At 42.3% G+C, this 106,653-nt stretch overlaps 1 protein-coding gene across 2 annotated transcripts; it reads right to left on the bottom strand.

Moving 5' to 3' along the window:
• Window positions 1-23,230: 23,230 nt before the first annotated feature.
• On the bottom strand, window positions 23,231-106,146 carry KCMF1 (potassium channel modulatory factor 1). 2 transcript variants are annotated; one of them, XM_038007173.2, is made up of 7 exons: window positions 106,019-106,146; window positions 51,255-51,422; window positions 44,251-44,390; window positions 35,238-35,339; window positions 32,624-32,798; window positions 28,953-29,235; window positions 23,231-23,855 (listed from the first exon to the last, which is right to left on the bottom strand). In XM_038007173.2, exons 1-7 carry the CDS (start codon window positions 106,032-106,034, stop codon window positions 23,594-23,596), a joined length of 1,146 nt encoding a protein of 381 aa, XP_037863101.1. In that variant the 5' UTR covers window positions 106,035-106,146; the 3' UTR covers window positions 23,231-23,593. The 2 variants fall into 2 exon arrangements, with proteins under 2 accessions (XP_037863101.1, XP_037863100.1); XM_038007172.2 differs by lacking the exon at window positions 106,019-106,146 and adding an exon at window positions 105,245-105,702.
• Window positions 106,147-106,653: the final 507 nt, after the last annotated feature.

The raw sequence follows: 106,653 nt of genomic DNA, 5'->3' as shown, positions 1-106,653 counted from the left end.
ATCCCAGCACTTTGGGAGGCCAAGGCAGGTGGCTCACATGAGGTTGGGAGTTCAAGACCAGCCTGACCAACATGGTGAAATCCCGTCTCTACTAAATACAGAACATTAGCCGAGTGTGGTGGTGCACCCCTATAATCCCCGCTACTTGAGAGGCTGAGATAGGAGAATAGCTTGAACTCGGGAGGCAGAGCTTGCAGTGAGCAGAGATTGTACCACTGCACTCCAGCCTGGGCAACAAGAGTGAAACTCTGTCTCAAAAAAAATAAAAATAAATAAATGGTTAAAATGGTCAATTTTACGTTATGTATAGAAACATATGTGTATGCATATGCACATTTTTCTCAAGTGCATGTAGATCATTCTCCAGGGTAGACCATCTGTTAGGCCACAAAAGAAGTCTTAATACATTTTAAAAGACTGAATTATCATACAACATATCTTTTATGAATACAATGGAATAAAAGTAAGAATGAATCACAGAAAGAAAACTGAAAAAGTCACAACTATGTGGAAATTAAACTTACTCTTTTTTTTTTTTGAGATGGAGTTGCCCTCTTGTTGCCCAGGTTGGAACGCAATGGCGTGATCTCCGCTCACTGCAACCTCCGCCTCCTGGGTTCAAGCAATTCTCCTGCCTCAGCCTCCTGAGTAGCTGGGATTACAAGCATGCACCACCATGCCCAGCTAATTTTGTATTTTCAGTAAAGATAGGGTTTCTCCACGTTGGTCAGGCTGGTCTCGAACTCTCGACCTCAGGTGATCTGCCTGCCTCGGCCTCCCAAAGTGCTGCGATTACAGGCGTGAGTCACCGCACCCGGCATCTTACTCTTAACCAGTGGTTATTTAAGAAGAAATCACTTGGGAGATGCTCTGAACCTGTTCTGGTTCAGGGTGTGCCCAGAAAAAAAAGAAGAAATCACAAAGGAAATTTAAAAATACTTAGAGATGAATGAAAAACATAAAAACAGGCTGGGTGCAGTGGCTCACACCTGTAATCCCAGCACTTTGGGAGGCCGAGGTGGTGGATTGCTTGAGCTCAGGAGTGCAAGACCAGCCTGGGCAACATAGTGAAACCCTGTCTCTACCAAAAATACAAAAAATCAGCCAGGCATGGTGGCACGTGCCTGTAGACCCAGCTACTGAGGAGACTGAGGTAGGAGGACTGCTTGAGCCTGGGAGGGGGAGTTTGCAGTGAGTCAAGATCTTGTCATTACACTCCAGCCTGGGTAACAGAATGAGACCCTGACTCAAAAAAAAAAAAAAAAAAAAAAAAAAAAAAACTTAAAAAAAATATAAACAACACATCAAAACTTATGAAATGCAGTGTTTTGAGGGAAATTTATAATAGTGAATGACCTCATTAAAAAAGAAGAAAGATCTCGGCCGGGCGCGGTGGCTCAAGCCTGTAATCCCAGCACTTTGGGAGGCCGAGACGGGCGGATCACGAGGTCAGGAGATCAAGACCATCCTGGCTAACCCGGTGAAACCCCGTCTCTACTAAAAAATACAAAAATCTAGCCGGGCGAGGTGGCGGGCGCCTGTAGTCCCAGCTACTCGGGAGTCTTGAGGCAGGAGAATGGCGTGAACCCGGGAGGCGGAGCTTGCAGTGAGCTGAGATCCGGCCACTGCACTCCAGCCTGGGCGACAGAGCGAGACTCCGCCTCAAAAAAAAAAAAAAAAAAAAAAAAAGAAGAAGAAAGATCTCAAATTAATAACCTAGCCCAACTTTTCACAGAACTGAGAAAAAGAAGAGAAAACTAAACCTAATGCTAGCATAAGAAATAAATAATTTTTAAAAATGGAGATAAATGAAATGGAGAATGGTAAAACAATAGAGAGAATCACTAAAACCAAGACTGGTTCTTTAAAAGATCAACAAAACTGGCAAACCTTTAGCTATACCAACAAAGAAAAAAGATAGAGGATACAAATAACTAAAATCAGGAACAAAAGTGTGGGTATTACTACTGACTTTACAAAACTAAAAAGGATTATAAGAGAATACTATGAATAATTGTACACCAATAAGTTAGATAACCTTGGTAAAATGGGCAAATTCTTTGAAAAACACAAGCCACCACACTTACTCAGAAGACATAAGACATCTGAACAGACCTATAACAATGAAAGGGATTGAATTAATAATGAAAAACTTCCAAACAAAGAAAAGTCTAGGGCCAGATAACTTCACTGGTGAATTCTGCAAATACAGAAAAACTAATGCCAGTACCTCTCAAACTCTTCCAAAATTTAGAAGAGGGAACACTTTTTAAGTCATCTTATGAGGTCAGTGCTATCCTGATACCAAAGCAAGTCAAGGACACCACAAGAAAAGAACACTACAGAGGGTGGCCCTTATGAACATAGGTGCAGAAATCCTCAACAAAATACTAGCAAACTGAATCCAAGGGCATATTAAAGCACCATGGCCAAGTCAGAGATTTATCCCAGGAATGAATGGGTAGTTCAACCTAAAAAAAAAAAAAAAAAATCAATCAGTGTAATATACCACATTAATAGAGCAAAAGAAGAAAATCATGAGATCATGATCAATGTTGCAAAAAAGCATTTCACAAAATCTAAGCGCCTTTCATGTAAGAACACTCAGAAAAATAGGGATAGAAGGGAATTTCTCAATCTAATGAAAGGCATTTCTGAGAAACCCACAGCTAACCTCATAGTCAATGGTGAAAGACTGAAAGCTTGCCCCTAAGATCAAGAACAAGACATGATGTCCATTTTCACCACGACTATTCAACATTGTGCTAGAAGTTCTAGCCAAGCAATTGGGCAAGAAAAGGTAATGAAAACCGTCCACATTGAAAAACGAAGAAGTAAAACTATCTGTGTTTGCAGATGACATGATCCTATATTTGGAAAATCCCAAATAAGTCACAAAAACTACTATTGCTAATAAACAATTTTAGCAACTTGCAGGGTGCAAAATCAACACATGAAAATGAATTGTGTTTCTACACACTATTAATGGACAATTCAATTTATAATAGCATCTAAAGGAATAAAATATCTAGGAATAAATTTAACCAAGGAAGTGAAAGACTTGTATATTGCAAACCATAAAACGTTGCTGAAAGACCTTAAGGAAGACCTGAATAAATGGAAAGACAACCCATGTTCGTAAATTGGAAGACTTACCCTTAAGATGGCAGTACTACCCAAAGCTATCTAGAGATTCACTGCAATCTCTATTAAAATTCTGACTTTTTTTTTTTTTTTGGCAGAAATGGGAAAGCCAATTCTCAAATTCATATGAAATTTTAAGAAACATTGAGTAGCCAGAACAATACTGAAAATGAAGAACAAAGTTGGAGGACTCACATTTTCTGATTTAAAGACTAACTATAAAGCTGCAGTAATCGGTTGGGCACTGTGGCTTACACCTGTAATCCCAGCACTTTGAGAGGCTGAGGCAGGGGGATCATGAGGTCAGGAGTTCGAGACTAGCCCAACCAACATGGTGGAACCCCGTCTCTGCTAAAAATATAAAAATTAGCCGGGCGTGGTGGTGCACACCTGTAATCCCAGCTACTCAGGAGGCTGAGGCAGGAGAATCGCTTGAAGCCGGGAGGCGGAGGTTACAGTGAGCCAAGATCACGCCACTGCACTCCAGCCTGGGTGACAGAGCGAGACTCTGTCTCAAAAAAAAAAAAAAAAAAAAGGCTACAGTAATTGAAACCGTGTAGTACTGCCACTGGGATAAACATGTAGAAAAATGGAATAAAATTGAGAGTCCAGAAATAAACCCATTCACTTAGGGTCAATTGATTTTTAACATGGGTAACAAGACCATTCAACTGAGGAAAGACTGTCTCCTTAACAGATGTTGCTCAACAAATCCACATACAAAAGAATGAGTTTTTTCATTCTTATCTCACACAATATACAAAAATTAACTCAAATACTTGAGGGGATAGATACCCCATTGTCCATGATGTGATTATTATGCATTGCATGCCTGAATCAAAACATCTCATGTACCCCATAAATATATATACCTTCTATTGTACCCATGCAAATTTAAAAATTTTTAAATTGGGCTGGGTGTGGTGGCTCATGCTTGTAATCCCAGCACTTTGGGAGGCTGAGGCGGGCAGATTGCTAGAGCTCCCGAGTTTGAGATCAGCCTGGGCAACATGGTGAAACCCCATCTCTATAAAAAATACAAAAATTAGCCAGGCATGGTGGCACAAGCCTGTGGTCCCAGCTACTTGGGAGGCTGAGGTTGGAAGATCGCTTGAGCCCAGGAGGCAGAGGTTTCAGTGAGTGGAGATTGTGCCACTGCACGTCAGCCTGGGAGCTGGAGAGAGACAAAAATAAAAAAATTAAAAAAAAATTTTTTTTTTAAATTTAAAAATTAACTCAAAATGGATCAACAACCTGACTATAAGGGATAACACTATAAAACTCTCAGAAGTAAAGATATGGGAAATCTCATGACCTTGGATTTGCCAATGGATTTTCAAATGTGACAACAAAAGCATGAGCAACACAAGAAAAAATAGATAAATTAAACTATGAAAACTGTAAGTTTCTGTGCATCAAAAGACATTATGAGGAAAGTAAAAAGACAACTTGCAGAATGGTAGAAAATGTTTGCAAATCACAAAGAACTCTTACAACTCAAAAGCAAAAAGACAAACAACCAATTCAAAAATGAGCAAAACGACTTGGGTAGGCATTTCTCCAAGGAAGTGATACAAATGGCCAATAAGCACATCGAAAGATGCTCAACATCGTTAGTCATTAGGAAAATGCAAACCAAAAACCACAGTGAGATACCGCTGCATATTTACTAGTACGGCAATAATTTTTGAACACCAGAAAATAGCAAGTGTTGATGATAAACTTTTTCTGATTTAAAAACCTAAATTGGAATCCCTCCATATTGCTGGCATTAATGTAAAATGGTGCAGCCGCTGTGGAAAGCAGTTTGACAGTTCCTCAAAAAGTTAAACATAGAATGATCATTTGACCCAGCAATTCCATTCCTGGGCATTTACCGGAAAGAACTGAAAACAGGTATTCAAACAAATATTTGTACGCATGTGTTCACAGTAGTATTATTCACAACAACCAAAGGTGAAAACCACCCAAATGTCCCTCAGTGGATGAATGGAGAAACAAATTGAGGGACACACACGCCCTGGGGTATTCAGCAGGAAAAAGGAATGAAGTACTGATACATGGTACACATGGATGAACCTTGAGAACATGCTAAGTAAAAGAACAGAGGGTCACATATTGTATGATTCAATTTATATGCAATGTCCAGAATAGGTAAATCTATAGAAACAAATCAGATTGGTGGTTGTCAGGGGTTGTGGGGAGGAGAGAATGGAGAGTAATCACTGAGTGGGTACAGGGTTCTCTGGAGTGATGAAATGTTTTAGAAATAGAGGGGGTGGTTGCTCAACATTGTAAATGCACTAAATGCCACTGAATTGTTCACTTTAAAATGGCTAACTTGGCCAGGCGCGATGGTTCACACCTGTAATCCCAGCACTTTGAGAGGCGGAGGTGGGTGAATGACCTGAGGCCCAAAGTTCAAGATCAGCCTGGTCAAATGCTGAAACTCAGTCTCTACTAAAAATACAAAACATTAGCCGGTAGTGGCGGCGCCTGCCTGTAATCCCAGCTACTTGGGAGGCTGAGGCAGGAGAATCGCTTGAACCTGGGAGGCAGAGGTTGCAGTGAGCCAAGATGATGCCATTGCACTCCAGCCTGGACAACAGGAGTGAAACTCTGTCTCAATAAACAAACAAACAAACAAACAAACAAACAAATAAATGGTTACCTTTATGTTATGTGAATTTAAACTCAATAAAAATAAAATTGTGTAGTTATTGGATGATGTAATAGAATTTGGTGGTAAAATACACTGGATTATAAATGTAAATGTATAAAATAAAATTACAAAACTTTTAGACGAAAACAAGAAAAAATCATCGTGACCCGGCGTTAGGCAAATAATTCTTAGACATGACACTAAAAGCATGATCCATAAAAGAAAAACTGGGTTTCACTAAAATTAAAAACTTCTTCTCTGTGAAAGATGCCATTAAGAAAATGAAAAGCGCTGGGTGCGGTGGCTCACGCCTGTAATCCCAGCACTTTGGGAGGCTGAGGCGGGTGGATCACTTGAGGTCAGGAGTTCGAGACCAGCCTGGTCAACACAGTGAAACCTCGTCTCTACTAAAAATACAAAAATTAGCCAGATGTGGTGGCACACACATGTAGTCCCAGCTACTTGGGAAGTTGAGGCATGAGAATCACTTGAACCCAGGAGGCAGAGGTTGCAGTGAGCTGAAATTCCACCACTGCTCTCCAGCCTGGGCGACAGAGTGAGACCCTGTTTAAAAAAAAAGAGAGAGAGAGACCGGGCGCGGTGGCTCATGCCTGTAATCCCAGCACTTAGGGAGGCTGAGGCAGGAGGATCACTTGAGTCCAGGAGTTTGAGACCAGCCTGGGCAACATAGTGAGACCTTGTTTGTACAATAAATGAAGAAAATTAGGCCAGGCACGGAGGCTCATACCTGTAATCCCAGCACTTTGGGAGGCTGAGGCCGGTGGATTATTTGAGGCATCAGTTTTTAGCTGACTTGCTACACTTAACGGCAGCAATACCAAATGATTCCCCGCAATGCTTTGAGCCCTAGGATTTATTTTCCTTTTTACAGTAGAAGGCCTAGCCAGCATTGTACTAGCCAACTCATCATCAGACATTGTATTACATGATATTATGTTGTAGCCCACTTCCACTACGTCTTATCAGTAGGAGCCATATTCGCTATCATAGGGGGTTTTAGAAATTCAAGACTAGCCTGGCAAACATGGTGAAACCCCGTCTCTACTAAAAATACCCAAAAAATTAGCCAGGCTTGGTGGTGCATGCCTGTAGTCCCAGCTACTAGGGAGGCTGAGGTATGAGGATCGCTTGAACTTGGGAGATGGAGGTTGCAGTGAGCTGAGATTGCCCGACAGCACTCCAGCCTGGGCAACAGAGTGAGACGGTGGTGTGTGCCTGTAGTCCCATCTACTTGGGAGGCTGAGGTGGAGGGATATCTTGAGGCTGGAATGTCAAGGCTACAGTGAGCTGAGATCACGCCAGTGCACTCCAATCGGGACAACAGAGTGAGAGTGAGACCTTGTCTCAAGGGGGAAAAAAAAAATCTATTCAGTAATAAAGTAAACAACCAACCCAACTAAAATATGTACAAAATAGACCTTTCACCAAAGAAGATATACAAATAGCTATAAGCATATGAAAGGTTCTCAATATAGTCAATTTGGAAAAGCAAATTTAATCCACATTGAGAACCACTACACACCCATTCAAATTGCTATAATGAAAAGAACTGTTGAGATTAGGCCAACTACCAAGAATCTGTATTTCATGTACATTTGGGAACTGAGGAAATGCCCACTGCTCAATGGACCTATTCTGGGCTGGAGTTTAGCCAGAACTCCATTTATACCTAGTCACTATATGCTTTTATTCCTTTTTTTTTTTTTTTTTTTTGAGACAGCTTCTTGCTCTGTGGCCCAGGCTGCAGTGCCCTGGCATGATCATAGCTCACTGCAGCCTTGAACTCCTGGGTTTAAGTGGTCCTCCCGCCTCAGCCTCCTGAGTAGCTGGAACTACGGGCATGTACCACCACACCTGGCTAATTTTAAAATTTTTTGTAGAGATAGGTTCTTCCTATATCACTCTTGGCCTCAAGTGATCCTCCCCTCTTAACCTCCCAAAGTGCTGAGATTACAGATATGAGCCACTGAGCCTATATGTGCCTAATTCTAACAGGGGCCATGATTACACTTGGGATCTTAGGTTATTCGTATCTACTATAAGTCTGTGTCTAATTGTCCTCAAGATGTTTAGTATTTTCTTTCCCCAGTGCCCAATTACCCAAGTAAATAGTGTTATGTCCCTTTGAGGGAAGGCCTGAAAGAGTCATTACATATTCAGTTGCTACGTGTTGCAGGAGTCTTCCTGCTGGAGTTGCAGGTGCTGCTTCAATCAGTGGGTTCTAGGTTCAAAAAATGACTCAGTGTAGAAACTGGGCAAGGGAGAGTGACTTTTTATTGGAGCAACTATCCTCAGCTTCATCATCACCCATCCTTGATTTCTTTTGATGGTTCAGTTTGAATAGCACTCTGTTGGCGAATGCAATTATTTCGCCTTTTGTTTATACCAAGTTCTATTAACCATCTCCAGAAGTCTCTTCTGAACGGACCGTTAGCGCCACTCCCACCGTGCCGCTCACTACGATCGTCGCGCCCCCTGGCGCCAGCAGTTACGCGCTGCCACTTGTCCTCCGTTGCTCTGGAGTCCTGGCCTGCCGGTGGCTAACTGGGCCACTTTACAGAAGCGGAAGCAAGCTGGGGGAGGGTAAACAGGAAGGGTAACTAATGTTCCTGAGATCACATAGTCGGTAAATGATGGAGGCAGCATCCATCCCAGGCCGTCTGGCCCCAGACACCACACTTTTACCCAATTCCCACAACTGCCTGGAAAATAAATAGAAATCAAATAGATGTTAACAAGGACCTTTGGGAGGTGTCCGGCGTTTGGGCGAGGGGTTGCTTTTTCTGTTTCATGTTAGTCCACCGCCCTCACGTGGCCACGTCCTGAACTTCACCCTTGTTTGGTCCCAAACTGTCAAGACCCTCACCTTGCTGGGAACCACAGCCCTGCTGGCCTCAGACTGCAGGACAGAATCCTTACCCCTCCTGGGCCTCCGTTGTGTTCTTTCCAAAGTGGGATAATGGTAGCAGGTTAATGGAAATGATTAAATAAAATAATCCCTCTAAATTCCTGGATCGAACGAAGGGCCCAATAAACATTAGCTGTGCTGCTGTAAGTGCTCAGTGCTTCTCTCTCAAAAGTGGGTGGCAATAGACACCCTCACACCTTTGCTGTCATGAGAACACTGCAAAGCCAACTGCAAGTATTAGGAATAGGTGTCCATCACGAGCCAACCCCTTTTCAAGGCTGCTTGGAAAACACTTTGCTAGACTAGCTTGGATCTTGCTAGCTTGACTCAGATCACAGTTGAGCAAATGTGCAGAAGAGGAAAAGATGAGGGAAGGCCTGGCTAAGTGTGCTCAGAGCTTCAATTTTGAGACTGTTCGGGAGGAAAAATTCCTCACCAGACAGTGCCCTGCTGCTCTTCAAGCTAGAAACAGAAAGATTTCTCCACAGTTGGGGTCATGGAAGTGTGTATTTCCCTAAACCTTTCTTCACTGAACCAGTTGTTGGAGCCTTCCATTTGAGACCTTGTGATGCCTTCACAGACATTATTTCTGCTCATCCACACAGCCAGCAGGGACTCGTGTGGCAGGAGGGGCAGGCTCAGAGTTAAGCAGCTGCTCCAACCTCACACGGCTAGCCTGGGCCTAATCTGGAGCTTGTCCCAGATCTGGAGCTTCCCAGGCTTGGCCCTGGGTCACTAGAGCAGAGCCTCCTTGCATCTTTGTGGACGTGGAGCCAATTCACTGTGGCCAATCACCAGCCTCACAGACTAAGGGGGCAGTCCTGGCCCTGCCCACACCCCCACCACTGCTGAAGCCATCTCCGTGCAGACAAACACAAGCAGAAACTTCTCAGGATCTGCTGCCTCTTGTTCCAAGGAATTAGGCAAGCTTCTGTCTTGAGGACAGAAGAGGCAGCTGGAAGATCAGGGTGGTGGTTGAAGAGGGCCTAGGTGAGGTGCCATGACTCAAATGTCCCTAATGGGTGAGGGCTTTCGACCTTTGGAAACTGCAGTGGCAATTTTGGAGGCAACGTTTAACTATAGTGTAAAAACTGCCAGTGTAATTTCTAATCCTGAAGAAATGTATATGTGGTCCCAGGCTAATGTTTCTAAAAGTCATCGAGTGACTTTACATGTCCTACTCCCGTATTTCCCCAAAGATGACTGTCTAAATGTCCCCAAGAGAGGCTTTGGAGTTCCTTGACTTCTCTGAATTGTTGTAGTAAAGATAAGGCAGAAATTTTGAAGAGATCAGAAAGAAAAACTTTAGAACAAATCTTGTCTTTTCTAGAACTGTCTTCATTTTAATTTACTGTCATATCAGATAACATGCCAGATGGAGTTTACTGTGTCTGACTTGAGTCAGACCAGCTGGGATGGGATCCTGCCTCCAGCAGTGGTGGGCCCCGGGAACATTTATTTCATCTCAGCATCAAGCATTCCCAAAGCAGCAGGGGCTAACAGGGTCGGCCGTAGAGATTACCCCTGCGACTGCGGGGCTGGCCAGCCACACTTCATAGATTTGTCTGTAGGGAGACATCGAGCCACATGGATTTGGACAGGTTGTTACGAACACAGACAGCAAAAGCAAAATCAACATGGCGTGTCAGCTCCTTGTGTCCCTCGTCCCACAGGAGGACACCAGGCTGGAGGGTTGGGACACCAGATGGCATGGATAGTGGGTTGCCCTGCTGTGCAGCAGCCAGCTCTCAACTGCAACCCAGCCTCTACAGACTTAGCAGACGCCTGCAGACTATCTTGTGGGAGCGGGGAGAGAGGAGGAAAGCGTTGTGCTCAACAGAAACTAGGGAGCTCCATGAGAAATGGCCTTGCAGCAGTTCCAAAAGGGTGGGGAGGCAGGCGAGACTGCCTCACGACAGCGATGCACAGGGCCACTGAACGCCCCTTGCTCTGTGAGGAGTTGCAGAGTGTTCCACCAAGATGCAGGTCAGGTTGCCATCGAGCCCAGTGGAAATGTGCAGGGTTGCTGGGCACCTGGCAGAGCTGGTCCCTCACCCATACTTTCGTCATCCATAAAATGGGGATGTTAAGAATACCTACCGCAGCTACGTTTGACTTTTTTTTTTTTTTTTGAGATAAACTTTACATAAAATTCACCATTTTAACCATTTCAAAGTGTACAATTTAGTGGCTTTTCATATATTCACAGAGTTACGCAACCATCACCATTATATAGTTCTAGAACCTCTTCAACACTCCAGAAAGAAATCCAGTGCACACGAGCTGCCACTCCCCACTCTCTCCTTGCCCAACCCCTGGCAACCACTAATCCACTTTCTGTCTCCATGGATTTGCCTGTTCTGGGAATTTCATGTAAACGGAGTCATATACTCTGCGGCATTTTGTGACTGACTTTTTTCACTTACCGTGTTTGCAAAGTTCATCCAAGTTGCAGCATGCGTCGGTCTGTCATCCTTTTTTATGGCCGCATAATAGTCCATTGCGTAGATCGTGTTTTGTTTATCCTTTCATCAGTGGATGGACATTTGGGTTGTTTCCACTTTTCAGCTATTATGAATGATGCTGTTCTGAGCATGAATGTAGGAGGGTTTTTGTGAACATATGTTTTCAATTCTCTTGGATATACCTGGGAGTGGAATTGCTGGGTCACATGGTAATTCTGTGTTTAATGTTTTGAGGAACTGCCAAACTGTTTTCCACAGGGACTGAGTATTTTATATTGGTGTGCACTTTTGACATAATAAAAAACACTCTTAACAGAGCCTGGCCCACACCATTCATTCTTTCATCCCATAAATATTTTGGAGCACTTACCGTGTGCCATGCCCTGTAGACATGGAGATACGAGGGTGACTAATGGATAGCCCTGCCCTCAGGAAGCTGGCATCTGTGTGTGTGTGTGCGTGTGTGTGTGTGTGTAGGGGTGCGTGTGTGTGTAGGGGTGTGTGTGTGTGTAGGGGTGTGTGTGTGTGTGTGTAGGGGGTGTGTGTGTGTGTGTAGGGGTGTGTGTGTGTAGGGGTGTGTGTGTAGGGGTGTGTGTAGGGGTGTGTGTGTGCGCGCATGTGTGTGTGTGTGTAGGGGTGTGTGTGTATGTAGGGGTGTGTGTGTATGTAGGGGTGTGTGTGTGTATGTAGGGTGTGTGTAGGGGTGTGTGTGTGTGTATGTAGGGGTGTGTGTGTATGTAGGTGTGTGTGTGTGTATGTAGGGGGGTGTGTGTGTAGGGGTGTGTGTGTATGTAGGGGTGTGTGTAGGGGGGTTGTGTGTGTGTAGGGGTGTGTGTGTATGTAGGGGTGTGTGTAGGGGTGTGTGTGTGTGTGTGTGTGTAGGGGTGTGTGTGTGTATGTAGGGGTGTGTGTGTGTGTATGTAGGGGTGTGTGTGTGTATGTAGGGGTGTGTGTAGGGGTGTGTGTGTGTGTGTAGGGGGGTGTGTGTGTGTATGTAGGGGGGTGTGTGTGTATGTAGGGGGTGTGTGTGCGTGTGTGTAGGGGTGTGTGTGTGTGTAGGGGTGTGTGTGTGTATGTAGGGGTGTGTGTGTGTGTGTGTGTATGTAGGGGTGTGTGTGTGTGTGTATGTAGGGGTGTGTGTGTGTATGTAGGGGTGTGTGTGTGTGTGTGTGTAGGGGTGTGTGTGTGCACGCATAATGTGTACATGGGGTAGGGAGGATGTCAGATGGTGATAAGAGTTACAGAGAAACAGGCCAGGTGCAGTGTCTCATGCCTGTAATCCCAGCATTTTGAGAAGCCGGGGGGGGTGGATTCCCTGAGGTCAGGAGTTCGAGACCAGCCTGGTCAACATGGTGAAACCCTGTCTCTACTACAAATACAAAAATTAGCTGGGCATGGTGGTGGGCGCCTGTAGTTCCAGCTACTTGGGAGGCTGGGGCAGGAGAATGGCGTGAACCCTGGAGGGGGGGCGTGGGTATGCCGGGTGGGCCTGGGATCCCTGTTTTCAGTTGGATAGTCAGAGAAGGCCTCACCGACAAAGAGAAGGAGGTGAGGAAATATGGATCTTCCAAGAAAAGGGGACTGCAAAGGCAAAAGTCCCAGAGCTGTGGCATGCCCGAGGGACAGCAAAGTGGTCAGCGAGGCTTGGGGGAGGGAATAGAGTAGCAGGGCATGAACCCCGAAAAGGAATGAGAGCCACAGCCTGTGGGAGCCAGGGGCCATGGTGAGGACCCTGCCCTTCCTCTGAGAGGCGGGAGCGGCGGAGGGATTGGAGGTGCGGGTTCTGACAGGATCACCCGGCTGCTGTGCTGGGACATGGAAGGGCAGGGGCAGCGATGCCACTTGGAAGCTATAGCAGCGACTCTGTGGGGATACGATAGAGGCCGGGGCCAGGCGGCGGGCGGTGGAGACGGTGGGAGGGGCAGTTTCTGGAAAAGTGTGGAAATAGAGACAGTGGGATCTGCTGACGAAATGGATGTGATGTGTGAGAAAAAGAGTAGAAAACGATTCCAACAGGTTTTGGACTGAGCAACTGGGAAGTTGTGCTATTTAGTGAGCTGGGGACCTCTTTGCTTTATTCACTGGAGAACCCCAAGTGCCTAGAACAGTGCCAGGCACTTAGTAGATGCCCAAGAAATTGAGTAAATGAAGAGGTGGCAGGATCCATAGTAAAGCCTCCGTTGATGTTTATTCTTTGATACCTATGGTCTAGAGGGACCCCATCCTTCCCCAACTCTTGAACTCCCCAGATAAAGAAACTTGAGCTTCCACAATTTTTACCAGGTCACTGACCCTCATGGAGTTTTGCCAGAATGACTTAGAAGTATTGAAGCAGGATGGGACTAATGAAATCAATGTGCTGTGTTTGCATAGACGTTATCTGGCTCTGTCTTCCCTTTGCTCCCAAGCAAATCACTCTTTCTTTCCTCCTCCTCCTCCTCCTCCTCCTCCTCCTCCTCCTCCTCCCTCCTCCTCCTCCTCCTCCTCCTCCTCCTCCTCCTTCTTCTCTTCTTCTTCTTCTTCTTCTTCTTCTTCTTCTTCTTATTATTATTATTATTATTATTATTTTTGACGGAGTCTCACTGTGTCGCCCAGGCCGGAGTGCAGTGGCGCGATCTCAACTCACTGCAACGTCTGCCTTCCTCAAGCGATTGTCATGCCTCAGCCTCCCGAGTAGCTGGGGTTACAGGTGCCTGCCAATACGCCCGGCTAATTTTTTGTACTTTTAGTAGAGACAGGGTTTCACCATGTTGGCCAGGCTGGTCTTGAACTCCTGTCCTCAAGTGATCTGCCCGCCTTGGCCTCCCAAAGTGCTGTGGTTACAGCTGTGAGCCACCGCGCCCAGCCCAAATTCCACTCTTTCTATTGGTCACTTTGGGTCCCTGTTGTGTTGGTTGCCTTCTGAGGCACCTGCCATTTGTTTTATGGTTACTTCACACCAGGCACTATATTAGCACATTATTTAATACTATTATTAGCTACATTTAACAATGAGACAATAGGAACACTGTTTAATTAAAGTTAATTAACTTGGCCAAGATCACACAGCTAGTAAGTGGTAGGGCCAAGATTGAAACTCACGTCTGTGCTTGTAACCACAGCATTTTATCTTCTCCCTGTTCTGGGTGGATATTCACTTGTCAGGAATATTTCTAAGGGAACTTCTGCAACCAGAGAGCAATTAGCCCTTTCCAATTCTAAGCTTTAATTCCAGAGTTCCATTCTCCAGGTTTTCCCTAACTTCACCTCCAACCCAACTTGATTTTGAGACCCGTCCACCGCCCTTGACACAAAAACGTGCATCTCCTTATCCCCACCATGAATTCCAAGTTCTAACATCTGATCAAGCAACACAACCATTTTCCCTTTTGCTTCCACAGGGCAGGCAATGTCAGCAATCCAGGAAGTTCTGCAAATTTTACCTCCCCAGAATTGACCTACCAATTATTACCCATGACTTTCCTCCTAGTCCAAGCATGATCTGGATACTTTTGAGGTAAGAGAGAGAACCCCAAGATGATTAGCTGAACCCTAATTTCTGATGCAGAAGATTCACATCCATTCTCATCATTCATTGTAAATTTTCCAACCACTTCTTTTTACAAACTTAATTCCATTCTTTCTCCCAACCAACATCTGTTATGGCTGGCTACAGAATTTATAAGCATCTAAAAGCTATCTTACAAACACTTCATCAAATGCTGTCTACTTGAAATGTCTTGTAACAACGTCTAAAATGTGTAACTTACAACAGTATAAGATGTGAAAAGTGCTATTTGTTGCAACCTTTACATTTTAGGATTAATGGTCAACCAACCCACCCCAATCCTTGGCGGCCAGACTCTACCGGAGCTGAAGGCAGTTTGAAAGACAGCTGTGTGAAAAGAATGTGCTGCCCAGGACCACTGGACAAGCGCCTCTGAGTGAACTTGGTGGGTTTCGGTTTTGTTAGGTGGACTTGCTTGGGACTCTATAACCATAAAATGGTGAACACTTGGAAAACGCTATGAAAGGATTAAAAGTTTATCAAAATATGCCAATAGTGTTCTTAAAAAGATACAATCCGGCCAGGCATGGCTCACACCTGTAATCCCAGCACTTTGGGAGGCCAAGGTAGGCAAATCGCTTGAGCCCAGGAATTCAAGACCAGGCTGAGCAACATGGCAAAACCCCATCTGTACAAAAAATACAAAAATTAGCTGGGCATGGCAGCATGTGCCTGTAGTCCCAGCTACTGGGGAGGCTGAGGTGGGAGGATAGCTTGAGTTCAGAAGGTCTAGGCTGTAGTGAGCCAAGATTGCACCACTGCACTCCAGCCTGGGAGACACAGTCTCCAGCCTGGGAGACAGAGTGAGACCCTGTCTTAAAAAAAAAAAAGAAAAAAAAAGATCCAATCCACCCTTCTCCTCAGAACACAGTGACTTGGGGGACAACCCTAGAGCCCTAGGCTGAAGTGAAAGGCATTTGTTCAGGTAGATACTAAAATGTAATTTTCACCAATTGCTTTTAAACCTGCCGTTGACTTGGCGGGGTACAGTGGCTCACTCCTGTAATCTCAGTACTTTGGGAGGCTGAGGCAGGCAGATCACCTGAGGTGAGGTGTACAAGACAAGCCTGGCCAACATGGTGAAAAACTGTCTCTACTAAAAGTAAAAAGTTTGCTGGGTGTGGTGGCGCGGGCCTGTAGTCCCAGCTACTCGGGAAGCTGAGGTAGGAGAATCGCTTGAATCTGGAAGGCGGAGGTTGCAGTGAGCCGGAGCCATATCGCTCCAGTCTGGGCTACAGAGTGAGACTCTGTCTCAAAAAAAAATAATAATAAAATAAAATAAAATAAACAAACAAAAACAAACAACAACAAAAAAAACCCTGCCATTGGCCAGAGGCAGTTGAGTGTTCAAAATGGGGAAAAACAACCACCAAAAGCCAACAGGAACTCTGAAGAGGGAAAAAAAATGGATAAGGAGCAAGTCTTGTCCCTTCTGGTCCTGAGTGGGTGGGGCTCACGTTCATGCTGAAGTTCGGGGGGCTCCTTCTCAAGTCCTTTCTAGTCTTACCCTGTGAAGCTGTAAGTAGAATCAGTATTCCAAAGTCCTTTTCTGGACTGAGGACAGAGGCCACACCTTCACCCCTCAGGCTCAGACACCGGCAAGAATGGTAACCTGGATGGTCCTGAAAATTCTGTAGGCAAATGGAACTGAAATGGCAGATGTCACTAGAAGCATTAATAAAACACACACACAAACACACCCCCATAAGGAAACAGGAGAGGAAGCAGAGAGGGACAATAGGAGAAATTGTATTTCACAGGGGATTTAGAACTATAGAAATGAGGCCAGGTGTGGTGGCTTATGCCTGTAATCCCAGCACTTTGGGAGGCCGAGGCAGGTGGATCACCTGAGGTCAGGAGTTTGAGACCAGCCTGACCAACATGGTGAAACCCTGTCTCTACTAAAAATATAAAAAAGTAGCTAGGCTTGGTGGCATGTGCCTGTAATCTCAGCTGCTTGGGAGGCTGAGGCAGGAGAATCATTTGAACCCAGGAGGCGGAGGTTGCAGCGAGCCGAGATCGTGCCACTGCACTCCAGTGTGGACAACAAGAGCAAAACTCCATCTCAAAAAACAAACCAAAACAAAAACTACAGAAACGCCAAAACACCAGTGCTACAGATGACCAAGTCTGTGTTGAACATTACTGACATCTTAAGATGACACAACACAGAAGTCACACTCAGTTATCTCAGCGAATGCAATGTAAAGTGAGGCGCACAACCCAAAGTTTATTCAAATCAGAAAACAGGTAAGCTTCATGACAGGTGGTGATATTATAAAGGAAAATCTATATCAAGGGTTCAGTATGAATTAGTCTGGGAGCCTGCCACAATATGCAATTTACTCTAAAGTACGGTATCATCAGTGTGATATTTTCCAAGGTGAGTCTGAATCCTGAGAGGTCAGCACACGTGGTGGCTGCTATCCGATAGGGCAATTCAACAGACAATGCTAATTAGCATACTGTATATTTATTTATTTTTTATTTTTTTTGAGACGGAGTCTTGCTCTGTCACCCAGGCTGGAGTGCAGTGGCTGGATCTCAGCTCACTGCAAGCTCCTCCTCTCGGGTTCACGCCATTCTCCTGCCTCAGCCTCCTGAGTAGCTGGGACTACAGGTGCCCGCCACCACGCCCGGCTAGTTTTCTGTATTTTTTTAGTAGAGACGGGGTTTCACTGTGTTCGCCAGGATGGTCTCGATCTCCTGACCTCATGATCCGCCCGTCTTGGCCTCCCAAAGTGCTGGGATTACAGGCTTGAGCCACCGCGCCCGGCCCATACTGTATATTTAAAAATGGACTTTCATGGGCAAAATAATATCTTCTTGTCATGAGAGGTTCTCCTGGGCAAAATTAAATGGATTCAAGGCTGGCCAGAATAGCTTTCATGACTAGGGTATAAGAATCCATGAACTCTCCTTCAGTCCCTAGGGACAGCGGCTGAAGCCTATGTCTGTTGGTCCAGTCCACTTGCCAATACAGGAGTATTGTAGAATCTTACCTCAGGAATATTGCTGCATCTACCTCAAGAAAACCTTATATACAGGGTGTGGTCAGAAAATCTACAAGGAGAGAGAGCTGGGACACCATCCAACTTACAGAAGAGGATGCTTCTGGGCTGGTTTCACTATTAAATGAATATGGATCTCTTATGCGTGAGGCAGACTCCAAACGCTCTTAGTCTAATTTGGTAGATTTAAGGCAGCAGCTCACTCACCAGATCTGATTGGTCACGTGATCGACCAAAGGCAACAGGCTTGATGACCTTTGAAAACATTTCAATTGTGTAAGGGAGAAAGGCTCTTTTAGAAAATTCTTACAGGGGAAGTCTGTAAAAATCACAGTTGGCAAATAATGCTTAGACAAAGCTTGGTACCTACTGGGAACTCAAAAAGTATGTATGAATGAGAGCGAGCAGGGAACTGATGGTTTCTATAGACAGAGGAGCCAACATTCTACAGGCTACCTGCACTGTCTGCCAAGGACACAGTCAGATGCTCGGTTCCCTGTGGTTAGTAAAGGCCTCCTTGAAGAGAATCACTATCTAGGCCTGTGGAAAGCAGCCCCAGGCTTTGCACATGCAGCCCACGTTTTTTTTTTTTTTTTGAAGACAGTCTTGCTGTCTCCCCCAGGCTGGAGTGCAGTGGCCCCATCTCAGCTCACTGCAACCTCCACCTTCTGGGTTCAAGCAATTCACTGCCTCAGCCTCCCAAGTGGCTAGGATTACAGGTGTCCGCCACCACGCCCAGTTAATTTTAGTATTTTAGTAGGGACTGGGTTTCATCATCTTGGCCAGGCTGCCCTTGAACTCCTGACCTCATGATCCACCCGCCTCTGTCTCCCAAAGTGCTGGGATTACAGGTGTGAACCACCAGGCCCGGCCCGACATGGGTTTTCAAGCCAGCCATGTGCAGCCCTCATCCATATCTGTGCACTATCTGTACACCAAGTTACCCGAGACAGTCAGACTTAAGGGTTTTTTTTTTTTTTTTGAGATGGAGTCTCGCTCTGTCCCCCAGGCTGGAGTGCAGTGGCGCCATCTCGGGCTCATCGCAAGCTCCGCCTCCCAGGTTCACGCCATCCTCCCGCCTCAGCCTCCCGAGTAGCTGGGACTACAGGCGCCCGCCACCGCGCCCGGCTAATTTTTTGTATTTTTAGTAGACGGGGTTTCACCGTGGTCTCGATCTCTTGACCTCGTGATCCGCCCGCCTCGGCCTCCCAAAGTGCTGGGATTACAGGCGTGAGCCACCGCGCCCGGCTTAAGGGTTCTTTTTAATTGATCTCTTTAGTTGCCGTAAAGGTAACTGACTTACTAAAGTTAACGTGAGGACTTGAGAGCATTCTCCTTTGTGATTCGAGGAACCCACGTTAAGACATTACCCACGTGATAGCAACCAACTAAAATGTGATGTAGAGGTTCAGGATCAACTTCTCTGAGATGAATCATCTTTCAAAACTTGAATTTGCTAACCAAGTTGAGGAAGTGGCAACAAACATCAAGTCACATCTTATTCGAGGTCTGCTGCAGGGTTCCTTAAGTAATGAATGTTTGCATTTATAGAACACTGACAGAGATGGGTTGAAAAACTACAGAAACCAAGAGGTAAGAGTACTAATTAGAAACAAATGTTGCGTCTGCATGGTTGAAGCCGATGAGCACAGGGAATTAATTTTTACACTATTCTGAAAAACGGTCACTTGAATTTGGCTTTGGAATACTGTAATGACTTAGACATAGCCATGTTTAATAGCACAGAATTTCATTACACTGTCACAACCTGAAAGTCTGCAGACTGCTGCTCCATCCTGCACTCTAACCCTAACCTCTATCCACTCCAGGCCAGACATAGGGCTTCAGTTACTACTGGGGATGAAATGTTATGAGACTCCTCCCCAACCTCTTCCCTTCACCCTGCCAACTGCCATCCTACCTCCAATCTCAAGGCGAGAACTGTTTTCGTGTTTAGTTGAGCTTTAGAAAGAGCACAGATAACTGTTACCTTTTTCCAGCATAAACACCAACTTTTGCATGTAATTCTGGGAGAATTTCATACCCAGTATTTTAATTTTTTTTTTTTTGAGATGGAGTCTTGCACTGTCACCCAGGATGGAGCGCAATGGCGTAATCTCGGCTCACTGCAACCTCCACCTCCCAGGTTCAAGCGATTCTCCTGCCTCAGCCTCCCAAGTAGCTGGGATTACAGGTGCCCACCACCAAGTGCGGCTAATTTTTTGTTTTTTAGTAGAGATGGGGTTTCACTATGTTGGCAAAGCTGGTCTTGAACTCCTGACCTCGTGATCCACCCGCCTTGGCCTCCCAAAGTGCTGGGATTACAGGCTTGAGCCACCGCGCCCGGCCTCAGCCATGTTTTTACTGCACTTGAAACCAATATTGCATGTACCCCTTAAACTGTGCATGCAAATAATTAAGAAACAGGCATGTCATATAAACATTGCTGCAGGGCTTCTCTACAAAACTGTTAAGAGCTTTTAGCACCCATTCCTCCATCACACTTAGTTTTTCACACATGCCTGTATCAGTAAGCCATATTAGACCCCACTTACAGTAGACTTAACATTGGTACTGAACACTGTTACAGGAATCCCATTCAAAAGATCCTTTTCTCCAGTCACCTGCTACCCTAACCTCTCTGTACAGTGTTCTCCTCCTACTCCCAACCCCGCTTTGTCCTTAACTAGAGCTATGAACTATTGACATGTGTGCTCACCCCAAGATCCATCGAGTAAAGTGTATAAAGTATTAATATTTGCAGTGAGGACCCTAGCTTTTTTCTGTAAACTAAGTCTTGGACCTATCAAGAGAACTCTGGACCTGTTAGCTGTTCTCTAATTGTGGCCCACAGACGAGAAAAAACACAAAAGCCTTGGTGACCTTTGAAAATCTGTCAGTATATTATTGAAATTTCTAATATTGAGAGGGAAAATGAGGGGTAGGGATAATGGACTGGGTTTTTTTTGTCACATCTATTATTTCTAATAGTGTAATGTGCTATCCTAAACTTCATTTCTCTGGGGACCACAGGGAGAGAAGCTTTCTCTTACTTTACCTGAGCCTCATTATAAGAATCCACTATTTTGTTAGTAGCAAACCTAGGTTCTACTTCTGTGGATTTTTTTTGTTTTAAACAAAACAATGCAATAAAAATACAATAATTTCACGGTAGCCAACCATAGAAATTGTATCTTATGATTGCAGCCATACAAGGAAGCACAGTTATTTCTATTTGTTCAGAGTTGAAATTAAACTTCTTCCAGAGCACCTTGAGGAGAAAGATTTAAATGATTTCTTAACAGGAAGTAAAGACAAGCACTGTAGAACATTTATAAACTTACATCCTAGACGCTCAAAACTCAACAAAACAAAAACTTCTCAAAATTCAGGATCTGGTCCTTAGAAATTTGAAGGTACTGCCAAAATAAACAGTGGTATATTTTGATTTTGTCTCCTGTCCATCAGTCTTTGCAATTTTTATTCAACAGTACATCCAGTAATAAGATTTTGATCCAGAAACTAAAGAAAAAGGACACAAGAATTTCAAGGGCTTGAATATATTTTTATATTGATATTCTGTGTCTTTCTACCCTAAAATAATACATTATTTATTACATACAGGATGAGGTGAGGTATTTGTAAAATATCTGGTAAAAAATAATTAATATACAGTATTCTACATGAGATGGAATCTTATGACTCCTTAGGTCTTCTGCAGTGTTAAAGTAATCATCTAAATTAAACTGCTCTGAATGGACTTACATTTGTTCCCTAAAACCATGTTAAAAAATGAAGGCTCTTACATTTTCCCAGAATTTGTGCAGAAAAGGGAAAGTACATAATTGGCATTTTTAAAAATTTCTCACATCCAAAATAATGCATTCACACAAAACCAGGATCTCCCACGTTTAGCATAAAAAGAAAAAAAAATACTGGATTAGAGATATAAAATCTCTGAGTAATGGTTAGGTTAATCCACCAACACCAAAGAAATTCAAGTGGTCAACAGTCTTGAAAATGCTTTATTGAAATGTGTGACTTAGTGCAGATGTGTTTGAAAGACCACAGCTCGAAAACTGGTTTTTGAAACTTCTCAACAACCAATCAAAAAAAAAATGAAAATCCCTACTGGGCTTGACTTCTAGTGTAACCAGAAGCCTGGTGTAAAGTTTTCCTTTAAACATTTTCCATTACAGAAACTAAAGAAAACAAAGCTATTATTGGAGTTTGAAGTTTCAGAGGAGAAGCAACAGTTTTTCAGACATGTAGGGTGACTTCTTTTTTGGTTACATTTGGATGAACATGGACTTCACAGTTCTCGGAAGAACACCGGAAAGGTGTTCAAGTCTGTATGCTTGTCATGTTGAAGAAACGGAGATACACGGACGGGAAAGGAAAAGGATGACAGGAGAAAGAGAGGAGACTAAGAAAAGGGCTCAGAGAAAACAGAACTGGAACGAGACATGATTAGGTTAAGTCTAGTTATAAATTTATCAGAAGCTGTGCGCACCTTTTTAAAAGTCCTAAATTTACATTCCAAAAACTGCCCTCCCAACCCCCAAACCCGCTGTCCCTGCCTTGGAGCTATTGTGAAAGTCTATGCACAAAAACCGAAACAGGAAATAAAAAATAACCCAGCCCTTCCAAACCCCAAAACAAACCCAAAAAAAGCTGTACATTTTTTTTTACACATAGGATTAATAATATAGGCATATAGGTGGCATGATTCAATTAAAAGGCTTTACTTTTTATGCCAGAAAAAAAACCCAATAAATAAAAGGTGCTAAAATTAGCATTAAGAATTTGGTTGTAATATATTGACAAATCTGGGAAGGCAAATCCTCAAAGCTCCCCTGATACTGATCTGTCTCAGCAAACTACAAAGCAAATACATAAATAACGCAAAATATGATTGAGAATGTGAGATTTTTAAAAACAAAGACAACATAATTCAGGTTAACTCTGTTGAACAGTCAATAAATGAAATTCATCTACACCTGAATAAAACATATTTAACAATTGAAAAAATTTTAAACAACCACAAAAAGTAAAAATTTTAAACAAACATGAACAGGATTTGTTTTTAGGGCACACAAAGGCCCCTGCAGCAGATTCCAACGGTAGCTTTACTGGTGTGTCTTCTACAGATGAGTTAAAGAGACAGGCTGAGCTCCACACAGGCAAGATGACTAACAGGGAGACAGGACAGTCACATAGGGCGGAGTGCCACACCCGGCCACAATCCCCAGATTCCACTGCAGAGCTGGCTTTGTGCGTAGGAGGCACACAAAGAAAGGTGATTCAGGCAGACATTATTCAAAAGCTACTTCGTAGTGTAACCGTTGAATAATGTTTGGGAAAGCTTTGGGCTTTGTATTTTTTTTTTTTAAGTTTTATTCCTTGTATTTAATTTTTTAAATAACAAGGTCACTAAAACTCATGCACGCTGCAAAAAACCTCATGCAGTAGTTAAGGTAAACCATCCAAGCAGTTTTTATTCATTAATATTCATAAATACACACAGCAGCTTCATTAGAGATTTCAATTTTCCTCTTCAGTTTGAATGTGGAATATTAGGAGAGCCTTTTGCATGTCAAGGTACAGGAAGCAGAGATCACCCCTGCACTGCTACCTACATTTACCTGCTAGAAGTAAAAATTAGTTAAGTGGAAATGATTATCATATATATTTTCTCTCTTCCTTTTGAATGTACACAATGTAACAAGAGTGACAGACCTGAAATTACAATCACCAAACAAACCCAAGATAGTTGTTGTCCACTTTCATTGGCAAATACAGCACAGAGGACATTGTCTGCGAATTGGGATGTCATCAAAGAGGAGGTGGTGGAGGCTCATTTCCTTTATTACTCTCTTTTAAATTTAGGTTTTCTAAAGCAACATCTAAAGGCATAATATCTACACAGCCCATAGCACCAAAATCTGCCATCTCCCCCCGATCATCCTCGTCTGAGGATGAGCTCTCTTCACGCACTAAAGTGGACAGAAGGAGCTCTTGGACAAACAGGCTGCGGTCTGCACGCTCGCTTTCCATGGACTGGCGCTCCGTTTCAGACATTTTAGGATCATTCAACCTGTTTAAGTTAAAAAGAAAAGACCTTATTGTTAAAAAGTCAATGAACAATGGCATGGCCAATTTCTACAGTGCTCTCCACTGTGCAAGTTTTACAGTTGGTAAAATTCAGAATGAGACATTGCTGGAATATCTGGCTCTAATTTATCCTTAATTGTGTTGAGATGAAATCCCCACATTTGTTGCAATACTGTTACCTGGAGGGGCAAATCTATGCTTTAATTAGACTCAATGAGAAAAAAAAATACATTTAGGCTTTTTCCACTCCAGAGAAAGCTAGGTGAAAATTTTCTAAGGAAAACAGGATTTCTTATAGATTAGACGCTTGGGAAAGTATCTAACCAGAATTTCATACAGGAAAATAAAAACACAAAAACAAAATCTGCAGTGAACAGAATATTCAACTGAAAAATATCCGAAAATTTCCTCTGACTTTTCTCTATTACTCTATTTAATTCTTCCTGGTATATGCAGAAGCTAGAGAGGGCAAGAAAACACATACACCCTCCTACATTTCTTCTACCAAGGACCTACCGTGTAGCAGGGCAGACGCAAGGTCTACCTGCCTGACTTGCTCCCCTGACGCATGTACTTACGAGATCTGGGCTATGCTGGGAAACCTGGCTCATATGCACAGAGACTGGACAGATGTTAAGAGCTGAAAATTCTACTTATCACTTGTTACTAAACTTGTTAAATTACTTTAAAATGTCAATCTCTGGCCAGGTGCAGTGGCTCACACCTGTAATCCCAGCACTCTGGGAGGCTGAAATGGGTGGATCACCTGAGGTCAGGAGTTCATGTCCAGCCCGGCCATCATGGTGAAGCCCCTTCTCTACTAAAAATACAAAAATTAGCAGGGCGTGGTGGTGCATGCCTGTAATCCAAGCTACTTGGGAGGCTGAGGCACGAGAATTGCTTAAACCCGGGAGCTGGAGGTTATACTGAGCCAAGATCGTGCCACTTCACTCTAGCCTGGGCAGCAGAGTGAGACTCTGTCTCAAAAAAAAAAAGGTCAATCTCCAACAAAAAATGATATAAAATTCTGCTTAGTTGCAGTACTGGTTTTCTCTACACTTTCAGTGGCAAAGAAAGGGAAACTAGCAGAAGCAATGGGGCAGCAAAAGGAACAAAGAGGGAGAACATGGGGACACTGAAAGGAGGCCTGGCAGGCACACATGACAGGTTTTCTCCCTGAGTACCCAGAGGCAGCACCCTGAGCCCAGAGACAGATCTATTCTATGCTGCCCTACTGCCTGGCACCTGCTCCCTGCTGTTCTACCAGCACTGCAAGGCACAGGAGCACCCCCATGCCACCATGGATGATACTAACGGCGGGTCAGGCTTTGAGTGCTCTTTGAGTGCATTAGCTCATTTAACTCTCTGAGTTAGGGACTATTATTATCAACATTTTACAGGAAGAGGAAACTGAAGCAAAGGTTAAGTAATTTGCACAAAATCTCATAGGTGCTAAGTTCAAAACCACTAAATAATTAGGTACCTATGACTCAGAAAACAAAAGATCAAATTTCAGAACTGAAAGAATGCAAAAATATCTGAAAGGTAATTACAGAAAAGCCATAAAATCCACATTGAAAGGAAATGACTGATTACATTTATGGTTAAAAAAAAATTAAGGATATCATAAGAGAGTATTTAATGGAATAGAAGATTGAGTAGACTACACGTTTTCAACCCAAAGCTATAAAAATATTACGAACTGGGCCGGGCGCGGTGGCTCAAGCCTGTAATCCCAGCACTTTGGGAGGCCGAGACGGGCGGATCACGAGGTCAGGAGATCGAGACCATCCTGGCTAACACGGTGAAACCCCGTCTCTACTAAAAAATACAAAAAAAAAAAACTAGCCGGGCGAAGTGGCGGGTGCCTGTAGTCCCAGCTACTCGGGAGGCTGAGGCAGGAGAATGGCGTGAACCCGAGAGGAGGAGCTTGCAGTGAGCTGAGATCTGGCCACTGCACTCCAGTCTGGGTGACAGAGCAAGACTCCGTCTCAAAAAAAAAAGAAAAAAATTACGAACTGAAGTCATTCCATGTTCTTAGCTTTGGAAAAGGTCTTTGGTAAAGAAAAAAAAAATTTTAGAGAAGTTAAACCTTGTTAACAGAAAGATAAAGAACGCAAAGAGGACTACCCACTAACAACGAGGCGAACTAAAAACATACAGGCTGCGGCCTTCAGTCCTCGAGAGAACATGCAGTAACAATATTACTGTTCTGTTTTTCAGGGAAATAACTGAGAAGACACCTCATTCCTGAGAGGCAGGTAAAGTCTGCGTATGAGGTACTGGTACTAGGTCTTGATTTCCTGATGAAATATAAAATTTAGGATATAAATGAAACTGCAAGGCTTGCAAAGATCTTCAAGTTGGGGTTAGCAAAATGAGCTGGTCCCATTGTCAAAAGATTAGATCTGGCCAGGGACGGTGGCTCCAAAGCTGTAATCCCAGCACTCTGGGAGGCCGAGGCGGGCAGATCACCTGAGGTCAGGAGTTTAAGACCAGCCTGGCTAACATGGTGAAACCCCATTTCTACTAAAAATACAAAAAATTAGCCGGGTGTGGAGGTGTGTGCCTATAATTCCTGCTACTTGGGAGGCTGAGGCAGGAGAATCGCTTAAACCTGGGAGGTGGAGGTTGCAGTGAGCTGAGATCGTGCCATTGCACTTCAGCTTGGGCAACAAGAGCGAAACTCTGTCTCAAAAAAAGACCGATCTGACTTACACACTCCAACAATCACTTTCTAAAAGGTCAACTATCTTGAACTCCAAAGAAACTGTGACCTTACCATCAGTTCCAGGGCAACATCAATAGGAACTGCCCCTGGTCAAAGAAAAGACCAAAAATAAGGCTTGGGCCCTATATATATCACATAAGAGCTCTCCTGAATACACTGCAGCCGTTCTCCTTGCCTTGAAAATTCACAATGCATGTTAATACATTTGAAGTTCTGAGAAGCCCAACAGTAAATAATCTCTTTATTATTCTTACTTTGCTTTCTCTGACCTTATTAATTGGGGGTGGAATAACATAATTACATATATTCCTTAGAATATATGAAGTTAAGAGAGTATTTCTGGGGAAATATTGCCTTAAATAAATCATATGATACAATAAAATATGTGGAAAGTGGATTGCAAATTACATGGTACCATACAATGTACAGTATCAGATGACAGAAGGGGAATTTCAAGAAGCTATAACCAGAATTCAGGGAGAGCACTCAGAGGTCACTCCTACCATGCTCTGAGAGTTGGGTGTGGAATAAATGCACAGACAAACTCACTGAGTAGTTTGGGTCTTTTTAAAAAAAAAAAAAAAGGATAGGGCAAGGGTAGACAGGAAGATGTCTTTTCCAAAGGGCACTGGCAAGATGTTCCACCCACAGTTCTGTGAACTCTCAGTAGAAATGCACACTAGTAGATCTCCTTTTTGAGGCAGGAACTTAGATGTGGTATGCTACAGACCTGCTGCTGGTCAGTCCCTATAGGTAAGGCTACATGGCAGCAGGTAGCTCCATCTGTGGCCCTGTGGTTCTCTTACATTAAAGCAGCATTATCTGCTAATAACCAGGCACAGTTCCTGACCTAGCAGAGGTAATTCAAAGGTAAATTACCCATTTACATTTTTTTTCTTGGTTTCATAACAAATAATAATGAATACCATTAATTGGGCCTTTACTATAAGGCAGATACTGAGCCAGACCATACACATACCAGTATTCCATTTAATCCTCAAAATAATTATCTCTCTAGAGGCAAAACTTCTGGGATACTGATGATAAAACTGAGGTTTGGAGGAGTGAAATGACTTGCCTGAGGTCCAAAACTTGCAAGTGGCAAAGCTGGGGCTCTAGTCCAGGGATTTTCAAGCATTTATTTATTCTGCACCCACACTATGTTATTTATAACTATACACATGCACCACTGGATTAACAGAGTATGAGATAAAAGAAATATAAGTGGAAATTATAATATTTTCTTCTAACATCCCAATGAATTGTCATACACACTGCATTTTGGAGATAATGATGTATTACACAAACTCTATTCTTCATTTTACAGTTCTTTCTTTATATTCCTCTCTGCTCCCTTAAAAGCCCAAATTAGTCCAGGTTCATTATCTGTTGAGGCTAAGTCTCCACTCATCATTGCTCTTTTTAAAATTCTTTATGTTCCTGAAAGTCACATAAAATGCCTATGAAGTTTTGGCAGACAAATACATACAGTTGCTAACAGTTTCAGAAGCGAACAGGAACTCCATCCAGTAGAGTAGTTTACTGTTGTACTGAATATTATTTATACCATGGGAAGTCATTTTTTTTAACAGTTTTGTGTGCCAACCATAAAAATTTAAATCTAGCTTTTTTAGAAATTCATAGGAGAAAACTGTCACTGTATTATGAAATCCTTCTTATACCTTTTAATATTTCACAGTAGATTAAAACTGGCAATAAAAAGCAATGTTAATTATGATAAATGCACCTAATATGAACCATATATATATAATGATATAGTGTTTAATGTTTTATGGGTACTATGGCAAAACAATTCATATTATATGATGATATATACCTTGAGAACAAGAAGACCAGTTATTTTATTTTAGAGACAGGGTCTCACTCTGTCACCCAGGCTGGAATGAATGGCATAATCTTGGCTACTGCAACCTCTGCCTGCAGGGCTCAAACAATCCTCCCACCTCAGCCTCCTAAGTAGCAGGGACCACAGGTGCGCACCATCACACCTGGCTAATTTTTGTAGAGATAAGATTTCACCATGTTGCCCAGGGTGGTTTGGAACTCCTGGGCTCTGGCAATATGCTTGCCTTGGCCTCCCAAAGTGCTGGGATTACAGGTGTGAGCCACTGGGTCTGGCCCAGTATTCTTAATTTATCTAAAAGAATTACTATGTTTCACATTCTTGGGGAAATACTGAATATGCAGTTTTAATCAGAGATTTGTGAGTTTTAATCAAACACAGAATTTTAAAGAAATATATATGCACAAAAGAGAAAAGATAATTCCAGACTGTAGTGGCAATAAAATACTACTTCCCAAACAAAATTCTATTAACAAATGAGCTACCTTGTTAAAAGAAACTGGGAATTCTGGAGAGTCTGCTGACTGCTTTCTGTATTAGCTATGTTGGTTGTTGCTGTGGATTGTGTGATTGTAGTGGTGACACTGCTTGTGTTAGTACGCCGAGTTGCGTTGCGTGCGGTCTCCAGTTGTTGCCGTGCTGCCTGGGCATGCTGCCGTTCTAGCTGCAGCTGCATCTGCAGTTGTTGTAACTGAGAAGCGGAAGGGCCAGAGGAATTAAGCTGTCCTCCTGCAGAACGTCTCACTCCTGATAACTGAGATAAAAGCTCTGCCAATGGAAATGAAGACAATTAATGTCTGCTTAATACTGAGGAAAACAAAACGCTACAGATCACTCTTTTACTGGAACAACATCAAAAGCATTGTGAACAGGTAGGTAACCACAGCAGCATACAGTTTCAGTGAAGAGCTGAATACCTTCTAGAATGCCTCCTGGAGGCAGGAGTTACTGTGTACAGAGAACGCAAATGCATACGAATATCAACCCAGATCCAACTATGTTTGCTTTAAGTAAAACTTAAATTGTCTTTAAAATTATCTGCATAATAGACTAATTTAGTTAAGCTTTCTCTTAGTATTTAATGAAGTGGTTTATCTGCGGGCCCAATTATAATACAAGCTTTCTCAATATGTGTTTCATGGAAGCAGGGATGAGGTCTACTGTTGACTATATTCCCAGCTCTCAGAACAGGGCCTGATATAGCAGGAATTCAAACATTTACTGAATGACTGAATGAATTATTAGGATTTAGTCCAAGAGGCCTGGATCATTTCTGATAGTGGCCCTTGAACACTCGCCTCTGCCTTCTCCCTCTAGTACCTTTTGGTACTGCTGTTTCAGAGTACCACTGCAGTAGGTACCACTAGCAGTGCTCAGCAAGGTTGACTGGCTCCTGAGAACCTGTTGCATCTGACTGTACAGAGTACTTAGTGGCCTGTTATGATCCAGAGTGTCTTGTGTCCATAAGGCTGTACTCATTAAGAGAGGTGTAAACCTTTGTCCCTGCACCCTCATCTACGTAAGGTGCAGTGAAATGCCTTCTTCCAAGTGGAGGGTCTACCTTGCTTATAGGGAACCGATGATTGCCTTGCACACACTCTTAGGCCAGCAAAAACTCTTTATCATTAAAACTCATTAACAGTTTCTGTTTTCTTGTTCACTGTTGCTTTATCCCAGGCTTTTGATAGCACTCTTATACCACTCTTTCATGGAATATACAGTCTATCACTAAAATAAACTAATTTTCACCGACAGAAAAAAAAACAAATGAAAATTTCTCAAATTTGAATTCTGCTTTCAGAAACTACTTTAATTTTTAGTGTCTGCCACCAAAATAGCAGGTAAATATTCCCTTTGGATGAAGAAATATTTTTTAAATCCCCGAAACGCAGTTTTTTAGGCTTGTTTTTGTTGTTGCACACCCAAATGTTCAAAGCACATTTGGAATTAAAATTTTATATGGTATATCTAACTTTTTAATAACATGATAGGTGTAAAATTATTCTTAGGTTTTTTTTTTCTTTTTTAAATTTTTATTTTAGATTTGGGGGTACATATGAAGGTCTGTTACACAGTTAAACACATCACGGGGGTTTGTCGTACATATTATTACATCACGCAGTACCCAATTAAGTCCAGTACCTAACAGTTATCTTTCTGCTCCTCTCTCTCTTCCCACCCTTCCCCAGTGTCTGCTGTCTCCTCCTTTGTGTTCCTAAGTTGTCATTTAGCTCTGATGTTCTCAGTTTCTATTACAGATTTACACTTACCAGTGTTTCAGGTGTTCTGCAGGGCACCTCATGGCTTCCAGGTAGGTGCTCACTTCACTACATGGACACATTTCAGAATTGTTGCGTTAAATGTGTGCACACGTCCCACAGTCTTACCACTTGTCTGCTTGGTGTGTCTTGCAGATTGTCAGGCTACAGTGATTTCTTATATTTTATTCTGACCCTGTGTTCTGTTACCAACTTCCCAGGTTTGTCATGTACTAGACCCAGTGACATGGCCAGGTTCAAAAACTGTGTTTTTTTGTTTTTGTTTTTTTTTAAGATTTTCCCCAAGCTATTAAACATGTACCTTTCAGTATGTTCTACAACAATATAGTTCTCAAATCAAGATCAGGACATTAACTCTTACTTTCCTTTCTTCCATGAGAAGAGCTTAATTTTTTAGTCTTGTCAATTAGCTATAGATAACAGTTCTGAAATGTGTCCATGTGGTGGAATGTGTACCTGGAAGCCATGAGGCGCCCTGCACAACACCTGAGATAGGCATAAATCTGTGATAGAATTTTACAGATAACATGTTCTTAAAAATGTTAGCTATGTCTTATAAAACCTTAATTTCAAATGTGCTTTGGACATTTGTTATGTGTACTTATGGAGGTTTAACCATGAAATTTTGGAGGTATTCAAACTGAAATCTTTTATGATTTCCTTGGGCTTCAATAGAGGCCACAAATACAACATAAAACCATTTTTTATCATCTTATGTCTCTAAGAACAGGAGTCTCCCACTCCCTTTACCTGCAGGAGACATGTTCCAAGACCCCCAGTGAATGGCTGAAATGGGCATCTCGATAACACAGAACCCTATATGTTTTTTCCTATATATACTTATCTGTTGTGCTAAAGTTTAATTTATAAATTAGGCACAGTACGAGATTCACAACAAAATAGAGTAAATCTAAAAATACACCACGAAAGTTATGTGATGTGGTCTCTCTCCCTCTCAAAGTATCTTACTGTCCTGTACTCACCTATTTTTTGACTATAGTTGGTTGTGGGTAACTGAAACCCAGGAAAGCAAAACCACATATGAGAGGGGGACTACTGGACTTAAGCGATACCAGAAGAGTATGAATTACTTTATGTTAAGTATCTGCTTTGAACACATTTTACACTTTTAAAGTATTTGGCAATTTTGTGAAGGAACATGGCTTATGATCAGAGAGGTGAGGCTACACAAATCTCACAATTTTTTTTTTTTTTTTTTTTTTTTTTGAGACAGGGTCTCACTCTATCACCTAGGCTGGAGTGCAGTGGTACGAGCTTGGCTCCCTGGAACCTCCACCTCCCAGGCTTGAGTGATTCTCATGCCTCAGCCTCCTGAGTAGCTGCGATTACAGGCACCCACCACCACATCTGGCTGATTTTTGTATTTTTAGTAGAGATGGAGTTTCGCCATGTTGGCCAGGTTGGTCTTGAATTCCTGGCCTCAAGTGATCCACCCGCTCCAGCCTCCCAGAGTGTGAGCCACCACACCTGGCATCACAAAAAGTTTTATTTTTTATTTTATTTTTTTTTTTGAGACGGAGTCTCGCTGTCTCCCAGGCTGGAGTGCAGTGGCTGGATCTCAGCTCACTGCAAGCTCCGCCTCCCGGGTTTACGCCATTCTCCTGCCTCAGCCTCCCGAGTAGCTGGGACTACAGGCACCCGCCACCTCGCCCGGCTAATTTTTTGTATTTTTAGTAGAGACGGGGTTTCACCGTGTTCGCCAGGATGGTCTCAATCTCCTGACCTCGTGATCCGCCCGTCTCGGCCTCCCAAAGTGCTGGGATTACAGGCTTGAGCCACCGCGCCCGGCACAAAAAGTTTTAAAAGGAGCTCCTCCTTCCCCTGCCATTTCCCTTATTAATGTGAAACTAACTTACCAGCTATAGGATCCATGGCTTCCCTATTGCTTGGAGAATATGAACTTTGAGAAGAAGAAAGTCCACCAGTAGAACTGCTAGTAAAGTGCATGTTTGATCTACGAGCACGAGGACCTCCTAATCCCCGGCCAGGGTGAAACATTCTACGTACATGTCGAACACCACTCGATTCATCATAACCCAAAAGTTAAGAAAAAAATGAAAATATTTCACAGAAAGAAAAAAAAAATCACTTGAGCCCTTGCTAGACAGATATAAAGACTTCCTGAATTGTAAGCATTTAAAAACAGCACATTTAACTTAAAAGTGCAAATGTCCCAACTCTATCTATGAGGGAGGGCTATTAACCCTAAAAAAACACTCAAATATAAGGCAACATGTGAGTGTGTGTGTGTGTATTGGCTGTGTGAGGTAAGAAAGCTTCTCTATATAGCTCATGAAATCTCAAATACTACCTATAATGAAAAAGGAACAATATTGAATTTATATTCAGCAGATCAAAGATTCCTTTTGGATTATTAGTTTTAATCTGTCTTCAAGCTTCTTTCCAATGCTGCTGCTAAGCAGAAAACAGATTTGCATTTCTTGTGTAAGACACACAGACAGATTAACATGACATTTATCCTGAAGTCAAATTCCCAGCAGCCTCAACCATCTTACATAGCTGAGTTTGAGTCAAACTGAAAAAGGTCCTGAGTCGCAAATAGCTGTCAAAACTCATGAAGACAACCCTACGTTTCCACAAAGGCAAATAAGAGGTGGGGGAGGCCAGATCATATAGAAGAGGTTTTTCCTTTAAAGCACCAAACAGACCAGCTTTATAATGCAGATTCATTTTTTTGCTGGCTTCTCAGTTTTTCAGCTGATGGTTCTGGAGTTATTTAAGGACCAGATGGGTAGCTCCAGGAGGCCTTCAGGTGTCACTGTACATGCAGTGTTCCATCATATTAATAAGGATGGTTTGGGTTTTAGAGAAAGTGATATGATCATATTTATATATTTGATAATTTATATATTATGATTTTATATATATATGTATTTTGAGACAGGGTCTCACTTTGTTGCCAGGCTGAAGTGCAGTGGTACAACCATAGCTTACTGCAGCCTTGAGCTCATGGGCTCAAGCCATCCTTCTACTTCAGCCTCTTGAGTAGCTGGGACCACAGGTGTGTGCCACCATGGTCAGCTCATTATTTTGGTAGAGACGGGGTCTTCCTATGTTGTCCAGGCTGGTTTCGAACTTCTAGGCTCAAGTGATCCTCCCACCTCGGCCTTTCAAAGTGCTGGGAGTATAGGCATGAGCCACTGTACCCAGCTGGTGACAGTTTTAGACGAACAATTCATAACCTGAAACCAGAAGCAAAGACCATAAAATTAATCGCTCTGGTAGGCCAGTAATCTCAGGGAACACTGCCAGCAACTGTTGAGAGATAAGGAAGGGAATGAAGAAATAAAATCAGGAGGCTGGGCGTGGCGGCTCACACCTATAATCCCAATACTTTGGGAGGCCGAGGCTGGCGGATCACTGAGGTCAGGAGTTCAAGACCAGCCTGGCCAATATGGTGAAACCCCGTATCTACTAAAAAAAAATACAAAACCTGGCCAGGCGCAGTGGCTCATGCCTGTAATCCCAGAACTTTGGGAAGCCAAGGCGGGCAGTCAGGAGTTCGAGACCAGATTGGCCAAGAGACCGGCCTGGCCAATATGGTGAAACCCCATCTCTACTAAAAATACAAAAATTAGCTGGGCATGGTGGCGGGCACCTGTAATCTCAGCTACTTGGGAGGCCGAGGCAGGAGAATTGCTTGAACCCAGGAGGTGGAGGTTGCAATGAGCTGAAGATCGTGCCATTGCACTCCAGCCTGGCCGACAGAGTGAGACTCAGACTCAAAAAAAAAAAAAAAAAAAAAAAGAAAAGCAGGAAAGGAAATGTAAAGCTAGAGCTGACCTCACGCTATCCTACTCAGGAACTGGGCAGGAAATGGCTCTCTTTGGAGAAGGAGACCCCAAAAAGGAAAGGAACCCTAAGATGCACACCTGCTCCCACCATCTCACCACACCACAGCCACAACAGGGTAAGGCAGCAGAGGAACAGAGAGGGAAAGCAAATAATGCCTCTTCATATTTAACTAATTAAATTAATTTGGATTAACATTTTCCGCTTTTGTATGAAAATGCCATCCTGGAAGGCATAATCTGGTCAAACTGCCTTAAAAAAATCTAATTATAGTGAACTAAAGATGAAGGACAAGTCAACTTTCACTTAGTGAAAATGGTTCATGCAACAGTGATAGTATATAAAAAGAGAAATCAATTGCATCTCAACACTGAGTCACTTTTAGGAAAAGTTCAAATAAGTAAAAATAATTTGGAGATTACTTTTCCTCTTTTGGGGGATATTATCCTTAAAAATAATCAAAATGACAAGCTGGATGCAGTGGCACTTGTGTGCCTATAGTCCCAGCTACTCAAGAGGCTGAAGCAGGACGATCACTTGAGCTCAGGAGTTTGAGACCAGCCAGGTTGACACAGCGAGATCCTGTCTCCAAAACAAAAAATCAAAATGACAAACATTACAAACAACTCTTTTCCTTGTCATCTCTTAAAAGGATATTAAATCTCTAGGGGCTCTGTGTTCAAGTGTAAGATGAGCTGCAAAGTCATCCGTGACATGATTAGGATCGCCTCCAGGTAACGCTGCACATATTGGACAAATCTGAAATGGAAGTAAAGAAAGCAGCTTAATAAATGAATGTCAATAAGACATCTTTCCGGACGAGTATTCTGTTGTTTTACTATTATCAAGTTTTAACCATAAAAAACTCAGCAGATCCTGAATTAGTGAAAACCAGTAGAAGCCTAAGCAAGAACTGTTCATACAAGGTCCCTCAGGGTCAAACACAACAGTTTCAGACACACTAAACTTGATCTCTGGCAGGGCCTTCTAACAGCCTGCCTGATTCATTCGTATGGCCTAGCAAAATAGTTTCCATTAAAAAAACTTCAAAAATAAGCTATTTAGTGCACATTTATGTTTAAGTCCAGTCGTGAATGGTAAAGACAGATACAAGCCTATGGCACACTTCTCCAAAGTAAGCTATACTTGAGAGACAATTCCCAAATAAGACAGCAGAGGTCTGATTAAATGCAACTGTGCAAACATTCAACAGATATGTTGAATGTAAGACAGATTATGATTACTAATAATATGCAAATGTGGTCTATAAATTTATGAATGTGACTTCCAAGGGGCATATTGTATGGAAGTCAATTTTTTAACCTTATTTCCCACAGAAATGGGTGGTAGGCCATAAGCTTGTAACCAGGTCAGGCTCAAGGAGTAGAAGCTCAACTTTCCATGGGCCTTTTGGCAAGAGACAGGAGGAAGTAGGAATAAAATGATGTGTACACAGTCACGGTTTGAGGAGTGGGTGACAAGTTGGGAAGGCAGTGTCTACAGTTAACAGAATTGGTGAAACAGGGAAGGAGAGGGGAAGGATAGAAAGAATGAGGAACTTTTTAAAGAGGAAAGGCCCTTACTCTTCCGAAATTCAAATGGGCAGATAATGTTCTAACAATGGTAGCCAAGCCTTGAAGTATGAACAATTTCAATCTTAAAGAACAGGGCCAAGAAGAAAGGTCTGAAGCAAGGGGCATGACCAAAGGGAGCCCCAGGAAGTGCACAGTTCAAGTGGTAGACTTGTGTCTTTATAAATAAATAAGAAGGTTAAAGACAGGATACGTGATTCATCTTGCTAGTACTTGAGCCAAAATTCTTTCACCTAGGCAAAATCTAGGCAATTGGTCAGCCTTATTATCTGCTGACAGCACACTGGGAGTAGGTGGTAGTGCTAGAGATGAGGGGAGATGGGAAAGGTGAGACTTGGAAGGACAATCCTGGGGTATGGAGGGAAAACAAACTGCTCTGATTCCTGGAGCCCAAACAAACATAACTTTCCATCATCTAACAACTAGACAGCAGAAGTCCCCTGAGAGTTCAACTCGGATTTGGTATCAGTCTCTCTTATGCCTAATCAGCTGTCCTGATTATGTGACTCAGGACTCTGAGAAATATCCTCAGGGAAACCTAACTATGTTCATGAGAAATAACATTTAAGCATGACAGTGTGCAAAAGAACTAGAGAGGTCACAATGGAATGTGATGAGGCAAATGAGAAAAAGAAGTAGATAGACCTGTCTATGCCTTCCTTAAAAGATGCCAGGAAGCTGGTCAGATTCTTTCCTCTGTCAGTAAAGTAGCTGTATGTGTCACAAGTTTACAGATTATCCACTCTCTCTTTACTAGGAATTTAACTTCTACTATCTGTACCATTCCTGTACTCTGACATTACCTGGTTATGTCTGATGTACCTATTTTACTTTTCATGTGCTTCTGGTCTTACCTAGCTAAACTGTAAACTCTTTGAGAGATGCAGCACAGTATGATTTGTCTTTGGTTTTAAACTCCAGACAGACTTGCTTTAAAAAAAAAAAAAAAAAAAAAAAAAAAAGACCAGCAATGTTTGGAGAAACAGAAAAAATGTTCCAGTGATTTAAAAATAAAACAAGCTACCTTAGAGACTCATCATTTTGAAAAAGTTAACAAGTGCTGGGTTATAGTCTTATTACAATATTATAAGGCTGTATAAGATTTTTATTTAAAGAGAAAATAACCACCAAAAGGAAAAGGCATCTTTCTTCTAAGATACCTTCCTTTATATTGGCCTTCCGGTAAAATCTATAAACAACTTGAGCTATCCAGAGATTGCTGCAGAGGCTTCAGTACTTGAGGGGACATAAAAATGTTGGCAGATGAGAAAAGTCTCCACAAGGATATAAATTCCTAGAAGGAAAATAGAATGGGAAGCAGAGATACCAAATGTACTAAGAATGTCCTAATAAGATAGATAATTTAACAAGTAGAAAAGTACCTTTGAGAGGAGGATATAAAATAAAGCCAAGATCCTTCCTTATTGTGTATTGACTTTGGTTCTATACTCAAAATCTTTTTTATTTCACTGGAGTAACTATGTTAAGATGGCAGGATGAAGGTATTCAGAACTGCTTCATTCATAGAGAAATAATATAAAACCAACCAATCAACCAACCAAAATTCCATAACGTCTAGGGATAAAGAATTACTGAGGATAAGAAATTACTATGGCGGGAGGATCACCCAGGTTGACAGCTAGCATAGAAAATCAAGAGGCTAGGCAAGGCCTGGTGGCTCATGCCTGTAATCCCAGCACTCTGGGAGGCTGAGGCGGGTGGATCACGAGGTCAGGAGTTCAAGACCAGCCTGACCAATATGGTGAAACTCCATCTCTACTAAAAAATACAAAAATGAGCTGGGCGTGGTGGCACATGCCTGTAATCCCAGCTACTCAGGAGGCTGTGGCAGGAGAATCACTTGAACCCAGGAGGTGGAGGTTGCAGTGAGCCAAGATCGCACCACTGCACTCCAGCCTGAGCGACAGAGACTCCATCTCAAAAAAAAAAAAAAAAAAAAAAAAAAAAAGGAAAAAAGAAAATCAAGAGGCTAGATTTAGAACCAAGTGGAAGATGTTGCCACACTTGGGTCACATAAAGTTAACTCAGATGAGGACTTGGAAAGGAAAACTAAGCTCAGATGCTGATGTGACCACAGAGGCCTGGTCATCTTTTAGGTTTTACATTTTATATTTAGCAAGCTAACTTACGCTTTAAGACAAGAACGCTTGTTCTTAAGACTGTGTTTTCTGAAAGGAAATGAAGGGAACAAGAGGAAGAAAGAAAAAGGAGAGCAAAGCGGGGCAGGAGAAATGGAAAAGAGGTGGTGGGGAATGGGAGGAAGCAAGCCACTGTGCCACTCACGGCCACAAACACTTCTTAGTTTTGAGTGTGTCTTTATTTCCACATCATGGTGCCTAATATCTCTTACAGCACAGGAAAACTCAACACAAGGGTAATTTTAGGGTACTGACCCTAAAATTATGACAGCTTGTCATTATCATACTTCCACTGCCACATGATATAGTATCATCTATTATAGTACAGGAGAATTCCATGTAACACACAAGCTTAAAATTATAACAACTTATCAATTAAGATTTACTTAACTGGCTTAAGTCAGTATTTCTTTAATTTGGCTAAGAATATAAATCATCGCCGGGCACGGTGGCTCACGCCTGTAATCCCAGCACTTTGGGAGGCCGAGGCATGCGGATCACGAGGTCAGGAGACTGAGACCATCCTGGCTAACACAGTGAAACTCCGTCTCTACTAAAAATACAAAAAATTAGCCGGGCGTGGTGGCGGGCGCCTGTAGTCCCAGCTTCTCGGGAGCCTAAGGCAGGAGAATGGCATGAACCCGGGAGGCGGAGCTTTCAGTGAGCCGAGATTGCGCCACTGCACTCCAGTCTGGGCGTGTCTCAAAAAAAAAAAAAGAATATAAATCGTCAGGGCCAGGCGCAGTGGCTGACGCCTATAATCCCAGCACTTTGGGAGGCCGAGGCAGGTGGATTGCCTGAGGTTAGGAGTTTGAGACCAGTCTGGCCAACATGATGAAATCCCGTCTCTACTAAAAATACAAAAAATTAGCTGGGCATGGTGGCGTGCGCCTGTAATCCTAGCTACTCAGGAGGCTGAGGCAGGGGAATTGTTTGAACCAGGGAGGTGGAGGTTGCAGTGAGTCAAGATGGAGCCACTGGATTCCAGCCTGGGTGACAGAGCGAGACTCCGCCTCAAAAAATAAAAATAAAAATAAAAAAAAAATAAATCATCTGGAGCAATTGTTAAAAATACAATTTCCTAGTCCTGGAAATAGAGGGATTTAACAATCTATTTTGACAAAGGTCCTGGTTGATTATTAACAAACTACGTAAGTTTGGCAAATACAGTTTAAATATACAATGATATTCAAAAACTGTATTTACTCTGTTATACGAAAACACCAAATGTTATTGTTACCTAACATAACAAAAAAATTTGGATTCACAAATGTTCTTGCCATTCTCAGTGTCGTCTCTGCTATTGCTTGAGTTTCCTCTTCTCCTTCACCATGCCACTGAGGGTCACTATCAATCTTACTTTTTATCTGTAGCCCCTTTGGAAGCCTTTACCAATTGAGATAAGGTCCCATTCCAAGAACATACAGAGTCTCCATTTTTCCATGTGGTTCCAGGGCATGACTGCCAGCCAGCAACCAGTTAGGCACAATATATAGCACAGTTGCCAATGTCTTTAAAACATACCTTCTGAAGTCATTACTCTACATATAAACACCGAGTCACTGCTAAATGCACAGAACTTTTCCTCTATGAAAGCACCTGAAGTCAGCATGCGCGATTTTTTTTTTAAACAACAGCTCCACACATTCTTCCCCATACAGTTATCAACCATTCTAAGGCAAGTTTGGATTTCCTCTCGCCTCTCTCTTGAACTAATACAACCACATCAGACAGCATTCTCTCTCTGGGTACTATGCACAGCTTTAAAAACTATTCTTTATAACCACCTTCCTATTTCTAGTTCAAGGATCTATGCTATGAAATCCAGGTAAACTGGCAAAGTTAAAGTTCTGACTGTTATATTGTATAATTTTGTTACCATGGACTAATCCATTAAGCATTTACTGAGTACCAAATCAGAACTAACTTAACACTTTAAGTTAAAACATTATCAAGAAATGAGCATAGTTCCTGCCAATATTAAAGTTCATATGAATTTCATTTCTTTTTAAAAACTGGGGCCAAAATTGGGGCAGGGCACAGTGGCTTATACTTGTAACCCTAACACTTTGGGAGAATGAGGCAGGGGGATCACTTGCAGACAAGAGTTTGAGACCAGCCTGGGCCACCCAGTGAGTCGCAGTCTCTACCAAAAAAATTTTTTAAAAAATTGGTGTATATTTTTCATTATTTCTTCAAACTGGGGTACAATTCATGTCTCTGCTTTTGAGCGGCTCTTAGAACTCAGCTACAGGAACACCCAGGCTTATTATGCCAAGGGATTTTCTGATCACCTGCAATACAATGGGGGGAATGGGGTTTAAAACACTTTTTCCACAGAAGAGTAATGACCCAAAAAGAGTCATCCGAATTTAAAGCCAACACACAAAACCTGTTGACACGTGTTAAACTTTAGTGCTTATACGAAAAAAAAAAAAAAAAAAAAAAATTAGATGAAAGACATTCTATTGAGCTAACTAACTGCCACGGCCAATGACAACTTCAGGCTTTTGGATCTCCTTCCCAATTAAAAGTATTAGTTTATCCTACAAAATCTGCAGATATAATGAATACAAGACAGAAACTGAAGTTTTGCTTTGAGAATATACATAAAGGACTAGTGGATGATCTATGCTACATGGTCAAGAAACTCCTTTTGGGCCTTGTAGAACCGTCTAGCTTGTAGCTAGCTACCTGCACCTTGGTCATCCATTTTGCCAATATAAATAAAGGTCCTTTCAAGAGTTGAGTGAGCGCACTGTTCAACTAGATTACAATCTAATTTTCTGCTGCTGCAGTGAACAGTTAATAAGTGTTCAATTATAAGTGAAATTAACTTACAATTGTGAATTACTTCATATTAAATTATTTTCCCTCTCAATTCCATTCTCCCATAATGCTGAAGTTAGATTTGTCACTGGCTTCTAAACAGCAGCATCTACATGTAATTTAGGAAGTCCTAAAAAGCAATTATGTTTTACATTTAAACATGGTTCTTGTACAAAAATTTATGTGTATGACGACATCTTGGGAATCCACAAAACTTGAAATAGTATTAATATAATTTAGCTATACTGAAAAATAATTCCAAAGAAATCAGAAAGCAGTTCACAAAAGGGCTTGCACTCCTGTGAGAATCTAATGATGTAGCTGATCTGACAGGAAGTGGAGTTCAGGCGGTAATGCCTGCTGGCCCACTGCTCATGTTCTGCTCTGTGGCTGGGTTCCAAACAGGTCATAGACGGGTACTAGTCTGGTCCCATCTGTGGCCCAGGGGTTGGGGAACCCTGGTCTAGAGGACACATGCAGGTAACATAGGACAAAGCAAGACAGCAAACAGAGCATTCAGAAAGGAACATGTTAAGAGGAACAGAAAAGGAGATATAGCAAGTTGTTGTGTAGATATAATCCCCCAAACCAAAATGATGTAAATCACTCTTGAATTCCCTAATTCAAAAATGCAAAACATTGAGGGGTGAGAGAGGACACACAGTATTATCACCTGGACAATTACATGTAACTGTAGCACACTGGAGTTGATAGTATGTTTCACATATATACAGAGAGGCATTCAAAACACTTAACAACTGGTATGGCATAGGCACCAATCCTTCGGAATGGACACTAGTCAGCATGCTACACTTGACTGCACCTGCTGAATGCCAGCCCTGCCTCTAGGACTTGACCCACATGACCTGAAGAAATCTTGTACTTTTATATTAAAGATTCTTATCTGCCTGCCATTTTTCACTTTGAAATGTCTGGGTGTATGGGTGGGAACAGAGGTAGATATAGTATTCATGCGAAGATTAAGGGCTAATGAGGAGAGATAAATCCTTAAAATATTCCACAAAAGCCAATATGAAAATAGAGTGACAACTACCTTGGGCTATGCACCAAAAGCCTGGAAACTTAATGAAGGCATAAACACAACTCACAAGAAACAGACCATGAAACCATTTGCAGGTGGTGAGTATTTAATTTTCAAACTATGTATCAGGTATGCCAGAGTGTAAACAACAAATTTTGAGTATTTCCTTCCCGGGGGTTGGGGGTTGGGGAGCAAACCAACCAGAGGCAAGGTTATGGAAAACTGGGTTGTCTTGCCCTTTTGGGGAGATGAGAATACTATACTAGGGACTACTGGCTGATAATAATAATATATATTATTACTTGTTATATATCATTATATATATATTTATTAATGATAATATAATGCTATTTATATATTATATATAATATATATAATAATACATAATTTTTTTTTGGAGACAGGGTCTTGTTCTGTTACCCAGGCTGCAGTGCAACGCAGTGGCACAATCATGGCTCACTGCAGCCTCAACCTCCTGAGCTCAAGCAATTCTCCCACCTCAGCCTCCCAAGTAGATGGGACCACAGGCATGTACCACCACGTCCAGCTAATTTTTAAATTTTGTGGAGACAAGGCCCCACTTTGTTGCTCAGGCCAATCTCAAACTTCTGGGCTCAAGCGATGCTCCCGCCTCAGCCTCCCAGTGTTGGGATTACAGGCATGAGTCACTGTGCACAGTCTGATAATGATTTTAAGGATGCCTAATTTACAATAAGAACTCCATGTTTATCTTATTGTATTTAGGTAAAGGACCCAAACTTAACAGAAATTAAATCAAAGAAAAATGATTCCAAGTTTTCCACAACCACCAGCATGGAGATGCAACTGAGTCAGGATTCTTCATACTGGTATGTGGGACTGTACCAAAAGGAAGCAAAGTCACTTTACAGAATAAAAAGAACAAACTAAGAATAGTAATAAAATGTGACAACAGTAGTCTGAGGGTCTCCTAGGTGCAAGATCAGAGCATTTCTGAGCTGTTAAGACAGTAACATTTGGCTTGATGTCTATACAAAATAAATTTACCTACTGCTTGATACATGTTATAACAACTTCAAGCATCAAACTAGCAGTGTCAATGGGAATAAAAGTAACCCTATATTATATGCATAGCTGTAGCAGAGTTAAGTAGAGACTCTGGAACCCAGAGGGACACTAGCTGAGTCCAAACACCTGCCCCTACCCCTGCCCCTTACTAAGCTGAATGTCCTTGAGCATGCTACTTTATTTCTCTGGGTTTCAATTAATTTGTTTTGAGTACATTTAGGGGTTTATTAGTTGATGCAATATGCAATTACTTGTGCCAAAATTCTCCCAATTCAGTATCTATAGTTCCATATAAAGCCTTCACTTTACCTATTATTATCAATGGTAAAGAGGTGGGGGAGAGACTCTTAGGTGTACTTTATCATTTCTTGAAGGTGGATGCATGCTGACTCAGATGTCAAGTAAAAAATCCAACAAGCTTTCAAGGTAAGACTTTCTTTGTGTATTATTCTGGGTCCATGGCCTTTAGCCACTGGAAAGATCAGGATAGGAAGAACTTCTAGGGACCCCAGAGCTTGACCTAGGAAGCAAGAGATGTGATCTGATGAAAACCAGGTAAGATCAGCGATATGCTACAATGAGATGTGACAATGGATTATTATGATACTACCAAAGGTTTTTAAATTTCCTTGTGAAGTTCCTTGTAGAAGAAAAGTTAAGCAGATAGCAAGGATACTATAACAAGAGATGCACTGCAGGTTGCCGTCCTTTTAACCTTTCACAATGCATTGAATAAAGGGCTCCTGAATTTGGTCAAGACTCCATGCTGTGGTTTTAGCTACAGGTTAAGAAACTCAGTGTGGACAGTAAGAGGTACTATTTTGCAAAAAAGCAGCCTCCCATGATGTATAAAATTTGCTGTTAAAAGATGATTTTAATAACTATGCAAATGGTATCATTACACTGAGCAGGAAGTAGATGACAGTGACCTAGCTTTATTAATGTTAGAAATAATGTACTTTACAACATCATTTTAGTCATAAGGCTGCTGCTTCACTTACCACTTCTGTTGATGTTTCTGCATGTTCAGAAGTAACATGTTCTTGAAGAGATGTCTCCGTATAGCCCATTTTTCCACAATAGGGACAAGTAAAAGACTGTGGCTGCTCTACAGAGAAAGCTTCCCCACCATAGTATAAATCTGAAAAATAAAGTAGAATTGCATTGAGGAATATTAGTCTTTAAACACATAAAAATATAATAAAGAAAGTGTGGGCCAGGAGCAGTGGTTCACGCCTGTAATCCCAGCACGTTGGAAGGACAAGGCAAGTGTATCACTTGAGGTCAGAAGTTCGAGACCAGCCTGGCCAACATGGTAAAACCTCGTGTCTACTAAAAATACAAAAATTAGCCAGGCATGGTGGCAGATGCCTGTAATCTCAGCTGGTCTGGAGGCTGAGCCAGGAGAATTGCTTGAACTTGGAAGGCGGAGGTTGCAGTGAGCCAAGATCGTGCCATTGCACTCCAAAAGAAAGTGTGCCTAAAATATTCGACAACCTCATGTGGTCAAGGAATGCTTAGGTACCCATTTACATTTGTAATATCCTTATTCCCATGAGGACTCCATGTTATTCCTCCAAAATTCCTTCCCCAGATAGCTACTATATATATAGCCTTAAGAGAGAACAAGCAAACAACTCCATCCTCCTTCACTTATTTGAAACATAGGTCATTTTACATCTGGCTCTAATTTTATTGTAATTTATTTTTTCCTTATCTGTATACACTGTGGCAACACTGATATCAACAGAAAAAATCAGGAGGGTCTACCAAGAAACAAGGACAAATGTGCTCAGAGGGAAAGACAGACAACCATGATCAATACGAGAACTGCCAGATGTAGTTAGCTGTCTATAGAACACGCTGCTCTCAGAGCATGGAGGACAATGCTAACTTAAGATACTACCAACAACATTAAAAAGGTTTTTTTTGAGACAAGGTCTTACTCTGTCGCCCAGGCTGGAGCACAGTAGCATGATCACTGCTCACTGCACACTCAGTATCTGGGCTCAAACGATCCTCCTGCCTCAGCCTCCGACATAACTGAACTACAGGTGTGTGCCATCACACCCGGTTAATTAAAAAAAAATTTTTTTTTTGGTAGAGATGGGGTCCCACCATGTTGCCTAGGCTGGTTTTGAACTCCCAGGCCTCCCACCTCCGCCTCCCAAAGTGCTGGGACTACAGGCATGAGCCACCACACCTGGCCTGTCACAAAATATTTCGCCCAACTGGTTTACTGGAAAACTAACCAGTAGTCTGTGGGAATAATTTGTTCACCTCATAAGTTTATCTCAAGGAATAAGTCTATTTTTTCCATTAGGTAATTGCTATGGTTTGAATATGGTTTGTCCGCACCAAAGCTCATGCTGTGGCTTCGTCTCCAATGTGGTGGTGTTGGAAGGTGGTGTCTTCAGTAGATGACAAGGTTGTTAAGAGGTATTAATGCCTTTCTCAGGAGTGAATTCTCGCTCTCTCAGGACTGAATTAGTTCCCTTGAGAGTGAGTTATTTTAAAGTGAGGCTGTCTGTCACTTATAACTGTTTGGTCTCTTTACACATGCCCACTTCCCCTTCTGCTTCTCTGCCATGTTATGACACAGTTGAGCCCTCACCCGAAGTCCACCAGATGCAGATGAACCGTCTTGGCCCCGTTAGCCTCCAGAATTGTGAGCTAAACAGACCCCTTTCCTTTAGAAATTATCTAATTTCAAGGATTTTCTTATACTAAGAGAAAACAGAGAGACAGAAACATAAAATAAGATGCAAGTATATTCAGTATGTTATGCTACCACAAGGAATTATTTAATTATTTAGCATAAAACAAACACCAAATTTAAGAGAGCTTTTGTAAGAAAAGAAAATGGAAGAAAGTGTTCATTACATGATAGATTTGTTCATATTCATTTTTAGGAAGATTTAAATGATCATAAAAGTTTTATGTATTATGTATATATTGACCATTTATTAGGTGTACAAGACTTGTCAGGTGGATTTGGAGTAAGTGGGGATAAATATATTAAGAAGAATAGAACTTCCTCATCTCATAAAGGGCATCTACCAAAAACTCAGCAAACATCATTTACTGGTGAAAGACTGGATGCTTTCCCCTAAGATCAGAACAAGACAAGTGTGTCCACTCTTGCCACTTCTATTTAGTATTTTACTGGAGGATCTATCCAGAGTAAATGAAAGGTATCCAGATAGGAAGAAGTAAAATGATTTTTATTTGCAGATGACATGACCTTGACCTTGTGTACAGAAAGTCCTAAGGAATCCACTAAAAAAAAAACTCTTGGCGCCGGGTGCTGTGGCTCACGCCTATAATCGTAGCACTTTGGGAGGCAAAGCAGGTGAATCACTTCAGGTCACGAATTTGAGACCAGCCTGGCCAACTAGGAAAACTCCATCTCTATTAAAAATACAAAAATTAGGCTGGGTGTAGGGGCTCACGTCTGTAATCCCAGCACTTTGGGAGACTAAGGCGGCGGATCACCTGAGGTCGGGAGCTCATGACCAGCCTGGCCAACATGGTGAAACCCCGTCTCTACTAAAAATACAAAAATTAGCTGGGTGTGGTGGTGCACACCTGAAGTCTCAGCTACTCAGGAGGCTGAGGCAGGAGAATCACTTGAACCCAGGAGGCGGAGGTTGCAGTAGGCCGAGATCGCGCCACTGCACTCCAGCCTGGGAGACGAGAGTGAAACTCTGTCTCAAAATAAAATAAAATAAAAATACAAAAATTAGCCAGACATCGTGGTGCATGCCTGTGATCTCAGCTACTTAGGAGGCTGAGGCAGGAGAATCGCTTGAATCCAGGAGGCAGAAGTTGCAGTGAGCCAAGATTGCACCACTGCACTCCAGCCTGGGCAACAGAGGGAGACTCCGTCTCAAAGAAAATAAACAAACGAACAAACAAACAAAACCCTCTTGGAACGAATAAAGAAGTTCAGCAGCACTGTGGGATACGAGATCTATATGAAAAAAAATCAATTGTTTGCCTATATGGTTGCAATGACCAATTCAAAAATAAAATTTAAAAAAAACAGCCAAGCATGGTGGCTCATGCCTGTAATCCCAGTGCTTTTGGAGGTGGAGGCAGGAACCACTTGAGCCCAGGAGGACAAGCCTTTGCAACGTAACAAGGCTTTACCTCTACAAAAAATTAAAAATTCAGTCTGTTGTGGTGGCATGTGCATGTGGTCCCAGCTACTCGGAAGGCTGAGATGGGAAGATCACTTGAGCCTGAGAGATTGAGGCTGCAATGAGCCATGATGGCACCACTGCACTCCAGCCTGGGTGACTCAAAGAGAACCCACTTCAAAATAAATACATAAGATAAAAACTCCATTTAAGACAGTAAAAGAATACAGATGCTCCTTGACTTACAATGGGGTTATATCCTAAAACTTGATGAACCTATTTTAAGTTGAAAATGCATTTAATACACCTAACCTACCAAACATCATAGCTTAGCCTAGTCTACATTAAATGTGCTCAGAACACTCATGTAAGCCTACAGTTGGGCAAAATCACCTAAAACGAAGCCTATTTTATGAATTTATTGAAGACTGCACTGAAAATGAAAACAGCATGGTTGTATGTACTTAAAAGTTCTGTTTCTACTGAACATATATTGCTTTTGCACCACTATAAGATAAAAAAATCATAAGCTGAACCATCATAAACTGGGGACCATCTATTCTTAGAAATAAATTCAATGGAAGTGCAAAACTCATACTGTGATAACTGCAAAAGTGTGTCAAAAGAAATTAAAGACCTACATAAGTGGAAACATATCCCATGTTCATGGATCAGCAGATTTAGTATTATTAAGATGGCAGTACTCTCCAAACTAATCTACAGATTCGACATAATTCCATTCAAAATCCTAGTTGGCTTCTTTGCAGAAACTGACAAGCTGAATCTAAAATACAGAAATGAAAGAGACACAAAATACCCAAAATAATCTTGAAAAAGAACAAAGGTGGAAGACTTAGTCTTCTTGATTTCAAAGCTTACTACGAAGCTACAGAAATCAAGACGGTGTAGTATTGGCATAAAGACAGACATATAGGCTTGGCACAGTGGCTCACGCCTGTAATCTCAGCACTTTGGGAGGCTGAGGCAGGCAGATCACGTTGAGCTCAGGAGTTTGATACCAGCCTGGGCAATGTGGTGAAACCCCATTTCCACAAAAAATTAAAAAATCAGCTAGGCGTGGTGGCTTCCACCTGTGATCCCAATTACTTGGAAGGCTGAGGGTGGAGGATTGCCTGAGCCTGGGAAGCAGAGGATGCAGTGAACCAAGATCACACCACTGCACTCCAGCCTGAGTGACAGAGTGAGACTCTGTGTCAAAATACAAACAAAAACACCAAGCATATAGGGAATAGACTGAGAGTCTAGAAATAAACCCTCATTTACAGTCAACCTATCTTTAACAAGAGTGCCAAGACAATGCATTGGATAAAGAATAGTCTTTCCAACAAAAGATATTGAGACAACTGAATATTCACATGCAAAAGAATAAAGTTGGTGCTTTACCTCATTCCATATATAAAAATTAATTCTAAATGGGTCATATATCTAAATATAAGAGCTAAAACTATAAAACTCTTAGAAGAACACATAGGTTTAAATCTTCGTGACTTTGAATTAGGCAGTGATTTTCTAGATACAGCACCAAATGCACAACAAATGAAAAAATACATAAATGGGACATTATCAGAATTAGAACTTTTGTGCTTCAAAGCACACCACCAAGAAAGTGAAAACACAACCCACAGAATGGGAGAACATTTTTGCAAATCATCTATCAGATAAAAACACTTATCTATGGAATAAAAAACTATTACAATTCAATAACAAAGACATATTATCCAATTAAAAAATGGGCAAAGGATCTAGATATTTCTTCACAGTAGATATACAAATGGCCCATAAGCACAAGAAAATATGCTCATAATTTATATTTCAGATAAATATAAATCAAAACCACCTGAGATACTACTTTACACCTACTAGGATGGCTGAAAAAAAAAGGACAAAAAGTGTGGGGCTAGGTAAGAAATTATAGTATGAAGCCAGGTGTGGTGGCTCATGTCTGTTATCTCAGCACCCTGGGAGGCCCGCAAGTGGATCACCTGAGATCGGGAGTTCAAGACCAGCCTGGCCAACATGGTGAAACCCTGTCTCTACCAAAAATACAAAAATTTTCTGGGCATGGTGGCAGGCACCTGTAATCCCAGCTACTTAGGAGGCTGAGGCAGGAGAATCGCTTGAACCCAGGAGGTGGAGGTTGCAGTAAGCCGAGATGGCGCCATTGCACTCCAGCCTAGGCGAGAAGAGTGAAACTCTGTCTCAAAAAATAAATAAATAAAAAAAAATTATAGCATGAAACATTTATATATTTTCTTACAATGTCTTCTAATCAACTGTGGAAACAATCTTTTTTTTTTTTTTTTTGAGATAGCATCTTGCTTTATTGCCCAGGCCGGAGTGTAGTGGCACAATCAGGGTTCACTGCAGCCTCGACCACCTGGGCTCAAGTGAGCCTCCCATCTCAGCCTCCCATGTAGCTAGGACTACAGATGTATGTGTGCCACTACATCCAGCTAATTTATTGTATTTTTGAGGGGTGGGTGCAGAGACAGTTTTCGCCACATTGCCCAGGCTCGTCTCAAACTCCTGGACTCAAGTGATCTGCCCATCTAAGCCTCCCAAAGTGTTGGGATTACAGGTGTGAGCCACCACACCCAGCCAACAATCTGCTTTCTGGTCATTACAAAAGTTATTACTGCCAGGCATGGTGGCTCACATCTATAATCCCAGCACTTTGGGAGGCCAAGGCAGGTGGATAACTTGAGGTCAGGAGTTCAAGACCAGCCTGGCCAACATGGTGAAACTTCACCTCTACTAAAAATACAAAAAAATTAGCTGGGCACAGTGGCACACACCTGTAGTCTCAGCTACTCAAGAGGCTGAGGCACGAGAATTGCTTGAACCCAGGAGGCAGATGTTGCAGTGAGCTGAGATCTGGCCACTGTATTTCAGCCTAGGTGACAAAGTGAGACTCTGACTTTAAAAAAAAAAAAAAAAAAAAGCTATTACTTGTGTGTTAATAGCAAGAACAAAAGACAGACCACATTTCTTCTTTACTGAAGCACTCTTCTATTTCATACCTTGTCAGTGGTGTGTATTTCTGAATGGTTTTTTTAAACAAGTAAACTATGATTAAGACGAACTGACAGAATTACTTGGTATATAAAAGTAAGGCCGGGTGCAGTGGCTTATGCCTGTAATCCTAGCACTTTGGAGGCCGAGGCAGGTGGATCATGAGGTTAGGGGTTCAAGACCAGCATGGCTAACATGGTGAAACCCCGTCTCTATTAAAGATACAAAAAATTAGCCGGGCACGGTGGTGCATGCCTATAATCCCAGCTCCTCGGGAGGCTGAGGCAGGAGAATCGCTTGAACCTGGGAGGTGGACGTTGCAGTGAGCTGAGGTAGCGCCATTACACTCCAGCCTAGGCGACAGGGTAAGACTCTATCTCAAAAAAAAAAAAAAAAGCCGGGCATGGTGGTTCACGCCTGTAATCCCAACACTTTGGGAGGTTGAGGCGGGTGGACTGCCTAAGGCCAGAAGTTCGAGACCAGTCTGTTCAACATGGTGAAACTCTGTCTCTACTAAAATACAAACAAATTAGCCAGGCGTGGTGGTGTGCGCCTGTAATCCCAGCTACTTGGGTGGCTGAGGCAGGGGAATTGCTTGAACCAGGGAGGTGCAGGTTGCAGTGAGCCAAGGTTGCGCCACTGTATTCTAGCCAGGGTGACAGAGTGAGACTCCATCTCCCAAAAAAAAAAAAGGTAAGATTTATTTCATGTTTAATGAATCTGGGGCCTCATGGTATGCTGCTGGGGAGTTTTAGAACACTTCGCCTTTACTTCTTCACACGTACATACAATTCTAAATGATGTAATTCATTAAATTTTTAATTACTTACCAAAATCTACCCTTGTTAATATGCACTGCATTGGGTGGTCAGTTGTATGCCTTGTTGTTGTTGCACCACTTTCATAACAAGATGCACAAAGATCGTAATCGTAGCAAATTAAACACTTATATCTGCGACCTCGAAAATTTCCTTTTAAACATGCATCACAGCTGACACCTATAAAAAAAAGAAATATCTTTCGTTACCAGTTATAAAGACCACTCTTGATTTCATTTTTATGAATGTTTCAGGTGCTCATTTAACCCCACATATCCTTTCCAAAATGACTAGAAATGACTTAGTAAAATGGTATGGGAATTTTTAGCCATATGCTGGATTCATTACTCTGATTTATATACTCCAGATGAAAATAATTTAAAATGACTGATACAGGCTGGGCGCGGTGGCTGACGCCTGTAATCCCAGTACTTTGGCAGGCCAAGGCGGGTGGATCACTTGGGGTCAGAATTCCAAGACCAGCCGTGGTCAACATGTTGAAACCCCGTCTCTACTAAAAATGCAAAAATTAGCTGGGCTTGGTGGCGGGTGCCTGTAATCCCAACTACTTGGGAGGCTGAGGCACAAGAATTGCTTAAACCCAGTAGGTGGGGTTGCAGTGAGCTGAGATCCCGCCACTGCACTCCAGCCTGGGCAACAGAGCAAGACTGTCTCCAAAAAAAAAAAAAAAAACCAAAACCAAAACCAAAACTAAAAACAAACAAAAAACCACTTAAAATTAAATAAAGTAAAATGACTGACACAATGTAATCACCCTTTTCCCCCCTTAAAAAATGCCTTGATATAGGCCAGGCATGGTGGCTCAGGCCTGTAATCCCAGGACTTTGGGAGGCCGAGGTGGGCGGATCACGAGGTCAGGAGATGGAGACCATCCTGGATAACATGGTGAAACCCCGTCTCTACTAAAAAAAAAAAAAAAAAAAAACGAAAAATTAGCTGGGCTTGGTAGCAAACACCTGTAATCCTAGCTACTCTGGAGGCTGAGGGAGGAGAATCGCTTGAACCCAGGAGGTGGAGGTTGCAGTGAGCCGAGACCAAGCCACTGCACTCCAGCCTGGGCAACAGAGCGAGACTCCACCTCAAAAAAAAAAAAAAAAAAAGCCTTGATAAGCCAGCAAGAAAGTAAAAACCAAGATGAAGAGGTGACTGACTGGAAGCACTAAAGAGGGCTTTTCACAATGAGGGTATTTGCCAAAGCAGGTAAAAATCTAAGTTTAAGTTCCATAGCATTACAGGACAAAGGCCTACTGAAGGTGGGATAATTAACAGAAGATTCCTCATAAAACCAAGATCCTAATATACTCTCACAATGCATGGGTGGGCCAGAAATCCTCCCTAGGGGATTACAAAAATTACCCTAGTGAAAGCCCCCTGCCCTGGGGGCACAAAATAACAACAAAAAGCCATAACCACAAAGCAGTCCTCATGGGTTTATAGCCCAAATTCTATCAAATGGTTCCAAAGACCTTGGGTCAAGAATTTTAAGTGGTCTTAAATTAGAATTGACAGCAAGCATCTAGCATATATTAACATCCAAGGAATAAGTTCATAATTTAAATCATAAAATACAAAAAAGCAAAGCACCATCAGAAAGAACTAGCAGGAGCAGCAGAATCAGTCATGAGTTCGTATCAGCACTGGATATCAAATAATTCTTAACCTGTTAAAAGAAATAACTGAGTGTTGTGCCTAACACCTGTAATTTCAAGCACTTTGGCAAGGCAAGGCCCTCAGAGGGATGGCTTGAGGCCAGGAGTTCAAGACCAGCCTGGGCAACATAGAGAGATCCTGTCTACAAAAAAATTTAAAAATTAGCTGGGCATTGTGGCCTGTGCCTGTAGCCCTAGCTACCAGAAGCTGGAGGAAAGGGAGAATGGGGAATTACAGTTTAGCGGGTAGGGAGTTTTGAAGTCTGGGATAATGGAAGAATTCTGGAGATGGACAGTGGTGATGGTTCCAAGAATGTGAATATACTTAATGCTACTGAATTGTACACCAAAAAGGGCTTAAAATAAATTTTATGCTATGTATATTTTACTGTAATAAAAAAATATGCCATTTGCAACAGCATTTTTAAAAAGTGCCTCTGAATAAATCTAACCAAAGATAGGCAGCCTTTTATGAAGCAAATGAGTAAAAATGTATTCAAAGACACTAAAGGACTTTAAAAAATACAGATACCAACTTCATGGACTGGAAGGTTCATAATAAAATGTCAACTGATTTGTAGATTCAAACAATTATAACCAAAATTTAAAAAGAATTTTTTTGTGGGACATGGTAAGCTGACTCAAACGCTGATACAAGTTACAAAAAAGGCCAAGGACAGTCAAGATGCTCCCAAGAAAAACGAGATAGAGGGACTTGTTTTATATATAGAGAGAGAGCTACACTAATAAATAATAAGTAATACAATAACAAATTATAAAGCTATAATAACTATAAGAAGAAGGAATGGCACCAGCGTAGAGACAAACTGGACTATGGAATAGAATGGAAAGCCCAGAAGCAGAGGTTGAAATCTGTTTTACGACAGCAAGGTCACTAAAGAACACTGAGAAAAGAAGGGAGTGGACAATAAATAGCGCTGAACAGGTGATTATCTACATGTGGGGAAAACAGAATTAGATCTCTTCCCGATATCCCATACACACAAAAAATCAATTCCACATGGTTTAAAGACAGATTCAAAAGAACAATGAAAAATATCTCTAGAAGACAATATAGAATATTTTTATCAGCCTAAAGTAGAAAACAATTTCTTAAATAACTATGTTAAGACTTTTTCTTCATCTTTTAGCAGCCTCCACTGACTGAAAATACAAGGCTCAGAAACTGGTGATATGTACAACATACATGTCAGACAAAAGTTTGGTATTCAGAATGCATTATGAACTCTTACATATCAGTAAGTAAATGATGAACGCTCAATAGAAAAATGGAGAAACCTGTCAAAGGGCACTCAAAGAACAACAAACATAAATGGCCAGTAAACATATGAAAAGACGCTCAGTCTCATTAGTCATCAAAGAAATGCATGATTAACATCTGTGAGCTAGCATTTTACATTTACCAAACTGGTAAGAAACTACAAGTTTCATGATGTCAAGTGTTAATGAAGATAAAGGGCAGCAGAAGTGCTTATACCCTGCTGGTGGGAGTGTACGTCAGCACAACCACTTTGAAAAATTTGTTCATATTTTAGTCAAGTTAAATACATATACCTCCTATGATACTGTAATTTAACTCTTAAATACGTTCCCAGGGGGAATCTTTTGTCTGTGTGCACCTAGAGAATGTAGAAGAATGTTGACGGCAGTTTTTGTAACTGAATTTTAAAAAGGCGATTCAGGGACCGGGCGTGGTGGCTCATGCCTACAATCCCAGCACTTCGGGAGGCCGAGCGGGCGGATCATGAGGTCAGGAGATGGAGACCATCCTGGCTAACATGGTGAAACCTCGTTTCTACTAAAAATACAAAGAAAAATTAGTTGGGCATGGTGGCGGGCACCTGTAGTCCCAGCTACTCGGGAGGCTGAGGCAGGAGGGCATGAACCCAGGAGGCAGAGCTTGCAGTGAGCCGAGATCACGCCACTGCACTCCAGCCTGAGCGAAAAGTGCGAGACTCCGTCTCAAAAAAAAAAAAAAAAAAAAGACTATTCAGATTCAAAAGCTCAACAGTTCAATATGCACAGAATGAATTGGAAAAAGAATGAATCAAAGCAACAGGTAAGAACATCGTCTCAGATGAATGAAAGTCTCAAAGAATACATATAGTATAAAGTTGAAAACCAGTATCTAGTTTAGGAAATCAAATATGTAGTAAAACTATAAAAGGAAAATGAGGGAATGATAAAATTTTGGTCAGTGGTTCCCTCTGGGGGTTAAGGGGATGAGGAGATGAGTGTGTGAAGCTTTTAGGGATCTTGAAATGTAACATTTTTACATCTGGCCAAGAGGATCTGTAGTACCATTCTTCTCCTTTGCATTTATTTTATGAAAATTCTCATATATCCAACCAATATTTTATTTTTAAAAGTTCTTTCCTTCCTTCCAAACAAACAAACAAAAAACCAAAAAACAAAAACATAAAGCAAAGCTGGAATTGTTTACAACCACCTTTGGGCTGTCAGTTCAAGGTGGAAAACTGGAAAACTAACATAGTTTTGGCAGACTGTAGGTTTTTTTTTGAGACAAGGTCTCACTGTCACCCTGCCTGGAATGCAGTTGCATAATCTCGGCTCACTATAGCCTCGACCTCCTGGGTTCATGCCTTTCTCCTGCCTCAGCCTCCCGAGTAGCTGAGACTACTGGTGTGTGCCACCATGCCCGCATAATTTTTGTCAGGATGTTCTCGAACTCCTGGACTCAAGCAATCTGCCTGTGTCAGCCTCCCAAAGTATTAGGATTACAGGCATGAGCCACTGAGACTGGCCTAGGTTGTAGATTCTTAATGTTTGTTGAATGTTTTTATTAAAAAACAAAAAACACCAAAAAAAAAAAAAAAAAAAAAATCAGGCCAGGCACAGTGGCTCATGTCTGTAATCCCAGCACTTTGGGAGGCTGAGACAGGCAGATCACAAGGTCAGGAGTTCAAGACCAGCCTGGCCAACATAGTGAAACCCCATCTCTACTAAAAATACAAAAACTAGCCGGGCGTGGTGGCAGTCACATCCCAGCTACTCGGGAGGCTGAGGCAGGAGAAATGCTTGAACCCGGGAGGCAGAGGTTGCAGTGAGCCGAGATCGCACCATCGCACTCCAGCCTGGGGCACAAGAGCGAGACTTTTTCTAAAAAAAAAACAAAAACCACCACCAAAAAAAACGAAACAAAAAAAAATGGAATTCCCTGTTATTACTTAGCCATTAACAATAACCACTTAGAAAAATCACTTAATGTTCTCTGCTCAATCTTTCTTCATCTATGAAGTTTGCTATGAGAATCAAATGAGGAAAAAAAGATATGAAAGTCCTAAATTCTAAAGTGGTAATATTAACTTATTCAGATGCAGTAAGATTTTTTTTTTTGAGACAGAGTCTTGCTCTGTCGCCCAAGCTGGAGTGCGGCGGCACGATCTTGGCTCACTGCAAGCTCCACCTCCTGGGTTCACGCCATTCTCCTGCCTCAGCCTCCCGAGTAGCTGGAACTACAAGGCGCCCACCACCACGCCCAGCTAATTTTTGTACTTTTAGTAGAGAGAGGGTTTCATCACATTGGCCAGGATGTTCTTGATCTCCTGACCTCGTGATCCGCCCACCTTGGCCTTCCAAAGTGCTGGGATTACAGGCGTGAGCTATGAGATTATTTTAGTACTTTCCTAGAATACTATTTGATCTCAGTAATATACACAACCTTTTAAATTAGTTTTCAAAATATCCTTCGAGATCCTTGATCTCAAAAGCTGCAGTGAGACTCCCTGATCAACTTACAGTGACAGCCAAATGATGGCATCATGGTGGCAATTTTTCAGCAAATTCAACAAATATTGATTATCTAATATGTAATATGTTTTAGATGCTGAGGATATAGCAATGAACAAAACAAAGCCCTGCCCCCAAGAAACTAACATTTAGTACGCACTAAGACAAGCATAAAAATAAAAGTTGGCTAAGTGTGGTGGTATGTGCCTGTAGACCCAGCTTCTCAGGAGGCTGAGGTGGGAGAATTGCTTCAGCCCAGGAGGTCGAGGCTGCTGTGAGTTATGATCATGCAACTGCACTCTAGCCTGCAGACAGAGCAAACCCTGACTACAAAAAAAGAAAAAAAGTTGCAGAGCATGGTGGAAGTAAGTGCTATGGAGAAACATAAACCAGTGAAGGACAGCGTGGGCAAAGAAAGTATTACTAAAAAAGATACTTGAGCAAAGAGACGGAATACTTAAAAATTTGCTTATTCAAAATAGCTTCCAGGCCAGGCGCAGCAGGTCAGGCCTGTAATCAATACCAACACTTTGGGAAACCAAGGCGGGCAGATTGTTTGAGTGCAGGAGTTTGAGACCAGCCTGGGAGACACAGAGAAACCCCGCCTCTACAAAAAACATACAAAAATTAGCCAGGTGTGGTGGTGAGCGCCTGTAGTCCCTACTACTCAGACTGAGGTAGGAGGATCACTTGAGCCTAGGAGGTTGAGGCTGCAGTGAGTGGAGATTGTGCCACTGAGCTCCAGCCTGGGTGCCAGAGTGAGACCCTATCTCAAACAAAAACAAAATAGCTTTCATGCATGATGATGCTTTAAGCACAACACTGAAAATAATGAATGGGGGGGGGATACCTATGATACCTATTTAGGTTCACAAATGAAAGTTTAATATGATGGTATGATGGTATAATAACATGGACAAACAATTGTACTGTGAATTTAGGTGCCAGGAAGATAAACCCAGCTCTGAACTTTTTGGTGTGTAGCCTGACATTATTCTGTAGGCCTGCCTTCTCTTGCTGAGGTGGGGATGCCTACTGGCAAGTATAGATGAACAAAGCTTAAGGCAACTGTGCATGGTGATATTGATAAACACTGTATCTTTCAGTAAAAAGATGCTGATACTTATCCCTTGCTCACTCTACTCTTGTGATTTAATTCAAAGCTACCTAAATGGTTCACATAAGGGATGGGGGTGGTAGCCTCAGGCTTCACTTAAACCCAGCTAGAGTTCTGTAACTGTAAGGCCTTTAAAAAGGAAACAGGGTTTGTTTGTTTAAATTTACTGTCTATTTGCAATGAAATCATTTCTGTAATATATATTTTTTAGCTTCTCAAATACTGAAAGGCCTTTTATGATTCAAGATCAGTATTTCAAATACAGATACATCATACATATATATAAAATATTTAAGTCAAACTTTAGGTAAGTTTACAGCAGGGTGTCTTACAACGTAAGATTCACTTTATTAATAATCTCTGTGGCAGCCGGGCGCGGTGGCTCAAGCCTGTAATCCCAGCACTTTGGGAGGCCGAGATGGGCGGATCATGAGGTCAGGAGATCGAGACCATCCTGGCTAACACGGTGAAACCCCGTCTCTACTAAAAAAAAAAATACAAAAAACTAGCCGGGCGAGGTGGCGGGCGCCTGTAGTCCCAGCTACCTGGGAGGCTGAGGCAGGAGAATGGTGTGAACCCAGGAGGCAGAGCTTGCAGTGAGCTGAGATCCGGCCACTGCACTCCAGCCTGGGTGACAGAGCCAGACTCTGTCTCCAAAAAAAAATAAAAAATAAAAAAATAATAATCTCTGTGGCAGCCATGCTACAGAGGGTTTTTTGGTGATTAGCATACTATGAATAAGAAGTTGCGCTAAGTAAAAATGTTTTATAACATACAGTTTTTCCATATAGTCTGCAATCATCCTTTCTCATTGTTTTGTTTACGAAAGCTCTGTCCTTTAATTCCTTCTGTTGTCATAAACTTGTTGAAGTTAATATTTAATTTTATAGAACATTTCATACCACCTAAGTCTCTAAATAAAAGTATACAAGCACAGACTTTTTCAATTTCTCAATAGTAGCCCATTGTCCCCCTTAGAATGACTCTCACTCAATACAGAGGACCTCCTAAGTATATCTGTCAGAATTTGTATCATTTTATGACACAGACTAACAAAACCTGCTCCGCTACTGTCAACTACAGGTAATCGAAGGTTCCTATGGGAGGAAATAAGCTAGCTCTTTGCTGCAGTCCCTTGGTTAACAATAGTGATTCTACCTGGTATCGGGAAGTCAGAGAAATCTGAAACAGAACAGATACATGGCATATGTAAAACTATCAATTCCTTCACAGGAAGAATGAAGTTGCTTCTGATGAGGTATCAGTACACTGTATTTAAGATATTAAAAAATCAAAGTTCTGGCTGGACGTGGTGGCTCACGCCTGTAATCCCAGAACTTTGGGGGGCTGAGGCGGGTGGATCACCTGAGGTCAGGAGTTCGAGACCAGCCTGGTCAACATGATGAAACCCCATCTCTACTAAAAATACAAAAATTAGCTGGGAGGTGGAGGTTGCAGTGAGCCAAGATCATACCACTGCACTCTGGCCTGGGCGACAGAGTAAGACTCCGTTTAAAAAAAAAATCAAATCAAAGTTCTGAAAAGTATTATAACAGAAACAAGAGTTCAAATATTGTAAAATAATGCCTTGAGAGGCAAAGCTGAATAACCACTAGTTGTCTAGATAGCAGTGATATCCATTACATTAAAAAACATTTAGGTTTCATTTACCTTACACTACATATATTCTGCAAAAACTGAGTTAACCAAATAGTAACATGTGCAACCCATCACTGAATAATCTAGCTTAGTCACGGCTGGGCACGGGGGCTCACGCCTGTAATCCCAGGGCTTTGGGAGGCCGAGGAGGGCAGATCACCTGAGGTCAGGAGTTCCTGACCAGCCTGGCCAACCCGGCGAAACCCCGTCTCTACTAAATATACAAAAATTAGCCGGGACTGGTAGTGCGTGCCTGTAATCCTAGGCACTTGGGAGGCTGAGGAAAGAGAATCACTTGAACCCGGGAGGCAGAGGTTGCAGTGAGCTGAGATTGTGCCACTGCACTCCAGCCTGGTAACAGAACGGCACTCCGTCTCCCCAAAAAAAAAAAAAAAAAAAAAAAAAAATCTAGCTTAGTCATACTGTGTCATAAAGAAGTTGAGAAATCACTTCTTTGTGATTTGTAAAATCACAAAGTTTGTAAATGGTAGTTTGTAAAATAGTAACTTGGACAAGCTACATTATAAGGTTAAGGTGTTATATTTGTAATCCCTCATCTTTTCTCATTGTTTTGTATATTTAGAAGTTCTGGAAAACAAACGAAAGCTATGAACTAAAATTTTAAGGAGAAAAGGATGCCCTCTAGTGGGAACACTTTTTTTTTTTTTTGAGTCTCCCTCTGTGGCCCAGGCTGGAGTGCAGTGGCCGGATCTCAGCTCACTGCAAGCTCCGCCTCCTGGGTTTACGCCATTCTACTGCCTCAGCCTCTGGAGTAGCTGGGACTACAGGCGCCCGACACCTCGCCCAGCTAGTTGTTTTTTTTGTTGTTGTTTTTTGTTTTTGTATTTTTTAGTTGAGACGGGGTTTCACCGTGTTAGCCGGGATGGTCTCAATCCGCTGACCTCGGGATCCACCCGTCTCGGCCTCCCAAAGTGCTGGGATTACAGGCTTGAGCCACCGCGCACTGCCTGGGAACACATTTTTAAAAAGCCACTGAAATAATATGTAGTCTTTGCTTTCTTATTAAAAAAAAAAAAAGAAAAAAGTTTCTAATATTCGTTTACAGTTTTTTAAAGGAGAAAAATCTCAGGTTGGTATACCTTTTACTTTTTAATAAAATTAGTTTTTAGCTAGGGAATAGAGAGTTGATGGGAAAGAAAAGGTCAACAAAGGGCAAGTTACCTTCAAGAAACACAGGGAAAAAAGAATACAACAGGAAGTCACCTCATCTGGAATCTGAAGGCCTGGGATTACACAGCACTTGCCATTGACAGCCAATTTTGACCTCTAGCTACCATGTGATGGGGGCGGGGGCGGTGGTCAGACGGAAGGCCTCTTTTCTACTTCTATGAAATGTCTGTGTATTGTCTCTTCAAGGCCCATGCATCTCTCCAAGTGTGACTTTTTGAAAAAAGTATATGTATCATATAGGCTGTATCGTTTTGACACTGAGAACTGCACAAAGAACAATACTATTAAATGACAGACAATCTCCAAGAAGAGACTCTGCATGTAAGCAGTTGAAAAATTGTGCAATCCTTAGAAGAGGATCTCAGATGAACACAAAACCAAGTAAAAAAGATGAACTAGGCTGGGCACAGTGGCTCATGCCTGTAATCTCAGCACTTTGGGAGGCTGAGGTGGGAGGATCACCTAAGGTCAGGAGTTCGAGACCAGCCTGGCCAACACTGTGAAACCCCGTCTCTACTAAAGATACAAAAATTAGCTGGGTGTAGTGGTGGGTGCCTGTAATCCCAGTTACTTGGGAGGCTGAGGCAGGAGAATTGCTTGAACCCAGGAGGTGGAGGTTGCAGTGAGCCAAAATTATGCCAGTGTGCTCCAGCCTGGGTGAAAGAGTAAGACTCTGTCTCAAAAAAAAAAAAAAAAAAAAAAGACAAACTATAGTATAAGTAACTCAATGAAAAGTAGAAGTAACCAGAATTATTTTGCTTAAAGAAAACGGTCAAAGGATACTTCCAGATGTGAAACTGCTGGAGGAAGGAAATCTAAGACAAAGTTTATAATGCTTCATAAACTGGGAGCCTACGTCAGGAGTGGAGAGTTTTTTCATCTTCTACTTAAGAATCACAGAGGAAATACAAATCATCCCTTGCCAAAACAAAAAGAAACTCTAGGATTTGTCTGGGTGTGTGTGTGTTTTTTAAGAGCTTTCCTTAGTTATTTTTAGAAATAGGAAGAGAATAAAAAGGTCTATTAAACATACATATAACTCTATATATGCATATTTTTAAAAACCTATGCCCTGTGTTTAAGGGACAGACTCAAGAGGAGAAATGGGGTATTGAGACCCGTTCAAACAGACTCTTCAAGAAGAGTAAACCTATAGCTAAAGAGATTCCACAGCAGAGAAAGAGAAATGAAAAAGGGGGAGGGCATGATCCAGAAACAAGATCCAGAAGAAAGAGAACCAAGAAGCTCAGTAAGTAGGTTTTGCAATGTGTACTCCTCACACAGTAGTCTTACTTGAATGAACTATATGTTCATTCAGTATTTAAAACATTTAAAATAACCCTTTCTTACTGGAAATTGGCTTTTCTACTTTTTTTTTTTCCAGGTGGAATTCTGTGAGTTCTGTGATACGTAACAACAAGGAGAATCCACCCATCTTTTCATTATTTATTATCTATTATATGCCAAGATACAGCAGTGAACAAAAATATTTGCTGAGGATACAACAGTGAGTAAAAATTCTTGCCACACAGAGTTCCCTCTAGTGGTTTAATAGCAAGTTCCTTCACTTTTAATTATGTACCTAATGACTTACATATATTACTTTGCCAATCTTCACAAAGTCATGAGGTAGGTGGAAAGTGATAAAACTTCTTTTGTGGCTATAGCTGATTTAAAGCTGGTTCAAATCTGCCCAACAAAGTGAATAGAAAAATGGGTGAAATATTGTATTTAAAGAGTTCTTTATGAACTTTGTGAAAGAGGGAAGATTAATTCATTTCTAAAAGTTTTCAGTATAGAGGAACTTGGTCCTCTCTGGAATAACTGATTGGTTTGCCTGATTTTAAAGAACTGATCTACACTCTTTCATTTGTTCGTAGAAATGCATCCCTGTTTTGAAAACAGAAACTTAGCAACAATGGACTTGCTCATGAGTGAGCTTAGGAACAGCCTTTCAGAGCCTCTTATCTGGAAATAGAGAAGCTTCTATATTACTCAATCTACTATTATACTCTGCCATGATTAGAGCTGTTTTCTGACTCATAAAATGAAGGAAGAGGAGGTGGATAAACAGTGCCTGGGACAATGTGGGAATTCAATAATATCTATTGAATGAATGAAGTAAATGAAAAGAAGGGGATGTTTTCCTAGGGTAATTAGATAAGAGCTCAAAAAGAGAGAAGGGAAAGGGGGAGGGGATTAATGTGTGTCTATAACAGACTTTTTTTTTTCGGAGATGGAGTCTCACTCTGTCGCCCAGGCTGGAGTGCAGTGGCGCTATCTTGGCTCACTGCAACCTCTCTAACAGACTTCGTGATGTAAGAACTACTGAATAATGAAAGTAGAGGGGGGAAAAAGAAGGCCCTGAACAAGTACTTGTTTTCTATAGGAGAAAAAAAAATTAAGGAGATAAAAATGCTATACCAAATACCTCCAGGAGTAAGCCACCAGGTGGCAACAACAGCCCAGGAGAACTAGGTTGCAAGTTTTAACAGGTGGTTAGTGGGGAACAGGTTTTGAAGAAATGAATCCTGTCAGCCATGGTTTTGTGATAAAAAGTTTATATGTAAAAACCAAAAATAACGCCAGGTGAGGTAGCTCAACACTTTGGGAGGCTGAGGCGGGAGGACTAATCGAGCCCAGGATTTTGAGACCAGCCTGGGCAACATAGCGAGACCTCATCTCTATTTTAAATACACACGCACACACACCGCCCAGTATTTCCATATACATTTGCAATTCAGTTTAGTTGCTTTAAACAATGTACACTAGATAGAAACTGCTCTGTTTTGAAAATTCTGCAGACAGGTCTGTGGGAGCAAGGCAGAGAGAGCTTGGTTTAGGCTCCAACTTTTCCCAAAAAAGAGCTCTTTTAAGGGAAGGTGATGATTTTTAATCTGCTAAAGACTTAGTCACTTAACTGTTGATTCTTTTACAGATGGATAAACGGAGGCACACAGGCACTAAGTAATTTGCTCCAAAGGCAGAGTCATTAAGTGGCAAACCAGTGATTAAGGGTTGCCTACTGAAGCATATCTTTTGATAATAATCTTTTTTTCACCAGAAGTAGATGCCTTCAGAACTGTATTTATTACGATATGGAGATATATATTTCATGCCTTGTTTATTGTTTTTCCCTTGACTTATTTTTTAAGAAGATTCTACCAATTACCTAACTTCTCTGGAATGAAATCCTGAAATTGAGGAATTACTCTTGAGGCAGGTGCTTATAGATATTTATTTTCAGAGGTTTATCACCAAACAAAGCTCTACTTAAAGTCACTATTTTAAGTTCTTACTCTAATGTAGTGTTTTCTCAACTTTTTGAAAATTACAGATACAACTAACAGGCAATGCAAAAGACTGTGTACCACTGGGCATTGAAAACAGAGTCTAAGAGTTGTTTAGAAAGCCTTCCCATCATATACTTGGTTAATAATGTATGCACAGCAACAGGTGACCTCTGGCCTGAAAAGACACACTACACGTAAGAGAATAATGTCATTTCAAACAATGAAAGGGGGGAAACACATTTAATGTCCCCCCTCCCCTACCCCACTTGCTCTGTTGCCCAGGCTGGAGTACAGTGGCGGGATCTCGGCTCACTGCAACTTCTGCCTCCAGGGGTCAAGTGATTCTCCTAGTTCAGCCTCCTGAGTAGCTGGGATTACAAGCGCATGCCACCATGCCTGGCTAATTTTTGTATTTTTAGTAGAGACGGGGTTTCACCATGCTGGCCAGGCTGGTCTGGAACTCCTGGCCTCGTGATCCGTCCACCTTGGCCTCCCAAAGTGCTGGGATTATAAGCATGAGCCACTGCACCCGGCCTAAACACTCTTATACTGACTTTCTGCAACTGTTTGAGGGAAAGGAGAACTGGAAATCCTTAATGTACCACAAGATGTATAAGGAGGGAGCAGAAAACATACTGTTTGCTAAATTTTTTTTAACGTTATCCAAACTAGAAATGTCTGCATATGTATTTGTGACAGATTCCCAGTCAAGTAAGGCACATGACAGCTCCTTGTATTGAGGTAGGAAAAGATCTGCCCTGGATCTGTATTTTAAGACCATTTCTCATTGACTTAACATTCCTATTTCTAACAACCAAAATTTTTGAGCACTTGTAATACCCACTTAGTGCTTAGAGCCTAAATGGGGAATAAGGATAAGTAAATAAGCATTTAAAACAGTACGAAGACTAAGGGATAGAGATCTACAGAAACACAGCCAAATATATAAAAATGATGAAAGATGACTTGTTCTAGTTGGGGAAGTACAACAGACTCACCCTGACACAACTCTTCATATCAAGCAGTTCCTGAAGTCCTCTCTAAGACACTGAAATACAACTTCAGGTCCCTTTGTTCTAATGTGCTCTACATACAGAGCAGTTATTCTAAATCCAGTCTCAAAAACTCACCACAGACATGAATTAAGTCACTTTCCCCTGTTTTACAGGCTAACCAATTTAAAATGTTAGCAAGTCCTCCAAAATCCTACCTTCAACTGTTAAATTACATTTCTTTATGTCTGCACCAGTTTCTTCAGGGATTTTAAAATAAAGGGACCTCCAACAAACATCAAACTCTGGATAGGAGTAGGAATAATTAATACAAAGTATAGAGAATACCCTAGCCCTGGGGGAAAAGAGGTGTGGTTTATGTCTAGTTTAGGAGGCATGCAAGTCTGATTTTAGACATGTTTGGTTTGAGGTGATGAGACATGCAAGCTGAAAGGTAAACAGTTTGTTAGGATAAGCTGATCTTTGGGAGACTTTCTCTGAGAGAGGATGTCTAAGAGTGATATATGGTTGTATAGAAAAGAAAGAAAGAAGGGACTAAGCATAAAGATAAAATGAGGAAAATGGATAGTGCTTATACAGTTTGAAGTGAATCTCAAATAAACCAAGCTATACAAACACAGTATAATTACACAAAATGTAAAAGTTTTTTTTTTTGTTTGAGACAGTCTCGCTCTGTTGCCCAGGCTAGAGTGCAGTGGCGCGATCTCAGCTCACTGCAAGCTCTGCCTCCAGGGTTCATGCCATTCTCCTGCCTCAGCCTCCCGAGTAGCTGGGACTACAGGCGCCTGCCACCACGTCTGGCTAATTTTTTGTATTTTTTTAGTAGAGACTAAAAAATTAGTTTCACTGTGTTAGCCAGAATGGTCTCGATCTCCTGACCTTGTGATCCGCCCACCTCAGCCTCCCAAAGTGGGGATTACAGGCGTAAGCCACTGTGCCCAGCCAAAATTTAAAAGTTTTTAAACACTGGCTTTAATGTTCATTTCTTCTTTCCTCCACTTACAATGTCTAGCCATGAGCCTGAACAGTATGACCCTAGCAGGGTACCATCCAGAAAATGCATTCATGTTAATAATGCACCAAGAATGACTGAAATGCAACACACAAAAAACAGTTCACTCATGTAAAAACAGTATGGCAATAACTCCAACTCAGAAAATTCAACAACACACTTTAAGAGCATGTAAACAAGTATCAACTTTATCAGGATTTGAATCTTGCCTGTCTATAAAGAGATTGCTTACCTGATCTTTGCTTTCCTTGTCAATGAAAAAAAGAAAAAGCATCATCTCTCTACATTACAGGACCATCAAAGGCCCATAAACATAATCCCTTTGCCCTTCCTCTACATTTCAAGAACATTTGAAGTAAAGTAGGTTGATGGTTGGTTAGTACTACCGTTTCTCAGCTCCAAGCCTGCTCTGCTAGGTCTAGGAAATGGGTCTCAACCAGGTGCCATGTTGTCCCCTAGGGGTCACTTAGCAATGCATGGAGACACTCTCAGTTCTATTAGTGGGACAGGGAGGGTTACTGGCATCAATTTTGTAGAGGCTAGGAATATTACTAAACATCCTACAAAGCACAGGACAGCCCCCTGGCCCAAAATGTCTACAACGCCAAGGATGAGAAACCATGGTCTAGGAAGTGCCGACTCATTTATTCAGAATCCCTTAGCAGCTTGCTTCTGGTTTACACTGTGCCCATGAGAGGCTTCACAGGGAGAGAAAAAAATGGGAAGAGGTCAGCATCCTTCTAGCAGCAGGGCTTCTTCCATCCAGAGCTCCAACACTAGCATCTTCGGGCACTCTTATCACCAGCTAGTTGCATCCTGCTCAGAAGGCCAAATACCAACTGTGCAGAGATGTGCAGGTGAGACTTTGAACTCCTAAATTCTAGTAACTTGTTTTTCCTTTTTTGCAATGATGGTTTTACATCTATACTGTCCAATAATAGGCATTAGCAATTAAAATGCCTTGTCAGGTGACAGGGCCTAGAAGCAGTGATACAAGAAGTTTACCAACCAAGTACCAAGTAAGTCTAAATAGCATCCTCCACTAAGAGGAACCAGGGCTCCTCACAGAAATGAAGGATTCTATGGGCTGCGCAGGGCAAACACATGAGCCTGTAAATATATCCAGTTCTAAATGAATCATCTAGAAATGTCTGAGGAAGAATGATGGGGACATATCAAAAGTACACAGAAGAAACTTTAAAGGGGTTTCACCAGCCAAACCTGGGACAATTTGAGCATCAGGATAAATAATAAAAGTAACAGACTGGCTGGATACGGTGGCTCACGCCTGTAATCCAAGCACTTTGGGAAGTCGAGGTAGGCGGATCACAAGACCATCCTGGCCAACATGGTGAAACTCCATCTCCACTAAAAATACAAAAATTAGCTGGGCGTGGTGGTGTGCACCTGTAGTCCCAGCTACTTAGGAGGCTGAGGGAGAAGAACCGCTTGAACCCGGGAGGTGGAGGTTGCAGTGAGCTGAGATTATGCCAATGTGCTCCAGCTTGATGATAGAGTAAGACTCCGTCTCAAAAAAAAAAAAAAGGTAATAGATTATAACTCACTGAATAGCACCGGAATCCACGACTCCATACTGATATAAAGGAATACATAAATCAGAAGGAGGAAACAGAAAAGAAAATCTTCCTTGTGGTAGACAGATTGACTAGAAATTACATTCCAACTTCTTACTTCACTGGTACTAGAAGTATGTTGTCCAATATGGTAGCCACTAGGCACATGTCATTATTTAAATGTAACCTACTAAAATTAAATAAAACTAAAAATTCAGTTCCTCAATTGCATTGGCCACATTTCAAGTGTTCATGTGGCTAATGGCTGCTGCACTGGACAGTGGTGCGCTGGACAATGGCATTTAAGAGGCTGAGCCATAATTTTGTGAAAATGATGTCTAGAACAGTCTTTTTTATTGAAGACAGTCTCATTCTGTCACCCAGGGTGGAGTACAGTGAGGCGACCTAGGCTCACTGCAGCCTCTGCCTCCCTGGTTCAAGCGATTCTCATGCCTCAGCCACCCAAGTAGCTGAGGTTACAGGTGCACCACTACACCCAGCTAATTTTTGTATTTTTAGTAGAGATGGGGTTTCACTACGTTGCCCAGTATAGTCTTGAACTCCTGGCCTAAAGTGATCCCACCTCAGCCTCCCAAAGTGCTGGGATTACAGGGGTGAGTCACGGCACCTGATCTAGAACGGTCTTAAAGTAAGATCTCATTTTGTTGCTTTCTGAAACTCTTAAAATTTTGTAATGAAATTGAAATAAAAGACAATTTCACAAGGATAAAGAGAATAAAAGAAACAAGACGAATACAATTTTGGATGCTGAAAAGCAGAATTAGATAACTGAATTAGGAGACTGGAAAGAGCTGAATCCCCGTATGGGTAAAGGGGAAAGCTAAGAAACAAACCAATTTACAAAGCAAATTCAACAAAACGTCTGGGACTGGCAGCAACATTGCTGGAACCCTGGTTAGGGTGAAGAACTGCTGAAGGATAGAATATGGATAAAAGGTCTTTAAGAAGCAGTTAAATCTCTAAGTTGCTTCTTCAACATTATGCTGCACTTCAAGTGGAAAGTAGAAGTTTATTCATTAAAGAGGGTCTCTGACCCCTAGGAACTCAAGACATCATTGAAAACAGAATAAAGCACATATTTTATTGAAAACACAGGGATTAAGTAAATCATTTCCAGAAACAGAAAAAAGAAAGAAGAGGAGGGGGGAAGACAGAAAAGGACAGAAATTAGAACACAGAAGAAAACTGGAACCCTACTCTAGAAGCTTCAATATCCTCAAAGTAAGAAAAATGGAAGGGAGGAAATAATCAACAGAGTAATTCAAGAAAACTTTCCAGAACAGAGAATAGGAGTTGCCAGGCTGAAAGGGCCCCTGTACAGCAATGCCCCACTGAAAAGGCATCTGTACAGCAATGCCCCACTTTCTTGGCACCAATTTTCTATATTAGTCCATTTTCACACTACTATAAAGAACTACTCGAGACTGGGTAATTTATGAAGGGGAGAGGTTTAACTGACTCACAGTTCTGCAGGTTTAACAGGAAGCATGCATGACTGGGAGGCCTCAGGAAACTTACAATCATGGCAGAAGGTGAAAGGGAAGCAGACACCCACTTCACAATGGTGGAGCAGGAGAGAGATAGAGCTTGAAGGGGGAAGTGCCACACACTTTCAAACAACCAGACCTCATTATCTCGAGACCAGCAAGGGGGAAGTCCGCCCCCATGATTCAATCACCTTCCAATGACATACGGGGATTACAATTTGAGATGAGATTTGGGTGGGGATACAGAGCCAAACCATAACATATACATACAAAAGTACTGGGCGTGGTGGTTCACACTTACAATCCCAGTACTTTGGGAGGCCAAGGTGGGAAGACTGCTTGAGCCGAGTTTGAGACCAACCAAGGTGATATAGTGAGACCTCCTATCTACAAAAAATTGCCAGCTATTTGAGAGACTGATTGGCGGAGGACTGCCTGAGCCTGGGAGGCAGAAGCTGCAGTGAGGTGAGATTTAGCCAGTGTACTTCAGCCTGGGAGACAAAGCAAGACCCTGTCTCAAAAAAAAAAAAAGTACACATCAATACTTGCAGTGCTTTCAGTCTTTCCAGTGAGTGGCTGAAACAGGCACACAACAGCATGAAAGCTGAGTGGTTTGATATGCATGTTTCCAGCTCAGGTCCAACAAAGCAATGCTCTGCCTTCTTGTTTCAGCTCTCATTTTGTAAACAAGTGTCGTTTTCATGGTCTGTTTAGTCCCATGTTTTCATCTTTTTGTGCTGTTTCTTGGTGGTTTCACTAATTTAAATGGCTCCCAAGTGTATTGCTGAAAAGCTGCCTAGTGTTCCTCACCACCACAAGGTTGACATGAGGCTTACAGAGAAAACACATGTATCAGGCATGAGTTATAGTGTTGCTGGCCTTCAGTTTAATGTTAATGAATCAACTACATATATATATTTTTATATATATTGTACTGTATTTTATATGTAATATATAATATATATATTAGCAGAAATACACATAAAACAAGGTTATTTATTAATCCATCGATAAAAATGTTATAACCAGAGGCTCAGAGGAACCTCAACCTGAATTTCCTCTAGGAACAGAGGTTCAGTAATTGCTAACTTGGTGTTCATGTAAACTTTATAGAACACGACTAGCAGCTGGGTGCAGTGGCTCATGCCTGTAACCCCAGCACTTTGGGAGGCCGAGATGGGTGGAACACTTGAGGTCAGGAGTTCAAAACCAGCCTGGTCAACATGGTGAAACTCCGTCTCTACTAAAAATACAAAAAATTAGTCGGGCGTGGTGGCAGTGCCTGTAATCCCAGCTACTTGGGAGGCTGAGGCAGGAGAATTGCTTGAACCCGGGAGGGGGAGGTGGCAGTGAGATGACGCCATTGCACTCCAGCCTGGGCAACAAGAGACTCTGTCTCAAAACAATGACAACAACAACACAACTAGCACCTACAACAAAAATTAATTACACATATGTACATAAAATCATACAATATCATACATTTTCTTTGTAACCTGAGGACACAATGGTACCTGGGGTCCAGTACCCACATCTTATCTGAACTTGGCTGGTCTTGCCCAAGTGATGTTGAAGCTCCTGCTCTCCCCTCAAGGAAAAAGGTTCAGTTGATCTCATTTCACCCCATGAGAGTGTCCCACTCTGACCTATTCCTGGGAGCTGGAGGTGGGCCAAGTGAAGAGCAGTCCTCTGACTACCCCTCTGCTGGAAATCCAAGCTGGTCCATACAATAATCCTGCTAAATGCTCCATATATGTTGGGTCCTGAGTTTCCAAGGTGCATTTGCGACCTTGCCCAATGATTTCTTCAGACTCTTGGAAACTCAGGGAAGCTGAAGGTAGACTCTGTTCAGCTTTTCTCCTAAGGGCTTCCCCCTGATAGTGCAAACTGCTCTTTCCTCACATGGTGAGGCCTAGGCTTGCTATTCCATGTTTCGTAACCAAACAATACGTGGCTCAGATAGAAATGGATATACTGGGAGTAAACCTGCACAGAAAGGGAAGAGGATTATCGAAACGAAGATCCAGTTAGTGGTTATGGACATGTGGATGAGATGTTCTGTTTCTTTGTTTTTGAGACTGAGTTTCGCTCTTGTTGCCCAGCCTGGAGTGCAGTGGTGCCATCTCGACTCACCGCAACCTCTGGCTCCCAGGTTCAAATGATTCTACTGCCTCAGCTTTCCTGAGTAGCTGGGATTACGGGCATGTGCCCAGCTAATTTTGTATTTTTAGTAGAGACGGGGTTTCTCCAGGTTGGTCAGCCTGGTCTCGAACTCCCGACCTCAGATGATCCACCTGCCTCAGCCTCCCTAAGTGCTGGGATTACAGGCGTGAGCTACTGCGCCTGGCTGAGATGTTCTATTTCTTAATATGAGTAGTGGATGTGTGGGCGTTTGTTTTATTTTGTTTTTACTGGATACACACTTTTGTACACTCTTCTAAATGTTATGACACATTTCACACACATACATAAAAATTTCATTCTCAAAGAAAAGAACTGGTTGGCCATATGTCTTTAAAATGGCAAATATTATTTAGATTTTTTAAAAAGACATACACTTCTTAAAAGAAAATGAGAATATTTAGTGGGTAAGGCCTTTCTAAGCAATATAGGGAAAGTGAAACTATAAACAGGGGAAAGTGGAACACCCTGTAAATTTGATCATAAATACATATAACACTTTAATATTGGCAAAAGGTTCCATAAACAAACTCAAATGACAACAAGTAGGGAGAAATATCGGTAACAAATATAACAATGGACTCCTAAACATTAAGAAAAAGACCAGTAGGAGGGGGGAAAAAATAGAAAAAATAGGAACTGGTATGTGCCCAGGCATTACTGAGGAGGAAGTATGTCATTCAAATACATGCTTGGTAAATAAAAGAAGTATGCCTAATTAACAATAACTTATTGCATATTTTCAAATAGCTGAGAGGATTTTGAATGCTCTTAACACAAATGAGTGATAAATGTTTGAGGTGATAGATACGCTAATTACCCAGATCTGGTCATTACACACTATATGTATTTACTGAAATATCACTATCGGCTGGGTGTGGTGGCTTATGCCTATAATCCCAGCACTTTGTGAGGCCAAGATGGGAGGACCATTAAGGCCAGGGATTGAGACTATCCTGGGAAACACAGTGAGAGCTTATCACTACTTTATAAAAAAATAAAAATAAAATAAAATAAAGCAAAATATCACCATGTACCCTAGAAATATGTGTAATCATCATGAGTCAATTAAAAATAAAAAATTTAGGCCAGGCACAGTGGCTCATGCCTGTAATCCCAGCACTTTGGGAGACTGAGGTGGGTGGATCATCTGAGGTCAGGAGTTCGAGACCATCCTGGCTAAAATGGTGAAACCCCATCCCTACTAAAAATACAAAAAAATTAGCCAGGTGTGGTGGCAGGCACCTGCAATCCCACTTACTTGGCAGGCTGAGGCAGGAGAATGGCGTGAACCCAATGGGGGAGCTTGCAGTGAGCTGAGATCGCACCTCTGCACTCCAGCTTGGGCAACAAAGTGAGACTCCGTCTCAAAAAAAATAAATAGAGAAAATAAAAAATAAAAAAGCAAAATATCACCATGTACCCTAGAAATATGTATAATTATCATGTCTCAATTAAAAATAAAAATTTAGGCCAGGTATGGTGGCTCATGCCTATAATCCCAGCACTTTGGGAGGCTGAGGCGGGTGGATCATCTGAGTTCAGGGAGTTCAAGATTAGCCTGGCCAAAACGTGGTGGAACCCTGTCTCTACTAAAAATACAGAAATTAGTTGGGCGCAGTGGCAAGTGCCAGTAATCCCAGCTACTTGGGAGACTGAGGCAGGAGAATCACTTGAACTCGGGAGGCGGAGGTTGGAGTGAGCTGAATCTGAGGCAGGAGAACTGCTTGAACCTGGGAGGCGGAGGTTGCAATGAGCTGAGATTGTGCCATTGCACTCCAGCCTGGGCAACAAGAGTGAAACTCCAGCTCAAAAATAAATAAATAAATAAATAGGCCTACAGTCCTCCAAAATTTTCAATGCCATTCATAAAAAGGCCTAGTTCAAGCAAGACTCACGAAAATCCCAAGATAGAAGATTGAGGCATGACCGGTAATATAAAAGATAGGTGAACAATCCTGTGAATCACAACTGGCTTCATTCTCAGTTAAGACAGACCCTGTGCCCACCACCTGCCCCCCTCCAAAAAATTCAATTGTTCTCATGCTCTGCAAGAGTTCTAGCTTAGGCACCACCCACAGGTAAGAATATACTGTAGTCCTCCCAATCCAAAGTTTTGTTTTCTTTTTGTTGTTGTTGTTTTTCTTTTGAGACGGAGTCTTGCTCTGTTGCCCAGGCAGGAGTGCAGTGGCATGATCCCAACTCACTGTAAACTCCACCTCCCCGGTTCACGTTATTCTCCTGCCTCAGCCTCCCGAGTAGCTGGGACTACAGGCACCAACCACCACACCCGGTAATTTTTGGTACTTTTAGTAGAGATGAGTTTTCACCATGTTAGCCAGGATAGTCTTAATCTCCTGACCTCGTGATCTGCCCACCTCGGCCTCCCAAAGTGCTGGGATTACAGGCGTGAGCAACCGTGTCCGGCCCCAAAGTTTTGCTTTCTGAGGTTTCAGTTATCCGTGGTCAACAACGGTCTGAAAATATTAAATGGAAAATTCCGGAGACAAACAATTCATAAGTTTTAAACTACATGCTGTTTTGAATAGTGTGATGAAATCGTGCACTGTCCCACTCGGGAGGTGAATCATCCCTTTGCTTGGCGTATCTGTGCTGCATACCTGCCCAACAGTCACTTAGTAGCTGGTTATCAGATGAAAAACAGGATACACAGGGTTCAGTACTATCCACAGGTTCAGGCACCCACTGGGTGGTCTTGGAAAAATGTCCCCCTCAGATAAAGGGTGACTACTGTAAGGCAGAATCAGGGCCTTTACCCTATGCTAACCCTTTTTAGCTTCCTCACACAATTACATGCTTGCTATATCTTCTTTCATCTGCCCAGTTATCTTGGGCCTGTAAGGTCCTGTACTTGACCCTATTTTATACATGTTTTTATTAGTAACTTAGAAAATGACAGTAGGCCGGGTGTGGTAGCTCATGCTTGTAATCCTAGGCAGGAGGATTCCTTGAGCCCAGGAGTTTGAGACCCACCTGGGCAACATAGGGAGGCCCTGTCTCTATTTAAAACAAACAAACAAAAAAATTAAAAAGAAAAAGAAAAGAAAATGGCAGCAAACATTTATAAGCTTGTGCATAAAACAAACAGTTAAAATGCTGGATGACAGAACAGAGATTGAAGCGAGGCAAACGCGTATGTAAAACAAGATGAATTTTAAAAGGACTTCGTACAAAGTTTTGCCTTTGGATAAAACAACAATTCATGCAATAAGAAATCCTGGAATAATTAAGCAAAAGCTTAGCTTCAATATTAGCTCAGGATGAGATACAGTTGCTAAAAATGCCAGCAAATAAACAAGCAAGCTTAGGTTGCATTAATAGCCATACAAGATTCATAACTCTGATATATCTACAACATTTTACTCTTGCCAGACCATATGTGAAAAACTACATTCAGTTCTGTGTGTCTTGTTTTAAAATGGGAAACAAGTACAGTAGTATATATAGTTATATAGCTAGTATATATAGTATATAGACAGAATGGCAAAGTATCTAGAAACTACACCAAGATAAATTACTAAACGACAAAATGGGCTGTTTAGCAAAAGAGCTGGGAACAGGCAATGCTGAGGGGATGCCACAGCTCCATACAGAGCTATCACAAAGACGCAGTACACTCAGTTCTCTGTAGTTACTAAGGTCAAAACCAGGAGACAATAAATGCAACCTGGTATCCTGGATCACACACAGAAAAGGAATATAAGTAAAAAAAAAAAAAAAAAAAGTAAAACCCCAATACAGTCAGGAGCTTTATTAGTAATAATGTACCAGTGTTAGTTTCTTAGTTTTGACAAATGTACCAAGGTAATGCAAAATATCAACATTAGGAAAAACCAGGTAAGGCGTATATGGGAAGTCTCTACACTACCTTTGCAACTTATCTGTGAATCAAAAATTATCCCAAAATAACAGCTTATTTTTAAAAAGTAAGCTAACAAGGAGGCGGGTGGTTCAAAGGATGATTCTCTGATGGTACAATGAATGCTCTGTCAATGCATGCGTTATGGTCAGAGTTTAAAAGACAAACTGAAACATGCTTTTGAAAGGGTTTCTGCATATTTCATAGGACACTGGTACCATCTAAACTGGAGGTTAAACGAGTTTAGTAGGGCCATTAATATTTATACTGGAGCCTGAAAACCAGAATGTAAAGAACAAAGCTAACTGAAGTAGATCCATCAATACTAGAAAAGTAACAATTTTGTATTTGCACTAATGTTATTAATACAATCAATTCTTCTACTTGTTTTGAGGAGGATGCCAAAGCCTACCATGATTAGGTCAATGAAGGACTGCATATTTGATGGTGGTCCCACAAGTTTATTATATGATATTTTCACTGATACCCTTTCTATGTTTAGATATGTTTAGAACCACAAACACCATTGTGTTATAATTGCCTACAGTATTGAGTACAGCAACATATTATGCAGGTTTCTAGCTTAGATAAACAATAAGCTATCCACATAGCCTAGATGTACAGTAGGCTGTACCATCTCGGTTTGTGTTAGTACACTCTATGATATTCACATGATTATGAAATTGTCTAACAATGGATCTCAGAATGTATCTATGTTGCTAGGCAACATGTGATCGTGTGTTTTTCAAACTACAGGTTTTCAGTAAAATCAGTTCAGTTACTATCGCTCTCAACTGGGAGGTATCACCCCCACGGGACATTCTAGAATGGTATGGGGGCTATTTTTTGGTCATCACAATGATTAGGGGCTGCACTGGCATTTATTGAGTAGAAGTGCCAAAGATGCTAGGCGTTTTGCAACGCATGGAAAATGCAACAAAGAATTGTTCGGCATCCCAACAGGATTTTCTAAACCTCCTACCAGACATTCAAGAAGGAAACTAAAAACCCAAAACTTTAAAATTATGTAAGGCTGGGGGCCGGGTGCGGTGGCTCACACCTATAATCCCAGCACTTTGGGAGGCTAGGGCAGGCAGACCACTTGAGGTCAGGAGTTCGAGAACAGCCTGGCCAACATGGCCCTGTCTCTACCAAAAAATGCAAAAATTAGCTGGGCATGGTGGTGTACACCTGTAGTCACAGCTACTCAGGAGGCTGAGGTGGATACAGAATCACTTGAACTCGGGAGGCAGAGGTTTCAGTGAGCCAAGATCACGCTACTGTACTCCAACCTGAGTGACAGAGAAAGACCCTGTCTCAAAAAAATGAAAAAATTAATTTATTAATAAAATAAAATAATATAAGGCTGTGAGTAGTGGTTCATACCTGTAATCCCAGCACTTTGGGAAGCAGAGCAGGAAGATCACTTGAGACCAGGAGTTTAAGACCAGCCTGGGCAACAGTGAGACCCCATCCCTACAAAAAAAAAAAAAAAAGAAAAGAAAAGAAAAAAAAACCCCCACAAAACAAAACAAAACTAACCCCAAAACTTTAGCTGAGCATGGCGGCACTTGTTTGTAGCCCTAGCTACTCAGGATGCTGAAGTGGGAGGATTGCTTGAGCCCAGAAGTGCAAAGCTGCAGTGAGCTATGATCATGCCACTACACTCCAGCCTGGGCAACAAAGCAAGATCCTGACTCTTAGAAAAAAAAAAAAAAGTAAAATTATCGAAGCACAATACCTAATTCAATTGTTTACCTTAACACAAAATATTATTTCAGTTTTAGTAAACACTTATTTTCTAGTATGTCACTATTCCACAAATTAATATTGTTTTGCTTCATTTAGAACTTTACCAAAGACTGTTTAACATTCCAGAAAATTGGATGACAAAGCCATTTGTAGCTGACTTTCCAGTACACTGTACCTGATCAGACTGCTTTCAGAGCTATAACTTCCAAATATGAAAGAGACCGAAGATATTTATTTCTAAACATTATTAAATCACAAGGGGCTTATGAAACACACGGTTCTTGCTAGATTTTATTAACATTAAAAAATATATTTCATAGCCGGGTGCGGTGGCTCACGTCTGTAATCCCAGCACTTTGGGAGGCTGAGACAGGCGGATCACAAGGTCAGGAGATTGAGACCATCCTGGCTAACACGGTGAAACCCTATCTCTACTAAAAATACAAAGAAATTACCCAGGCGTGGTGGTGGGTGCCTGTAGTCCCAGCTACTCGGGAGGCTGAGGCAGGAGAATGGCGTAAACCTGAGAGGCGGAGCTTGCAGTGAGCTGAGATCGTGCCACTACACTCCAGCCTGGGCGACAGAGCGAGACTCCATCTCGAAGGAAAGAAAAAACATACATACATACATACATACGTGTGTGTGTGTGTGTGTATATGTATTTCACATCAATATCATCTTAGTTATGTTTAATTTTTTGTGACACAATAGACATCTATGTTGTAAAAATTAAATACTGAACTTATTTATTTTGAGGTTGCTATCATTTCTTTTTTTTAAAGTCCCCTGAAGTCAACCACACATCTATTACTGTTTCTTTTTCTAATCTATCCTTTATTCTCGATTGCCTATCAAGAGATATTTTCTCTAAGGGACATTTAAGTACTAGGGGCTGAATGTAAATGCCACCAGGTTTTCTGTGAGATTTCCTCACTTCCTTGTCTCATGTCAGGGCCTCTAACTGGGAATTATTTTGATACTATAATTAGGGCAAACTCACTGGTGACTACATGATACTATTTTTATTTTTCCATGTGGAAAGTATGTAATTTGTCTTATGTTATCCCTACATCAAACAAAATTATTTCCCCCTTTCTCTTCTATGCAAATAATTCTGCTTTTACTCATTCTAACAGTTTTCATTCTGGTATCTCCCCATATCTATAAATAGTAAAGGAAAATGAAAGTTCTTCTGATCTTATTTCTTTTAAGTCCAACTTATTTATTGTAAATAGGTACTCGGTTACTTCACTATAATGTCAGATTCTAATGTAGTTAAAGACTCACCTATTAACCTTATTTCAGGATAATCAATAGGCATTAAAATATATGTTATAAAAAATAAATGAGGCAGGGTGTGGTAGTTCATGCCTGTAATCCCAACACTTTGAGAGGCCGAGGTAGGCAGATCACAAATTCAGGAGTTCAAGACCAGCCTAGCCAACATGGTGAAACCGTGTCTCTACTAAAAAAATATAAAAATTAGCTGGGTGTGGTGGCAGGCGCCTGTAATCCCAGCTACTTGGGAGGCTGAGGCAGAAGAATTGCTTCAACCCAGGAGGCTGAGGAGGCAGTGAGCAGAGATCACGCCACTGCACTCCAGCCTGGGAGACACTCGGATAAATAAGTAACTAAGTAAGTAAGTAAGAGGCCAGGTGCAGTGGCTCATGCCTATAATCCCAGCACTTTGGGAAGCCAAAGTGGGTGGATCACCTGAGGTCAGGAGTTTGAGGACAGCCTGGCTAACATGGTGAAAACTAAAAATACAAAAATACTAAAAATACAAAAAAATCAGCGAGGTGTAGTGGTGCACACCTGTAATCCCAGCTACTCGGGAGGCCGAGGCAGGAGAAGCACTTGAACCTGGGAAGCAGAGGTTGCAGTGAGCCAAGATCACACCACTGTACTCCAGAGCTTAGGCAACAAGAGCAAAACTCTGTCTCAAAAATAAATACATAAATAAACCATAAATAAGTAAGTAAGTAAAATGTATTTTTTGGCTGGGTGTGGGGGCTCATGCCTGTAATCCCAACATTTTGGGAGGCCAAGGCGGGCAGATCACTTGAGGTCAGGAGTTCAAGACCAGCCTGGCCAACGTGGAGAAACCCTATCTCTACTAAAAATACAAAAAAATCCAAAAAACAAACAAAAAACAAAACCAAAAAACAACAGCTGGGTGTGGTGATGCACACCTGTAATCCCAGCTACTCAGGAGGCCGAGGCATGAGAATCACTTGAACCCGGGAGGCAGAGGTTGCAGTGAGCCAGGATTGCACCACTGCACTCCAGCCTGGATGACAAAGTGAGATTCCATCTCAAAAAAAAAAAGAAGAAAAAAAGAAAATTTATTTTTTGCCGTAAGTCGACATCAAATTAGTACGCAAGGCACTGTTAAGTGCTCCCTCAACCCCAAGGCCTTTCAACACTTATAGATGAGGCACAAACTGAACAGACACCACTCAACAATTCTACAAGGTACCTCACACTCCTTGCCTCCTTCAGAAAGGTCTCCTCCATTCCTGGGCTCTGTGTCTTACTCTGTGATCCATTTCCTAATATGTTGCCTTTCTCTTAAGAGGAGACCATGGGCGAGTGAGGGTTAAGAAATATATGCCTTCTTCAAGTCCCCCCTCAATTGCTTTTTCACCTTTTTGGTCTTAAAAGCAAACAAAAGAATCATGGGCATGGTAATTGCCTTTTTAGATATGATGAAATCCAGAAAGCCAAAAGGAAAGGCAGAGGATATGTCTAAAATAAAAATGAGTATCTTTTTGGGGAACCAAGACACTACATATAAGCCAAATGAAAATGGAAAAAAAATCCTATAATTAAAAAGGTTTAATATCCTCAAGACCTACAACAATCAGGAAGAGACAAGCAATTTTATGAGGGAAAAAAAAGTGAGCACCACAAAAAAATTTTCAGTGAAACTAAGTAGCAAACCTGTTCTATGACTTAGTAGTTGTCACACTAGGTATAGTCATGCACAACACTTAAATCAACAATAGACTGCATAACTATGGCAGTCTCTTAAGATCATAAATTTTTATAGTATCTTTTCTGTTTAGATACAGTTATTATTCTGTTATAATTACCTACAGTATTCAGTACAGTAACATACTGTACAGGTTTGTAGCCTAGGAGCAACAGGCTATGCCACATAGCCCAGATGTGTAGTAGGCTCTACCATCTAGGTTTCTGTAAGTACACTCCATGATGTTCACACAATGACAAAATCACCTAATGATGCATTTCTCAGCACGTATCCCTGTCATTAAGCAAAGAATCACTATACATACCCAGCTACTTATTAAATTATCTCATTAATTCTAGTAATTTTTAAAGAGACTCTTAGGTTAGGCCGGGTGCAGTGGCTCACTCCTGTAATCCCAGCACTTTGGGACGCCAAGGCGGGTGGATCACCTGAGATCAGGAGTTTGAGACCAGGCTGGCCAACATGGTGAAACCCTGTCTCTACTAAAAATACAAAAATTGGCTGGGCATGGTGGCGCACATTTGTAATCCCAGCTACTCAGGAGGCTCAGGCAGGAGAATTGCTTGAACCCAGGAGGTGGAGGTTGCAGTGAGCCAAGATTGTGCCACTGCACTCCAGCCTGGGTGACAGAGCAAGGCTCTGTCTCAAAAAGAAAACAATAACAAACAAAAAAAACTCTTAGGTTATTTAGGTATAAAGTAATATCAACAAAAAGAGATGATTTTTAGCTCCTATTTTCAAATGTTTGCTTATTTATACTGGTTACTTGATTTCCTATCTTCCTATTGTCAATTGACCAGTGGTTCTTAATGAGGGTGACATTACTTTAGAGAGTAAAATGAAAATTTGGTTGTCACAATGATTGTGTGACAGGTTGGCATTTGGGAGAACACTATCAGCGATTCTAGACATCTGCAGTGTGACAGACAATACTATACAATGAAGACTCATCTTTCACATAACTGTCAAATGTCCCAAAAGAAAAACCTGTTTATAATTACTTGAGTGTAGAAGCTAACTCAATTTTTTATATAGACACTAAGAACTTTTGCATGATTTTAACACACACACTGAAATCACCAGTAATACAATTGTTTGGAACTTGACACCATGAGCTGTTCAAAAAGAAACAACATTGATGGCAATGCTGCTTGTGGTATCTGAACTTCAATACAACATGTCTGTTATGGACTTGCATTTGAAGCCATCACATTCATAGAGTATCTGACTTCTTCATTACTGCTTCAAATAACTTCCTGAGCATCTGTATCTTGAAAGGCATATTATTTTATCATATATTGTTTTCATTTTTCCTTTACATTTAAGCATTCTAGTGATTTCTTTAAAGTATGTGAATAAGAGTTCTTTTTAAAAATGGATTTTTTAAAGACACAGGGTCTCACTGTATTGTCCACGCTTGTCTTGAACTCTTGGCCTCAAGTGATCTTTCCAACTTGGCCTCCCAGTGTTGGGATTACGGGCATGAGCCACAGTGCTCAGCCAACAGTTCTTTATAAAATAATTCTAATGAATAAACACAGAAATAAAAATGATAAAGTTGGAAAATCAACCTCTTGCAATCACTAACAAAGAACAGATCCAAGCAGCTCACATTAGTGACAGACAATAAAGGGACAGCCTGATATCTGAATCCACTGAGACAACCAGACATTGTAAGCCTGTCAGTGTAATGTAGTAAGAAGTATAATACTAATATTTTTATAAAAACATTTTCAGCACCTATGAAATATTCTTACCAAAGACAAAAACCTGAATCAAGACTCTAGAACTGATACCCTGAAACTCTGAACACATCTATCATACCAAGAAAAACAAAATAATAAAATTGGCCAGGCGCGGTTGGCTCACGCTTGTAATCCCAGCACTTTGGGAGGCCAAGGCGGGTGGATCACGAGGTCAGTAGTTCGAGACAAGCCTGACCAACATAGTGAAACCCCATCTCCACTAAAAATACAAAAATTAGCTGGGCTTGGTGGTAGGCGCTTGCAATCCCAGCTAATTGGGAGGCTGAGGCAGGAAAATTCCTTAAACCCAGGAGGCGGAGGTTGTAGTGAGACGAGATTGCACCACTGCACTCCAGCATGGCCAACAGAGCAAGACTCCGTCTCAAAAAAAAAAAGAAAAAAAAAAAATTAATAAAATTTAAATTTCCAAAAAGGCTCTAGAACTGAGTACCACTTAAAAGAAATATAGATGATGAAAATAACATAGTAAAATATCATTAAAATGCAATCCCAAATATGGGAAATACTATCAAAGGAATGATCTAGTTTTTTCAACAAATAAACAGTATTTTCAAAAGGAGGGCTACTATAAATAGACATTTTAAAAGACCTATCAACCAAAAGTAACATGTGGATCTTATATGGATCTTGATTTTAACAAACTAAAAAGACATATTTGACAAATGAGAAAACTGAACATGAACTGAGTATTAAATATTAAAGAAGTGTTGTTGGCCAGGCGTGGTGGTTCACGACTGTAATCCCAGCACTTTGGGAGGCCGAGGCAGGTGGATCACCTGAGGTTGAGAGTTTGAAACCATCCTGACCAACATGGAGTAACCCCGTCTCTACTAAAAATGCAAAATTAGCTGGGAGTGGTGGCGCATTCCTGCAATCCCAGCTATTCAGGAGGCTGACGCAGGAGAATTGCTTGAAACCGGGAGGTGGAGGTTGCAGTGAGCTGAGATTGCACCATTGCACTCCAGCCTGGGCAACAAGAGCGAAACTCTGTCTCAAAAAAAATAAAAAAAAAGGAAGTATTGTTAATTTAATGAGGTGTGATAGTAACATTGCAATTCCACATACACACACACACACGTGTGTGTAGTACATCACTATCCAGTAGTTACGGATAAATACAAAAATATTTGTGAGTAAAAGGATACACAGGTCTAAAATTTGCTTTAAAATGTTCAAACTCAAAAATGGGGGTAGGTCAGGTGTGGTAGCTCATGCCTGTAATCCTAGCACTTTGGGAGGCCAAGGTCAGTGGATCACTTGAGGTCAGGAGTTTGAAGCCAGGCGGCCAACATAATGAAACCCAGTCTCTACTAAAAATACAAAAAATAGCCACGCATGGTGGCGCGTGCCTGTAATCCCAGCTACCTGGGAGTCTGAGGCAGCAGAATCACTTGAACCCAGGAGGCGGAGGTTGCAGTGAGCCAAGATTGCACCACTGCACTCCAGCCTGGGGGACAAGAGTGAAATTGCTTCTCAAAAATAAATAAAAACATATATAAACAAACAAACAAAACATGGATGTAGAGAATTGACCAAAAAAATGATAAAATGTTGATGTGAAGCTGGGTAATAGATTAAGAGAGTATGTCAACTATGTGTTAATCTTGGTCCATACAAAACAAATTATCTCCCAACAGAAAAAAGTGATTATCACCTTGGTGATCTTCTCTGTATTCCAGGTTGACACTATCTGTGGATCAACACTCTGTGAGCTACTCAATCGTAATGAGCTCCTCTTATATTATCATCCAACACATCTATTATGTCCATGAGGACAATGACAGTCTTGTCTGACACTCCCTAATGAAAGCAAAGATACTGTCTTTAGTTTTTTTGTTTTGTTTTGTTTTGTTTTCCTGTTTCTGGTTTTTTTTTTTTTTTTTGACACAGGGTCTCACACTATTGCCTGGGCTGGAGTGCGTTGGCACAATCATGGTTCACCACAGCCTCAACCTCCCGGGTTCAGGTGATCTTTTTGTCTCAGCCTCCCAAGTAGCTGAGACTACAGGCATGTGCCACCACGCCTGGCTAATTTTTTTGTAGAGACAGGGTTTTGTTATGTTGTTCAGGCTAGTCTCGAACACCAGGGCTCAAGGGACCTGCCTGCCTTGACCTCCCAAAGTGCTGGGATTACACACTGAGCCCAGCTAAAAGATACTGTCTATGGCGATGCTCTGATACACCAATTTAGAAGCCCAGTTGAAAAAGACCTAAGTTTGGTATGCTTGGTCTTGTATACCCCCAGTGGATCCTAATCACTATCTTTCATGGGCTTTTCCTTAGCAAAACTGTTCTTTTCACTGTTCACAAATTCTCCCTTGTGTTTTCCTGCCCTAGCTGCTGTCCTACACACTCATTGTCCTGGAATGTCTATCTGCTTCTACTTTCTTCACAAAACTTGCTTAAACTCCTCCTCAGTCCCCTGGCTTTCATCTGAACACATTCTTAATTCATAGACTATGGAAAGGAAGAGACTATTTGTAGTTCTTACTGTCCTATAATTTTAAACAGGTAAGCCTTGTAGTGTACCTTGTATTTTTACACTTTCTTTCCCATTAAAATAAAGATTCCTTGAGGGCACAGACCATATCTTATACAAAGAAATGTACCTTGCATGTTGTTAGCACTCAAATTATATCCAAAGTCACCACGAAGAATATGTGAGGTGTTATATATGTTAGCTCAATTTAGCCATTCCTCAATGTATACATATTTCAAAACATGTTATACATAATATGTACAATATATACAACGTGTCAATTTAAAAACATACAAATAAGGCTGGGCGCAGTGGCTCATGCCTGTAATCTCAGCACTTTGGGAGGCCGAGACAGGCGGAGCATGAGGTCAGGAGATCAAGACCATCCTGGCTAACACAGTGAAACCCCGTCTCTACTAAAAGTACAAAAAACTAGCTGGGTGTGGTGGTGGGCGCCTTTAGTCCCAGCTACTCGGGAGGCTGAGGCAGGAGAATGGCATGAACCTGGGAGGCGGAGCTTGCAGTGAGCCGAGATTGTGCCACTGCACTCCAGCCTGGGCGACAGAGTGAGACTCCGTCTCAAAGAAAAACAAAAATAAAAACAAAAAAACACATAAAAATAAAATCTTTAGAACTGTATGCAAAGTATTTATAAGGATGGTAGACAGTTATTTTTCTGTATCCAAGAAGAAAATGAAGATGGTTACTAAGAGCTAAAATGGGCCGGGCGCAGTGGCTCATCTGAGGTCAGGAGTTTGAGACTGGCCTGGCCAACATGGCGAAACCCCATCTCTACTAAAAATACAAAAATTAGCTGAGTGTGGTGGCATGCGTTTGTAGTCCCAGCTACCTGGGAGGCTGAGGTAGGAGAATCACTTGAACCTGGGAGGCAGAGGTTGCAGTAAGCCAAGATCGTGCCACTGCACTCCAGCCTAGGCGACACAGTGAGACTCCATCTCGAAAAAAAAAAAAAAAAAAAAACTAAAATGATGACTGCTTACCATATGCTAGGCACTACTCCAAACATTTTATATATAAAACCATCCAATAGCAACCATTCTCTGAGGTTACTAAACATTAAGCCTATTTCATAAAATGATACAGAGAGAGATAAATAACTTACCCAAGGTCACAGTAAGTGACCAGGCTGGGGTTTGAACTCAGGCAGTCTGGCTCCAAAGTTCTATTCCTAATTTCATTACTCATCATCTCAGGAAAAAGTTAAGAGTAAACAGGAAAATTTTATCCATTGCAGAAGTGTGGCCTCGGGGTACTGATGAACTAATAAATTCTCTCTGAGCCTGTGGTTTTGGGTCTCTCATACCAGCAGCATATACAGTAGAAAAGGGGTTGAAATATGAGTCACAGGATCTGGATTCTAGTCCTGACTTTGTCACTAAGTTGTAGTATGATCTCAAGTAGTATGGTTCAATCTTTCCTCTAGACCACAGTTGGAGGTATTATTAAAGGGGGGCTGGTGAGGAGGCTGTTGTGGCTGATTTCCTTCTGGACCAAAAGGTCTATTATTCTATCTTCCTCTTGATTTTATTGGAGAGAAATGCACTAAAATAAACTAATTCATTATCCAGCTGCCAAACTGGCTTATTTCCCACAGTGTGATCTCCAGGCCTGGACCTGTCTCACTGTAGCACTGGCACAGAAGACACATCGGGCTTTCTCTCTCTCTCCCTCCTGCAACTGTGGGAAAAAAGACAAAGTTCACAGGCCACCAAAATGATGTCTACCTGATAAAAAGTTTAAACTAGAGAGAAAGGCAACATAATCACATCAACTCCTGCGTTCAAGATTTCTAACGATATTGCTGCTGAGCATGTATCTATTTATATTCATTCAACCAAATTAATACACTTGGGTCATCCCAATGGCCTACACAACATCTCCACTTGAACATCTAACAGAAATCCCTAATTTACGCCTGAAACAGAACTCCTGACCTCCATCTCCAAAATGCTTCTCCCTTCCTCCTGCCTTTCCCGTCTCAGTAAATGGCCCTCTTCTCTACCATTTGCTTTCACAAAGACGACTGAGCTGTCATCCTTGATTCCTCCTTTCCCCTACATTACACTAGCAAGTCCTCGTTGTCTCTACCTTCAAGATACACCTGGGCGAGGCCACCACTACTCATCACTGTCATGCCTTCACCCTAGCTAAAGACACCTTCATCTTTTGACCAAAGCAGCCTTCCAATTAGCAGTCTTGCCTTATACTCTTGCCTCACTCCACCCTGCAGCTAGAAAGATCTCAAACACAAGTGGTTAAGTCAGTCACTTGCTCAAAACCATCCACTGGGTTTTCAGCAAGAATCAAAATCAAATTCCTCACCATGGCCTAAAATGTCCCATGTAACCTGGGCCCAGTATCCCTACCTCATCTTCTCTACTCTTCTTTCCCTAGCAGCTTCAACCACCCTGTTGTTCCTCAACCAACCTACCGTGTTCCAACTCAGGGCTTTTATACTTAATGAAGTCTCTGCTCCAACGTCACCTCCTCAAAAGGCCTTCCCTGACCATCCTTTCTAAAACAGCCACACACACCAATCATCTGACTTCCATGGTTATGCAATTTTTTTTTTTTAAATTAAAATAGAGACAGGGTCTCCCTGTGTTGCCCAGGCTGGTCTAACTTCTGGGCTTAAGCAATCCTTCCACCTCGGCCTCCCAAAGTATTGAGATTACAGGCGTGAGTCACTGCACCCAGCCAGGTTATGCAATCCTTATTCTCTCACTCTCCTTTATTTCCTTCAGAATATTTATCACCTTCCAAAATGATGTTTCATTTCTACTCCACTCCCCAACCCCCAGTCTCCACTAAAATGTAAGCTTCAGAGTGAGAAGAAGTTCCTCTTATCTTTCATTACTCTATCCCTAGCTTCAGTAATAGTGTCTGGCACAGTATTTGCAGAATGAATGAATTTTCCCAGTCTCTATTATGTGCCAAAATATGCACTAGGTGCTAGAGATACCTCCAGCTGTTGTCATTTCTCCTTCCCTTCAGAGCCAAACCTTTGGGTAGCGTCCTCAATTTCTCATGCTCAGTCAGAATTTAACACATTGCAATCTGGGTCCAGCCTACTCCTTTGAAACTGCTCATTAAGTTCCACAACCTTCCCTACTCCAATGGCTCAAGCCAATGAACACAGCATTCCTTATCTTCTTGACTTTTCTGTAGCACTATTGACCATATTCTTCTTCAGGAAAATCATCACTTAAGTTTCAACACCAGTACTCTCACCTGGTCCTCCCACTCTCCAGGCTGTTCAGTTAGTTTCCTGCTCCTTCAATGCTCAATTCAGTTTCCTTATCTTCTCAATCCATGTATTTTCACCATCCCTGAGCAATCAATCATTCTACAACAATGGACACCTCTTAGCCTAGACCTCATGTTCACATGTTCAAATCCCCCTGGACATCTCTACCTGGATGTCCCTCAGGCACCTCAAACCCAACATGCCAAAACCAAAGTCCCTTCCCTTTTTCCTGCTTCCTGCACCCACCCTCAAAGCATGCTTCTCTGTCCTCTATATGCATCATGATGAATGGCAACACCCAATTAATCAAGCCAGAAACCCAAGTTTCTTAGACTTTTCCTTCTTCCACAATCTCTGTGCCTAATCAATCACCAGATATGCCTCTTATTCACCTCTACAGCAATTATCTTTTCTTGTGGTAACCAAACTGTCTCCCTCCTATACCTTCCTCCATGCAGATCCATCCTCCAAAGTGCTATCTTTCAGAGCACAAAAATCAGATGTTACTCCCTGGCTTAAAATTACCTACAAACTCACTCCTCATCACCCTACCCTCTTGACAAAGCTCATCTCCTGGCATTTGTCCCTCCCTTTCTGCCTCAGCAATGCTATCTACACCATCCCCCTACACCACAAGCCGGGCAATCCATCAACTATCATTCTTTTTTGAGATGCCTTTATAAATTCACCAAAATATGGAGCCTCTGTATCTGTTTTTTTCTACTATATCTGGTAAATATAAATTTATTACAGTTCTTACTACACTGTATTATAATCACCTGTCTCACAGGACTGAAACTCCCTTTGTTATTTTGTCACCAGTGCCCAGCACAAAGTAATCTCCACAAAGTAAGTTTTCAATACATATATATTAGAAGAATCGATTAAAGCAAAGGTCAGCAAGCTATGGCCCATGGACAAATCTGGTCCCCTATCTGGTTTTGTGCAACCTGCAAAGAATGGTTTTTACACATTTTTAAATGATGGTGTAGGGGGAACTTAGACTAATACTTGGTGGTGCCTGAAAATTACATGAAATTCAAACTCAGTGCCCATAAAGATCTACCAGATCACAGCCATATTCATCTGTTTATGCATAGTCTTATGGCTGCTTTCATACCTCAACAGCTGAGTAGAGTAATTGCAATCAAGACCATGTGGCCTCCAAAGCCACGTTTGCTATCTGGTTCTTCAAAGCAGTCAGATGGCTTCTCAGCTAAATATGAATGATCGTGGGCTTTGGTCTCTAATAGAGTTTGATTTAAAATCCTGGCTTTCTCTCTTACTGCCTATGGGACCTAGGACAAATAACCTAACCTTTCTGAAACTCAACTTCCTAATTTGTAAAATGGAATAAAAAATGCCTGGCCGGGTTGATCTGACATTTTAAGCCTTTATTAAACTGAGGTCTCTGCTGTAAGAACCAGTCTAAAAGTTCTTGGTACAGAGCTTAAGTTTAAGAACCCAGACCTGGGTTTGAGTTCTAGCTCTTCAGACACTGTGCCATCTTGGGCAAGGTACTTAACTTCTCAGTGCATTAATTTCCTAATCTATAAAACTGAGATTATGATACATATCTCATAGGACTGTTTAGAGAATTAAATGAGTTGGTACACATGAAATGCTTACAACAGTGCCTGGCACATAGTAAGCATTCAATAAATATTAATATAGCAGATGCTTGGTTAATATTAGTTTCTCCCCTTGCTGCCTCTTCATCTACTCTACTTCCCATTCCCATTCCCAAGAAGCCTACATTTTTTTTTTTTTTTTTTTTTTGAGACGGAGTTTCGCTCTTGTTGCCCAGGCTGGAGTGCAATGGCGCAATTTCGGCCCACCCCAATTTCTGCCTCCCAGGTTCAAGTGATTCTCCTGCCTCAGCCTCCCGAGTAGCTGGGATTACAGGCATGCGCCACCACACCCGGCTAATTTTGTATTTTTTTTTTTTTTTTTTTTTTAGTAGAGACGGTGTTTCTCCATGTTGGTCAGACTGGTCTCGAACTCCCGACCTCAGGTGATCTGCCCACCTCGGCCTCCCAAAGTGCTGGCATTACAGGCGTGAGTCACTGCGCCCGGCAGAAGCCTACATTTTTAAGGAAACAGACAAGTAAGCCAACACCCACATGACAAGTGCTATTATACTATAAAAGACGTCTTCCAAGTCAATACACAAGCAGGGTCCTCCTCTTAGCTCTCTGTTTGGGCTGACTGACTCCTCTGTCTCTTGCTTCTAAATATGAACATACTTCTCTCCCTTCTCTATGCTTTCTTCCTTAGAAATCTAGCCTATCCCCAGGCTTCAATGTAGAAGGCTATGAAATTCTTAAATCCCAATTTCTCTTCCCTGAACCCCAGAGTAGTATTTCCCACTTCTGATTTCTGTCTAGTTGCCTACCATCACCTTAAATTCAAAACATCAAAAGCTGAAAAAGATTTTTTCCTGTCTCTCCCCTCCTAGCTGCCCAATTTACTAGAAGAACCTGCAATTCTTCCTGCACTCTGGCTGGCTGTCCTGCAATTTATACCTTATTCCTTGCTCTCTCAACAATGAGCTTTTATCTTAAGGCATCTTTTTTCTTTCTGTTCCTATGACCATTGACTAACTCAGGTCTTTTTTATTTCAAGCTCAAGCTCATTCCAGCAAAAAGGTCTACAAGTATCCCTGGCACAGGCACAGGCACCAATCTCTCTCTCACATACTACCATACCAATCTTCTTAAATGATACCAATTTTCATTGTTCCTTTTCTCTGCTTAAAACTTTTAATGCACTACTCCTTCTTCCATCCCACAATCTGTATGGGAAAAGAACAAGACTGACCTTCACGTGGCAATCAAAATCCTTCACTTATCTACCTTGCTCCCACTCCATTTCTTATCTTATCTACCGTGATAAAAAATACCATCACCTTACATTTATGCAGTGCTTTATCTAGTTTAGAAAACCTACTAACATGCACTGGCATTTCATCTCGACAAAAGCCTTAGAGAGTAGCTAAAGAGGCATTAGTGTCCTTCTTTTACAGATGAGAAAACAGACTACTAGCATTGAACTGAAGTCTGAACAAATGAGTCCCCTGGAACCTTAGGTAAGTCAATCAACCTTCCTTTTTTTCTTTTCTTTTTTGAGATGGAGTCTTACTCTGTTGCCCAGTCTGGAGTGCAGGCTCACTGCAACTTCTGCCTCCCAGGTTCAAGCGATTCTCCTGCCTCAGCCTCCAAGTAACTGGGATTACAGGCGCCCACCACCACATCCAGCTATTTTATTTTTATTTTTAGTAGAGACAGGGTTTCACCATCTTGGCCAGGCTGGTCTCGAACTCCTAACCTCGTGATCCACCCACCTCAGCCTCCCAAAGCACTGGGATTACAGGCGTGAGCCACCGCGCCTGGCCCTAATATACTTCACTCCCACTGCTAACATATGGGAGTCTTCTGTTCCAGAAACTCTGGTCTCCTCGCTGTTGTCCCACCTACCTCTCTCCAACACACTGCATGTTTTCTTAGTTCTGCACTTTACCTCCTACATTCTCTCACTTGGCAGCTCCCCTTCCCCCAACTCATCCTATAAAAATACAGTACTTCTTCAAGTCTTGAGTTTAAATGCCACCCTAAGGAAATCTCTTCTCTGACGCCCAAATAACACTTCATTCCACTTGCCAACACTACAGAACTTGTAGTAAATGAGCTGACACTTTTAAATGCCCCAGTCATACAAGGGCTATTTTATTTTAAATACTTAGACCTTATTGCTTCAGTCATACCACATACTTCAGGAGTAAAAATTCTAATAGTTTTCTATATGCCTCATAGTACCTATCATAATACCTTGCACGTAAGGACCCAAAGTTTTAGGTTGACATCCAAGGCCAGTGTTTTTCAATAGGAGGTGACAATCCATGAATAGAATGTGAAATCGATCTAGAAGGACATAACTAGTATTTGGTTTTTAATGAAGCAGAATAGAAAACAAGGTATATGTTTCAAAGTAGTGATAAGTACTATTTTGCATTACTCTTGCTTCATTACATGTGTATGTGACTACTGGATCAGAACATAAAATATATTTCTCAGCACGTGTTTTTTTTTTTTTTTAAAGTTTGAGAGCTGCTAGTTAGGTGACCCAGTTTCTAGGCCCAAGGTTTTTGTTTTTGTTTTTTTTCTTGAGATGGAGTCTGGCTCTGTCACCCAGGCTAGAGTGCAGTGACGCAATCTTGGCTCACTGCAACTCCGCCTTCCGGTTTGAAGCGATTCTCCTACCTCAGTCGCCTGAGTAGCCGGGATTACAGGTGCCTGCCACCATGTCCAGGTAATTTTTGTATTTTTAGTAGAGATGGGGTTTCGTCATGTTGGCCAGGCTGGTCTCAAACTCCTGACTTTGTGAGCCGCCTGCCTGGGCCTTCCAAAGTGCTGAGATTAGAGGTGTCAGCCACCGATCGCAGCCGGCCAGGCCCAAGGGTTTTACATTCAAACTAGAAAGATTCACTTTCCATCAAACCCCACACCCTTCAGGAAACATCAGTTAAATAGAGTAATAGGGGTCAAGAAAGACAAAGCTTAAAATAATGGTAAATGTAGGGAAAGTTTGTAAAGAAATGTTCTTAGAGGTGTTTGGGACACAAACTGAGTATTTACTTTCCACCCTCTGCCATTTATTTAGTCAAAAAGACCTTTCTGTAGAAGCAGGAATTCCGAAATGTGTTTCTCAAAGCATTCACAGTTTAACAGTCCTCAATACAGCCTACAATGCAACGGTGTGCAAGATCTGGCTCCAACTACACCAACTTCACTTCCTACCCCTTTCCACCTGAACCACTGCCCTCCAGCCACACGGCCTCTGTGCTGTTCCAAGAACATTCCAATTTCCAGACCTCTACACTTGCTGTATCCTCAGTCATATTTTTTCCCTTTATTTATTAATTATTATTTTTGAGATGGAGTCTTGCTGCGTTGCCCAGACTGGAGACTGGAGTGCAGTGTTGTGATCTCGGCTCACTGCAAGCTTCACCCCCTGGGTTCACGCCATTCTCCTGCCTCAGCCTCCCAAGTAGCTGGGACTACAGGCGCCCGCCACCACGCCCAGCTAATTTTTTGTATTTTTAATAGAGATGAGGTTTCACCATGTTAGCCAGGATGGTCTTGATCTCCTGACCTCATGATCTGCCTGCCTCGGCCTCCCAAAGTGCTGGAATTACAGGTGTGAGCCACCATGCCCAGCCATTTTTTTTCCTTTAAATCTCTCTCATTTAACTAAGGTTTTTCTTAAACGTCCATCTTCAGACAGGCTTTTCCTGACCACCCTACCTAAAGCAGCCCATACTTTGGCCAGCCATGGTGGCTCATGCTTGTAGTCCCAACACTTTGGGAGGCTGAGGCAAGAGGATTGAGCCCAGGAGTTCGCGGCCATCCTGGGCAACATGGTAAGGGCCGAATTTCACAAAATAAATAAACAATAGAAGTTTCTTTCTTTTTTTTGCGATGGAGTTTTGTTCTTGTTGCCCAGCTGGATTGGAGTGCAACGGTACAATCTTGGCTCACTGCAACATCCGATCCCGGTTTAAAGGAATTATCCTGCCTCAGCCTCCCGAGTAGCTAGGATTACAGGCATGCGCCACCACACCCAACTTATTTTGTATTATTAGTATGGGCATGGTGGCAGGCGCCTGTAATCCCAGCTACTTCAGAAGGCTGAGGCAGGAGAATTGCTTGAACCCAGGAGGTGGAGGTTGCAGTGAGCTGAGATTGGGCCATTGCACTCCACCCTGGGCAACAAGATTGAAACTCTGTCTCAAACAAACAAACAAAACAAAACAAAACAAAACAAAAGTTAGCCAGATGGGGTTTCTCCATGTTGGTCAGGCTGGTCTTGAACTCCTGACCTCAGAGGGTGATCCACCTGCCTCGGCCTCCCAAAGTGCTGGGATTACAGGTGTCAGCCACTGCACCCAGCTTCTGCTTAGCTTCTTTAAATATAAAATAAAGAAAAATAAATAAAAGGGTCATGAAACCAGTATATGTTAACAAATAATTTTAAGGTGAAAAAGGAAATGAAAACTCTAAGTTCTTAGGAGAGAAACTGAAGCAGAAATCCACAGCCAAGTGTGGTGGCTCACATCTGTAATCCTAGCACTTTGGGAGGTTGAGGTGGGAAAACTGCTTAAGCTCAGGAGTTTGAGACTACCCTGGGCAACACAGCAAGATCCCATCCCTATAAAAAATAGAGTGTGTGCTACTTTATTTACTCATTTTTTTCAAAGAAACTTCTATTATTTCACTTACTTATTTTGTGAAGATGGGGTCTTACCATGTTGCCCAACTTGGCCTCAAACTCCTGGGCTCAAACAATCCTCCTTCCTCAGCCTCCCAAAGTGCTGGGATAACAAGCATGAGCCACCATGGCCAGCCAGAGTATGAGTTACTTTAGATAGGGTGGTCAGCAGACCTTCAATGCATAAATTTGAATACGTTTTTCAACTAAGGCATTTTTTAAATGAAAATTTAGCATCTGAATTAAAATATGCTGAATGTAAAATTTAAGATTTAAGACTTTGGCTGGGCATAGGGACTCACTCCTATAATCCCAACACTTTAGGAGACCAAGGTAGGACTGCTTGAGGCCAGGAGCTCAGGACCTGCCTGGGCAACATAGGGTGACTCAATCTCTATAAAAAATACAAAAGTCAGCCGGACGCGGTGGCTCACGCCTGTAATCCCAACACTTTGGGAGGTCAAGGTGTGTGGATCACCTGAGGCTAGGAGTTCAAGACCAGCCTGGTCAACACAGTGAAATCCCATCTCAACTAAAAATACAAAACAATTATCTGGGCATGGTGGCAGGTGCATGTAATCCCAGCTACTTCGGAAGGCTGAGGCAGGAGAATTGCTTGAACCCAGGAGGTGGAGGTTGCAGTGAGCTGAGATTGGGCCATTGTACTTCCACCCTGGGCAACAAGATCAAAACTCTGTCTCAAACAAACAAACAAAACAAAAGTTAGCCAGGTGTGGTGGCGCAGGTCTGCAGTCCCATCTACTCGGGAGGTTGAGGTGGGAGAATCTCTTGAGGCTGGGAGGTCAAGGTTGCAGTGAGGTACGATCACACCCCCACACTCCAGCCTGGGCAACAGAGTGAGACCCTGTCTCTTAAAAAAAAAAAATTAAGACTTTGTTAGAAAAAAATGTAAATATATCATAAACAATTCTATGTCAGTTACATGTTGAAATAGTATTCTGGATATATTGGGTTGTTATTTCATTATTAATTTCACCTCTTTTTAAAAAATGTGGCTACCAGGGAATTTAAGATTATGTATGTGGCTTACATTAGATTTCTATTGGATAGCAATGGTCCACTCCAATTCTGCAAGTAGATTTGCTATCTCTTTTCCACTGGTAGCTTTTAAAAAACTTGTAGAAAATGATCTAGAATAACGAAAAAACATGAAAATATACAGTATGTCTGATTCAGAATGAAGACCCTTGATACTGGTGTAATATAGGAATACTTGTATTTCTCATCCACTGTCACTTGATGTTCTTATCACCATTTTTCCTACAGAAGAGAAAATCAGTCCCACCTCTGCGACCACTATGTGTATTCATATGTATAGCCATACAAACACACTGTATAATTTGCATTGACTTAGAACCGCAATTAACTACATACAAATCCCTAATAGTGTCAGACTAAACATCAAGATCTCTGAATATGAAAACTACCTGGGTTCCCATTCATCATCTAACCATCCTCAACTCCCAGCATGTATTTCATTATTATAAAAAAGAAGGGCCGGATGTGGTGGCTCAGCCTGTAATCCCAGCACTGTGGGAGGCAGAGACAGGTAGATCACCTGAGGTCAGGAGTCCAAGACCAGCCTGGCCAACATAATGAAACCCTGTCTCTACTAAAAATACAAAAATTAGGGCGTGGTGGTGCATGCCTGTAATCCCAGCTACTCGGGAGGCTGAGGCAGGAGAATCACTTGAACCCAGGAGGCGAAGGTTGCAGTGAGCCGAGACTGCGCCACTGTACTCCAGCCTGGGCGACAGAGCAAGACTCCATCTCAAAAAAAAAAAAAAAAAAAAAAAAAGAAAAGAAAAGAAAAGAAAAGAAGGAACACATCTGTAACTCCTTTATAACTCCTTTATATAATCCCTGTCTGCTCTACTTCAACATCCTTAACTCCTAATTTAGAAAACTTCTCTGCTCACACTGCCAAACCTCTACAACCACAGAGCACACCAAAGAAGAATACTGGTGGAACAATAACAGTAGGGTCCAGCTATTCACCCCAGTAGTTGTTAGTTATCTAACCGTTCACAAAAACCCATAATGCAAAAAACTATAGTGAACACAAAAATAAATGTTTAATCCCTTTAGCTCTTTTCTAAGTATCAAAACATAATTACAAATCTGTGAGGAATCACCAGGCACAGCGGCTCACACCTGTAATCCCAGCACATTGGGAGGCTGAGGCAGGAGGACCAATTGAGGTCAGAGGTTCGAGACCACCCTGGACAACATGGTGAAACTCTGTCTCTATTTAAAAAAATACAAAAATTAGCTGGGTGTGGTAGCAGGCACCTGTAATCGCAGCTGCTCAGGAGGTTAAGGCAGGAGAATCATTTGAACCCAGGAGGTGGAGGCTGTAGTGAGCCGATATTGCAGTACTGAACTCCAGCCTGGCTGACGGAGTGAGACTCCATCTCAAAAAAAAATTTTTTTAAAGCCTGGTTAATAAGACAGGAGTGCTACTGGAGAGACCCTTTACTTTGCTGAGTAGGAGGACGACAGAGTCTTAAAGGAACAATAAAAGTCATAACCAAATAATAAATAATCAAATACACCTATAACTGTTCCAAGTCAACTCATCTACCTAGTACTCTAAGAAGTGACTCTCCTAATGAAAACCCTCTTACTACAGAAAAAGCTGATATTCATGACACTGGCACTGAGTACCAGCAAGAGAGCAAAAAAAAACACCACATTAAAATTCAACAGAAGATAATGTGCAAACCTAATTAGTCATGATATCAAGATGCTTCATCCACTTATTCTTCTGCTGTCCCTTCTAGCTGAAGATAACACAACTGACCCACTCTTCTGATTTCAGTTTTTTGTTTTTTTTTTCTAGTAGCAGTGATCAATTTACAGGGATCCATCCATACCTCTTCGCCCATACTTGTGGTCATTGGCAAAGTTTGATGGACTGCTGGCTGGCACTGTGGCCATACAAGAGATGAGACTAGGCCAGGTGTGGTACTTCACACCTATAATCCCAGCACTTTGTAAAGCTGAGGCAAGAGTATCGTTTGAGCCCAGGAGTTCAAGACCAGCCTGGATGACACAATGAGACCCTATCTCTACAAAAATTTTAAAAATTATTCAGGTGTAGTCCCAGCTACTTGGGAGGCTGAGGTAGGAGGATCACTTAAGCCCAGAGGTTGAGGCTGCAGTAAGCCCTGTTTATGTCACTGCACTCCAGTCTGGGTGACAGAGTGAAACTCTGCCTCAAGACAAAAAACAAAAAGAGATGAGGCTAATTGACTGTGTATATGAACTGGATGGACTCATAATTCTACTTTGCTACAACTCAGAGAGCCAACAACTAAAAACAATTCTATAGGCAGTTACCATGATTAACAAACACCAAGAGGACCATCAGGGATGTAGCAGAGAGGGAACGGTGGAAGGTGTTTAACAAGGCAATTCATCTCTTGTTCATTTCATTGGGCAGAGTTTTCACTTCCTGGTACCCAGCTCTCCAGACATTCCATCAGGCATGAGAGCTGGTTTTCTGTTTCCAATATCCCGTAGCTACAGATCCATTTCCAAGCTTCATACCCACCCTGCCTGCCTTTCCTCTGCCGACACCCACCTGGCCGCTGGTCCTTACCAACCCAAGAACAGCCTATCTTTTCCTGGCTCCTCACTTCCTTCCCATGTCATCTAGGTAATATGTTCCCTTAGGAAACTGTCTGCCTTATCCCAGATCTTTAACATAAATCGAGACATGGCTAATATATACAAATAACTGGCTGGGCATGGTGGCTCACACCTGTAATCCCAGTACTTGGGAGGCTGAGGCGGGCAGATCACCTGAGATCAGGAGTTCAAGACCCGCCTGACCAACATGAAGAAACTCCATCTCTACTAAAAAAAGAAAGAAAGAAAAAAAAAATACAAAATTAGCCGGGCGTGGTGACACATGCCTGTAATCCCAGCTACTCGGGAGGCTGAGGCAGAAGAAACACTTGAACCCAGGAGGCAGAGGTTGCGATGAGCCAAGATCACTCTATTGCATTCCAGCCTGGACAACAAGAGTGAAACTCGGTCTCAAAACAAAACAAAACAAAAAATTACCACATTTTAAGATGCTCTGATCTGTATACTGCTTACAGGTTCTTTCCTCAACTTTAATGAATAACTTCAAAGACTGAAAAAAAAAATACTTTATCATTTTAAGGAAATGAAAAACATGGTCCTCAGCGCAACACTAAAATTAATAAAAAAAATTAATCTTCTATAAACAAAGACTTATTAGGAACAGCATTCTACTTTTAACTTTTACGAATATATGCAGTTAGGGAATGCTTCGAGTCCATATTCATAAAAGTAGCCCCACAGCAATATTTATAAGGTGATTTTTTTTTCTTTAAGACAGTTTCGCTCTTGTTGCCCAGGCTGGAGTGCAATGGGCCATCTCGGCTCACTGCAACCTCCACCTCCTGGGTTCAAGAGATTCTCCTGTCTCAGCCTCCCAAGTAGCTGGGATTACAGGCACCTGCCACCACGTCTGGCTATTTTTTTGTATTTTTGGTAGAGACAGGGTTTCACTATGTTGGCCAGGCTGGTCTCAAAATCCTGACCTCAGGTGACCCACCCATCTTGGCCTCCCAAAGTGCTGGGATTACAGGCATGAGCCACACGCCCAGCCCATAAAGTGATTTAAAAAACATTATTTCTATGGTAATTCAATGACACCTTAGCCTTCACTAAAAACTTTTGGAACTTCTAGTTTAAAAAACAGAAAAAACATGGTCAGGCGTGGTGGCTCACGCCTGTATCCCAGCACTTTGGGAGGCTGAGGCAGGTGGATCACCTGAGGTTGGGAGTTCGAGACCAGCCTGACCAATATGGAGAAACCCCGTCTCTATAAAAATACAAAATTAGCCAGGCATGGTGGTGCATGCCTGTAATCCCAGATACTCAGGAGGCTGAGGCAGGAGAATCGCTTGAACCCGGGAGGTGGAGGTTGCGGAGAGCTGAGATTGTGCCATTGCACTCCAGCCTGGGCAACAAGAGCGGAACTTCACCTCAAAAAACAAACACAAATTAGCCAGGCATGGTGGTACATGCCTGTAATTGCAGCTACTTGGGAGGCTGAGGCAGGAGAATTGCTTGAACCTGGGAGACGGAGGTTGCAGTAAGCCGAGATCATGCCACTGCACTCCAGCCTGGACGACAAAGTGAGACTCTGTCTCAAAAAAACTCAAAAAACAAAAAACAAAAAACCTAGGCAAATATATATCGTAGATCTCATAAAGTTGATAATTTTGAAAAGTAAGTTATGATGCAGGGATTTCTTTTAAAAAGGTTGCAAAGCTTAATATGAAGGGATCTGTTTAGATATTTCACATCATAAGTTTCATAAGCTCCTACTGTGAAAAAGTTACCATCTTACAAGATTGCTGCTGAGGCTGGGCACAGTGGCTCATGCCTGTAATCCCAGCACTTTGGGATGCTGAGGTGGGTGGATCACCTGAGGTCGGGAGTTCAAGACCAGCCTGACCAACATGGAGAAACCCGTATCTACTAAAAATACAAAATTAGCTGGGTAAGGTGGCGTATGCCTGTAATCCTAGCTACTCGGGAGGTTGAGGCAGGAGAATTACTTGAACCCAGGAGGTGTAGATTGCGGTGAGTCGAGATCGCACCATTGCACTCCAGCCTGGGGAACAAGAGTAAGGAAAAAAAAAAAAAAAAGATTGCTGCTAATACATCTTAAAATCCTCAGACCAAAAGGAAATTCTTCCAAATTAAGTTCCCAATTTGAAACAAGAACATGTAGTCATGTTTTGCTCCATTTTAACTTAAACATGAATGTAAAAATACGGGAAAATGAGCTCCAAAATGAACTTTAAATGAAATCATGAAATCAAAGACCCCAGAAATTAAAATGTGATTCGTTTTTCCATAAATTTACATTCTTATATATTCTCCATTGAAAGTCAAGGTAAATATAATTTACGATTTATTGAAACTGAAAAAGTTGCTGGGCATGGCAGCTCACACCTATAATCCCAGCACTCTTGAGAGCTGAAGTGGGAGAATCACTTGAGCCCAGGAGTTTGAGACCAGCCTAGGCAATAGTGGAAGATCCAGTCTCTGCAAAAAAGAAAAAAAAAAATAGCCGTGTGTGGGGTGCACACCTGTGGTCCCACCTGCTTCGGAGGCTGAAGTGGGAGGACTGTTTGAGCCTGGGAGGTCAATGCTGCAGCAGGCTGTGCTCGCGCGCAGCATGGGCGACAGAGACCCCTGTCTCAAAAACAGAAAACCAACTGAAAAAGGCTTAAAAATGTCATAATATTTTAATAGATTATAGTTAAAGTAAAATAAGTTATAAGAAGATCTGATGGTAAGGATCTTATCAGTGGGAATCAATTTACATTTCTACAGGGAGGCAAAAGGCACTGCATTAAAATCACATGCTAATTACCAATGTTGGCTCTGCAGTCCCCAAATTCTAAAACCAAATTATTTCTGTCTATATGTGTGTTTCAGAGGCAGATAACATGTTTTGAGAAGAGAAAATTAAGGCTGGGAGCAATGGCTCACACCTGTAATCCCAACACTATGGGAGGCTGAGATGGGAGGATCACTTGAGCCTGGGAGGTGGAGGCTGCAGTGAGCCAAGATCCCACCAATGTACTCTATTCTAGCCTGGGCAACAGAGAGAGACTCCGTTCCAAAAAAAAAAGAGAGCGAGAGAAAATTAGAATCTACTAAGAAAAAAGTGGTACAACTTTCAAAAAGTTGGAGCTGCCATTCTGCAAAATATACATATTTCAAAACATCACGTTATACACGATAAATATATACAATTTTTGCCAATTAGAAAAATAAAAACAAAAAAAAGTTGGGACTAACTAGATTAATGGCTTACGTAGTCTTGTATTTTACATTTTAAAAATAAATAGTATCAGATACTTCTGAGAATAGCACAACAACATGACCACCTGCTCATTTATCCACTATCATTTTTACATATGAAAATCTTCAAAAAGCTAGGGAAATTATAAATCAGATAAAGATAAGGACTCTATTTTAAATTTTTTCTTTCTTTTTTTTTTTTTTTTTTAAAAGAGATAGGGTCTCTCAGCCTCCCAAGTACCTGGGACTACATGTGCACACCACTGCAACCGGCTTGACATCTCAAACAACTTTACCCAAAATCAAAAGTGGCCCAGAAAGAGTTAAGAAGGTGCCGGGTGCAGTGGCTCACACCAGTAATCCCAGCACTTTAGGAGGCCAAGGTGGGTGGATCACTTGTGATCAGGAGTTCAAGACCAGCCTAGCCAACATGGTGAAACCCTGTCTCCACTAAAAATAGAAAAATTAGCCAGGCGCAGTGGCAGGCACCTATAATCCCAGTTACTTGGGAGACTGAGGCAGGAGAATCACTCGAACCCAGGAGGCGGAGGTTGTAGTGAGACAAGATCACACCACTGCATTACAGCCTGGGCGACAGAGCGAGACTCTGTCTTAAAAAAAAAAAAAAAAAAAAAAGGGAGTTAAGAAGGCACTCAAGAAAAAAGTCTAGAATCACAGTAGAGTACCTCTCTGAAATTTGACAAAATACTAGAGAAAAGTTGGTAATTACTTTGTCATCAATGTTTACCCCTTCCTTATGCCATGTTTCACACTGCACTGTGGAAGTTAGATAAAAAATGCATCTTCCTCGCCAGACTTAAGGTAAGGAGCTGCATCTCATTCACTTAGCCCCACATTCCTTGGAACCTAGCAGACTGCCTTACACATAGTAGTGACTGAAAGGTTGAATGATTTAAGGCGACACGTGTACCAAGATCCAGGTAATCAATGAGGCTCTAATCTATTCAAGAACATTCATAATTTCATTTTAGCTAATAAGCAGTGAGCAATTTGATAAGTTGCTTTTTTTATTTGGAAAGCTTTAAAAGTAGATTTTAAGCTCTGAATAACATACTTACATTTTAAATGTATTTGAAAGTATGGCAGTGACACATTTTAAAAAATACATCAAGATAAAAAATGATTGGGTTCACTGTGAACTAGACAGTGTTGGTAGGGTGAACATAAAGTGACTGGGCACTAAAGTCTACAAAATGTTAACATGACAAGAACACCACAAAGTGAGTTAAAAGTGGCCCTGGAATTCTCCCTGGAAAAGTAGTAACGGGCAAACAGGAAAAATGTAGAGTACTGCCATCTCCATTAAGGGTCTGGAGGGTGGGGAGCCTGTTGCCCACTCGTGAGGAACAATTATTTCCATTCCACATGGTGCTGCTGAAAAGTGACGTACAGAGGAGCTGGTTCAGTCTGTGAACTCATTTCCCATCACCCAAAGAAAATGATGGAATACCAAGCAGACTGGGCCCCTTCTAGACTCTTGACAGTTTAAGCTCTATCAACTCTCTAAAGCGCCAGTCTAGGGCAGAGGTAAGGTAAGGCAAATTACAGCCCTCAGGCCAAATCCAACCACCACCATTTTTTTTTGTTTGTTTGTTTTGGAGACAGAGTCTCACTCTGTCGCCCAGGCTGGAGTGCAGTGGCACGACCTCAGCTCACTGCAACCTCCGCCTCCTGGGTTCAAGCAATTCTCTGCCTCAGCCTCCTGGGTAGCTGAAGTACAGGCGCCTACCACCACACCCAGCTAATTATTATGTTTTTAGTAGAGACAGGGTTTCACCATTTTGGCCAGGCTGGTCTTGAACTCCTGACCTCAGGTGATCCACCCGCCTCGGCCTCCCAAAGTGTTGGGATTACAGGCGTGATCCACCGTGCCCGGCCCACCACCAGCTTTTATACAGCCCAAAAGTTAAGAATGGTTATTTGTATTTTTGAATGCTGGGGGTGTCAAATGACAAATCATATTTCATGATACATGAAAATTATATGAAATTCGGCCAGGCGCAGTGGCTCACACATGTAATCCCAGCATGTTGGGAGGCCTAGGCAGGTGGATCACAAGGTCAGGAGTATGAGACCACCTTGGCCAACATGGTGAAATCCCATGTCTACTAAACAAAACACAAAAATTAGCCAGGCGCAGTGGTGGGTGCCTGTAATCCCAGCTACTTGGGAGGCTGAGGCAGGAGAATCACTTGAACCCAGGAGGGGGAGGATGTAGTGAGCCAAGATCACGCCACTGCACTCTAGCCTGGGCAACAGAGCAGGACTCTGTCTCAAAAAAAAAAAAAAATTGTATGAAATTAAAATGTCAGTGTCCACAAATAAAGTTTTAATTGGAACAGAGCCATGCTCATTCAATTACATGTTGTCTATAGTTGCTTTCGTACTATTATAGCTCGCTAAGCCTGCCATGTTTGCTACCTGGCCCTTTACAGAAGAAGCATGCTGACCCCTGGACTAGAGCATTTCTCTATGCTCCTGGTTGCACTGCCTTTCTCAGAGGCACTGCTTCACAAGGTTCAGCCTTCAAGCCTGACAGGTGTCCATCTCAGGACTGTGTTGTCCAAAGTTACATTAGTAAAATCATAGGATTTAGTGTAATTCATTAGGGTGGGTACAAAGACAAAGAAAATATTACTTGCACACACAAGGCCCTGAAAAGGAAGCACCAGGCAAGTACAACATGATAGGCTTGTTCAAACCTTTTACCAGACTATTACATCCAACTTGGGGTCACACTACTGAAATGAGAGTGTGAAAGGAAATGAGAACTACAGAGCATTTGGAGGTGGACAGATGACTGAGAGAGCAAAAATCACACCACTAAAGAAATACTGAGGCCAGGTGCGGTGGCTCACACCTGTAATTCCAGCACTTTGGGAGGCCGAGGCAGGTGTATCACCTGAGGTCAGGAATTTGAGACCAGCCTGACCAACATGCTGAAACCCCGTCTCTACTAAAAATACAAAAATTAGATGGGCATGGTGGTGGGCACCTGTAATCCCAGCTACTTGGGAGGCTGAGGCAGGAGAATGGCTAGAACCCGGGAGGCGGAGGTTGCAGTGAGCTGAGATGGCGCCACTGCACTCCAACCTAGTGACAGAGCGAGACTCCATCAAAAAAAGAAAGAAAGAAAGAAAGAAATGCTGAAAGAAAGAAATGCCGAAAGAAATGGGATTCGATGGCCCAAAAAAGGGAAAGGTAAGAAAAGAACAGCAAGGTTGCCAAACCCTGTATTTGCTGATAAGTCAAAGTCGTACTGATGACAATAATGACAGTCTGAACTAACATTCCACAAAACATATATCTAATGAGTTAAGTGTGATTCATGAGACTGCTATTCCTGTCTTAGACCGTAAACTAGTCCCCTGAAAGATAATCACTTATCGAATATTGTACTGTAAGTCTTCAACAGATGTATTTAGGTATGTTCCTTTTTCATTAGGTATGTTCTATTTTCTGACATTAACGTAAGTTACTAGGAAAGGTGTGCTACTAGTGTGCTGAGGTTCAGTAATATTCAAGTAACTAAAAGGTAACAGAAGTTTCATAACCACACACCTTTGCACAGGACCAAATGGGGGGAAATGGGCTTAAATTACAGAATGTACGTTACATTCAAGAATGTTCCAAATATGAGATTTTAATTACTCCAACAGAGCACTGGGGGTGAAGGAATTTTCTTCCCAGGACACTTCAATTAGAATGCTCCTCTGGAACTATCTGTGTGCTTTCTTAGACCAAGGAGAATGAGTCTGAAACACTCTTCCATGGCTGTGATTCTGTAACTTTAACTCTTCCAGTTTTTAAGAGTTAAGAAAGCCTGCAGCCATTGCTCACTTTTGTTTTGTCTTGAAAGTGGTCAGTGTACACAGGACTACAGTTTAAGATAAACTTTAATATCCCAAATTGAAATCTGATTATAACTTTAATTACAAGTTCTTAAAATTACAGAGATAAGGATACATTTCCATGAAGCAGCCAAAGTGGGAAAAGAGGCACAGCTTCCCACTTATGTGTTCCTTTCAATGAGGCTAGGTACCTCATTATTTCAAAATGTCCAACACTTGAACTCAGTAAGTACTCAGTAAATGCTTTGTGAAGAAAATATAGTATATTTCATATTAGTTTTGTAACTTTTAAAATACAGAATCGTTGAACACAGAATGTTGAGTCAATTTCAACGCTGTAATTAGTAATGCGAATTTTGAAACTTGTTCTAAATACAATTTTAATCAATCTGAGTTTTTCAGCCTTAAAATTCTAAGGTCTGTATTTCCCAAAGAATATCTTTCCCATAGTACGAAGCACACACTAAACTGACTCACTAAACTTTCTCCACTCCTACATCACCTATACAGGATTTTAAAATCATGAGTACACAAACTTTCAAGCCACTTCTACAATCTTGTATTAACCTTAACAGGACAAACTTTCCGCCAAGACTCTTAACACTTTTTATCCAAAAACCTGTGGTAGTGAAACAAAGAAAACACAACCCCCTCCTCCTTTTCTAAACCATATGGCAGTAAATTAAAGTTAACTTATTTCTTACCAGCTCAAAGCCTCGACCCTAAACATTTGTCTCTTTGTGCCCTGCGACTGGGCTTAGAGCAGTCTGCTTATTTGCAACTGTACTCCAATCGTGTTTTTAAATCGCACAACAAGGTCCAAAACGACCCCCGACCATGAATAGACCTCACCATCGTCATTTTCCAAAACCTTGTCTGGTAGGCAGCACATGCCGGCGAGGGCACCGGGGCCGGCGGGGAGCGAGCCCTGCTCTGCCTGGGTGACTGAGCAGGGAGTTTGCTTGCTGCGGCGGGGTCGGATCCACCCCGGGAACTTGGTTACCCGAGCCCAGGGACGCGCCGAGGCCTAGCTGCGAGGCTGGGGCGGGCTCCAGGCGGCGAGGGCTTCCCGTCCCCTGGCCGCAGAGCCTTCCCGCCAGCCCCGCGGTCGCCCGCAGGCGGGGACACTCGCCGTCGTCTCCCGGCGACCGGACGCGCCTGCCGGGTCCCGGACCGGCTCTTTTGCCTCCTGCTGCCGCCCGCGGCCCGGCTCTGCGACCACACCGGGCTCTTCCGGGGCGACGGGAGCGCTAGGCCGCGCTGGGGCCCGCGGCTCCTGAACCGGCCGGGCGGGCCTCGGCGTCCGGTATCAGTCCCGAGGGCCGAGCTCCCGCCGGTAACGGGCCCCGCCGCCTCCCCTCCCCCCCCGCCCCATGACAGTGCAAACCCTCCGGCCGCCCGGGCCGCCCCGCCTCCAGCACCAGGCCCAGCTAAGGGCCGCGGCCGTGGCGGCAGCGGCGCCGCGGCTCTCCGCCCTCGCTCGCTCACTCCCGGGTCCAGCGCCTCGGGCCCGGCTCGGGCTCGGCCAAAGTCTCCGCCGCTTCCTGGCCGCCCTCTGCCGCGCCGGGCCCGGGCGGGGTAGGCCGAGGCCCGGGCGGTGCGGGTGGGGGCGGGGGCTCCTCTCACCTTCATGTCGGGACATCCTAGTTCAGACGGTGGCGGCGCGGCCCCTCCCGGGCTCCGGCTGCAGTGTCCCCCGCGGGGTCCCGGCGCTGCCCGCGCCGGCCGGCCGACTCCCACTCGACTCCCGGGCTCGGCCGCGGGGGCGGGGTGGGCAAGGGAGCGCTCCCGCGGCGGCGGCGGCGGCGGCGGCGGGGAGGCGGCGCGGGGCGGGAATGGGGCCGGGCCTGGTCGGGGCTGAGCTCCTCCAGGAGGCGGGTCCGACGCCGCGGCTCCGCCGGCGCCCGCCGTGACTCCGGTCACTCTCGGGCCTGCCGGCTCCCGGCAGCGGCGCGGCGCTCCGCAAATCCCGCTCCTCCCCTCCCCCGGCCCACCCCCCGCCCCTCTCCCCCGGCTCCCGGCCGCCGCCGCCTCCTCCTCTTCCTCCTCCTCCGCCTCCTTCCGCCGCCCGCACGCCAGCCCCGCCTCTCGCTGCCCTCGCCGGGCCCAGCCGCCCGGAGGCCCCGCGGCCGGCGGTCGTGACGGGGGCTGCGCGGCGACGGCGGCTCGGGGCGCGGCGCTTGCCCGCGCTAGCCAGCAGGCCGCGATCGGGCGCCCGTGCCCAGCCTCGGCCTGGCCGCCGCCGCCGCCGCCGCGCCGCG

This window comes from Chlorocebus sabaeus, chromosome 14 (assembly GCF_047675955.1).
Source record: "Chlorocebus sabaeus isolate Y175 chromosome 14, mChlSab1.0.hap1, whole genome shotgun sequence".
NCBI classification, from domain to species: domain Eukaryota; kingdom Metazoa; phylum Chordata; class Mammalia; order Primates; family Cercopithecidae; genus Chlorocebus; species Chlorocebus sabaeus.
Note: the sequence above shows the minus strand (reverse complement) of the source record. Positions and strands in the feature narration are given on the sequence as shown.

What these genes read in the sequence shown, in the direction of transcription:
- KCMF1 (XM_038007172.2), bottom strand. Translation starts at nt 105,284, where the DNA reads ATGTGCTGCCTACCAGACAAGGTTTTGGAAAATGACGATG. An exon ending in GGTTTTGGAAAATGACGATG is followed by an intron (nt 51,423 to 105,244) that starts GTGAGGTCTATT and finishes TTTTTTTTATAG; the next exon opens with GTGTCAGCTGTGATGCATGT. An exon ending in TCCCAGTTTCTTTTAACAAG is followed by an intron (nt 23,856 to 28,952) that starts GTAGCTCATTTG and finishes TAACTTAAACAG; the next exon opens with GTTGAATGATCCTAAAATGT.